Source organism: Elgaria multicarinata, chromosome 12 (genome assembly GCF_023053635.1).
Source record: "Elgaria multicarinata webbii isolate HBS135686 ecotype San Diego chromosome 12, rElgMul1.1.pri, whole genome shotgun sequence".
Lineage (NCBI taxonomy): Eukaryota > Metazoa > Chordata > Lepidosauria > Squamata > Anguidae > Elgaria > Elgaria multicarinata.
In genome coordinates, this window is record NC_086182.1 from 32,892,511 (window position 1) to 33,034,871 (window position 142,361).

General features: G+C 49.3%; 3 protein-coding genes across 5 annotated transcripts in view; all 3 read right to left on the minus strand.

Annotated features, from left to right (window-relative positions):
* Positions 1-9,919, minus strand: part of MFRP (membrane frizzled-related protein) — a 22,548-nt gene extending 12,629 nt beyond the window's left edge. Inside the window, exons 1-5 of the mRNA XM_063138988.1 lie at positions 9,851-9,919; positions 4,744-4,897; positions 4,017-4,148; positions 1,246-1,407; positions 891-1,119 (exon numbers count right to left, since the gene is read on the minus strand). Coding sequence (XP_062995058.1) covers positions 891-1,119; positions 1,246-1,407; positions 4,017-4,148; positions 4,744-4,897; positions 9,851-9,904 — 731 coding nt within the window. The 5' untranslated portion in view covers positions 9,905-9,919. The remainder of the gene's footprint in view (positions 1-890; positions 1,120-1,245; positions 1,408-4,016; positions 4,149-4,743; positions 4,898-9,850) is intronic.
* A 4,538-nt stretch (positions 9,920-14,457) lies between these two features.
* On the minus strand, positions 14,458-78,029 carry USP2 (ubiquitin specific peptidase 2). Of its 3 annotated transcripts, none has more exons than XM_063138984.1 (14): positions 77,917-78,029; positions 70,678-70,763; positions 57,824-58,617; positions 31,135-31,185; positions 26,845-26,968; positions 25,379-25,490; positions 24,343-24,453; positions 23,691-23,755; positions 22,012-22,115; positions 21,786-21,866; positions 20,336-20,414; positions 19,010-19,117; positions 17,433-17,553; positions 14,458-16,600 (listed from the first exon to the last, which is right to left on the minus strand). In XM_063138984.1, the coding sequence occupies exons 3-14, from the start codon at positions 58,574-58,576 to the stop codon at positions 16,513-16,515; spliced, it is 1,797 nt and encodes a 598-aa protein (XP_062995054.1). In that variant the 5' UTR covers positions 58,577-58,617; positions 70,678-70,763; positions 77,917-78,029; the 3' UTR covers positions 14,458-16,512. The 3 variants fall into 3 exon arrangements, with proteins under 3 accessions (XP_062995054.1, XP_062995056.1, XP_062995057.1); XM_063138986.1 differs by lacking the exon at positions 77,917-78,029 and adding an exon at positions 71,002-71,032; XM_063138987.1 differs by lacking the exons at positions 57,824-58,617; positions 70,678-70,763; positions 77,917-78,029 and adding an exon at positions 39,619-40,192.
* An 11,070-nt stretch (positions 78,030-89,099) lies between these two features.
* Positions 89,100-102,779, minus strand: THY1 (Thy-1 cell surface antigen). Its single transcript, XM_063138997.1, has 4 exons — positions 102,695-102,779; positions 91,832-91,918; positions 91,013-91,351; positions 89,100-90,142 (listed from the first exon to the last, which is right to left on the minus strand). Exons 2-4 carry the CDS (start codon positions 91,866-91,868, stop codon positions 90,030-90,032), a joined length of 489 nt encoding a protein of 162 aa, XP_062995067.1. The 5' UTR covers positions 91,869-91,918; positions 102,695-102,779; the 3' UTR covers positions 89,100-90,029.
* Between the last annotated feature and the right edge of the window lie 39,582 nt (positions 102,780-142,361).

A 142,361-nucleotide genomic window follows, 5' to 3' on the forward strand; every position in this document is an offset into this window, starting at 1 on the left:
CAGTTATGGATCTCGTTGGGATTTTAAGAGTGGGGAGGCAATACCAAGATGTAAAAGCATTGCAGTTGACAAGACGCCATTTCACAAGATTGAAATAGTACGTTTTTGACTTTGAACTACATGCAAAACTACCCTCTTGTTTCTCAGTGTTCCCCACTTGTGGTACGTTCCAGCTGCCACCACTCAGTGGGTGGGGGAGACACAGCCGTAGGAACTAGCAGCCTTGTGAAATTCAAATGCACAAGACAGAAGCCATGAATTGGACTAGAAATCCAACCCTCCTCCCTCTCAGACGTGTACGGCTTATGACAACTGGATAAAATGGAGAGGAGAAAGCTCAGGTACACTGCCTTGAGAATTCTTTGGAGGGAAGGCAGGATATAAATGTAACAAACAAACAAATCAATCAATCAATGAAACAAACATTTCTCTGCCTCTCTCAGATCTCATGGTCACCAGATTAAATTGGTTTTGTTGTTAGATTCATGGAAGACAAAAGAAACAATCTCCTAGCTACTATCACCTCCTCTCCTCTGTTCTTCTGTTGTTTCACTTTCTTCCCCTCAATTTCTCCAGCACGGATGACAATTTCCTCCAAGGAACCCAAGGTGGCATACATACTCCCCCCCCCAATTTTATCCTCACAACAACAATAACAATCCTGTGAGGTAGGTTGGGCTGATAGTCTGCTACTGGCTCAAAATCACCCAGTGAGCTTCCATGGACGAGTGGAGACTAGAACCCAGAGCTCCCAACAATCAGGCCAACACGCTAGCCACTACACCGCACTCACTCTCATTCCTTTGCCTGAGGGAGCAAAATATCTTTGCATACACACCCACCCACCCCGGGCCTACCCTGCTGCACTGAATGCCATTGTCCCTCCTTACTTGATGCTCCCGTCCCACAGTGAGTCTGCATTCTGCTCATTGTATATCTCTAGCCGGTCGTAGAGGCACGAGGCCGAATTCTCCACATCCAGCACCTCCACCTTCAGTTGGATGGCCATCCCAGCCATCACCTGGATGTGCCATTTGCACAGGACGTTAGGAGGGTAGTCGGCAGGGTAGCTGGGGGAACTGAAGGATCCCTCAGGGCCATGTAGGGTCCCCCCACACACTGTAAGAGGAGATAAAGAAAGGAGCCGATTTGAGTCCCACAAAGAATCCGGAAGCAGAAGACTCGGTGAGGGTTAAAGACCTCATGGAGAAAAGCCCACAGCTTCAGCTCCATGGGGCTACTCACGAGGTGCTGGCGTCGTGGTTGCACGTGGTTCTCCCTGGGATGGTGCGGCTGTGGATTTAGGGCTTGGCCTGGTCCTGGTGATGGGTGTTGAAGTAGCGTTGGTTAGGATGTGGGCATAAGAAGCCCCAGGTGAGGGTTTGATTGGGTGAGCGGATTTCAGCTCTGTGGCCATGAAAGAGAATGCAGAGACAAGGGGACAAGAAGGCCGAAGTTAGGAAAGAGTGACTTGCTGGCGTTTGGCTCCCAGCAGCCCCTGCCCCAATCAGAGTTCCATGTGCCCCAACCTCCTTCCCATCCCACTGATTTATCCCTTGTAAATGTGCACATTTTAAAATTAACCTAAGCACACAACAATAATGCATGAGGTTTAGTCACCATCTTTGCTAGAGGTGGCCCTAAGAGTGCCCTGTTATTTATTTATTTGAAGTCTTTTTATGCCATGCCATAGCCAAACAGGCTTCCAGAGTGGTTTACATAAAATCAATTAGACAAGAGGGAATCTACACCTCGTTGTGAGGGCGCTTACATGCGCCCCCAGTGCGCCCCCACAATGACTGTGTAGACCGAGAAAGAAGAGACGGAGGAAGAGGCGGAGGAGGCGGCGGCGGCTGGGGAACCGGCCGCGTCCTTGCCGCCTCCTCCTCCCCGCCGGCCTCCTGCTGCCGGGGTAAGAGCCACCCGGGTTGGAGAGCTCGGCTTCCGCTTCCGCTGAGCTCTCCGACCTGGGTGGCTCTTAGCCTCCTCCTCCGCCTCTTCCTCCGTCTCTTCTTTCTCGGTCTACACAGTCATTGTGGGGGCGCACTGGGGGCGCATGTAAGCGCCCTCACAACGATGTGTAGATTCCCTCCAAGACAGTCCCTGCCTGCAGGCCTAGAATTTAAAAAGACACGACATACAATGAAAAAGGGATGAGGAGGGAAAAGGGGAAAAAAAGTCGGTGGGGTTGGTGGAATAGTTCTGCTTCTCTCTCTCTCCTTCTCTCTCAGCTCAGCCTGCTAGAATGGCAGCTGGTGGTAATATTTGAGGCAACGGAGCCTTCATGGGTGAATACATAACAACAACTGCAAGGGGTAACTGTTTACAGAGTTACACGGGCACAGCACACCCACGGACCCTAGCCAACCCCCACTAGTCAGGGCTAACCACCCTGTTAGTGTGAAACAGTGGTTACGAAAACTAGAAGAAAAGCCTCGAATGGGCAGCGTCAAGGCCGAGAACTCTGCACGAATCTAACAGTCGGCCAACATGAAAACGAACAGGAAATGAATAAGGAGAAGAATAACCACCTAAATACCCCCAGACGTGGTTTGCCTGTTCCACAGGCAACCACCACCCAAGGCAACGCTTAGCTTGGTCAGATGAAATGGATCATAACATTATGCGTGGTTACTACAAAAGCACACAACTTGCAACAATGGCGTCAGGAGACATGTTCCATCATCAGGAAATTCCTTTAATCAGTAAAAGACAGCTTGACTTGGCAAAGCCTGTCATGTCCGTCTGGAAAAACTGCCGTGAGCGAGAAAAGAGAGATAATCATAATAATGAACTTACCCAGTGATCACTTACCTGCTGAATTAATCGTGGTCCCGCCCCCACAATCATGATTAACCCCAGGATTCTCAAGCCCAGGGCCCAGAGATCTTGAAGACTGGACTCTGAAATCTGGGGCAAATGAGCCCTGTTCAGACAACAATCAAGCCTTCATTGACATCAGGGAGGGACAGAACAGGGATCACATCCTGCCCCAGTCTCTGTGGGTTCAGCCAAAGGTCCAAAGTAGTCTTGTTCAACCACTATGGGAATTGTAGGCCAATGTGCTTGGATGTGAAAGGCTATTTCAGAGCCTATGCACACATACCCAGGCTCCATTCAGACCTTTGGATCAATGCCTGGAGATCTAGAGTGAGAACAGATCCCCACAATATGTTAAGTGGCTGAGTGTGGGTTGTTTTGAACAGAGGGTTGTTTGTTGAACTGTGGGTTAGTGCGTTGTCTGAACACAGCACGTTTTCTGCCGGGTGGGTTATTGCGTTGTCTGAACACAACCAGGGTGGCTTGTTAACCATGCAGCATGGCACCCTGAATAACTCAACAACAAGGCGGCTTGTTTGAGAAAATAATCCACAGCAATGGTTAACAAGCCACTCTGGCTGCATTCAGACAACACGCTAACCCCTGGTTCAACAAACAACCTACGGTTCAAAACAAGCCACATTCGACTACTGAGTATGGGATAGTGTGTTGTGTGAACAAGCCCATTCAGTGTGCATATGAAAACAACAACAACCCTACACTGTCCACAGGGGACTCCTCCCACCACCACCACCTTCCTTTTTCCTTGGGCCATTTTAGATTGTAAATTTGCAGTCAGGGATTGTCTTATTTTACTGATTAAATGTAAGCTACTCCAGGATACTTTATGACTGAGAAGTGGGATAAAAATACTTTAAAACTATAAATAAATGGTTGTTAATGGACTTTGAGGGAGTGGTAGGGAGTCCCTTGATAGCCTTCAAAGGTTTTCTCAAGAGGAATCACTGATTGCCCTGGACAGTATGGAGAAGTTAGGCCTGAATTAAGGAAGGAAAGGAAAGGAACCTTCTCGTGCATGCACTTGAGTCCTAGTCCTAGAGGGACGCCCTGCTTTCGTGGACGTTTTCTTGGCCAACTTTGTAGCAGGGTGGTTCGCCATTGCCTTCCCCAGAATTAAGGAAACATCCCTGTAAATGGGGCATCCCAGAGATGTTGTTGTCTTGCATGGAACTTACGAGAGATTATGATGATGCCCACCAATAAAGCCAGCAGCAGGAAGAGCACGGTGCTGAGAATGGCCACGCAGAGCCAGGAGAACTTGCAGTCCGGCTTGAACTTCCTGCTTGCCACGTCCCGGACTTGTTGGGCTGCCGGTAGAGAAGAGGGGTGCAGCGTCACAATGCAGCCATCACACAGAACTAGGGTGGCCACTTGTAAATCACCACAAAAGAGGACAGGTACCGTGCCCTTCCCTCCCCCCCCCCCCCCGGAAAATGAAGATACCAGTCTACATAAAATGTGCATAGAGTCAAATTTAGAAATAATAATTATAATTTAAATAGAAATTCAGTACATCACACCATAGTGGGGGAGATTTTGACCAAGGGGCCTGTGTGCCCAGCTCAGCCTGCTGTGCAGGTGCTGTTGACGGGCGACTCCAAAGCCCTTTGGTTCTTTCTTCTGCTGGATCTTTATCTTTAAACTGGTTTTATTAAAGTGGTTCAAATTCAGCATTAATTTATTAATACATTTGTATTGGGTTTTATTGAGATTGATTTTGTTGTGCAGACTGAATATGATTTGAACCACTCCCCAATCGCCTTTGCACTCAGGGGGGAGGGTGGCTGAAGGGATTCCCCCCACCCCAGATCATTTCCTCAGCCCCCCCATGTTAACTCCTTAGATCTCTCTATCCATCTCTCAAACACACACACACACAGACCGCCCCTCGCCCGGCAATACCAAAACCATTGGCAGTGAGTTTCACGCTGCTTCTGTTCTCGCCATCGGGTTGACTCTGGGCTGCTCCCTCGCTATCCTCCTCGAATACGGGGTTGGAGAATTCCGTCAGCAAGAACCGTGGCAAAGGAGGTGGACCCGGGGAGCTGGCATTTTCCTGGGGGAAACCAGGCAGCAGTGAGACATACATGGATCTCTCTATCTTTTCCCCACCCTCCCAACTGCGGAAGAAAGCAGCACTGATTAAATTAAATTTTTACCTGCCCTTTCTCCAAGAACCTCAGGGTGGAACACAAAGTTCTTTTCTTGAGAGATAGTAGCTGGGTTTGCAGATAACTCTAACCCATGGTTTGGGTTGTTGAATTCTGCATTGTTGTGATGAGTGAACATGGTTGCACTAACAAACCATGGTTTGTTATCCGCGAATAAACCAGAAAGAGAAGCCATGGTTTGTTGTTGGGTTGAGCACTCCGTGACGTTTAATCCAAGGGTTGTTGTTAAATGTGAATCCAGAACCATGGATTGTTTGTGGGCTATACAGTGAGAAAAATTGGGAAAACCACCACCAACAATCCAGTTGTTCCACATGCTAGGAGTACAGTGCCACAAAGGCATTTGGGATAGAGGGAGGGATCAGGCAAAGGAGGAGGAAAACAAACAAACCAGGGATTGAGAAAACAAGCCATGGTTTGTTTGATTGTCTGCCTGACAATCCCTGGATAGGCCAACAAACCATTGGGTAACCATGGGTTAAATCATGGTTTACCATTATGTGTGAACCAAGCCATTGTGTGACAGAACAGGTGACTGATGAGTATTTGGGCTGCAAAGCCAGAGTGGAATTGAAGCTAGTGAAATCCTTGCACCAAAGGACTTTGGGGCAGGAGGGGAATCTCTCACTGGCTCAGGGACAAATTACGCATGAGCTTAATGTACTTAGGGTGAATCCTATGCATGTTTCAAGAGGAAAAAAAGTCCTACAACTCTTAGCGTTCCCCAGCCAGCATAGGATCGTGTTATTATTTGTTCATTTCAAATATTTCTATAACACCCTTCATTAACCAATTCCAGGGTGGTGTAAACATTTGTTAGAACTGCGGTTAAAACTGAAATCGGAAACCACACCAGAAACATAAGCTGGGTCGTAAAATCAGCAAAGAAATGGCTAAAGAAATACGTTTTTAAAAATCTTTTAGTGTGTAGGTGGGCCCAGCTGAGATGGGATGGACGGACGGCTGATAAATAATTATCAGTATTCCGGTAGAGGGAGAATATATAATCCTTTCATCCCCTGCTCTGTTCCTGAGGAACAATCCCTCCTCTGAATATGTTTTTGCTGTTTTGTGTGTGTGTGGTGATTGGTCATGAAATCCGCCATCTGTGCCAAAGGAGGTTTTCTTCTGATGTAAATATCCCCATCTGAGGAGGAATCTTCTTCAGGACTGCAAGCAGGGAGGAGAGGGTTAAACTTCCCCTCCACAGAGGGAGTCAAAGGTCACATTTCCTCTCCATGTCTTTGGGGGATCTTGATCATTATTACACACGCCCCCCCCCCCCAACACCCTAGCCAGTGCTATATGCATTAAAATAAACAAACACGCTTGCATGTTAAATGTCAAGTCACATTTGACATTGCTTAAGAGAGAATCTCCTGGGAGGAAGGACAGAACCGCCACCTCCACCACCATCACCAAGAACAACCATAAAAGAATAAAACAGCAAAGCAACTGAAAATACATCAACAAAGAAATCTGGCCCTGAGCATTTGTCGGTATTCGATGCAAGCATACATTTGTGAGATGCTGCTCAGAATTTTGGAAAAAGCTTGGTATCTTTGGCTGCAAAGCAAGGAAGTCTGGCCATGTAAAGAGACTGCAGTGGGAGCGGGTAGGCTGAACCTCCACACCCCTTTCCCTGCTGGGTCGATGTTCTTCTTCAAACCAAGGCAGCCGCGGCTTCCGACAAGGGAAGTACAGGCTGGATCCACTCCGGCATTCTTTCGCAATTCAATGATTGGGTTTATTATTTTAGGAGCGCACGCAAGCAGGCCCTTTTACATTAACCCAGCCCATAAGGAATAAATAACATGTTACTATCAGCGATATCCGTGGAAAAAGCCACGCTGCTAATTCCATTCATATGGGAGAATTCCGGATTGTTTTACGCACTCTGCTTCCCTGGCCTCGGTCAACCTTAAGAACTTAAGAACATCAGAAGAGCCTTGATGCTGGATCAGACCAAGGGTCCATCTAGACCAGCACTTGGTTCACACAGTGGCCAACACCACCCTCCCACCCATGTTCCCCAGCAGCTGGTGCACACAGGTTTATTGTCTTGGATACTGGAGGCAGCACATAACCATCAGGGCTAGTAGCCATTGATAGCCATTGATAGCCGCCGCCGCCTCCTCCTCCTCCTCCTCCTCCTCCTCCTCCTCCTCCTCCTCCTCCAGGAATTTATCCAACCTCCTTTCAAAGCCACTCAAATAGTTTGCCTTCCTCTATCTTGCTCGGCGGAAGAAGGCAGGGTGGAGAGCGAAAGAAGCTCCCCGACCCGGCAGCTCTTTCGCCGGCAGCAGAAGGCCAGCGGGGAGGTGGGCAGCGGCGGCGGCAGCAAGGACGCCTCTTCCTCGTCTCTTTTCCAGGCAAGCTACACGATCGTTTTCGGGGTGCACTGGGGGTGGATGGAAGCGCCCTGAGTACGACGTGTGGAATCCCCCCACTACTTATTTGTTTTATTACACACCTTTCTACCTCCCACCACCCCCTGGCCCAATGGTACTCAAGGTTGCTTGCGTTGACACTGGAGACAACCCTTCTACTGAGATCAAACTTTTAGAGATTCCAGGGAGGGAGGTGAACCCTGAAGTATGACAAAGCTAGGAACTCTCACAAAACGTTGGGGGCGGGGGGGGAGAGTTACACTTTTGAAAAACAAAAAACCACAGATAAATGGAAACAAAACTGGAAGAGCAGGGATTTTACGAAGGAGAGGTACAAGAAAAACAGGACATACGTTAACCCTGACTCAACAGTGAGCCAAACAAGGTGAAGTGTAATTTTTTGGGGGGTGGGTGGGTCTTTTTGTTAATATAATAGCAGGTGCTCTGTGTGTGGTTGTGGTGTAAGAATGTTACATATAGCTGGGATTACAGGGTGAGTTACAAGCTGAGACAGCACCATGTACATTGATGGTGCTATATAAATAAATTAATAATAATAATAATAATAATAATAATAATAATAATAATAATAATAACTCCAAATCAAAATGCAATTCTAAAACACCCTTATTTACATTGAATTGAACTGTATTCTCCCTATTCACACTTTCTACTTTTGCTTAGATAGTTACCCATGTTGGAGCAACGGAGCCCGGTGGCCCGAAAGGTGGTTTCCTACTCAAACGCACGAGGTGTGGTGTGCACGGATGTTTCTTTGGGGTTCCAGTCTTCATCAGAGTTCTGCTGATTGGTGTGTGTGTGGGGAATCCTAAATTCTCTTTCCCTCTAGACTTTGCGCGAAGTGGAAAAACACACCTGTTGACTACGTGCCCTGGTTGTACATTAATTGGGCTTTTTCAAAATTATGCTGTTAGGTGCTAACGGTCATCACCTTTTCTTTAAAAGCCTTGACCACCTCTTCACTTGCTGGCAACATCCCTAAGTTATACGCTCTTTGCCTCAGGTTTTGGACTTATCTTGGAAGTCTCTTTGTTCAGCATTTCCCCCTGAACTCAGCTAATGACATCCCATTATGTTGTTCATGTTCCCCGGTCAGCTTTGCACATGCACACACCTGTTTTTCCCAATTCTTTGCTCTTCTGTTAACTCTGCACATTACTTTTTTTATTCAACCCTCAGCAACCTTTTTACTTAAAAGGGGGGGCATTATAGGACTTTTCACAACAGGGAGGGGGCGTCAGGATTGAGATCAGGATGTGTGAGTGTGGGTTCAACCCTTTCTCCTTATGCAAAGGGTCTGAAAACACAACAACAACCCCACCCCACATCCAAACCTGTGATTCCCTCTAGGAGGAAAGTTGCCTTTTGGTCCTAATGACAGTTTCCCTCACAGGGGAAGTGGGGATTTTGGGAGGAAAAGAGTTAACCCACCCTGTTCACCTGAGCAATCTTGCCGGGTCCAAGTTCACCCAGTAAGATCCACAGGTGAGCTAAGATTTGAACACAGTCCAAATCCCAAACTCTAACCACGATGCTACGTTGGTTTTGGGACAGCAAACCCCACTACATGAGAGCGTTGGAGCATTGATGCTCAGGCTCAAGGCCCTGTTAGCTTATAACTGTTAATTTCATGCCCTCCAGACTTTCACAGACTGAAACACGAGATCATATGTGTAACTCTCTGTTCTCGTCAGCCAGGGATCCCCTCCCAACTTTTACAGCCGACGGCAGGTTCTTCTCTATCTACTGTGTTCTGGATTCCATTTCCTTTGCTATATCCTGTCCTGCACAAATTCAAACGCAAAGAGGGTATTTGCTCTCTGGGTGAAAGATTTGCCCGGAAAACAACAACACATTTAAAGAATGTTCCTTGGATTGTTGGGGTGCAAGATAAACCTTGCTAATCCCAGTGTGCAACAACATTGCACCTCATGCCCTAAACAATGCCTTTTGTGTTCATGCATGTGAACCTAAGAAGAGCCCTGCTAGATCAGACCAAGATTCCATCATGTCCAGTGCTCTGTTCACAAGGTAGCCAACTAGCTGTCAACCAAGAACCCACAAGCAGGACACAGGTGCAACAACAACCTCCCACCCATGCTCCCAAGCAACTGGTGCATATAGGCTTACTGCCTCTGATACTGAACGTAGCACATAGCCATCAGGACTAGGAGCCATGCGCTACCTCCAGTATCAGAGGCAGAAACCCTATATGTGCACCTGCTCCAAGATTTAACTTCTAGAGACCCAGGCAGTGGGGAGGAGAGACTGAAACGGAGGGGAGAAAGGCAACTTTAACTTGGCCCATAACCAGGTTTTCTTCAGGCGCCCTAAAAAGACAACCATAAAGACAGGGACAGTGCTCAGGGACTATGGGCGCATACGCAGCTCGCCCGACATGGATGCTCCCCTTTCTTTTGCACATACCTTGCTCTGATCCTGCGCCTCAGGGTAGAGGATGATCTCGGTGTAGTCCTTCATGGCAGTGGGCGAGGGGCTGTGGTGCGTGGGCAGGACACCCGCCCTTCCTAGGCTGTTGCATCCCCCCACGTCTTGTGGCATCGGTCTCCCTGCTGTGGGGGCAACTCTTCCTTTGGACGTCCGCTTTTCACCGCATCGACAAGGGAAGGGCAGCAGTGGGGTGTGTGTGTGTTTCTCCTCCTTCCCCACGGAGGATCAAGGCAAGGGTGGGGACCGTGTGGCCGAGGTTTGCTTTTCCGGACAAGCCGAAAGCCTGATGGGGGAGCTGAACCAACAGTGCCTGCTCTTGCCTGCTTCCAGCCCCAAAGACCATCCCCTGGGAGGCAGGCTCACGGGGAAACGAAAGAATTTGCTAGCATTAAAGTCACCAACCTTCCCCCTCGCGCCTTAATCCAACTCAGCTGAGGACGACGAGGTCAGGGACCCTGGCATGGACACCTGCCTCCTTAAAGGCGCCACTCGCCCCGTAGATTCCTCTTGTCCAGCGGGCCCAGGGAGCAGGCAACTGGACACTGAGAGTCTGAAAGGGTCACTGTGGCAGAATACTATAAGTGGTGGCTCTGCCCCATTCCAGAAGTAGATGCATTTCCCTGCCCCCTACATTCAGGGCACTCAGAGGAGGGGAGCGACAGGAGCCTGCTGAGTGCTGATGCAAAAAGGACTCAGGGCTGGCCTTAACCTGTTTTGACGCTCTGGGGAGGCCCCCACTCCCAATGTATCTGGATTTCGCACCCTCGTCTTACATGTTGGTATCCTTGCCTTACCCCGGAATAACAGGAGTTTCCCCAAAACGGCATGGCCCAAAGCAGTCACTCTGTTACATGCAGTGTGCATGGCTTTGCACTTTCCTCCACTACCGCCACCACTGGCTGCAGCTGGACCCTGGGGCTGCATGAGAAATGCATTGAGGATTTGTGTCTCTAAATAGAACAAATCAAGCCAGCCTTGAAGATGCCTCCCTGAACGATCAAGAAACTGGGCCGTGTGCCTCACTTCTCTTTCCTTGCAAAAACATTCCAAATACTGAAGATCAAGCCACAAATCAATCAGATTGGAGATAATGTATCAGGGCTGTCAACCCATTATTAAATAGTTTATCATTGATTCATCGCTTGCCTAATTATTAACAGATATCAACTCATGGAATTCAAAACAATTCTGCATTATCACAAAAACCTCGATTTCCCTTTTTGGGATCTCAAAGGAAGTACATGGTAACTGATCAATTAACAACCAAAGTTGCCACTTGTCGATTGGAGGAAAGATCATCCTTAACATTACAGTAAGACACCAGGAACAAAATAGCCTTCCCAAATTAAATGTGGGCTCTTAGTGCTCAATCTATGGAGTCCTCAATTAAAGGTTTGCTTAATTATTTGCCTGAACAAATCCGGCAGCAGTTGCATAATGACCAGGTCGCATGTAATGACAAACTATGTTTTAGTTAACCACAGTTTGTTGAATCATGGGTTGTCATTATGTGCGAACCCAGAACTATGGGTTAACTATGGTTTATTTATCATGAACAGAATCCATGGTTAGTTGTTGGGTTCTGAACTGTGTTTTACTTAAATCACAGGATGCCATTAGGTATGATTCCATTACTGTGGGTTGTTCATGCATTGTTTTGCCAGGATAAAAGGCTGCAGTGCTGCAAAGGGTTTGGGATATACGGGGGGAGCAGGCAAAAGAGGAAGGAAACAAGCAACCCAAGGATGAGCAAACAGACCATGGTTTGTTCAATCATCTGCCAGACAAACCCTGGATAGGGCAACAACGAAAGGAAAGGAAAGGAAAGGAACCTCTCGTGCAAGCACTGAGTCATTACTGACTCTTGGAGGGACGCCAGCTTTCGCTGACGTTCTCTTGGCAGTCCTTATAGCGGGGTGGTTTGCCGTTGCCTTCCCTGGCCATGATTACCTTTCCCCCAGCTAACTGGGTACTCATTTTACCGACCTCGGGAGGATGGAAGGCTGAGTCGACCCGAGTCGGCTGCCTGAAACCAGCTTCCACTGGGATCGAACTCAGGCTGTGGGGAGAGTTTCAGCTGCAGAAACTGCTGCTTTACCGCTCTGCGCCACATGAGGCTCCTAGGGTAACAAACCCTGGTTTAAATAAATCATGGGTTAGCATTATGTGCAAACCAGGCCATTGTCTTCAAGCCTGAGTCCCTTTGCATACACTTCAGTCCTTTGCAGCCCTCGGTCTTTTCAGACAACAGCCTTCATTTTTCCTACTTCACATTAAAAAAACGACCAACCCACCCAACGTCCTGGAAAAGCTGTTTTATTTTTCTAGTCATGTTTAAAGAATGCACCTTCGGTTCCCTTTTAGTGCAACCCTCGTTTGCGATCTGGGAATCTTGTTTTCACATGCCGGCATCTGGCTCTCTAATCACATTGTACTATTTGTGCTATTTAAAGGACCCCCCAAGCACCAATTTGCACAGTGCTGGGGACACTTCCGAAATAAAAGAGTATTACATTTTCCAATGGAAGGCCACTTAACTCCTGGGCAACAGCTACCTCTTCCCTGCTTACCTCGCTCCGGTGTTGGCATTACAGCCAGCTTTTATAGAGTCTCGTACCGTTGCTAAGTCATGTGCATTCCAAGAGACTCTTAGCGCAAAATCTCTTTCCCCTGTTACCAAAGCAGGGGAGAAAGAGGTCATTGTTTGAGTGCTGGATTGCTGAGGAGGGAGGGAGGGAGGGAAGGACTTGGGCACTTCATGGGCACCGGCGGTCGGAGGAGCGTGTTTTTGAGGGATTAGTTGGGAGCCTGGTGGCACAGCTCTGGCAATCTTTCGTAACACAAAAAGAGGTGGTCACTCCAGGCCACTGTGAGCCACTGGGGCATTGCAGGAAAGGGGAACAGCTCATGAGAGCTTGTGTAAGAGGCCAAGTCTATGTGTGGCAAAGGCAACGCCACCTCCGCCTGGGCTATTGCCAACCAAGGGTGACCCAACCGGTAGGAAGGGAAAGATGACCCACTTAGGGGTCAGGTCCTTTCCGGTATAGCCAGGGGCAGCACGTGACTTTGTGACCTGCAAACTGCTCTGCCCACACTACACCCAGGACTTGCCTGAACTTGCAAACAACGCGATTTCACCATCTAGTCACCTTTTCCCCTCTCCACCCACGTTTGTAACCTTTTGCCTGATGAAGAGATCTGGCGATCTCAAAAGCATGTACAATTGTTTTTAGGCTAATCTTTCAGTTGATTTAATAAAGGTATCACAGCAACATGGATTCCGGAAGTTTTTTTTTTTTTTTTACGTTCGACACAGTTACCTTTGCCTTTACTACAGGACAATGAATTTCTGAATATTATTATATTTTGCCATCATGCAAAATGCTGTGTGTGAGAGGCGCCATTTGGATTCTCTGCCTTGGGCAGCAAAATGTTTTGGGCTGTCGATTCTACCAGCCTGATCTGGAGAAAGATTCCGGCCTGCCCCAAGTTCGGTGTTTTGGCAAATCCCTGGTTCAGACCTACATGTCCAAGTGGCTGTCTAAATGCTCAGAAAGCCCCAGGGTGCGTGCGTGGTGGCACGGTGTTGATTATATGATGCAGCAGCAATCATGCACCCACCCCACGGCTTTCTGCTGAAGCTGTGGAGGAAAGAAGTCAGGGACTTACCCCGATTTTTTTCTCTGGAGCGAGGCGAGGACGTGCAAGATGGCATCAACCCAGGCCCTAAGCCTCGCTCCGGAGTCACAGTGGAGGTGTGGCTGTGCGGAGGGCGACCCCTGATTGGTTGCTGCCCACCTGGGTGGAGGACAGGGAATGTGACCGGCATGGGAAATCCTGCACTTTCCCTGCGGCATTAAGATTAGCTGCTGCTACTCCGCAACAGTGAAATTGCGGAGTTTTGGATCATTGCAGCAGCAAGCCACCACCGTAAAGACAAGACAAGGTGACTATAGACCATCAACACAGACACATCACAGAAAAGAGCTTTTGGATTAGGGGTCTGGTCCAACCTTGGGCAACCAGGATGATCAGGGGTCTGGAACCAAAGCCCTGTGAGGAGAGACTGAAAGAACTGGGCATGTTTAGCCTGGAGAAGAGAAGATGGAGGGGAGACATGAGAGCACTCTTCAAATACTTAAAAGGTCACAGAGAGAGGAGGGCCAGGATCTCTTCTCGATCATCTCAGAGTGCAGGACACAGAATAATAGGCTCAAGTTACAAGAAGACAGATTCCAGCTAGACATCAGGAAAAACTTCCTGACTGTTAGAGCAGTATGACAGTGGAACCAATGACCTGGGGAGGTCGTGGGCTCTCCCACACTAGAGGCATTCAATAGGCAGCTGGACAACCCTCTGTCAGGGATACTTTAGGGTGGATTCCAGCATTGAGCAGGGGGTTGGACTAGATGGCCTTATGGGACCCTTCCAACTCTACTATTCTATGATTCTGTGATCCCTTCAAAATGTATTGCTTAGCAGAGGCTGTTCACACATGCAATTGTCAGCCACTGAGGGCAGAGAACACGAAGCACCATAAACAGTCACTCACACATGCACAAATATACACACGGTGAGGTGTTCATCAAGCTACCATTTTATTTCTGTACAAGTCTCCCTTCTGAGTGATGGGAGGCCCTCCTCTCACCTTGCTTACACAGTAAACAAGCCATTAAGTCCAACTGAAATAAAAACACTGAGAAAGGCCTTTCTCACGCGAACCATGTACACCTTGCGTTACCCCCTCCACTCCCCTCGGGGCCCTTAGCGCCAGCCATGTTGAAATGGTGTGAAAACTGTAAAGAGACCAAAAGAAGAAGAAAAGAAAGGAATTTCCCTTTGAATGGCATGAGGAGGACCCTGAGCGAGGGGTTTTACAGGGGGGGGAAAGGGCGACGGGATTTTCAGCCATTTTCAGTTTCTCGGCCGATATCAACATTCAGTATGCCCACACTTAGGCATCTAATACCCTGCCTGATTCAATATTGGGGTGGAGGCGGCTCAGGGTGCTGCCCTCCTTACTTTCCTGACTGAGGCTTGACGCCTTTAACAGCTTCATGATAAGAAGAGAAAAACACGCAAGAAGTGCTGGTTTCCCTCGCCCTCAGCACACCTGTCGAAAAGCTCAGACCTGTTGAATCTCTGTCCAGCACAAAGCTGTTAAAGAATCTCTGTGGGTTCTGCCTGTCAGGTACATCATATTCTGGACGTGGGTTGAAAAGCAGGTGTGCAGGTGTGTGCAGAGAATAAATAAGAGGAAAAAGTTAAATAAGGTTATTGACATCTGTTGGCTGACCAGAGGTCATAGTTTCAAAACTGGCTCAGTTCTTTCCCTCTGAGAAGAACATGTCGTTGGCAGGACAAGCTACTGCCCTCACGCAGCTCATGCCGGGGGCTTGTTGCCTAAGTACCAAACCTAAACCCAACCCCAAGCAACTGTGTTCCTGAAAACCCAGCGCAAACTTCCCAAAGCATTTTTGAACGGGCCTTTCTCCATCCCAGGATAGGAGCGAGGGAAGCAGATGCGTGTGCGTTGGTGGAGAAAGGCAGAAGAGCATTTCTGCAAGTTACACAGGGCATTTTTGCTCACGTAGAACACCTCAAGTTTTCCCCCAGATGGTTTAAGGCACGGTCGTGAAAAGGGACAGGTAGAAATTCACCCAGCGCACAATCGCCTTTGCTGGAGTCCAAAAAGCCGAGCTGGAAGTGCACCAGGTTTTATAAAGAAGTTTAAAAATAAAACGGGACCAATAAGCATCCCTCAAAACGCAAGGGGGTGGGGGCGACAGTCATTCGAGGTCCTCAGCCCCTGTAGGAAACAAACTTGCACACCGGTGCGGTCTTGTAACAGAGTTATGAAGCATCCCTTTGCGAAAAGTTTATGTGGCAAGAGCCCACTGTCAACGGAGCAGAGATCGAAGTGGGTGAATGAGCCGTTTTATTCGCCCGTTTTATCCGCCCCGCCTCACACCTCTGTCTGGGGACGGAATGTGGAGGGCTGCAAGGGTGAGAAATGCAGAGGATTGGGTCCCGTTGCCATGCTCAGCCGCCGTCTCCAGGTGGCGCTCCGATCCACGGGGAGAAGGGAACACGGGATGCGCCAGCTCAGATTCCTTCGCATCACACTTGGGGTTGTGTGGATAAAACGGGACAGATAGGTCGCTGCCCCTCAGGAGTTGCTGTTCACGGTTTATTGCACACCAAAAGAAAAATGGAAATAAAAGGGATGGGGGAATAAAAGAGAGAGAGAGAGAGAGAGAGAATACTGAAAAACCGCCCCCAATAACACGAGGAGGTTTTTGGAGCCATGAGGTGCACCTGCCCTCCAACAGTGATGTTTCGTCCTGGGCATCTGTGAAGCTGATGGGCGGGTGTGCTACTCTTCGTCCTGAGCCCCGAAGTGGGAGAAAGCGCTTCCCATAAAAGTCGACATCTTTAGTCAACGCTTTATTAGGACTTTTCTCCCTCTTTTTTTGTTTTTTGTTTGTTTTTTAAGAAAAAAGAAAAACCCGGCTTAGAAAAATCCCTCGAGTCACCATTGTCCTGGGTCTCCCCCCTCCACATTCCATCAGTGAACTGGTCCTTGGCTTTATTCCCTCCTTTGGGGCTGGGGGAAAGGGGGGGGGCGTTCGTGGAAGCTACATTCGCGAAGACGGGCTGGCCAACTCGTAGAAAAGGAGGTACGCGTCACTGCTCCGGACGTGGCTTGAAGAGAGTGGCGTAACGCTGTGGGGAGGAGAGAGAAGAGGGAAGGCTGTTAGGGGGCGAAGTCTAGCGTCTTTGGTGGGGGTGGCGGAGGGGTGGGGTGGGGGGAAGGAAGGAAATGGGTTCCCAAGGAGGAAAGGGCTCCAGAGAGAGACACGAAGCAGAAGGAGACCTTCAGGAGGGCACACAACCCTAAAACTAAAAGTCAGGAGAAATGGCCATTTGAAAATGGACATGTGTTCAATGTTGGAAGGGGACATGTTTCCCATTTAAAATTGGGTTTTGAGGGGCGCCTTAAAAAAGAACTCTAAATCTTAAGTCACTGTTGAGCCATCACCTCCACCCCGACCCCAATAAGGCAACCCCCCCCACACTTTCTAGTTTGGCACAGATAACTGTGCTGTACTACAACTGGTGGGGGGGTTCCACATTCAATTTAGGTGCCTTATACAGAGCCAGACCATTGGTTCATCTGGTCCAGTATCGTCTTTTCTGATTGGCAGCTGCTCTCCAGGCACAAAGGGGGATTTCCCAGACACAGCTACCCAGAATCCTTTTCACTGAAGATGCTGGGAACGGAACCACGGCTGAGCTGCAGCTCCTCCCCTGAACACAACTCTGCCTTATATGGAGTCAGGGCCTCAAGAGCTGGTTAACAAACCATGGTTTGTTTGCAGGGATGGGTTCAGACACCACCACAAACCAGATTTCAACAAACCACACCATGGCTTAGTGTGCAAACCAGGCCGCAGTGGGTCAAACTGGGAACTTTCTGCATGCAATGCCACGTGCTCTACCGCAGAGCCACGGCATGGTCCCAAAGACATTCAGCGGCTGCGACCACCGTCTTTACCGTGAGTCATTGAAGGCATGCCACTCTCCGGACACGGGGTTCTTGCAGTAGGCTGTGTAGTGACCACCCATGGTGGTTCCACTGTGATTGGAGACCGCGTACAGGTTGTAAATAGCATGATCTACAAGGGTGGGTGGGTTGAGAACAAAAGAAGACACACACCATCATTCTCTGTTCTGATAACAGAGGGGTTTTTTTATACCAGTTTTCCCAAACCTGGTCCCTCCCCTCCAGGTGCATTGGGGTACCATGCGGTGGATGACAGGTCCCATCATGCCATGCTGTCTGGGAATGATGGAAGATGTACTCCAACGCAGCAGCTATTAAATGGAAGTAGAACTCGGAGGCTGACGGGCCTCCTAGGCAGAGTGGGAGGAGAGGGGAGGGGATCTTCGCCTTTGTGCTCCTCCCACTCTGCATTTTGCTAGACGGGCTTTTCGCCCATCTAGCTGGGGCTCTGTAGAGCGGGAGGGAAGGAGGCTGGGGAGGCTGGAGGATTGTTAGTCAGCCGGCCTCCCCAGTCCACTCCCCTCCACACCCCCAGAACTGCCCAGCGACCTGAGAGAGGCAGCTAGGGCCATTCTCCCTGCACCGTCTGCAAGGGGCAGGGAGCTCAGGCACTTGGGTCAGAGGGCTGTTTCTGACCTTAGATCCAGGGAACTGAACTACCCTATCGTCCCCTAGATGCTGCCTTGGACCCATAGGATTGCTCTCTTTATGGTCTTATGGGTGGCCACCTTCAGACAGCCACGTGCATGATGTCTGCCGTGAAACACACCATCCACGTTCCTCTTCTCTCTCCTCCCTTGACCCTGACGTTCCATGCTTTACAACTGCTTCTACATTCCTGATACGTTTGAATGAGGGTGGTGGTGGTGGAACACCTGTCTTCCAACTCAGAAACACAGACAGATACTCTGAGCCTGTGCAGTTTTGCATTTCAATCACAGCACCACTGTGCCTCGGGCAGGATCTACACTACTGCCTTAAAACCGTTTATAACAGTAATGACAACTGTTGGGGCCCAGGCCACACTCCGGGGACAGTTTTCAAAGGGTCCTATCCTGCTTGGTGTAGATCTGGCCTGCCAGTATGGAGTTTGCTTCCCCTGCAATGATGTTGAACATATTTACTTGGGGATAAGCACCGCTTCGTTGTAGAAAAGGGTAATGCATTGTACAGGTTTTGCCACTCTCTGGGTGGTTATTTGTCCACCCTCCCCACTGCCTGTCCCTGGGCTATGGGGCCCTGACTTTGGCCCCTAATTGCCTTGAGCTGTCTGGGCTAAGAGAAACGGACATGGGGGGATCTACACTATTGCTTTTAAAGCGCTTTAAAGCACTTTGAAAACGTTTTGAAACCTGTATATGCAGTGTGTCCTGGGCCCCAACAGTTGTCAAAACTGTTATAAAGTGCTTTAAAGCAGTAGTGTAGATCCCCCCATGGACATGAACCGGCCCTTTCATCCTGCAATCTCTCCACCCCGCCCCCCCGGCTGTCTCTCTCAGGCTGCCCCCCGCCCCCTGCTCCTTCTGCCTGCACAGCGCATCCCTTCTCCCACCAGGAAAGCAACTCACTGCAGCTTTGGGATGCGAATTCCCTCAGGTCCAGGTCCTTGAGAGGGAAATTAACGAACGTGGTGAGCTTGCTAGATCGCATCCTGGCTTCGGAGAAACGCTTCAGGTCTGGGGCGAGGCGTTAAGGAAGAAGAATGAGGGGTGGTGGTGGCAGACGTATTGAGGGAGGGGGGCCTTGGGGAGCTTGCGTGGCCCGTTCCTCCCTGCTGGAGCACGGATCTGGGCCCGCTTGGGGGTTTCTGCTTTGTTGAAAGTTACTCCTTGGAACGGGCCACTCCACCTGCAATCTGGACTGCGTGGGCCACTGAACTCTATAACTCAAAATTCTAAGAAAATAATGAATCTACGTCCGGCATAAATCGAGAATATTTGACCACACCTAGTTCATTTTGAATAACTTCTGTTGTTCTGCTTCTGTTGAGTTACTTCATCCTTTTTTTATTTTCTACACGTTTATCCTGCCGTTCCTCCAAGTCGCTTAGGGGGGATCCGCACGTCGCTCCCAGAGCGTTTCTATGCGACCCCAGAGCACTCCGAAAATGATAGTCTAACTTCCCTGTAAAAGAAACGAGGAAGAGACGTCCATGCCGCCGCTGCCGACGACGAGGAGAGCTCTCCGCCGGAGAGGAGAGCTCAGCAAAAGAAGGCGGGGTGAAGAACGGAAGAAGCTCTCTAACCCGCCTTCTTTTGCCGAGCTCTCCTCTCCGGCAAAGAGCTCTCCTCCTCGTCGTCGGCAGCATGGACGGCTCTTCCTCGTTTTTTTTACAGGGAAGTCAGACTATCATTTTTGGGGTGCTCTGGGGTCGCATAGAAGCGCTCTGGGAGCAATGTGCGGATCCCCCCTAGGGCTGTGAAAGGTTCCTCCCATGTTTTCCTTCACAATTACCCTGTGAGGTAGGTCAGGGAGAGTGAGCAGTGGGCAAAGGCCACCCAGTGAGCTTCAGGGCTGAATGCAGAGTTGATCTTCTCCCCGGCCCTCATCCGGCACTCTAACCACTACACCACACAGTCTCTCACGTTATGGGAAATGGCATTGAAGCTCCACTGCCATGGCCACGCATGGCTCTGGCTTCCATGATTTTAGCGGGCACTGTTCACATACATTAAAGCCTCTCCAAACCAATGAGGACTAGAAGCTTGCGTATTTAAAAAGAGCTCGGGGTGCTGAATTGTGTGCCCAATATGAATTCCTGAACCGGGGCAGGGCTGTTGCAGAACAGCCAACAACACACACACACATACACACGTTCAATTGCCCTATCTGTGATTCCCTTGCAACCATGCGCTTAATGATGATGGGACGTCCACAAGGAAGGGAAAGGATACGTAACACCAGGATTTTGGGGAACCTCTGGACGCTGAACTTCTTCGTGCATTTCGTCCTGGCCTTGCAATGGCAGCAGGTCTGGAGGGAGAAACGGAACCAGGATTAGCAGGGAAATATAATTTGGGCGCCGTGCTGTAGAAAGAAGCAAGAGACCAGCCTGTTTGCTATCATGATCAGTGGTAAACTGTGCTGTGCTGTTGCTCAGCATGACCGTTCCCACAGGCTGAGCTTTGCTGGCTCAGACGAAAAGTCCCCCTGGTCTAGCATTCTGTTCCCACAGTGGCCAACCAGATTCCTTATGGAGAAGACAGAAACAGGACTGCTCCCTAGCAAAAGGCATAGCAAGGCTGGGGAACCCCAGGTCCCTGAGGGTGTAAAACAGCCTTCCTCAACCTGCTGGCTGGGGCATTCTGGGAGATGCAGTCCAACACATCTGGAGCGCCCCAGGTTGAGGAAGGCGCTGTAAAACTAGCTCTCTGGGCTTCCCCAGATGGCAACACTTTTTGCACAGTTCCCCCCCCCCCCCATTCTAAAAGACTGAAATGCCTCTTCTGTGGCTTAGTTACCCGCAGTAAGAGGTTTGTTTATTTATTTATTTGTTACATTTCTATAACTCTCCGACAGCCGAAGCTCTCTGGGCGGTTCCCAACCATTGAAACCGTAAAATACGACACAATGAAGCACAACAGGAAAGTGCAAAGGTTTAAAACAACAGTCTAAAAGAGTAAGAAAAAATAAGAACAACCCAAATCGCATCGCACAGCAGTGCAAAGATTGGAAATACTGTACCAGATTAAACACTAAAGTGGAAAAACTAAAACGCCAGTGAGATTTTTTTTAAAAAAAGGTCTTCACTGGGGGCCAAAAAGAGAACAACGTAGATGGTTAGGTGAGCCTCTCTGGGAAGCTCATTCCACAACCGGGGTGCCACAATAGAAAAGACCCTTTTCCTGGTAGCCACACACCTCACTTCTTTTTGGCCGGGGTTCCTACAGGAGGACCGCTGAAGACAATCTTAGGGTCCGGGCAGGTGTATTTAGGTTTAAGCCAAAATATGCTGGTATTTTTTGGCTCTCAGTTTATTTATTTATTTATTTATTTATTTATTGCATTTATATACCACCCCATAGCCGAAGCTCTCTGGGCGGTTTACAAAAGTTAAAAAAACAGTGAACATTAAAACAAATATACAAAAATGTAAAACCATGAAAAGCATAAAAACAGCAATATCCATTTAAAACAACTATTCCAGGGTCAAGAGCTTGTCCAAAATTAAACGCGGCCCTTGGGTGGAATATACAACTTGTATATGTGGAATATACAGAAGCAACTTGGAATAAGTGACTGTGCATGCAGACACCCACGTTGTGCGTGCACCCTTTCTACTTTGCACTGTCCTCCCGTTCCCCCACCCCCGGACTCCCTTTCCCAACTGGATTTTCATCTTACGGGTTTCTCATCTCCATCTAGGACGTCCTCCTTGGTGAAGAGCCTCATACAGTCAATCAAGTTCACTTCCCCGTAGCTCTTCTGCAAAAACAAAGACAAACACGCACACCCAAGAGGCAGAGGTTAGGAGGTACTGACATCCAGAGCTGGTGATTTGGGGATGTGAGGGTGGGGCGGGAGGTGAAGCAGCACGGAGGCCGGGCAGTCACGGAGAGCACATGGTTACCTTGGCAATGGGCAGAGACAGGTCCCAGAAGGGATCAAAGGCCGTAGAACAATACCCGCACATACTGCACGTCAGAGAACTCTTCAGCTGCCCCACGAATAGATCTAAAGAGGCAGAAAGTTGGGAACGTCAGAGGGGGAAGGCACACAAGGCTCTGTGTGTGTGTGTGTGTGTGTGTGTGTGTGTGTGTGTGTGTGTGCTGTTCACAGTTGCCGGCCAGCCTGGTCAGGGAAGGTTGTGAAAGGGTTGTCAGAAAATGCAATCCCTTTCCTGTAGCCAGGAACACCAACCGACCAGCTCTTCCAAGACATACCAGGGATCGGCCACTGGAAGCTACCGCTTCCCCTACCCACAGCAGAAGTTTACTGCCCTATGTTCTACGTGGGGCTGCCTTTGAAAATGGTCTGGAAACTTCAGCTGGTCCGAAAAAGGGTAGCAAGATTGTTAACAGGGAATGGTCAACGTGACCCTATCATGCCAGTACTTTTCCAACTGCACTGGCTGCCAGTCCATATCTAGGCCTGATTCAAAGTGCTGGTATTCATTCAAAGCCCTAAACGGCTTGGGGCCAGGTTACCTAAAAGATTGTCTCCTCTTATATACACCTGCCTGGACCCTCAGGTCAGATTCAGCAGTCTTTCCCTGGGAACCCCCGCCAAAGATATTGAGGTGGGTGGCTACCAAGAAGAGGGCCTTTTCTGCTGTGGCACCCTGGTTGTTGAAGGAGCTTCCCAGAAAGGCTCACCTGGGACCTACATTGTGCTACATTGTGACTTTCTAATTTTCCAGGCCTTCAAGTTTTGCCATTTCAAATCTGATACTGTATTTTAAATCTTGCATTATTTCTAGCTTCAATTCAGTTATCATTTTTTTAATACTGTAGTTTTAAACTTTTATATTTTTATATTATATTTTGCCATCTAGTATATTATGGTTTTAATTCTTGTGAATTACCCGGAAAACTTTGGTTATTTGGCAGTATAGAAATGTATTTATTTATTCATTACATTTATATACCACCCCATAGCCGAAGCTCTCTGGGCAGTTTACAACAGTTAAAAACAGTGAGCCTTAAAAAGTATACAAAAATTTAAAACCATCAAAAACATAAAAACAACAGGATAAAAACAACGGTATCCATTTTAAAACAACAGTTCTGAAGTCTGTTAAAACACAAACAAATTTAGCGTTGTTAAATGCTGTTAAATGCCTGGGAGAAGAGAAAAGTCTTGACCTGGTGCTGAAAAGATAACAATGTTGGTGCCAGGCGAGCCTCATCAGGGAGATCATTCCACAGTTGGGGGGCCACCACTGAAAAGGCCCTCTCCCTTGTAATAAATAAATGTGCTCTGTTGTCCACTGTGCATGGGATTGGATGGGGTCAGTGGGTGCACTATGGTTTTTTAGGCATGCTGACCCAAGGCTCACAGTTTCTATCTTGAACCTCATATGCCACCTTGTCGGGCATCTCCTGCCCGTCTTTCCTAAAGGCTGTGGCTACAAGTTGTCTGCCCCAACTGGCCTTAATAACTCCAAAAGCAGTGCGGACTCTAAGCCTTTCTCTCAACTGCTGGATCTGACCCCCTTCTCTCTCTCTCTTTCTCCCCCTTTGAACGGCTGCCCCAACCCACCTAGCCAAAGTCTTTCGGATCACCACCAATCTCCAGCTGAGCACTTACCCCCAATCCGGCTGTCTTCTCTGGCCAGGTATTTCATCCACATTTGCCTGCCCTTTTCGTCATCCCTGGAAGAGGTGAGAAGGAGAGAAGGTGAAGGAAGCTTCCTGGCCCCTGACTCTTCGGGGTCAACTAGCCCGAAAGCCCTACGGCGGGGCGCAAAACCTCAGATACCGGAGCCTCCGGGGGTCCCAATCTGGTTGTCTGGGTTTCCCCAAACGGTCACCCCCACAAGGCCTCCAACTTGGATAGCTTTAAAAGGAGATCGGACAAATTCACGGAGGAGGAGCAGGCTATCGAAGGGTGCTAGTCATGATGGCTCCACGCTGCCTTCTGCATAAGAGGCAGTCGGCATCTTTATACCAGTTGCAGGACTCACGTCCTGCTTGCGGGTTTCCCATTGGGATACCTGGTTTGCCACTGTGGGAACAGAATGCTGGTCTAGCTAAGTCTTTGGGTCTGATCTAGCAGAGCTCTTCTTAAGTTCTTTAGCTTGCAAGAGGAGCATCTGTTCAACCGGGACGCCCCTGGCCTAGCTGCGGGTTGCTGGCCAGCTGGAGTGGGGATTTACAAAGGCAGACGTCCTTGCCCAGATGGGCACGGTGCCAGGGACCTCTGCATCCAGGGGTCTCTCCCGCTTTCCCCTGTGACTCACGCGAGATGGTCCAGGTTGTCGTTGCTGCCTTTGGGACGCACCAGCACGCGGTTCACCTCGCTGTGGAGCCCGTCGAGGAGAAACCGCAGAAACTCCTGAGCGTCCTGCTGGCTGTAAAGAGGAGGAAGGCAGGCGTTAACCCATCCCTCCAGAGAGGCAGGTAAGGTCCCACAAATGGAGCATCACGCTTGGAGCTTGAGAGCTAAGAACCCCTCGGTTGGCTGTTCTTCATTTCTGCATTGGTTTTCCTCCCAGTCAAGCTCTGTTACCAGAATCAGGGGGAAAGGGACTCAGGGAGAGGCCTTTTGCAAGAAGAAACGGAAGGCACAGGAAGGGTTAACTACCCCTGTTCCTACCCCACTGATCCTATCCTGCAAACACGACGGGCTCTTCTAAATGAGTGATTTATTGCACGCACGTGATTGGCCGCTCACGGAAGTTTTGGGGTCGATTTCATGACGTCGTCAACAACCAGGACGTCTCCCGTGGAATCCTCTAGAAATCCCGGGATAAAAAGAACCACTTTTAAAGTGGTAATACCTGGGAAACAACAGGTTCTTCCACCACTAGGTGGCACTGACTCAACAGAACTCAATGGACGTGAACGGAGGGGAAGTATTCAATTCAAACCCCTTGTTGCCCTTCTCCTCCTGTGTAATACAGCCTATAACAATCGTGCTTAAAAACCAGGAAGCCCAAAACACCTGGGTAAACACCACAATTTCCCTTAACGTAGAGATGCTCTATTTCTCTGACCCTACATTCACATGAACTAGCAGCAAATAGCTTGATCCCTAGCTATGCGCACCCAGACGCAATTCCTACAACTTTCAATGGAACTTACTCCTAAGTAAAGGGCCATGAGAGACCCTGGCGCATTGTCTTTGCCAGATTTTAAGCAGGAATCCAAAGGCTGACGGCAAACTGAAAGCCCTGTTGGGGTTTCATAGGAATAACTAGCCAACTCACCCACCCACCGCCTAGCAAATTGTCCCCCGTGGAAAGTGAAAAAGGGGGAGGGGGAAGGCTGTCTTACTTGTAACCCACAAAGCGGGGGGCGTATCTTTGAATCTGCGTCTTGAATTCGGAAGGACTCACGGATTCGTTAGGAGATGACGTCCACAGTGCCTGGATGAGCTTGGCAAACTCTGGAGGGAGAAGGAGAGCAGTGGTGGTGGTGATAGGGGTGGTGGGGGAGGAAGAGAGAGAATTCCAGAAGGTTAGGAGAGGGCAGAAGCGGAACGTATCAAGTTAAAGGAAGCCAGATTCCAGCTGGACATCAGGAAAAACTTCCTGACTATTAGAGCGGTACGACAATGGAACCAGTTACCTAGGGAGGTTGTGGGCTCTCCCACACTAGAGGCCTTCAAGAGGCAGCTGGACAAGCATCTGTCAGGGATGCCTTAAGGTGGATTCCTGCATTGAGCAGGGGGTTGGACTCGATGGCCTTGTACGCCCCTTCCAACTTTGCTATTCTATGATTCTAAAGACACCCCACCCCACCCCGTGCAGCCAGCCTTACAAAAACAGGGTTCAGTGGTGGGAGACTGACAAGCACCCAAGACAGGATACAATACAGATGCTGGGCCTGGTTCATTTTTGTGGTTTGTGCAGAATTCTAGCTGCAGCCATAGAATGGCAGATGGAGAGATAAAAACTGATAAAGTTTTTTTAAAAAACAACAACAACAAAGCCAAGTGCATTTAAATTGCTTAAGAGTCCATTTAATTGTTTTTATGCTTTGGATGGTTTTAAATTTTTGTATATTTGTTTTTAAGGCTCACTGTTTTTAACTTTTGTAAACCGCCCAGAGAGCTTCGGCTGTGGGGCGGTATATAAATGTAATAAATAAATAAATAAATAAATAAATAATTGTGCATTTAAATCTGCCTTGCAAACAGGACGGATGACCGCCCCTGCAGTTTGAATAATCAGTTCTCGCCTGACCATCCTCCCATGTTTTTGGCAATCCTAGGCAGGCAGCGAATACATCTAGGGGTCTCATCACTACTCCAGGATCTGTTTAGATCAGCCTTCCTCAACCTGGGGCGCTCCAGATGTGTTGGACTACAACTCCCAGAATGCCCCTGCCAGCTCTGCTGGCAGGGGCATTCTGGGAGATGCAGTCCAACACATCTGGAGCGCCCCAGGTTGAGGAAGGCTGGTTTAGATGATTAGCGGTATACAAGGCTGGTGTTTGGCAGAGGAAAGAACACGAAGAAGGCCGCACCCAAACCAAAAGGCCAGTTGACGATTTCATCTTTCAGTGCCCCCTTGGAGACTCGCTTCTTGTTTTTGCTCCGTTAGAGAGGAACCAACAAATGCCTTCCTGCTGCGAGTCGCCCAGCACGACACCCACTCACCCCTTCCTGGGGCCCCTCATAGCCCAATCCGCCCTCGCAAGTGGCATTTGGATGGGGGGAAGTACCAGGGATGCCAGCGTGGGCTGGTGGGCGGCCGGGCGGGCGGGCCTTCGTTCGTACTAGCTCTCCTAGCCCTTACCTGCCATGAGGGCCATCTGCATACGGCTGTTATTGTTGAGGTCGCGGACATACTGGCTCTGCAGGCAGTAATCCCGAAGCTCTTTGGTGTTGCTCAAACACTGCAGGATGGAGTTCATGAAACACTGCGGGAGGCAGAAACGACGAACACGAGTAAAGCAAAGGCCTGCCAAGACCCAGGCGGCCGGCTATCGAGAAGTGGATCAAATCTGGTCCCTTAAGAGTGGACGTCCCCAACCTGGCACCCTCCAGTTGTGTTGGACTACAAGCCCCATCATCCCCCAGCTACCACAGCTGCCGGAAACTCCAGATGGGAGTTGCAGTCCAACATAATGGGAGGGCGACAGGTTGAAGAAGGGTGCTGTAGGGGATCCTGACCTTGGTGGACCAATGGAATGACTCCATATAGCTTCCTGTGTTCCTATGGATTTGGTAGATTAACATACTGGGTCAAGAAAGAAATAAGTGAACTCTACCCAGCTGCCCTGCCGCTGCTCAAATCTTTACTCAGTCAGGAAGCTCTCTGGTTGATCTTGGGCCGGTTGTGCTCTCTCTCTCTCTCTGCCTAACCTACCTCACAGAATTAAAGTGTCTGGAAGGAGAAAATCCATACCTCCTTGAACTCCTCACAGGATGGACAAGATAAAAGATGTAATAAATGTAGGATGACCATACGAAAAGGAGGACAGGGCTCCTGTATCTTTTACAGTTTTTCTGTACAACTGTTAAAGACACAGGAGCCCTGTCCTCCTTTTCATAGGGTCACCCTAAATAAATGAAATTTTAATATATGACGAGCAGTAACTTCTTAGGGTGAGAATGGGGAAACCAGTACAATGTAGTGAGAGATTTTCTACTCCTTTGCAGTGCTCCGTTGTCTCTGTGGATTGCGCCATCTGTGCGCACACGTCCCTGGTTTCCCATGCCTGTGTGGACATGCGAAGACGTGCTTTATATATGTTTTATTATTGCAAGCCTGGAGAGGGTCTGGGGTGAAGTGGGGAGTTGTGCTTGTACACAAGATGTGTACGGTTTTGTAAATAAAAACAAACTTTCTGGAAGGCCGTTGCTCATCTTTCAACCCTTCTGGGGTCTGGATGTGAAACCGTGGTGTGGCCAAGTGCAGTGAAATCTCTCTCTCTCTCTCTGTATGAGAGAGAGAGAGAGAGAGAGAGAGAGAGAGAGAGAGAGAGAGAGAGAGAGAGAGAGAGAGAGAGAGAGATTGATTTCACTGCACTTGGCCACCCCACGGTTTCATATCCAGACCCCAGAAGGTCTGGATATGAAATCTGTAGATGAGAGAGAGAGAGAGAGAGAGAGAGAGAGAGAGAGAGGCAGGCCCCATTCAGAAAACACCTTAAACCATGGCTTTAACCATGATGGTTAAGCAAGAAAGCCGGGCTGTGTTCAGAAGACACCTTAAACCACGGCTTTAACCATGGTGAGTAAAGCAAAATGCCTTATTCACTGTGGTTAAAGCCATGGTTTGTGTCTTCTGAACACAGCCCGGTTTTCTGGCTTGTTTTGTTGTTTATTCGTTCAGTCGTTTCCAACTCTTCGTGACTTCATGGACCAGCCCACGCCTGGCTTGACCACCATGGTTAAAGCCATGGTTTAAGGTGTCTTCTGAACAGGGCCAGTAAGATCATTAGCAGGCTTGGGGCAGCGGCGAAGGAGAAATAAACCTTCTCTTCCCTGTTCCACTTTGAGGAAAACCCTCCTCTAAAGATGACTTTTTGCCTTGGGAGAAAAACTCCCAAGGGTGCCAACTGAGGACCCTCCCAGCAAATACCACAAAAGGGTTTTCCCCCTCAGTTCTGTAGCAGGGGAGAAAAAGCTGAACCCCCCCCTCCATGCCTGCTCTGACACTGTTAATTATCACACACACCCTCCCCCAGAGGATGCAATCTGCCTTTTTTTAAAAAACGCCCACCCACCCCTGCACCTTAAATGCAAATGCAAATTTAACAACATCACACCCGGAGTGTTTGAGGCTGGGTCGGATGGGAGGCGCCTGCATGACACAGTTTCCTGAGATGCTTACCCAATTTCCTTAAGAGCGCTTTTCTCTCCGCCTATATGTGTGAAAAAACCCAGTCGGGGGGGGGGGATTCCCAGCCAAAGAAGAGGAACCAAAGTATAAATAAACAGCCGGGGGAAGACTTGCAAAACCCGCTGCAGCTGCTCACGCCCACGCCCGCCTAGCAGGCTTGGAGGAGGCCGGAACAGTTTGCCACAACCCGTGTCCAGCCACGGCCGTCAGTTTGGCACGGCACGGCCGGTTCTGTGTACGGGGAAGTGGCGTGCAAACCTCTGTGGCAATCCCCCCACGCTAATAAGCACACGCTGTCGCCCCGGGCCTCCCAGAACCTGATGAACAAGCATTTGAGAGGTGGCTACTGGTTGTGCAGTCATGACCAACTGATCCTAAAAGGTGACCTCAGGAGAGGTGCGTTTGGCTCGGGCCATCCCTACGGTCAATTGGGTTGACTCGTACAGAAGCTATACCGAAAAAATGGCCAACTCAGGTCAACTTTTAATATTCGTCTTAGAGTGTTTTTTGTGTCACGATTATGAGTCAAAAGTCTGAATTAGGAAGCCCCTGGTTTGAATCTTGCTTCTGCTATGATCTCCCTAGATCAGTGGCCCCAATACAACGCCCACGGGCGCCAGGGTGCCCCTGGATGCCTCCAGCACTGTCCACGAAGCTCTTCCCTTCCTACACGCTTAAAAAATAATAATTTTAAGGGGGGAAAAGAGAAATGTGAGGGTGCACCTCTTTCCCTCCCTCTCTAGCCTCTAGCTTTGTTCTTTCTCTGCCTTCTACCCTTTCACCTTGCAATTTCTCCCTCCCTCCCTCTCATCTCGCTATTTCCACCCAGCGGCTCTGTTCAGAAGACACCTTGAACCATGGTTTTAACCATGGTGGTTAAGCCAGAAAGCCAGGCTGTGTTCAGAAGACACCTTAAACCACAGCTTTAACCACAGTGAATAAAGCAAAAAACCCTATTCACCATGGTTAAAGCCATGGTTTAAGACAGCCTTCCTCAACCTGGGGCGCTCCAGATGTGTTGGACTGCATTCTGGGAGTTGTAGTCCAACACATCTGGAGCGCCCCAGGTTGAGGAAGGCTGGTTTAAGGTGTCTTCTGAACACAGCTTGGCTTTCTAGCTTAACCACTATGGTTAAAGCCGTGGTTTACGATGTCTTCTGAACACAGCCAGCCTCTTTAGCTCGCTTTTGACTAGCCAGGCTCCCATGGCAGCCATTATGGGGCTAGCCACATGCTCCATGGGATCCATTTTGTGGTGGCGCCTACAGCAGCTTCTCAAATTCCCCAATGTGCCCATTGGTCCAAAAAAGTTTAGGACACGCTGCCTTGGCCTCAGTCACCTATCTGCAATACGGGGGGGGGGGGGATAACACCTGCAATGCAGAACAACAGTGGCAGCAGGAAGACCTCATGGGCTGGGCAGATGACTCTGAAGAACAGCCTCTGCTCTCCATGAACAGAGAATCTCCTTTGTCAGCCTATTTGTCCTTCCCATCATCGCCTGCTAATATTTCCCTTTTGTAAACTGGGGACGCCCAGGATTGAACCTGGAACCTTCTGCATGCAAGACGTGTGCTCTCACCACTAAGCTACTTTTCTTTGCAGGCCTCCCCGTGCGTTCACAAACACCAGGGCTTGGAAGAAGAGGCTGCCAGGAAGACCTGCTGGACCAAAGGTGGTGATGCCTGCCCTACAGGGCCACTCTCTCCTGAGCTATGGCTGCCGCTGCTACCATCACCACATCTGAGAGTAGCCACAAGATATTCATCATTTGATCCCATTGTCAGCAGCTTGCATTCTGGATCTCTCATTGTGAGGGCCACGGGATCTGCCCATAGATTTTTTATGCTTGCGAACTTCTTTGGGGAACCATTACGGTTGGTGTACAGAGATGGCAAAATAAAATTAACGAACAAATAAATAAAAATGGTCACCTCCCTTACAGCATGGCTGCAGAGGCCAAATCTACACTCCTCAGGCCCTTGGGTTGCCAGAAGTTCAACGGCCCCGTCTTACAGGGTTGTTGTAAGGATTGCAACAAGAGAACGTACACGAAGCGCTTTGCAAAAAATATTCAAAAGCGCCATACAAGTGCTAAATCATTACTGTATACTGCTTTAACATTCACAGCTATTTGGTGTGGGTCATTTTGTTATCCAGGCTTGCAAAGGGTTGCACCCTAGACCCATTCTAAAGCATTTGTCCAAGCGGAGAGGGAGAGAAAAGAAGAGCGCTTACGGTATTGCCGAGGTTCCGGAGGCCGGTCAGACCCTGCACCGTTTTGGAATTCTGTGGAGAAAGGAGGGCATGTTGTGAAGGAGAATGCAGCATTCCGAATTGGGGTGCATGCGCAAATTGGACCAAACGCAAGGAAATGGGGGACAAAGAAAAAGCCGAGGGGGGAGTTCCGCTCCCAAACATCGTGGAGTGAAGGTTCCAGGTCAGAAAGGCAGCTGCTTCTAGGAAGACTCAAGGCCTGGCTCCTCTCTTGTTAAGACCCCTTCCCCCCCCCGAGCAGAAACACAATTTGTAGAGAGCCAGTGTGCCGTAGCGGCCAGAATGTTGGACAGGGACTCAAGAGATCCGGGTTCAAGTCCCCACTTGGCCATGAAACTCACTGGGTGACTTTGGGCCAGTCACTGATTCTCAGCCAAACCTACCACACAAGGTTGTTGTGGTGAGGAGGAGGAGGAGGAGGATCATGTAATAATAAAGAAATTAAAATAGCCCAGGGAAAAAATGGTTTTGCACCACCGCGTAGGCTGACGGGGCTCAAGCAACAGAATGGACACGCTAAAGCTGCCTTCCCCGTTTTCCGCTGCAAACACTGCTAAATCCCGTGGGAAATTTCTGCTGTCGCAGGCTCTGAGGCAGCAGCTCCAGAGATTTGTAGCTTGGCCTCTGCCAACGGATTTTGGCGTTTGGACCCTGCAACAGGGAAGTCAGAAGGAAGGAGACAGATCCGCTGAGCAAGATCAAAGAGGCTTTCCTTTTCAAGATGAAGTGAAAGTAACCAGCCCCCATCGCATCTAGATTCTGGGGCCGTCTTCCCCAACACGGTGCCCTCCAGATTTCTCGGACCTGTTAGTTTCAATCGGATTGGCCAATGGTCTGGAATGCTGGGAGTTGTAGTCCAAAACCTCTGGAAGGTGTCAGATTGGAGAAGGGTTTCTTTCTCTCTCTCTACATTGGCATCTTTTCAACGTCAGATTAAGACTTTCCTCTACTTTCCAGGATTTGACAGCATATGACAAGGTTTATAACAAGTCCTGGGGGAGAGGTGGGTAATAAATAAATATATTATTATTTTTTGTTATTGTGGATTGTGTAAAATTGGTTTATATTTCTGTATGTTGATAGATTGAGAGCTTCCGTTGAATACTGGCAAAATAATGATGGCATAGAAATTAATATATATTCTTGCTTTGCTACTTCCTAAATTATTGGTGTAAAGTAATAGTTGATGTTATGTGTTATTTATCTTATTTGGTACTTAATGAAGGATTTATATATGTGGCGTTATGCAGTCTTTTTGGCAGAGTAGCTCATATTTCTTAGGTGATCTCATGTGAAAGATTGATAGTAGTTTAGTGTGCATATTGATTTACGTTATATATTTCCGTGTTGTATATCGTTTTTATGTATTACTAAAAATGTAGCTTGAAAAGACGGAAATGCAAAGGAGGCCTTGAGCCCTGGATCCAGAAGCATGGAGAGGAAATCCAGAAGCATGGAGAGGAAATCCAGAAGCATGGAGAGGAAATCCAGAAGCACGGACATTACACCGCTAGGAAGTTCCCAAAGGTTGGCATTAACTCCTCGGCCTTGGCACAGAGGTGTTTGAAAAGGGACTCGGCTGAACCCTCGGCAGAGGAGAAGGCAGAGGGGGTGAAGTCTCATTTCCGGTACACGTGCTGCCCCACACACGGTGGCCAGGTGTGTAACCAAACTTGGCAAGTCCTTGCCAGCAGCAGCAGCAGCAGTACTGTGTCAGCTTATTGGATCTGGGACATAAAGTCCTGCCACAAGTGTTTGGAAGGAAGCCAGCTGGCCAGCTGGCAGCTGGCGATGGGACAGAGGTCGTATTGGCCTTCCAATATGGGGGGAGGGCAGGGGGCAGGAAGTGAGGCAGCAGGAGCAGGGAGGAAAGACTTTGGCATCCAAGACAGCGGCCTCTCCGTTTATTTGCACCCTTGGGTGGCACGGCACGCTGGCAGCCCCAACACCACGAACACCAGGGAACGGGAGTGTCGCCACCCTGGACAACCATTGAACTGCAGAGTGAGCTATGCAGAGCTCTGCTTCTGGGCTTCAGCTAACGAATTTCGGCTGCTCATAGGATCGCAGACCGCAGATCCAGGGTTCAGGGTCTGGGGCCCACAAGGAAGTGATGCAGGAGATCCACAATCAGAACTCCCCAGGCCTTTTTGCTTTGCTTCATAGCAGACCTTGAGGGGGTGGCTAACTCAGTGGGGAAAGTGGCTCTGGGAGTTGTTTAACCCTTTTCCCAGCACAGTTTCCCTGATCTAACTTCTCCCAACTCCCCCTTGCCGCTATTAGTACTGCCAAACGGTGCCCGTATTTTTACCACAGCAGCGCTAAAGGAAGAGGGTGGGGTTTGATTAGATCAGGGAAATGGCATGGGAGGAAAATGATTAGATCATTCCCCCTCCCACTCTGCCCCACTCGCCTGATCTAATGAACGGGACCCCCCCCTTCCCCGGTTACATTGGAACAAAGAAAAAGTTGCTGGAGCTCCGTTTAGGGATATCCCGTGTCCTTGTATCTGCTCTCAGGGAGCATGACTGGAGGTGGAGCTTTGGTGACATCTCAGATTGCAGCTGCCAGTGGGCCTGTTCAGAAGACTCCTTAAACCCTGCTGGTTAAGGCTTTTGGTTAAGCAGCAAGGTTTAAGGTAGGGCTGTGCATGGACACCCCCCCCTCCGCCCACGATTTGCTTCAGATCCTGATTCGGACATGAATTTTTTTTGAGAAACTTGGTTACTTCTCAAGGTGCTAGACCCCAATGAGGTTTGAGTTCCCCCAAAAAACAAGGGATGAACTGATATGCTTCAACCTTGGCATGCCTAAAGCGCTATTTAGGAGCTATCATGGTGCTAAGTTTCCTCTCTTTATCTTTAAAAATGAGTGTATTCTTAAAAAATTAATTTTAAAACCTCAAACTTTAAAAAAAAACTAAAAATCAGAGGATGAACCGATATGCTTTAAACTTGGCAGAGATGAAGCCCCACTAAAGCCCTATCATGGTGCCAATTTTCATTTCTATATGTGGTTAGGAAAGGGACTGAATCAATCCGAATCAATCCAAATTGATTCGATCATGCCAATTTGCTTCAGTCTGCTTCGGACCTGGTTTGATTAGCTTTGGATCTGTTTCAAAGCCCTCTGAATCACCCTGATTTGCTTCAGATTCGGATCCGAAGTGGTGCACAGCCCTAGTTTACGGCGTTTTGTACGATGCATTTTGCTAGACCCTGCTCACTCACCCCAGTCGGACCGTCTGAGCAGGGTTAGCAGCTCTAACCTTGGCTTAAAGTGTTGTGTGCGACAGCGCGGCTTGTGGTTGGTGCTAACCTCAGAGAACCACAGTTTTGCTAACCACAGAGCCCGAAGGGTCGTCTGAACAGGCTCGCTCAGAAGAGACCATGCCATACGAGGCAGGAAGCGCCACGTATGCCACATGAATGCTCAAGCAGCAGACCAGGAACAAGAAGCCTGGATGTACCCCCGGAGGTGCCAGTCGAGGGATGCCAATGGAGTTCAGGGCCAAGATCCTTTCATATGAAGGTGTGCATTGCCAAAAAGAAAGAAAGAAAGAAAAAAGGAGGCATGGAGGTGGATTCTGGTTTAGATGGCTTTTAAAAGAAAAGGGTTAGACAAATTTCAGATGGGTTTAGATCTATTAATGGCTGATGGCCATGATGGTTTAATACAAGGGGCAGGTAACTGCCTCCACGCCCCCAGTAGTCTTCTAAAAGTAACTCTCTAGATATTTCAGATTTCAGTTCCCATCCTCCCCAGCTAGGATAGCCAATGGTCAAGGATCCTGGGAGCTGTTGTCCAAAACATCTGGTGGGCACCAGTCACCTATGGCTGGTTTAATGGAACTGCCATGTTCACAGAGGCAATAGACCTCAGAGCACCCAATGTTGGGGGTATAACATCCAGGGGTGGCCATTTGCATCTTGCCCTGGCGGCTTGGGCACACTGGCCTGGCCCCGGTGCTGGAGACCGAGCGCTGCCCTTGGCGGACCCTTGGCCTGTCCTGGCAGAAGCGGTTCTGAGCCAGCTGCCTTCCAATGCGGGCTGAAGGCTGCTTTCTTGCCCCTGGCCCAAGGTTGGGTTTTGCTGGGTTAAAGCAGTGCTGTCGTTCTTAAGCTGCGTGCATTGCTGCTGGCACCCCAGAAACTGAGGAGGAGGAACGCGCGCGTGTGTGTGTGTGTGGGGGGAACCTGCCGTGTCAGGAGCTCCAAAATAGCAGCACTTGGCATGCATGTGTAGGAGGGAAGCAGCGCTCTCGCCTGTCCCTGACAACAGCCCAAAATAGACCAGCTCAAAATGCTTCGCTCTAGCAACGCAGACTCAGGTCACGTGTGTAGGGGGGGGGGGCGCCAGTGGAACCCCTATCCTCCATCTCTTGTGATGGACAGGATTCAAATCCTGCGAAGGAAGGAAGGGGGTCCCTTAATGAAATGTACAAGCCCCGACCGCCGCCGCCGAATCCTGGATCGTGTCTCTCCTCGCCTCCACGCCCCCAGCAGCTAAGCCTATGGTTTAGCTACGGATTGTTAACCATGCAGGAAGAGAACCCATGGTTTGTTGTTGGATGGTGAACTCTTGGCTGTTTGTGGTTAACCACCCCAGAGTTAAACCATCGTGCAGCGTTCGCATGTAATGACAACCCAGGGTTCAACAACAACTCATGCTCAGCCCACAACTGGGGCTGTTGTTACGTGTGAAGCGGGTCAATGCCTGGATCTAGAACGGCAGCTGAGTAATTAGCTGCTGCTCAATTATTATACTAAAAGCAATCAAGGCGGAAGGATCCTTAGCAGGCGTCCCCTTAGGGGTTGCGATCCTGAAGGACAGTCCCTTAAAATGACACCCCACTGACGCTGAGACATGTTTGCATTAGATTTGGCTGCCGGGACCAGTCAGTCAAAGAAAAAAACCTGAAAAGCTGAGTTCCGTGTTCTTTTCTGAGGGCGAAGGAGGAAGGCAGGGAGGGAGCGTGCCGGGAAATGAGCACCTTCGGAAAGGCCAGGAGGAGACTGCGTAACTTTGCCTTCGTCGCTGCCTATCCCAAGGCTTTTCCCAGCCCAAGGGAGTGGAGAGGAAACTCGAGGGAAGGAACCCGGAACCGAGAGCGTTTTGGGAATGGCACATCTCCAAGGCACGCAGGAAGAGCCGGCTGGCATTCCCCCGCTTTGGGCAGGAGGCAGGTCTGGGATAAGCAGCTCAGCCCATGCAAATGCAGAGGGAAGACGAGAGGGCTGCTTGGGAGAAAGCTGTATTTTGCTCTGAAGCACCTCGTGGCGAGGAAACGGAGACTGCAGCAGCAGCTAGAAAAGCCCATGACGGAAGCGCTGCTCCCAGAGTTACACACGCCCAGAGATGCACAACCTGGGACCTGGCACTGCACACTGAACAACGTGTAAATCTGGAGGTCGCTCTTTGCGACTCAGAAACCCTGACCTCTCATTAAACTGTAGGAAGCTGCCTCCTCCTGAGTCAGGCCATGTCTACACAGGGGTAGGCAACCCGATGCCCTCCAGATGTTTTGTAGCACAACTCCCATCAGCCCCAGGCACCACGGCCACGAGTCAGGAACTGTAGGAGAACGTGGATTCCTGAACTTGACGGCCTTATAGGCCCCTTCCAACGCTACGATTCTATGAGCTGTAGTCCAAAACATCTGGAGGATTTACATTGAATGGCCACAACTCTCCAGGGTTTCAGAAGTGGGGTCTTTCCAAGCATACAATCATAGTAGAGTTGGAAGGGGCCTATAAGGCCATCGAGTCCAACCCCAGCTCAATGCAGCACTCCTTGGAAATGCCAGGGATTGAACCCAGAACAGTGCACATGCAAAGGGAGTGCGTTTCTACACAGCTACAGCCTAATTCTCATCCCAGCTATGTGACAGTTTGTTGAGGGAAAGTCTACACATGTTCAGTGGAACTCTCTCTCTCTCTCTTTTCGAGGACAAGGAGGATCCGTATCCTTATCACGGAGGTTATCAATGGTTACTAGTCTTGACGGCTGTATGCTACCTCCTGTATTGGAGACACTATGCCTATGTATACCAGTTGCTGGGGAACATGGGTGTGAAGGTGTTGTTGCACCCATGTCCTGCTTGTGGGTTTTCCATGGGCAACTGGTTGATTACTGTGTGAACAGAGTGCTGGACTAGATGGACCCTTGGTCTGATCCAGCAGGGCTCTTCTGATGTTCAAATCTCCCGAGGTGCACTCTTACATTGGAAATTCGTTTAGGCACAAATTCAGCTCTGTAGGTCCCCACTCCTGCAACACTGAGCGAGGAAGGATTCCTGATGTCCACCACCCCCATGACCGGTAAAGCGTGCAAGCCGGCTTTTCCATTTCCCCCAACGTTCACGTGTGTAGGGGGTCCCTTGTGCCGCGCACGGCTTGACACAGTCCGTGGGCCTCACCGAGGTGCATGGAGCTTAACGGTGATCCATCGAGATGGATCCCTTCATCCACCGCAGGCAGGAAGTCGTGCCACCCGGCAAGAGCTGACCGTGGACCAGTTGCCACGACTGTCCCAGGACTGCTTGAGTCCCTCACGGCTCTTGTCTTAGAAACTGAGCGCTGCTTTTCAGAGGGTCACAATAGCACGTGCCTCAGCGGCCCCCTGCTCTTGTCCCAGGGAAGCAAACGCAGGTCCATGGGACTGGCAGCAAGAAGGAGGAAGCCTCCCTGTTCCTTTGCTGTCGTCTACACAGCCCTGGCTCCCTCCCTGATCTTGACAGCCGGTCTCGCTCTCTTCTTTCCCTTCCCAGCAGGCTCTGATTGGAGCTCTCTCTCCCCCCCCTCCAGCTGCTCATAGCAGAGCACGCTGGAGCCAAGGTGGCTCCAAGCTGAGCAGCAGGCGAGAGGCACTGACAGCTCTTACATAACAGTCCCGGCTCCATTCATCGGGCGGACAAAGGCGCTGACCTGCCCTGAGCCACAGGTGCCGCTTCGGCAGGGAGCCCGTTACGTAAGGGCGGAACAAAGGCAGCCCCGAAGGGCACCGGCCCAATGAGGTCAGGAAGGTTCCCACTGCATGGAGGAGGGGGAGGAAAGGACACGGGGCAGCCGCCGGGCAACCCAGGAGTCCTGGCGCCCGTTCCACCCTCCCCAGAGCTATGCCGTCAGATCTCAGCTGCAGGCTCCATTGCAATTAACCTGGCATAACCACCACACTTTGCATTCAGAATGCCCCCCCCTCTCCACACACACACACTTCATGCATAACAGTCTGCCCTGAAAGGCTTTGAGTGTGCCAGGAGAGGGCAAAAGGCAAAAGGCTGAGTAATCTGCAGGAGGTTATCCGAGACTGTGCTCCCTAGATCAGGGCTGGGCGGATTTCAGGGTTGCAGGAGCTGCTCCCTGAGGTCCACCATCCGTAGCCAGGCGCAAAATCCTGGCTCAGGTTGTGGTGGGGGAGCATGTGAAGAATGAAGGAACAGCCCGGGGATTTGGGTTCAGCAGCAGAGCCAAGCTCACAAGTCCTTTCCCCCCCAAAATCTGCCCCTGGGCTTCTCCCAAGCATTCTTTTCCGGCAGTCACACGGAAGGCTGGGGAAGCTTTTTCAACTGCCTTGTCAAAGGAGTCAAAGGTCTCCCAGTGGATCCCAATTGCCCTTCTTCCTCCTCTCCCCACTCCTAGACGACGAGGGCCGGCCGGTCGTTCCAAAAAGGGAGAACAGAACCACGGGTGTCCCGCCTTCCACCCCTCTCCTTCCCAACTGCCCCCTCTCTCAAAATGGTGCCACTGTGGGCGACATCCGTGGAACGGTCACGCAGTGGGCAGTGCTTGGAAGTGAAGTCATTGCGGGAAGCAACCTACTGCTTGGGCGTTATTTCCACAATCACGCACGACTCTTGCACGCTCCCATCTTCCGCAAGGCCTCCTTGCCTCCTCCAGCTCTTGCAGACATCCTACTTTTCGACAGCAAGTGCGTGCTGTGCCCTCCCATTGATAGTCATGGTATTGGGTAGGGGTGGGTGGGACATCATCCCCCACTAACTGGAGATGCCAGGGGTCGAACCTGGGACCTTTGGAATGCAAGGCACCCGGTGCTCTACCACTTAGCTACGGCCTCTTCCTTTAATGACCACCCACTACCTCCTGTCTTAGGGGGATGAAGAGGTAAGAGACGAAACACTGTTTCCCATCTTCTGGTTTTGCTAAGGTTGGGCAGCACTTTCGCTTCACGGGCTGGAAGCTTTAAACCCCTGTCCCAAGTCCATGTGGCAGAATCGGTGGCAGAGAACAGACGAGAACCCAGAGCGCCACTAAAACGGCCCTACCTGTCTAACCCTGCCCCATGCATCGCTTGCTAAGCAGCCCCCTCCCCACAATTTGCGGTTCTGCCCTACAAGCTGGAGATGACCCCTGGCCAAAGCCCAGGAAAACGTCACAAGCGACGCAGGGCACGGAAGCCGGGGGTTCATGGGAGGGGGGGGCGTACCTTAGCCTTATGGAGCACCAGACCCACGAAAGTTGAAACCAGCAGCGATCCAGGCATGTGCGTCTTGGTCCGCAAGTCCTTTGGCGTGCCGGGGAAAGGCGAGGCGGGGGGCTCTTCAGGGAGCGTGACCGTGTAGCAATTCCGCATGCTGCAGGGCGACCCTCCACGGCCCCCTCAGCTCTCTCCCCCCACGTGGGCCTCCTCCCGAAGAAGGCAAAGAGACGGGGAAGGAGGCTGGAGGATGGGAGCGAGGCAGCAATTCTCCACGCCCACCCGGCTCTGCCCGCCTGGAGAGCAATGCGCGGTCTCTCGGGAGCGGTGACGGACCCAAGGAGAGGCACGGTTGATGCAGGACCGCAGCGAAGTCAGAGCGCAGGAGCGGAGCAGCGCAGCTACTTCTTTGGCCAAAGGGGGGAAAAGTTTGGTGGCGCCTTCTGGCCACCCGTGGAAGTCTGGGAGTGTCCACGACCCGCCACGCTCAAATCCGGGACGCCACACCGGCCCTGCTCAGCAGCCTCCAAGTTTCAGAGGGTCTTTAAAAGCCGGTCCTGCCGCTGAACTGTCACTCCTGGCGGGGAAGCTGCTGCCGCTGCTGCGTACTGAGTTTGCTGACGGCACCTGAATGGCTCTGACATCAAGCAGGGGAGGTGGAACAGATGCCTGGGCAGGCCTGCACAGAAGGGCTCCCTCGAGGGAGGCGCGGAGGGCCAAGGCTGCAGGCACCTTCTGACGGGGGAAGCCAGGGGGGAGCACGAGGGGCGGATCCGCTCGGTTCAGAGAGGACCGGCTGTCATAGCAACCTGGCTAAACAGGCCCAGAGAATAAAACAAAAATCCCACACCAGACACTGAGCACGGAGAAATTGCTGCAATTCTTCCTCCCGGGCGGCGCAATGACTCGTATCTTAGCAAGACAAATACTCAGCACTTCTCCCCGGTCTTTTCTTTTTTTTGGGGGGGGGAGTGACGTCACAGGGCAGGAATTCTCAATTTTGAAGTACGTGAAGCAACGCATATTGTCACCCCCACCTTCCCAATAAGATCAGAGTCTGAAATAAGACCAGAGTCTAATTGCATCGCCGAGAAGGGAAGGATGTGGGCGGAAATCCCGCACTTAAACCCTGCTTTTTTTGTTTTGTTTTACGAACTCAAAAGCAGAACTAAGTGACTTCCCCAAGTCCATGCAGCGAGACAGTGGCACGCTTGAAACAAAACTTCGGCGTTTCAAAACGCATGCAAAGCCGCCACCAAATCGGGTGGGTCCACCGGTCATTGCAGTGGCTGGACCCCAACGACATGTCTGTGTGTACGGGTGCCTGATTTGGGTCCCCCTCACCACGGACATGGAACTAGCCATGTTCCACCAGCGCAGAGCCAATCGCAGCAAAGACGGGAACAAGCCATCAGCGCTTAACCCAACTAGAAGCAACAGTGCAAAAGCAACAGTGCAGCTTGATCTATAGGGTAATTCTGCCAAGGGGGGGGGCAGTCTCTGTAGGGGGGATCTGTGTAACTGCACCTTCTTTTGGGTGTGCAGCCAACACCCAGGGCATTCATCCACTAATAATCCACTGCAGATCAACTAAACCATCCGTACTTCGGTGTGAATGTCACAAACAGAGAGTTACGGGGAGGGCTGTTTTGCGCCCTTTCAAAATTCAGGATGAAGTTTCGGGCAAGCGTGTTATTTGTGACCCAGAATCATGGCAACTCTTTCCCCTCAGGGCTCCCCTAAACGTGCGATTTCTTGCACGCGCATGATTGCCCACTCACAGAAGTGTTTTTTAAATCAATTTCAAGACATTGTCAACAACCAGGACACCTCCGGGAATCCCGGGATAATAAGAACCACTTTTAAAGTGGTAATAGCCGGGAAACAGCAGGATCTTCTGCCCCTAGATGGCGCTGACTCAACAGAACTCAATGGAAGTAAACAGAGGGGAAGTATTCAGTTCAAACCCCTTGTTGCTCCTTTCCTCCCATGTAATGCAGCCTATAACAATCACGCCAAAGAAACAGGACAGCACACAAACCCTGGGTAAAAAAAACCATGATTTCCCATAATGTAGAGATGTTCTCAGTCTCACGCCCAGTCTCCAAACGTTGAATTAATGTAGCAAATTACTACCAAGCAGAATATTAAAAAGGTATTCTAGGATCTTGTCTTATAAGAAAACATACTCATCAACCAAGCAGTAACATTTTCAGTAAGGGAAGTGCACTTTTCTTTTTAGAAAAGCAACACAGTATTAAATTCTATTTCTTTTATTCGATAGGTTTATATTTTGCCTTTCAGGGAGAACCCTCACGAGGTGATTTACACAAATGTGTGTGTGTGTGTCAATATCAAACATAATTTAAGAACAAGTCGTTAGAAATAAAAAACAATCTTAAAAAGCAAGAGGTAATTGCAGAAGAATTTGCTCTGCGTTCAAATTCGTCACACTCTTGGGCAAAGGTGGATTGATTGGAATCTAATAGTAGATCCCTGGGTGACTTGCAGTCAGTGATCCGTGTTTTCTGGACAATGTTGAGCTCAAAATTTTTCCAGTGCAAATTAAAGTAATTTGCATAGGGTCATTTGCATTGGGGGAGGGGGGAAATAGTTCCTATTGGAAAAATTTCCAGTGCAAATTAGATTCATTTGCATAGGAGAATTTTCAGTTTGTATCTGAAAATATTCTGATGCCCTGGAACAGGGGTGAGCAATTTGGGGCATCTTCAGATGTTTTGTCATTCAATTCCCATCATCCCTCACCATTGTCAAGCTGGTTGGGCTTGCTGGGAGCTGTAGGCCGAAAATCCGGACGAGCGTAAGTTGTCTTAATCTTTTGTCCCAACACACCACAAATATGTGAAATATTTGGGGGGGGGGAATTAAAGTAGAATGAATGCAATTTACAAGTTACATTACATGGAATTTTTGTTAAAAATGTAATCCTTGTAAAACTTTAAAGATGTACTTCCCTTAAATTGTTTAAATTTAAGGAAAAAAAGTATCCAAAGGTACAGAAAACCCTTGAGATGCAAATTAATTTTAGCAGCCCAAAGGAATGTGATAACCACTCTTCAGTTTCAACAGACTTCAACTCTATTCCACTGAGGTTGTTGGGACACCTTCAGTTTCAGTCTCACTATTCATTAGTTTCATTTAACTCTGAGACATATGTTTATTTCAATGCCATACATGAATGCTAGGGATGGTCACCTGGAAAAAATGAAATGAAATTGCATTTGCAATTGGCATGCATTCCTTTTTACTAATGAACTCACGGAACGGGAGGTTTTCTGCGGAAAAAGAAAGCACTGGAGAGATTTCTGGCTCACATCACTTCTTGTAGCGAATCGGCAGGGGTTTTGACTGCCAAATCCTGGGCTCTGCATATGCTCAGAGGTACTCTTTACCCTTCTAAGTGTATATCTGCTCTATTAAGCAAACTCTTGGTTCTAATTGGTGGATCTTGGGGATTTAGTAAAAATAAAGAAACCTCAAAGTAGATCCCACAAGCTTGAATCTGCTTATTTCTGGACTAGTTATACTCCTAAGCTAATGTTAGCTGAGAAGGTTCCGAACTCCAAGTTCATTTTGAAGTTTGGAGCAACTGCCGAGGCAAAAGTCTAGTTCCTTCAACCTGGTTTCATGATTTAAGCATTTGTGACATTCTAGTGTCACAAATGCTGAGCAATAGCAGTAGAACACTTCTGGCCAATTAACAAAATTTAAAAAAATAAATGTCAGCCATTTCCATGTTTACCTCACAATCCTCACAGTCTTTACTTGGATGTAATTTCCACTATGTTCGTTAGAATTTGCTCTCAGTCCAGCTAAGCGTGTGTAGCATTGTCGCCTCAGCGATCCTTAGTTTGGGCTTAAATTTGAACTGGGGCTGAACGCACTCCCAACCCTCCTCTCAACAAAACACAGACAAGGTCTTCTTGGTGGTGGCTCCCAATTGTGGAATGCTCTCCCCAGTGAGTTCTGCCTGGCGCCTACATTGGCCTGGTTCGGACAACACACTAAACCATGCTGCTTAACCACAAAATGGTTAATGGAATGCATTAAGGCCAGTGTTATCTTCTCACCACCAGGTTAAGACTTCCCTCTACTTCAGATATGTGATGGGCTTCTTAAATTAGTTGTTTTATCGGGTTGTGGAATTTTATTGTTAATTGTTTTTAGCTGTTTGAAATTATTTTAAATTTTTGTATGTTTTAATGTTTGTTTTAAGATGCCTTGAGCCTTTCCCAAGGAATCATCATCATCATCATCATCATCATACCATGTACACTGATGGTGCTATATAAATAATAATAATAATAATAATAATATCATCAAGCCTAAACTGGAATGGTTTGGAGGTAGAAAGAGTGCTTCTGAGCCTGCCCAGAGTGCACACTTCCCTCAATGCAGCCAACTTCCACATATCTGGGGCAAGAAAGCAAAGCAAGCCGTACGGCTTCTGGAAAACAGAACAGACCATCTGCCTTTCTCTTTTAATAAATCAAGCCCCGTTCAATGCGTTTTCCACTGCCTCCAACCCTCCTCCATCCTCTAACCAAATCTCTTTGTGCCGACACTGCAGGGAAACTAACTTTAGCTTGGATGAAGTAGAGCTATTTTTGGCAGTGTTAAAAATAAATCCAGGGAGGCAGGGTGTTGGGGTGTGTGTGTGCGTTTGTGTCTGTGTGTGTTTCTCAGCGTTATTTATCTACAGGAATTCTAAACCGCCGATCAGCGTGGCCGTTGTCACTCCAATTAACGTAGTCGGCGAGCACAGAAATAAAAGAATGCACGGGGAGGGGAGGGTGTCGGTGGTGTATCGGACACACTGACGCACAAGGAGACACAAACGCTCCCATACGTGCACAGAACAGAGGTGTGCGCATGATGCATTGTTAGACTATCCACATGAAGCCAAGCGATAGGCGGAAAGTGTCATTAGGGCTCTAAAACGGTACACAAAAGCTCCCGAGCCGCACTCAGCGTGAGATGAGATTGTGCGCAGGCCAGGAACACAAGCTTGCTATCCACACAGAGTTGTGAGTCCGGAAATCCAGACAACTTGACAATTCCGTATTCAGACACTCCCGGTACCAGACAGACAGACTGTGTGCATATTTGCTCCTGTGGCTCAGGGTGGGGTGGGGGTGGGGGCAAAGATAGCCGTGGGGGAAGGCCCAAATTGAGCCGTTAAGAGATTCTTGTGCCACCCCACCCAGCCACTCTGCTAATTCATTCCAAATGGGCTTGTTGTGGGAGAGCATGACCAGAAACATCCTGGGACATCGTTCCTCTGGGAAATGCAGCAGCAGAAGAGGATGCAAGAGTCCCCAACCCTGCCAATGGTCAAACTAGGGCTTGACTTTGGGGCCAAAGTCCAGCCCCCCCACACACAAATGACCCACCCAGAGAGTGGCAGGTAACAAGAGCATCAGGACAGCTGAAGCAAGCTTCATTTTATTCCTGTGGTCATCTGGGGCTACAATTTAAGTGAGTTTAAAATGCAAAAGCAGAAATGCCTAGATTATGTCTCTCTCTCTCTCTCTCTCCACCCTAAAGGGATGCTTTACCTGATGGATACCTGATGGATACAATACCTGATGGAACGCCTCTCCCGACATGAACCTACCCGTACACTGCGCTCAACATCTAAGGTCCTCCTCCGAGTGCCTACTCCAAGGGAAGCTCGGAGGATGGCAACAAGGGAGAGGGCCTTTTCAGTGGTTGCCCCCCGACTGTGGAATGATCTCCCCGATGAGGCTCGCCTGGCGCCAACATTGTTATCTTTTCGGCGCCAGGTCAAGACTTTTCTCTTCTCCCAGGCATTTTTAACAGCATTTTAACAGCATTTAACAACGTTAAGTTTGTTTTTAATGGACCCCACAATTGTTGTTTTTAAATGGATACTGTTGTTTTTATACTGTTTTTATGTGTGTGTGTGTTGTTGTTGTTTTTAAATTGTATACTTTTAATGTTTACTATTTTTAAATGTTGTAAACCGCCCAGAGAGCTTTGGCTGTGGGGCGGTATATAAATGTAAATAAATAAATAAATAAATAAATTTAGAGTGGATTCCAGCATTGAGCAGGGGGTTGGACTCGATGGCCTTGTAGGCCCCTTCCAACTCTGCTATTCTATGATACTCTCTCTCTGTGTATAAAACAGCCTTGGCAAACAGTTGTTGTAACATATCAGAAATGTAGAAGCAGTTGCACAGCATGCAACGGTGGTGGTAGGCGGGCAAAGAGAAATGTTAGCTCTATGCCTCAAATATACATGGCCGAACCATTAAGTCCAGGGCGTAAATCTGCCTAACTGCCCTCTTGCTCCCTGGTGGTCTCTCTCCAGCGGGTCATGACCACAGATACACTACCCCCGGACATGGGGGTTCTACAGAGCTCTCTTGGCTGCCAGCCAGCCGTCATCCATTCCTCCATCGAATTGTCTCAGCTGGGGGACACTGGGAAGACCCCCCGAAGCTGGCCAGAACCCTGCCTGCCTCCACTGCTGTTGTATCTGCCCATAAGGATTCTCCTGCACAGCACCCAGGATCTCTGACCGCAAGAATCCAGGAAGGCTTCCCTGGTCTAAATTTGAATCCTTCCCCGCCCTTAAAACTACAAACTGAAGATTCCTGTGTGACATAGAAAGCCAGCACAGGTGGGCATACAGGAGAGATTGCTTTCCTAGTTTTATAATGTCTTAAACAGCTGCTGGGGCAGCTTTCTGCCAACCAGGCAGGTCTCCCCCCCCACCCCTTCCACTCCAAGTCTCAGATGGCCAAAAATTCCTAGAAGCTAAGTTACAGAAGGAACAGGAGGTGAACCGCAGCGGAGGCAAGTGAGGCTGAGACAGACCTCCCGTGCCCTCGCGGCCCTTGCTTGTGTGTTAAGCACATATGTCCCCAGGGCCTTTAACGGTTGTGTAGAAGGGGGGATTCCGCAGGGACAAAAACCGTCCGTTGCATGGGAGATGCTTCCAAGTTAGATTGCTGTAATGGAGGTGACCCTGAAACTTCAGTGGTCCAGAATATGGCTGCCAAAGTGACCCAGTGGAGTCGGCGGCACACTGGATCACATTTATCTAGATCAGCCTTTCTCAACCTGAGGCGCTCCAGATGTGTTGGACTACAACTCCCAGAATGCCCCAGCCAGGCTGGGGCATTCTGGGAGATGCAGTCCAACACATCTGGAGCGCCCCAGGTTGAGAAAGGCTGATCTAGATCCTTCATGATCTATGCTGGTTGCCAACCTGGTTCTGGGGCCCAGTCTGAGGTGCTAGTCTCTGACCTTCAAAGCCCTAACCCAGCCTGGGATCTGAGCATCGCAGGATTTGTTCCCCATCCCATAGCCCCCTACGGCATTCCTTCTTCAGGCCCCCTTTCTGCCGTCGGATGCACGAGAGACGGGGTCCCTCTTTTTAAAAAATGTTATTTGCAATTATAACAAAACAAAAAACAGTGGTGGTGGAACAAAACTTTCTTGGTTGTGACACTCAGGATTTGGAACGGCCCTCCCAAGAGAGGTCCACTTGGCTCCATCACGTTGCACGTCTCTTTTTCGCTGGGATGCAAAGACAGATTTATTTCAGCGGGCGTTTTCTGCTTATCGTTTTTAATGGTTTTAATCCTTCTGCCACGGCCACCCTCAAAAATGCTGTTGTAACTTTGCTTTAGATTATTTGCTGGATGTCTTATTATATCATTCTTCTTGCGTTCTACGATTTTTCTTTGATTTAGTAGAAAATGTTAGAATTGAAATTTTGAGTCTGTGTGTGTGTGTATGTGGGGGGAGGCACAAGCTTAGAGCAGCGTTCCCCAACCTGGTGCCCTCCAGATGTGTTGGACTACAACTCCCAGCATCCTGTGCTGGCTGGAGGATGCTGGGAGTCATAGTCCAACACATATGGAGGGATCCAGGTTGGGGGAAACGGGCTAGTTGGGTCATGGCCTTTGTGACCTTGTTTTGTGAGCATCCAATTTGGCTGCTGCCAGACACGGGTGAACTCCTTGGTGGACGTTGGACTGATCCAGCAAAGCTGTTCTGATGTTCTTGCTATCTCTTCCAAGTAGGCCAGGGGGAAAGAGCGGCAAAATATTAAACTAACCGAACGCTGCCCCACCATTGGATCCATCCAGCAGAGGTGGATGCTAGTGTATCATCATGATCATACATAACTAGCGTGACCCATGGCACGCAACCCAGTCCTGGTCACAGGAAACTGCAACCACTCTCCACACCACACGCCCATACCACCCCCCCACACCCTTCCCAGAAAATTTGCATTGCAATTTACACTTTAATTGATTCCGCTTTAAAAATTATTCTAAGATTGCTTCCTGGCTTGGACAATCAAAAACCAAGACTGGAAAAAAAGCACCAGGGGTCATTAAACTCCCCGTAACACCCCCCCCCCGCATAACCCCAGGCACTGCCGTATCCGGTTACCAAATAGCTTAGCAAGGAGGCAGCAGAGGGAATTCATCCTGGGCCGCTATAACCCCAGGCGACCTCGAAGGACTGAGTTTCAGAGCAACTCCTATATTCGGCCTCCTGCAAGGCGAGAGGGCAGCCTGGTGCCTGCCGTATGTGTTGGAATACAACCACCATCAAACTATCAGAAGCAGTGAGCCTGTGTGCACCAGTTGTTGGGGAACATGGTTGGGAGGGTGCTGTTGCACCCATGTCCTGCTTTGTTGGTCTACAGTTGGTGGGCTGCTGTGTGAACAGAGTGCTGGACTAGATGGACCCATGGTCTGATCCAGCGTTAGAGCTCTGCTTATGGCCTTATGTTCTCAGCCATGAGAAGGCTTTACTCAGCTTTACCATGTAGCCAAGTGTGGGGCAGAAGGAGAGAGACAGGACTCCTGAGCTGAAGACTGAATTGTTTTGAAGAGGGGCAACGTTTCCCTGTATATCAGGCTCAGAATGTTTCTTACGTGAGACCAGGGCCAGTGGGGGAAAGTAATCTGAGTGTGCACCCGACGAACAAGGGCTCCTTTCCGGCAGACCACCCAAGGTTTGCCAGGGCTGTTTCGAAAGAGTCCTGGGCTGGGCTGAACCTTGGCCTCCATCAGAAAAGTGTTTCTTAAGTCCTCTGACTTTTTTTTTTTTAAAAAAATAAAGCCTATGCATTTGGGATCACGGGACACAGAGCAGTTAACTACTATTAAAGCAGGGGTTGAATACCCTGAGGTCCGGAGACCACTTCGACAAAGCTCCTGGTGTGTGTGTGTGTGTGCATTCCAGTGGTGGGTGGGGCTAAAGGAAAAAAGGGGTGTGTGGCCAAAATACCCACATATTTTAACTTAAAGAGCTTCCTGCCAGTAACTAAGACTTTGGAGAGGTATTTGTTGTTTTTATACTGTTGTTTTTATGTTTCTGATGGTTTTTAAATTTTGTATACTTTTTAACGTTTACTGTTTTAACTTTTGTGAACCGCCCAGAGAGCTTCGGCTGTGGGGCGGTATATAAATGCAATAAATAAATAAATAAATAAATAAATAAATATTTTAGCCTTGCCAAATGGGGAATTAAAAGGATACTGGGTGTGTCCCTAAAGGCAGTTCCACGTGCCACCCATCTGTAAACATTGGACTGCTCTTCCGTCATTCCTTCCTTAACCTTTAAGGGTTGTTGGGGTTATTTAAAAAAAGACAAAAGACAGATGAAGCAGTGGGGAAAGCAAAGGAGGGTTACAAATAGGAGAAGATGCCATCTGGGTCCCCTATAAAATTCCAGGTTTGAGGCAGGGCAACTGCACACAAAAAACCTCATCTAGAAGCACCCTCGGAGTTCATGCATTCTCCCCTTGCAACACGCAAGCGCGCACCGATGGCCGAAGGGCGTTCTAGTTTCAAAAATGAGCAGGCGGCACAAGATGGATGCCAGCCAAATTACACCTGATAGGAGGAGACCTGCAGGCAAGAGCCAGGCTTGTGCCCGGAGTCAATATTCTCATGAGTTTGCGATCCGCTTGTGCTGAAAGGGTCTGGGGGGTGCAGGAGTGATACTGACACATTTTATTATGGCGTAATTGCGCTGGTAAACAACCCAACCCAAAAGGTGAGCACACAGGTACACACAGGTCTACCTATGCCTGCACCCGCCCAGAAAGGAAGGACTTTGCAGCGGGCAGGACAAAAGCTCTCTTATCCCCCCCTTTCCTTCCTCAAGGGTCCCCCACTGTGCCCAGGTGAGAATGACAGCTGCCCCCTGCCAATCCCCTCTGTCACCTCCCACCCTCACCTCCCAATCCTCCTCCTCAGCCATCCCTCTCAGCGCCTGTCCCAGATGGCGTCAGATGGCGTGCGTGTCCGTGTGAGGGGGCGTGGGCGACGCCAGCCGGGAGAGGCAGGATCCAGCCTGGCATCTTGGCTGAGCCTTGTGCCCAGAGTGTTGAGCTGCCAGCCAAAAGCCAGAGAGGGTGGATCCAAGTGGGGGAGAGGAGACAACGGAGGGGGGAGTTTCTGGGCTGCCAATCAACCCAGTGATGTGGGGAGTGGGGAGAAAGAGAGAGAGGGGGGGGATTTGGGGAGCAGAGGGGAGGCACGTAAGAGGAGCAGCAGAGAGCTAGCGGGCTCCCTCAAAAGAGATCTCTGCCAAAGGGATTACTGGGGAGGATCGGATGCGGACCCAAGACGTACATTTCTTAAATGTGGAATGCCAGGCTTCCAACCACAACCACGTGGGATGGTGAATCGGATGCTAGCGAAAGCAGATATGGTCAGGCACGGAGAACCAGAAGGCGGTTTAGCCGTGGGACTGGGTGGCTGTTGCACCCCAAGCGAGGCTCTAGCACAGCCTTCCTCAACCTGGGGCGCTCCAGATGTGTTGGACTACAACTCCCAGAATGCCCCAGCCAGCTGGCTGGGGCATTCTGGGAGATGCAGTCCAACACATCTGGAGCGCCCCAGGTTGAGAAAGGCTGCAGTCTAGCACATCCCACCCTCCACTCGCAATGAGCCCTGGTTTTTGCTGCAGGCAAGGGAGGCGGCGGAGGCAGTGCTCAGGGGCACGGGCGCACGCGTGTGCTGTTAGCAACAGGGATTTGCCAGCTCTCCGCTCTGGATGGGAGCCCTCGCTCTCAGGCCCCGGAAAGACAAGCCCGCTCCTTGATTCTAGGCAAGAGAGAGCGCTGCGGGTTTTCAGACCTTGGAGGAAAGGCACTCTGTACAAACTCAGAGGTACTTTGGCTATGGGGTGCTATAGAAGAAATAATAATAATAATAATAATAATAATAATAATAATAATAATAATAATTTCAGAATGAAGACTGAAGTGGAAAGTTACCAGCTTGGGTGCGAAGACTGGGGTTTAGAAGATAACCCGTGTTTGCAAGGGAAGATGAGCCTCCGCAAAGACGACTTCAGGGCTCTGCCACCCTTATGTCTAGACTGTGGGCTTACTGCAAACATGCCAAGCCCCATGGAAACTTCGCGGAGTTGTCGAAGCGGCGAGCTGCAGCCAAGCAAACAATCAGAGCTCCCGGCGGACCGACTGCTGGGGAAAGGCTCAATCTGAACAGGTTGTTCTCCGGGGCTGAGCCCTCCTAAGCTCTTCTGCATGCCTGGATCAAGTGTGGCAGCAGCGTCCCCAAACATGGCCTGAATAGCTTCCCGTTGAAACCCACACCCGGCTCCCCATCACTGAGATTGCTTCCAAGGTGGCCCACATGGTTCCAAGCCGATTTGGCATTGGAAGAGCCTTGAAGACTAGAAACTTGCTTTTCTTTTCTTTTTTTTAAAGGATGCTGCATCCCTTACACAGCGCCGGTTTTGGCATTTGCATGGAATTATTAAGAAGTACTAGTTTATTATTAATAACGATGCTCATCACGACACACACGTGGCAATCCTCATCCTCACAGCACGCATATGGATTCTGGCTGATGCCCTCTCATCCATGTACCCTTTGCCCCAGATAAGTGGAGAAGAGCAGCGAGGAAAAGGCACTCTGCATATGCTCGGAAATGCTTTGTTACTTCTATGATGATCTCAGGGTAAATCCCCGATGCTGGGAAAACAGGTTCTGGGCCTAAACCTTGGCTTGCGTTCGCATTGCAGCTCCAGAGGATCCGTGCTACTCTGTGGAGAGGCGAGGCAAGAGCTACTCCACAGAAGGGAAGGAGAGCTTTCAGGTCACCGAGGAAGGACGGCATCAATCCTTCAAGAATGGCGGGACGTCTCCCTTGGGCCCAGGGAGTAACGCCAGCTGGATCGGCTGCGCCCAAACGGCCTTCTCTGGTGGTAGCAACACGCACGGGGTGCTGATGTCACCTCTGCTTTGTTGACAGTCAGCGGTGGCTGAACGCATCAGCAATGCCACTGTGGAGGTTATGCATCGGACTCTTCCTCCTCCTCCTCCCCTGCCAAGTTTGCTTCTTCCTCCGCTCTACCCTGCGCTGAGCGCTAATCAAACATTGCTTAACCACTAGGGTGACCCTATGAAAAGGAGGACAGGGCTCGTGTATCTTTAACAGTTGTATTGAAAAGGGAATTTCAGCAGGTGTCATTTGTACATATGGGGAATCTGGGGAAATTTCCTCTTCATCACAACAGTTAAAGCTGCAGGTGCCCTGCCCTCTTTTAAATCTGGTCACTCTGTTGTAGCTTCTGCAGCTTTAACAGTTGCGATGAAGAGGGGATTTCACCAGGTTCTCCATATATACCAATGACACCTGCTGAAATTCCCTTTTCTGTGCAACTGTTAAAGATACAGGAGCCCTGTCCTCTCTAAGATATGACTTCTTCTCTGCTCTACCCCAGAGTGACTTAGGGTGCAAACCTATGCATGTTTGGGTAGGAAAAACGTTGGGCATTTTTGTTACAACATGAAAGATAAAACCACATACCATATTCTCTCTGTGTGATGGGATCTTTTTCTTACAACATGAAAGCTAAAACAATATAACACATTCTCTCTCTCTGTGTGTGTCCACATTCTCTTCCCCCACCTCAGGCTTAGTAATAAAGTAGTAACTATTTTCTTCTAGTTAATTATTATGAGTTGTATCTTGCTGCTTTTAGAACTTTGATTATAATGCTCTAAAATGTATGTGTTCTAGAGCACAACAATTAAAGTTTGCTAAATGCAGCGATGCAACTCATAAGAGCAATTACCTAGTTATAGTATTTAAGCTGTTAATGTTTTACTAAGCCTAGGATGATGATGATGATGATGATGATGACGACGACGACACAACTACTGGAACAGAGCAACACGTGCTACTAGTGCCTCGTGCTTATGTGTCATGTGAAGAGCTTCCTAAGGATGGAAAGTAGAAAAAGGAGATGCCATGCGCAGAAAATGAAGTTCTGGGGGATGAGCCCTAAGTGGAGAACTGCCTCAGATGAAGATCCCAATGTTGCAATTCACAGCGAGGCGGCCAGATTCGCCTCCAGAAAAAGCAGAGGAGAAGCGAGTCGGGGTGGGTGGGTTGCGGATCGAGGCAAAGAGGATCGCCTCAATCCGGAGCTCCAGACGCAGGTAAATGGGGGGGGGGGGGAGGGGGATACTTGGCTCAGCAATACTACAAACGAGAAGGATCTTGGAATTGTGGTAGATCACAAGCTGAATATGAGCCAACAGTGAGATATGGCTGCAAGAAAGGCAAATGCTATTTTGGGCTGCATTAATAGAAGTACAGCTTCCAAAACACGTGAGGTACTGGTTCCTCTCCATTCGGCCCTGGTTAGGCCTCGAGTATTGCGTCCAGTTCTGGGCTCCACAATTCAAGAAGGACACAGACAAGCTGGAGCGTGTTCAGAGGAGGGCAACCAGGATGATCAGGGGTCTGGAAACAAAGCCCTATGAGGAGAGACTGAAAGAACTGGGCATGTTTAGCCTGGAGAAGAGAAGATTGAGGGGAGACATGATAGCACTCTTCAAATACTTAAAAGGTTGTCACAAAGAGGAGGGCCAGGATCTCTTCTCAATTCTCCCAGACTGCAGGACACAGAATAATGGGATCAAGTTACAGGAAGCCAGATTCCAGCTGGACATCAGGAAAAACTTCCTGACTGTTAGAGCAGTACGACAATGAAACCAGTTACCTTGGGAGGGTGTGGGCTCTCCCACACTAGAGGCATTCAAGAGGCAGCTGGACAGCTATCTCTCAGGGATGCTTTAGGGTGGATCCCTGCATTGAGCAGGGAGTTGGACTCGATGGCCTTATAGACCCCTTTCAACTCTGCTATTCTATGATTCTATGATCCTGCTGGAAAAGTTGCTTGCTTCAGCAGTGCCTTCTCAGGAAGGCCCATTTCCGGCAGCGAAAGGGTGAGCGCTGCGGAGCTCAGCCTCTGTAATTAGGTCTGTCTCCCTGTCAGTCTCTCCTGCCTTGGCACTAGTCCCCAGTGTTTATGTAACAGGTATAATTGCTTAATACTTGCTTGAGAACACACACACACACATACACACATGAACTCTTGTCATGTCAACAAGCCCCAGAGGAACCGATTAGGGAAGGGTCAGGGCGGGGCCGACCAGCAGCCCTCCCCAGGGCTCGTCAGGGACGGAGCCAGCCGCCTCGGCGCACGGAGGGGCGCACAGCGAGCTTGTGGGGAGGGCTGCATTATGCCCTTTCTCTGTGCATAACGCAGCAGCAAAGTGCAATCAGTTCATGGGTGCACAGGATGTTTGGTGTATAAATCCCAGTGAGACCGGTAGGAGGCTTGGAGTCCCGTTTAGGTAAAACCTGGGTTTAAGCCATGCGTGGAGAAGGCTGTTGCCGGACTGCGATTCTCATGAATCCCTCAGCACTGGCCAGGCTGGGAGTTGCAGTCCGACAATGTCTGGAGAACCACACCTTTCCCACCCCAGCTTCAGCAGGGGCAGGGAATTTTAGAACGGAAGGATGAGGACAGCTGGACCCTTCTGGAAAAACTTCAGAATATAAGAAAAGCCCTGCTGGATCAGGTCCATCTCATCCAGCGCTCTGGTCACAGAGTAGACAACCAGCTGCCCATGGGAAACCCACAGGCAGGACATGAGTGCAACAGCGCCCTCCCGCCCATGTTCCCCAGCAACTGGTGTACATAGACATACTGCCTCTGATACTGGAGGTAGCGTATAGCCATTGGTTGCCTTCTTCCTCTGCTCCAGAGATTTGTCTAATTCTCTTTTGAAGCCATCCAAAGTGGTGGCCAGCAGTGCATCATGTGGTAGCGAGTTCCACAGTTCAACTCTGCGCTGGGTGAAGACGCCCTTCCTTTGATCTGGCCTGTGCTGCTTCCCCTCCCTCCCTTTGCCCTTGATGGCTGATTTTAAGTAAAAGAAAGGAACGTCAGGGCTGTTTGATCATGGGCATCATAGATCATGTGTAGTTCGGCCCTTCGAGCATTTGCATGCGCAAGGCCTACTTTATAGGGGTGTGCACGGACCCCCCGCTCAGCCCCGTGGGCCAATCCGAAAATTTCGGATCGTCCCGCTCCGCTCTGCACCGCTCCGCCCATACTCCGCTCCTCTTCGCCGTGGAGCTCCGGCTCCAAATCGGAGCTCCGCAGTGGAGGGGAGTGGTGCCAGGTAAAACCGGGAGAGGAGGGCAGGGGGTTTACCAGGCCCTGCCCGGTAAGGGACCAAGGGGGAGGGGGGCCTTACCTGCCTCCGTCCGCAGTCCCTCGGCTTCTTCAAGTGCGGCCCAGACTTCCTGGTTGAACCCCGGGCTCAACTGAAGAATCTGAGGGACCGCGGACGGAGGCAGGTAAGGGAGAGGGGGGGGGTTACCGGGCCCTGCCACTGTCTCCACATGGGCGACAGCGGCAGGGCCTGGTAAACCCCACTTACCTTTCCGGCGGACCTCCAGATTTAGGCGAAGGATCCGCCTTCACCTCAATCCTCTTCGCCACGCTCCGCCGGCCCCCCAATCCTCTTCGCCTCCGCCTTAAGGGCAGGCGAAGCCCCCCGCTCCGTTCCTGCTTCTCCGGTTCGAGGAGAAGCGGAGCACATCCCTACTACTTTATCTTGTGCTACTTTTGGACTTGCTTGTTAATGTGAAAGAGACATAGGCAGGAGAGCCATTTGTCCTGCAAATGAACATTCTGGCCAACCCCTCCTCCCCCCACTTTTTTTTTACAGGAGCATTGCAAAATGATTGAAGCACTTGAAAACCTGAACGCCGCCTTTCGTTTAAGCCTGCTGTTCCGTACATAGGAGTCACAGCAAGTTCAATCCATGCATGACAGAACTTTCCATTCCCTCTAGATGGGGACACTCAGCCTCCCCTCTTGCCCTGCGCCTGCAGGCAGCGTGAGGAGTTAGCGGGTGCCAGGAGGTCGCTCTTGATGGAGCCATTTCTCACAGCCTGTCACCCAGGTGTTCCGAACCTGGGAACACCGGGAGCCTGAGGCAAAGGCTGGCCATAGTGACCCACGTTTCACTTGACCCTGGCATGGCAAAAGCAGGTCACCGTGCTACGTCCGTGTCGCCAGGTGGGTACGACGGCAGCTCAAACCTGTCCTGCATCTGAGTGAGGACTTCAGGATGCATCCTTCGGCAATGCAGGGCAGATTCTGAGACTGAAGGCTGCACGGAGCATGCCAACATTGTATGCGGAGCGCATTGGGGGCCCGGGATGTAGAGTTGCAAGCAGGCCACTGTTTACCTCTGCTCTGGACCACTGGGTGGTTGTTACGGCCCTTTATAAATTTAATGCTAATAACCAGCTCAAGGAATTGCGAAATAGGAAGGCAGGGCTGAAGGTATTCAGAATTTTAAAAACGTAGTAACTACACACACCATGCTCAGACAACTTAAAATGCAGGGACGGGGTGTGGGGAGGAGAGGGAAGTTGAACCAAACTTCTGCTGCCTGGATATCATAGCTGGTGAACTAGGGCTGTGCTCCGCTTCTCTTTGGGTCGGAGAAGCAATAGTGAGGCGGCCTGATTCGCCTCCGGAAAAGTCGGAGGAGAAGCGAGTCGGGGTGGGGGGCTGTGGATCGAGGCGAAGAGGATTGCCTCAATCCAGAGCTCTGGACGCAGGTAAATGGGGGGGAGGGGGACTCATCTGGCACTGCCACCGCTGTCCCTGCAGTGATGGCGATGGAGCCAGGTAAGGGGGCAGGGAGGAGGGAGGCTTACCTGTGTCCATTCGGGGTCTGTTGCGGGCTTCAATTGAGGCCCCAGCTTCAAGCGGAAGAGGCTGTGGCCTTCTCTTCCGCTTGAAGCCGGGGCCGCAATTGAAGACTGCGACAGACCGTGACGGATGCAGGTAAGGGGGCAGGGGGGTTGGCCTACCTGGCGCCGCCCTCCATGCAGTGGCAGTGGCAGCGGAGCCAGGTAAGGTGGCAGGGAGGAGGGAGGCTTACCTGCATCCATTGCAGTCCGTCGCGGGCTTCAATTGAGGCCCCGGTTGAAGCCAGAAGGGAAGGCCGAGGCCTCTTCCGGCTTCAAGCTGGGGCCTCAATTGAAGCCCACAACGACAGACACAGGTAAGGGGGTGGGAGGGTTGGCTTACGTGGCGCTGCCGCCACCGTCTGTGTGGCGGCGGCGGCGGAGCCAAATCTTGCTCCGCGGAGTGGAGCGGGGGACGGGCGGATTGGCCCGAAGCGGATCGGGGAGGGGGGGGGCGTGCACAGCCCTATGGTGAACTACTTCCACGCCTGAAGTAAACCAAATTCTGCGAGCTGTGTTCGTTACGCGAATTAAACTGCAATGCAACATTAAGCAAACAGATGCTGAACTTGAAAGGACAACAGGAGAAGCATTACATGTGGGGTTGCCACCAGATTAAAAGGAATCTTACAGTCTGTCAACTCAGTTTGCAAATGGGTAAAAAAAAGAGCTTTTAAGAAGAAGAAAAACACACAGCCAGGGTCCTCTTAGAAGAGGCATTCCCCTGATTCCAGACCTAGAAGAGGATGCATCTTCTAAAGGTGGCACCCAATTAATAAGGGAACCTATATAGTCTATTGAATTTAAATAAACAAATAAACCTATTCATTTTGGATAAGAAAACACAGCTCTCCACAAAGACTCTCTACAGAAAAAGTGTCAATCGGTGCTCCTGACGAAGAATCTAGCGATCCGAAACGTCGAGCCTTCCTGAACTTTTAAATAAAAACATTATCTTTTGAAAAATACCTCCCTACACTTATCATCCTGGATAGCACCAGAGCCAGCCTCCCTTTCCATGCACAGCAAAGGCACAACGTGACACATCCCCCCGCCCCCAGTAACAGACCCAAAGTGTCCGGAGAGCCTTACCGGAGCCTCCTTGGCCAAGACGTCCGTCCGGCTGTCTGTCCGCTCCCACTGCTGAACGGAGCAGCGGCTGGTGGGGCGCAGGGTGGGGGTGATGACCTCTGGGGTGGAGCCATGGAAGCTGGAGCCCGGGGAGCGCCCGCCCTTGCGGCCGTAAGACTCCAAATAGTCCTTGACGTAATCCGAGCGCTGGGTGGACTGGTAAAGGCCCTGCAGGGTGCACAACTCCTGGCGGGTGCGGGCGACGAAGGGCCCGCGAGTGGAGGAGGAAGGCTCGGGGCGGTACGGGGCGGAGGACAGGTGCATGCTGGACAGGTCCCGAGCCAAGTCCGAGTGGCTGCTGGACTTTTTGCGGCCCAGGCTGGTGGTGCCATAGCTGTTGTTGCCGAAGGAGTAGCCGCTGGCTCCGCCGCTCAGCCCTCCGCTACCGGGGGGCCTCACCGGGATCCGGCTATAAGCGGGGCTCAGCCTGGTGCCAGAGTCAGGGCGCTGGAGGAGCCGCCCTCCGCCGTCGTAGCTCAAGGATGAGGAAGAGGAGGTGGCCCCCGACGTCCGCAGGTGAGAGGAGCACAGGTAGCCGGAGGCCGTGGTGGGCTTGTAGCTGACTTTCTCCTTGTTCGGGTACGAGGAGGAGAGGTTGGAGGAGTACGAGGAGTAGTTGCCATAACTGGTAGAGGCCTTGCTGTACGAGGAAGAGGCGTCGGAGTAGCGGGGGGCGTCGACATAGCGCTTCAAGGTCGAGGAGATCTGGGACATCCTGAGGGACGGAGCATGGGGGGCCGTGCTGGTGGCATTGACTGGAAGGGAAAAATGCAGAGGCTGAGGGTGGCCGGCGTTTGGAACAGGAGAGGGGCCACAACCAGGGGTTCAGGTGCCCTGCCCACCAAGAGTCGGTCCATGCCTACACCCAGAACCATGGGGGGGTGTGCAGGGGGAGAGGGAAATTCAGAGTGATTGGTGGTGTAGCAGAGCCAATAGAAGTTAAAAGATCCGGGGGCCCATTTTCTCATTAGTGTCAATGGTAGGTTTTAGTCTAAGTGCAATTGGCATGTAGAGGGGGATTTCGGGGGGACGACGACAAAGTCGTCCCCACCTGGGCTTCCCCTGGGAATACACCCTGCCCCCGGCATAGCAGTTAAACTTGGGAAAAACAGAGTTCCTTCCCCCCCCCCCCCCCCAGCATAATTGCTATTGAGCAATTAATGAAGGGACACTGAAGCCACTTGTGCTAAGGAGGGCATCTACTCCAGTGCCCTGATTCCAGCACCAGGCTGAGCCCCACTTATGGTCAGATCTCGGTGAGAACCCCCCCCCCAGCAGTGCCCCCCCCAACTGCACTGCAATTAAGCAGAGAAAGAAGCCTTCTATTGACACGAAGGGATACTTTGGTCCCTGGGGAATAGATCCAGGATCATGAGAAACAGATCCGGGGCTGTGGGAAATTGTCCCAGAGCCGTGGGAGATAGATCAGCGGTGATGGGTGAGAGATCTGGTGCCACTGGAAAAGGGTTCAGAATCATGGGAGACAGATCTGGGCCTGGGTGGCAAAATTTGCAACACACCCGGGACCCTAAAGGGTGTCCCACCGCAGAGGGCAAAGGCTTGTTGCCTGCTGCTGTCCCAGAGGACAGATGAGATCTAAGGAGATGAAGCTACAGGAGGGCAGATTTCAGCTGAACGTTAGGAGAAGTTTCTAACACAGTAAGAACACTCCCACAGTGGAACCCATAACCAACATGGGTCCTGGGCTTTTTCCACGGTGGAAGGTCTTCATCTGTTGGGGTGTCTGGCTCTCGGCCAGGGCCATAGTGCCCAGACCGTGAAAGCTACACAGCTGAAACTTGGCATGCATACTAAGGGCCCCCAAAGGGCGTACGCTTTGATTTTTTTCTCCAACCACATTAATTGATTTAAATTAATTTCAATGCGTCTGTATGTGTGAGGCATGCAGTGCCAGGTTCAGTTGCTAGGTGGCAGACTTCCTCAACTAAGGAATAGCTTTGCAGTCAATAGTTTGATTCCAGAGCGGAGTAATCCAACAGCCAGGTACATGCCCCCCCCTTGTTTGGGGGCAGCCCCACCTCAAGGAAATGGAGTGTACAGAACCCTCCTTTGGGGGCTATAGCACTGCACCATACTGTGTACATTTGCTCGAAGTCTTCGCTGTATTACACTAACAGCGAAGCCAGGTCCATTTGCTAGTTTAGAAGGAGGAGGCGGAGGAGGAGGAGGAGACGAAGACGAAGACGAAGACACAGAGGAGGGTCAGGATCTCTTCTCGATCCTCCCAGAGTGCAGGACACGGAATAACGGGCTCAAGTTAAAGGAAGCCAGATTCCAGCTGGTCATCAGGAAAAACTTCCTGACTGTTAGAGCAGTATGACAAAGGAATCTGTTACCTAGGGAGGTTGTGGGCTCTCCCATAATAGAGGCCTTCAAGAGGCAACTGGACAACCATCTGTCAGGGATGCTTTAGGGTGGATTCCTGCATTGAGCAGGGGGTTGGACTTGATGGCCTTGTAGGCCCCTTCCAACTCTGCTATTCTATGATTCTAGAAGAAGAAGAAGAAGAAGAAGAAGAAGAAGAAGAAGAAGAAGAAGAAGAAGAAGAAGAAGAAAGGGGGAGGGAGGAACCAGCCGCCGACCCTACGGGGTGTGTGCAGAGACAAACACCATGGAGCCAGCTTCAAAACGGGAACAGCAGGTGGCATAAACAGAAACTCAACACCCTGCCCTGGCTTCTTTGCCGATTTTGTTTACATTACAAGCGCCTGCCAGAATGCGAAAAGGGCGCTGATGCCCTCTCCTGGCTAAGACCATTTTTGCAGGAGGGCAGCAATTGGAGAAAGGCCAGATTTCCTTTGGGGGATCTCTTTAACTGGATGCAACCCATATAGGGCAGCGGGGCAGAACTTCAGGCTTGCCCCCCTCCTCCTGCCCCCCCCATTCAGCTCTGTAGGGTTACCCAGAGGGGCCCACCTGCTCTTCCCTGACCAGCCATTGGATTTCTGGCCAAGGTGCAGTTTCCCCCCATTCTAAGAGGTTAAAATGCCCCTCTTAAGGCTCAGTGACGGGCAGTAAAGGGCTTTTTAAGCTACAATGTTCTGGTATTTGAGCCCCTTCCTTTTTGCCTCTGATCTTGCCCGCCAATGGAACGCAGCCGCCACCCTCCGCAGAGCTTTTCCGAAATGGAATCCAACACCCCTGCCTTAAAGACTGAGGCCGTTCTGAGTAATAGCTGGATTCTATGTAATTTATATTTCACAAATCGGAGATCAATCGTTGCTTGCTTGTGTTCTCCCCACAGACCTAAGGGCCGTCCCAGGTGCAGTCTGAAACCATCACATCACCTGGCAGGTAGTGCTTAATTTGCATGTCTGCAACGCCCTCCTCCCCCACTTTGTCTTAAGATGCTTGACGATGCAGATTGCATGAGTTCAACATCATCAGCCTTTTTTAAAAAATAAAAAAATCTTATTCCCCCCTCCCTACCTGGCTAACTTGCTTTATTAGGGTGACCATATGGAAAGGAGGTCAGGGCTCCTGTATCTTTAACTAGGGTGACTATATAAAAAGGAGGACAGGGCTCCTGTATCTTTAACAGTTGCATAGAAAAGGGAATTTCAGCAGGTGTCATTTGTATATATGGAGAACCTGGTGAAATCCCCTCTTCATCACATCAGTTAAAGCTGCAGGAGCTATTCTAGAGTGACCAGATTTAAAAGAGGGCAGGGCTCCTGCAGCTTTAACTGTTGTGATGAAGAGGGAATTTCACCAGGTTCTCCATATATACAAATGACACCTGCTGAAATTCCCTTTTCAATACAATGGTTAAAGATACAGGAGCCTTGTCCTCCTTTTCATAGGGTCACCCTAGCTTTATTAAGTATCTTGCCTGATGAAGTGACCTGGAGATCTTGAAAGCTTGCAGATTTTTGCAACCTTTGAGCCAGCCTACTAAAGGTATTATTGCCCCCAATATGTAGATTGGATTCCTATCTGCCATCCAACTGTTTAAGATACAGCACCTATTTCAGGAAATAATACTTTTTTATATACAAAGGTGGCAGCCCTACAGCAGATTGGAGAACGTGATGTTCTTTCTTGAGCTTCCTCATTTTTTATTCACCTGCAGAGTAAACTTATTCACCTGCAGGTAAACTTTCTCTAGCAGTACTTGCCCCCTCCCCTCCCAAACGCCTTGCCATCCCACATGACCCCTGGCTGCCAGGCGTCCATCTGCGCTTGGGACATAAGGTGCAATCATGAGGTGTGTGGTGTGCAGATCCCGTGGGAGATTGTTATAGTACATTGTGTGCATGACTGCAGCCGCCCGTGTGCGGCCCAGGCTGAGATGTCCGGGTAGCTTTCGAGGCCTAGTACAGACTAAACCGTTTCCTCACACCCAGGACTCCAGAGGTGGAAGCCTGCCCTCTGGTGTCACTCCTACGCCATCACCTTTTTTTGCTCTTGTAAACTGAGAGCATTTTATTGTGCAATTACTCTGCCTCACTCACGGAATTTTACCGCAGGTCCAGGCGTTGTCTCTCACCTGTCATCCTCCCAAAATTCCCCCGGCACTAATTCCACCTGGTTCACCTTACCACAGGGGGAAAACAGCAACTAAGAGTCTTGTGGGATGCATTTGGCGAAGTGTGCCCGAAAGATTAAGCCAGAATAAATAAATATGCTTTGCACCTTGCATAGCTCCCTTAGTGTTCTTACTGAAAAGTGTATGAACAGAGTGATGGACTAGATGGATTCCCAGTGTGACCCAGCATGACGCTCTTTACGGTCTTGAAACCAGAGTGGATTCACAGCCCCACTGACATCAGAGTCACCAGCCTACTTCCACAAATTAGAACTACCGCCTGATCCCTTTTCTTTTCCTTTGAAGTGGTCATGCCAGGGATTGAACCTGCACCTTTCTACATGCGAAGCGTGTGCTGCTGCACCACTGGGCTATGTACAGCTCCTTGCCCAGGCCGGGCCGGCCTTTCGGCCCGGGTCAGAGGAGCCTATGAGCAGCCCTGCCTCCACTACTCGGCCTGCACACGCCACCTGTCCATCAATAATTCAGACCCGCCACCAGCCGACTGCAGCTTGATGCAAATGGGAAAGGAAAGAGCCCTCCGTGCTGCAGCCAGAAAGAAGGCCAGCCTCACGCGGCAAGACCAGGGAGGCAGGCTTTCCATGTGGGGACTGGTATTCTGGGGATACAGACTGATGGTCCAGTTATTATTATTTATGGTGACCATATGACCGGATTTGCCCGGATTTTTGATGGCAAATCCGGGAAGGGAAATCCGGATTTTTTTTCAAAGAGCAGCTCTAATGGGAATTAACAAAAATGCTTATAACGCTGTCATTTTTTAAGATAAGGACATGAAACTTGGCACAATGGTAGCTCTTAGGTAGAGCTTTAGCCACACCAAATGTGAAACAGATCCGTTCATCTATTGATTTTTTAAGGATTTTTTTAAAAATTGAGGTTTTAAAATTATTATTTTTAAAACTGTCATTTTTAAAGATAAAGAGATGAAACTTTGTGCCATGATAGGATTTAGGTAGAGCTTTAGCCACACCAAATTTGAAACAGATCCGTTCATCCATTGATCTTTTTAGGAATTTTTTTTAAAAATGAGGTTTTAAAATTATTATTTTTTAAACTGTCATTTTTAAAGATAAAGAGCTGAAAGTTGGCACCATGATAGCTTTTAGGTAGAGCTTTAGCCATACCAAATTTGAAACAGATCTGGGGCCAGTAGCAAACCCTGTTAACAACAACAGCAGCTTGCAATGAGTGAAGATAGTCAAAAAAGATATTTGAGGGAAGGGGAGAATGTAACACACAGAGTATAGCAAAAGCTTCAAAGTACAGCAAAATCTACAAAAGTAGGAGTGAGTGAAGTTAATTTCAGATACATTGAATCTCTCACTTGTTCTTTATTTCAGTGATTTTAACATTAAGATGTTATGTAGAACAGATTTGTCTTAAATGTGTGCTGTAAAGTCAGACATGTGACCAAGGCTATGTTCGGGTGGGCATGCCCCCTTGGTACTGGACACGCCCCCTTGGGGGCGACCATGTTGTCCTCCTTTTTGGTTTCCAAAATATGGTCACCCTATTATTTTCATTTTCAGTTCTCTACTGCCCCATAGCCGAAACTCTTCAGGCAGTTTGCAACAATTGATAAAAATACAAAATACATCATAATAAAAATAGTCTAAAATGAAAACTATTCAAACAGCTAAAAACAAACAAACAACATCGCGCCCCCTTGAATAGAGCTGTTCTAAAACAGCAGACGTAGTCGCAGCAAAAAAAGGGACGATCTGATCGGTACAGGAAAGAGAAAACAGGACTAGGTACGATGGGCGCATTTGAGAGCCCAAGCAGGTCTTGCGGACGGCGGGTCGCTCCTGAATTTCCAGTTGAGTTGCTGCTATGAATCATTTATATGTCAGCTTTTTGGTCGTGGTGTCTGTGGCACGCCATTTTGGCAATCTTTACCGTGAGGTCCGTTACACAGGGGCAGGTGGCTCCCATGCAAGCTAATTCAACGTTGCAACTGTGCTACAGACTCACTGAGAGGCGTTGGGCAAGTCACTTAGAATGCATTCCTGTACATGTCTACTCAGAAGTAAGTCCCCTTGAGTTTAGTGGGGGTTACTCTTGGGTAGAGGGGTACAGGACTACAGCCTTACTCACCCTGGTAGCTGAGAAGTTTTCCTACACAGAGACCAAATCCATAAAGGAAGAAGTGTGCAAACCGTGTGCAAACTGTCCCCGTGACAATTTGCACGGGTGTGTATTTCATGATGTGCTTTTCACTTGTCATCAGCATGGGCTTATAGGCTTTTTACTAAAGGAAGTTAGCCGCGCATTAAGCAACTGGGCCTTAGTTTTCCATTTGTAAAATGGGAACAATGTTGGTTAAAAAAAAATAGATACATAAGGCTTCTGTACAGAGGAACACAATTAAGGATTTTGAAAAGGACTTTGCAAACTTTAAAAATGTGATATAAGCAACAGCAGGATGATAGGATAGGACTGGGGAGATAAGCTAGGTTGAGCCAGAACCCGGACTGTCCCATAATATACATTCACCATTTAGTTTTAGGCTGATCTCCAACTCGTTCAAGCACAATTCAACTCTGCTTTGGTTTGGGATCTGACTTTCCTCTGAGCCCTGCAACTTTGAAGTAATAAATTAACAAGAGTATTTTGGAGCATGTGCAGGGTTCAAACAATTTCCTCTTCCCTAAAACACACACACCTTTGATTAAAGCAGCAAGTTCTCTCCTGGTGGAGGGTAGGACATCAGGAAAAACTTCCTGACTGTTAGAGCAGTATGACAATGGAGCCAATGACCTAGGGAGGTGGTGGGCTCTCCCGCACGAGAGGCCTTCAAGAGGCAGCTGGACAACCATCTGTCAGGGATGCTTTAAGGTGGATTCCTGCACTGAGCAGGGCATTGGACTCGATGGCCTTAGAGGCCCCTTCCAACTCTACTATTCTATGATTCTAAGTTCAGGTAGATTTGAACCTCGGGATCAGACCTTTTTAGAAATGAAAGAGGAGCAAGGACCAAGGATAGAAAGGCAAGAGTCTTCTATGATTCCAGCATGCAAAGCCTCCTGTGGGGCTTGAAATGGTGGTGTGGATCGAAGCCCACTGCTAAGAGCCCCGTGTGGGACCTCACGGCTCGGCAGAGACAATCCAAGACCACCTACCTTAGTCGGCCTGGGTTCTGCAGCGAGTAAGATGATGTCCCAACGAGATGCAACGCGTTGGGGAAAGAATTCTCGACCAGGCCTGATCCAGCGGGCTCAGGCCATGCCCCACCGCACGACTATCGCCCCAAAGTGCCAAGCGGTTACCAAGGGTCAGCAGGGCACCCTTGTGGGTCTATCTCTTTTGCTCTGGCGTTGTTCTGGCCGGCCGGGCCTTTTCCTCTCCTTTTAACTTCAAGACGGAGGCTGACACAGCCAAGAGTCCCTGGTTGCCGGGGAAACAGCCCTCTCTCAAAGCCCTTTCAGGATGGCCGGCGTAAACTCTGGGAATTGGCTGGCCGCCCTGGCCACGCTCCAGCTGGCCTTCGGTGTGCGCTGGGGAAACAAACAGGCTCACGGGCCTCAGGAAAGGGGCCCTGGCATATGGCACAGCTCTGCTAGGGTTCCTCGGAAGTTTATGTGTGGATTCCTGCAAGCTCCTCTTTGTGGGAGCCTGCGCATTTCGTCTTGCACATAAAGCAACAAGGGGTTGCTATGCACACTGATGGAGTAATAATAACGCCCAAAGGTTTCCCTGATAAATAAACCTAGGCGCAACTGACCTTCCCCTTGCAATACACAGCCGCCGAAGAACGTTTTGCCCGTTCTAAGGTTCGCCCACAGCAAGAGCAAACCGTAAAAATGCCTCTGTGCCACCCATACGAAGAGAGAGTGGGATACTGTAGTTTTACAGTGCAGCATCGTCTGTAACGTGCCAGGGTTTCTGTGCAAAAATGTGGAGGTTACTGGCAGGAAGGTTATTATTTTTACTCCGAGAGCTTTATGGCACTGTGTTGGCGTGATGCTCACATCATGGGCAACGGTAAACTAAAAGCCACAGAGATTGCCCACAAGGTATGAGATTACTTGTTAAGGGTGCAATCCTATGCTTGTTTAGACAGAAAAAAAACTTCTACAACATGCATAGGATTGTGCCACAAGAGACCCGGTGGTGCCCATCTCTGGATTTTGTTTATTTCTAGAGTTGCTGGTGCAGAAGCAAATCCAGAAGGTGCAGTTACATTGATAGAAAGGCATTCTTCATGTGGACAGGGAGACATTTTTCTCCCTCTCTCAAAATACTAGAGCCAGGGGGCATCCCATGAAGCTGATGGGTGGGAGATTTAGGACAGACAAAAGGAAGGACTTCTTCACACAGCGCAGAGTTAAACTATGGGACTCACTACCACAAGATGTAGTGATGGCCACCAATTTGGATGGCTTTAAAAGGGGAGTTGGATAAATTCCTGGAGGCAAAGGCTATCAATGGCTACTAGCCCTGATGGTTCTGTGCGATCTCCAGTATTCGAGGCAGTAAGCCTGTGTGCACCAGTTGCTGGGGAACATGGGTGGGAGGGTGCTGTTGCACCATGTCCTGCTTGTTCATCCCTGGCCGATGGCTGGTTGTCCACTGTGTGAACAGAGTGCTGGACTAGATGGACCCTTGGTCTGATCCAGCATCAGGGCTCTTCTGATGTTCTTATGTTCATTCTGTTGCAAGATTGAGTGCTGACCCTGAAATTGGGTGTTAGAGTCAAGGCCTGGCTCAGATGAAGCCCCTGCCTCTCAGGGCCTTCAATCGCAGCCACCACTGACTGTTGGGGTGAAGACAGGGAAATAACCTTGACCATTTCATGCAGACTACTTGTTCCATGGCTTCTCAAGAGTTTACTGGGAAAGTGGTAGAGTTGGCAATGGGGAATATTATCATATGTGGACTTTAGATAGGGTTGGATCTGCATTTTCCAAATTGAGTAACCCACTGGAGTGTTCTCTGGATGCGTAAGGAGAAGATCAGTAATAGAGGGCATGTTTTCCCCAAGGTAAATCATGGAGAACAATTGTGACGGCATTCTGAGTCAACTGAGTACGTGCCCAGCCTAGGACATTTCCCAGAATCCTCTGCAGCATGTGTACACACATGTGTGTGCGTGTGCTACACATATGCAAGGGTTCCTCAGCTGACAAATCGACAGGATGACCATTTACACGTCACCCAAAGAACAAAACAAAGATTTGCGTAACATTTGGATAAAATACTAATTAATATCTATAGATGAACATTTAGCCTATGCTAATTTATATGTACAGAGGCAAATCTGGAACTAATTACAGTAATTTATACATCTCCCCAATCGTGGGGAACACTGTGACCAGGTGAGCGGAGCACCTGTTCTGTCTGCTGTCCAGGTGCTTCTACTGTCAATGAGCAACTCCAAAGGGCAACTGTTGATGGGTCATCTCCTTTCATAGGGTTCTTTATCTTTAAACGGGATTTGGATTAGACAGCCCTTCAAATAAGGAATGCTTCAAATAGAGGACTGTCCTCTGACAGCCCTGAGGATAGAGGACAGTCCTCTAATAAAGGAGGCCACATGGCCACTCTACAAGTGAATAGATTCATGGAAGACTGGCGGTCAAAGCAATTATTGGCCAAGGTAGTTAAATGTGGAGCCTCCATACCTCTAATTACACCTCTAACTACTCACATGAGAGACATTCTGGGGTGTAGGGGGGGAGCTGAAAGGCAGGAAACCCCAAACACACACACACACACACACACACACACACACACACCCTTCCGATGGTGATCAGATGCACAGGAGATTTGACATCCCACCTCTTCTTTTTAAAATATTGGGGGCTGAAGAGGGGAATTTCAGAAACTGCAGGTTTCCCCATCCTATGCAGGACAAGCAGCTACCTCTGCCAAAGTTCCTTCTTCTACACAAGTATTTTCTAATTAAAGGCACAGAAGACCCATCCTTCTTTGCAGCTGGTCAGTCTGACACCCCCTACGTTCTGAAATCCCTTAAAAATAAGGGATCTGTCCACCGCCACCCTTCCAGGTTGTTGGTTGGACGAAACAACCCACAGAGAAGAATGATAAAAATCCACCGAAAGAGAAAACCAGGAGCAAAGCCATCATGGCCTCCTGGGCTAGCCTGTCTCATTCTCCTCATTTTGCATGCCTTTCTGTGCAAAAAATAATAACCAGAGGCCGATTTGTATATTCACTTGCCACACCGCCAAATCTGTGGTTTTCATAGCAGGTCTGAACACTACTGAGCACATGGCCCCTTAGCCACAGGGATTGTTTCTGGATAACCCTTCCATTAAAGGGTTTTAATGGAATTGTTTTATGTGTTATTGTAAAGCGCCTCGATGCCAGAAATGGTGAGACTGCGCTATAAAAATGCCTTAAATAAATAAATAAATAAATAACTCCAGGAAACTGTACATGTCACAGAAAAGCCACTGTGGAAAAAGTCCACAGTGCCACCAGAACCACTTTCTATAATTCGCAGCCAGCCAGTATTTTAACACTCCCAGCCAGCATGTGTTGGACTGCAATGCCCATCATTCCCCATCAGCATGGGGATTCCAATCCAACACCTCTAGAGACCACCAGATTGATGAAAGCAGCTTTAGAATTCCGCAAGCGCCATAAAATAATTACAATTTAAAAACGCACACCAAAGATCATCCTGTGCCACCTGTCGTGGCTCTATGCATGCAGCTCCCACGTGCCAGAAAGACTCACACGGCCACGGCTTCTGTGATGCGCCACGAAGACCGCGCTGCCCAGCGCAGAGAGCATTGCTGTGCAACCTGGATTTGGAACGGTGTCCTGCCACTTACGCCACGTGGCTCAGCACAGACCACCCGTGGACGCCACGAGGGTCCGAAGATGTCCTACACATCGTTGTGAGAGCTGAAGGAAGAGGAGCGAGGGACTCAGCCGGTACCGTTCTGTGGCAGGACCGCTACAGGATGAACCCACAAGTCCCTAGTGCTCCAGAGGCCCAGAGAGTTCTGAGCATGGCAGTTCGGGTCAAATCCAAATACCGCGCTCTGCATTTTGCAGGCTTGTCATTGCAACCTTTTTGACCTCTTGCTCCAGATTGCAAACTAGTCGGTTCTTAGAGAAGTCAAAAGAACAAAATATGCCCTTCCCTCTCCTGTGCTAATCTCCCAGGTTGTCCCTGGCATAAAGGCAGGAAAGGATTTAAGTACCTTTTTCGTCCCTGGGGGTCATGTCTTCCTTGGTAGCTCTGGGAGGCAGCTGCTTCTGGGGTGGAACACACTCTAACCGATAGTTAGCAGGAGAATGAGAACGGGTTTTGCGAGGAGAGTTGCCAGGGCAGGATATAATTAAGCGGGATGGAATTTGGCACGAGCAACCAAGCCGACACCTCAGAGCGTAATGCTAGCGCGTCATTAGCAAAGTAATTCTAACAATACGTATTTTTAATGTAACCGGTGATCCCACAGCCCTTTCACAGGGTGGTGTGTAAGCGCACGTGTGCAGGGGGGAAAGCATCTCCACGGCTCTTTTCACGGGAACGCCCAAAGGGTGTGCATGAGAGAGAAAAACCCAACAGCATCCTAAGGAAGGACCCATGCTCAATGCTACGGCGCACGGTTTTGCATGGCGGAAGGCCGCAGGTTCAATTCCTAGCTGGGAAAGACCCCCTGACTGAATCCCTGTCAGTTTATATTTATCGCGTGGTAGTTTATATTCATCATGTGGCATTTTACAATGTTTTTAATGGACCCCAGAATTGTTGTTTTTAAATGCATACTGTTGTTTTTATGCTGTTTTTATGTTTTTCAATTTTTTTGTATACTTTTAATGTTTACTATTTTTAATTGTTGTAAACCACTCAGAGAGCTTCGGCTGTGGGGCAGTATATAAATGTAATAAAATAAATAAATAAATAAATAAATTGTGTTGTATTTTATGGTTTTAATTGTTGCGAACTGCTCTGAGAGATCTGGTTATTAGAAATACCACCACCACAATAATAACAATAATAACAAATAACACATTTAAAATAAGAATAAAAATAAAACGAATAAAAAATGAAAATGAAATGAAACGAAATAAATAGACGCACGGACTCAGGACAAAGAACTTACATCCCTAAGCCTACAGGTTGCCTACGATGCTGCCACAGCTCAATAATTGATGAAGACGGAAAGGCAATTTTCTGGCCTCAAGCCTCATTTGCTCCATCCCCCAAAACAGTCCAGGACCCCCCCCCTTCACCACCTCTCCCCCCTCCCTGGATACTTACCTTCTGTGACTGCCACGTCTACGAGAGAGTTTCGTTCCCTGTGGTGTTAGAAGCAACTTTGCATCATACCATTCTGGCAGCTGGGGCTAAAAAAGAGAGAGAGAGAGAAATGGCAGAATGAACCACACGCGCGCACACACAGAGAGACACCGTGAGAACTCCGTTGCAGGCAGGCGGAGGCCGCAGGAAAAGGGAGAGCGCAAGCAGAGAAACTCCCCCGGGGAACTTGTGCCACTTCCTGGCCTTGGTGTGGCTTCTCCCTCCCTGGCGTCACAGGGATAATGATGGATGCCTGCTTGCCGCATTTCTGGAAAGCTTCCTCACCTACTGGCTTCAAAGGGCTCCGTAGGTGTTGCGGTTCGGGCCGGCCGGCCAGGTATGCATTCATTGTTCTCACTGCACAAGTAGGGACACACAGGCACACCGGAGGGGAGAGGCCGCTTGGCAAACAGGCAGCCGGTGAGGGAGAGAGGGGAGGGCTGGGGAGAATGCGTGGACCAGAAGAGGGGGGAAAGCCCCATGCCTTGGAATGAGCCAGAACCCTTCAGAAGAAAGAGACTGCAAGGGACAAGTTGTCAAAAAGTCGCAGCGATACTTCCCATCAGCCCTTTCCCAAAAGCCTCACTTCATAACTCTGTTGTATCAAAGCAGCTCTTTGTCCTTCTCTCTCTCTCTCTCTCTCTCTCCCCGTGGCTGCTCCTTTTGCATCTCTGGGTGCATTGCCCCATCTTTTCAGCAACAGGGAGGCACCCATAATCTCTGACCCGGGCCAAGCCCAAAGCCACAGGGAGTGGAAAGAAAGGCATCCAAGGACCTGTTCTACAACCCTATTTCTTCTCCAGGTACATCCCAAGAAAGCCTCTGTCCATCCCCCCCCCACCCCACCCCCCTGCAGCTCAACGGCTATTTTCTGACCCGACCCGAGGCCCGGAGTCAATTCACCTCTCGCTTAGCGACAGACACAAAAACAAGCAACGCGGACAAAGGCAACTCAGTTCACAGGCACCCAGGCACGTCGGCCCAATGCGGCTTGCTGAAATTATTGGAATGTAAGAAAACAGGGCTGGAATCAGAACAACAGATGCTAACGCGTAAAGGAAAAACGGGTCTGGCCCCATATCTGTTCCCAGAAACCCTTTGCCAGAGTCCCACATAAAGCAACTTATTTTTGCCTCATGAAAGAAAGACTTGGACTCATCCATCCCAATTCCATCTGAAGCTTAGTTCTCCCTCTTTTCGTTTGATGGCATCTGCCATGGGCACCTGCTAGCAGAAAGAGCCGTATTTGTGGAGCTCGGCTTGCTAACCGGGCCTGGCCCTACCACTGGGCAGAGTGAGGCAATGGCCTCAGGTGGCAGATGTGGTGGGTGGGACAGCAACGTTCCTCCTGAAGCCCCTGGCTCTTCCGCTCTGTTGGAGGAACCAGCTGAGTTACGCCACACGACCTGTCCTGGCTCCCCAAATTAGCCTGCTGCCTCAGGTGTAGTAGAGGGCCCTAGCCCATATCCAGTCTTGAATTGAGGTTCAACGGCCAATCTAGATGTCTTCTGGGAAAAGTGTGCCATCTTATTCTTTCATTCATTCATTTGATTTATAAGCCATCTTTCCACCAAAAAAGGGCACTCAAGGCGGCTTACAAAAACAATTCAAAATAGATTATAAACGCATTAAAATACAATAAAAACAGAACTATTACAGAATTAAAATCAACTCCCATCCCACAGATCCACTTGCAGGCCAAAGGCCTTCTTGAATAAAGCAGTGTTTGCCTGCTGCCGGGAGGATAGCAGAGAGGGAGTGGAGCTAGCCTCCCTTGGGCAGGAGTTCCACAGACGGAGGGAGCGGCCACCGAAAAGGCCCTTTCTCTTGTGTCAACACCAGATGCGCCTCTGATGGTGGTGGTCTCAAAAGAAGGGCCTCACCAAAGATCGTAAGGGCTGGGCAGGCTCGTATGAGAGAGGACAGGAAAGGATCCTTTGCCTCAGGCAGAAAATGTTTTGGGCTGGCCGTGCTAGCAAAGAGTCAGAAGCCCACTGGTCTCCTGTGGTAAGCTCATAGCCAGAAACCTTGTAGTGAGGGTGATCAAAGCAAGGTGGGATCGTTGTAGAACACCAATACAGGTAACCTCATAACTTTAAAGTTGCTCACAGAACGATCCTCTGCGTGCCCTCAGAAGTAATTCCCACTGAATTCAATAGGGCTTACTCCCATGTCAGTGAGCATAGCAGGGTTAGCAACACACAAAGCAACTCCTTTGAGCCTACAGTTTTCACCCCCAACAGAAATCTATTTTGCAGCAAAATGTGTTGATATTTTTTTAAAAAAAAAAAAAAGTGGGAAGGGTCTGGAGCAGGCTTCCCCAACCTCATGCATTCAAGATGTCTTGGACTTCAACTCCCATCAGCCCTACCTAGCAGAGCCAACGGTGAGGAATGCTGGGAGTTGTGGTCCAAAAGACCAGGTTGGGGAAGGCTGGTCTAGAGCACCTTGACAAGTGCCAAAAAACACTTCCAGGGGTGCACTGGTACCCATGGGGCACTACACTATGTACCCCTAGGTACAGGAATGCAGCCTTAACAGATGCATGGCTTCACAGCGATCAAAGAGGTGGAATCCAGTAATCCACCTTCTCATCAGCAAGGGCCATTATGCAGACAGGTACTTGGGATAGGGCTTTCTCAGTGATGGCCCCACACCTTTGGAAACCCCTTCCTAGAGAGAGATACATATGGCCCTCATCACTGCTAGCTTTTTTAAAACAACAACAACCTTAAAGACACATTTATTCAGCAGCTGCCGCTGTGCGTATGTGTTTAATTGCACGCTCATGTTTTTGTAATATTGTAATCTGCCTCGTGAGGGCAGTGTGCAGGTTAAAAATAGGAACATGGGAGGTGGCCTTGCAGTGAGTCAGAGACTACTGGTCCCTCTAGCCCAGCGTCCAGGGTTTCATGTCCGTGTTTTTCCTGCCCTTCCTGGAGATCCTGAGACTCAAACCTGGAACCCTTTGCAAGCAAAACAGGTGTTCTGCCGCTGAGCCGTGGCCCCGTGCCTCTTTTACGTCGTTAAATAAAAATGAGTAAATATAGAATCCTGCCTGTAAGCTCTTTCTCAAGTAAAAGGGAGGGAAAGACTCGTTTAATTATTATTATTATTATTTAAAAAAATGAAAGCTGAACATTCAAAAAGAGGGGACCTGGGCTATCACCCCCACCCCACCCCCAATGACTGTCTGTGGGCCCTGCTGTGGGGCAGTATATAAATGTAATAAATAATCATAACACTGTCTCTGAACATGACAGTTCCATCTAGTCTTCATGAGACAGGCCGCTCTCCTTCTGTGGATTTTATGCCCCAGGTATGCTAGAAAGGCTGGTGCATACGCATTAAAACCAACCAAAGCGCGCAAACAGATTGAGGATGATCAGAGGTCTAGAAACAAAGCCCTATGAAGAGAGACTGAAACAACTGGGCATGTTTAGCCTGGAGAAGAGAAGATTGAGGGGAGACATGATAGCCCTCTTCAAATACTTAAAAGGTTGTCACACAGAGGAGGGCCAGGATCTCTTCTCGATCCTCCCAGAGTGCAGGACACGGAATAATGGGCTCAAGTTAAAGGAAGCCAGATTCCGGCTGGACATCAGGAAAAACTTCCTGACGGTTAGAGCAGTACAACAATGGAACCAGCTACCTAGTGTGGTTGTGGGCTCTCCCACACTAGAGGCATTCAAGAGGCAGCTGGACAACCATCTGTCAGGGATGCTTTAGGGTGGATTCCTGCATTGAGCAGGAGGTTGGACTCGATGGCCTTGTAGGCCCCTTCCAACTCCGCTATTCTATGATTCTATGATTCTATGAGGGCTAAAAACCCTGGAGGACTTTATTTGCCAGGTTGACTGAGTGCCTCAAAAGAGGCCTGGTTCTAATCTAGCTGACCGCTGAAAAGCCACTTTTGCTATGATGGAACTTTGTTAACAGTTTAGCTGTGAGCATGGAGGGGGCATAGAACCATAGAATAGTAGAGTTGGAAGGGGCCTATAAGGCCATCAAGTCCAGGCCGGGCCAGGCTTTAGCAGATGACCCCTGTAATTAGCTGTTCCAGCAAAGTTGTCAATAGACAAAGGCCACAGAGGTTGCAGAGAAAGCATTTTTTAAAAAAACCAAACAAAAGAACATCAAAAACGTCAAGATGTTTTCAGTCCCCTGTGAGGACTTCTTTTTGCTTTGCATAACATTTTGGTGGGCTGTATTTGCAGGAATGACTTAGGTGTATGAGCATCTGCAGCGGTTTTGGAATAACCGTCACAAGGTTCTGACCTGTTATTTTGAACCAGATATTAGGGTCAAACTGTATGAGACCAGGGAGATCTCCCCACATTTCTATTTATAGCGAAAAACAGCTGCAGTGGGCCCAAAATTGGATCGGGCCAGCACAGTGCTGGTTGGTGGAGGAAAGTGTAACCCTTTCTCCCAGGGATGTTTCCTTAATCTGAAAACCATCACCATTATTCTGGAGCAGCTATTTGCACCAGGAGTAAACGTGGCATGGGTGGCTTAAATGCCCACGTCACCTCTCTGAACTAACTGAGCTCCTGGCCACCACGAGGAATTGTAATTAAAAATAGTAGCGACATTTGGAGATCCAAATACAGCTCTCTTGTGCCGTCAGGCTGAATGGGGCAGAGAAGGTCCAAAGATTTAGGATGGCTGGGTGTCCTCTTTTTCAGAAGACAGTCTTCTATTTGAAAACATTCTCTGCTGAAAGGATGTCGTGTCCATGTGTGGTTTAAAGATAAAAAATCATAGAATGGTTGCCCATCAAAGGTTAGCATCCAGGACTGCTGACGGAATAGGACACCTAGACACAATCTTCCGACTATGATGAAATATACCACATATCTATTTAAACTATAATGTTTTTTCTGATTTATTTACAAATAGCTTCGGCTATTGGGCGGTATAGAAATGCAATCAATCAATCAATCAATCAATCAATATTTATTACATTTCTATACTGCTTAATAAGCAAAGCTCTCTGTGCAGTCCCAGAACCAGCGAGAACTCTAAAGGAGCTAAAGGTGCTGAAAGTGACACCCGAAATAGGTTCAGCACCTTGGAGAGGTCCTTTAGAGATTTGATGGTTCTGACTGAAATCCAGAATGGATGCACAACCTCGCTGAGGTCGGAGCAGTGTACAAAGGTGTCAATAGCTTTGAGGCAGGACTCAGGGTGGGGTCGAACCAAGGAATCAATAGTTTGGTTCTCCAGAAAGAAAGGAGAGCTAGTAGAAGTTCATGGCTACTTGATTTGAGTTAAAGTGAGCTGCCTGAACACTACAAAGCCTATGCATCTGGGGGCTGAAAGAGACATTAACTTTAAATCTGTATCTAGTAGTTACTCTTTGCCTCATTTTTACTCCAGAGTAGTAGGCACATATCAGGACCCTAGAGTGGGGGGTAGCTTTTTTGAGAGAGAGAGAGAGAGAGAGAGAGAGAGAGAGAGAGAGAGAGAGAGAGATGGATGGACCAGGGTCCCTGTACCTATTCCAGAGCAAAGGAAAAGATGCAGCTGCTAGATATAGATTTAAAGTAATGTCTGTTTCAGCCCTGGGAGGCAGTTATATGAAGGTATATAGAATAAAAGACGTCTTAACGGGTGGCCAGCTGATACTTTAACCAACTGATCTATCTTGTGGTGAAGATGCTTCAGGACTGGGCCGTGTTTCTCACCAAGGCTTTGGATTGGTAATTTTAAAAGATACCCTCATGGGAAACCTGCCTGAGGTAGTGACTTGGAGGTCAAGTGAGCATTTGCTACGGGAACAGCTCCTTCTGATGTAATCAGTGGAGGACACACACAGACAAACACACAGACACACAGACACACACACACACATTATTAGTGACTGACAATCTGACCCCTACTACCATCTGGGCCTTTCTGGCTGCTGGTAGCCTTCAGGCCTCTGCTTTCCGCTGCTTTTGGTGAAACAAAGTGGATTCTTTAGCCAGGGTGATGCCAATAAAAATGCAAGATACAAATTGCGCATGGATTCCTGCATTGAGCAGGGGGTTGGACTCGATGGCCTTTTAGGCCCCTTCCAATGATTCTATGATTCTATGTACAGAAAACCGATATGGTAAGCTCCTCTGTAATGGCTCCCACAAAAGGGCTAAACCGGGCCACCAACAAAGACTCTGAAGAGGCCACCGGGCGCAAAGGAGGCTCGGAGTGGGAGGCTGGGCCATCTAAGGTCAGAGTGTGAGGCTTAATTTGGAGTGTTCCTCCCACTGCACTCAATTCGGAGTGTTCCTCCAAAGGCACTCTGGGCAGACTCCTTGGGTTGGCTGGAGTTCCACAAACTCTGGCTCGTGGAAAGAATGAGCCTCACTGCTGACGTCATTTGGAAACTCTCGCCTCCGCCCCGTGACGCAGGCAGAGGGCCACGGATCCCTTCCTCATACAGGCCATGCTGCAACTCACCATAGCTTGCCTTGCATAACAGCGACTCCTGAGTCCCTGAACAGGACTCCAGGCCCGAAGCAACACTCTCGAAAATGTGGGCTCGGGGGTTTAAAAAATAATAATGAAAATAATAACAATAAAAGTGTGATCAAATGGGAGGACTTTAACTCAAGTGAGGGCAGAAAACTGACAGGGGGATAAAAAGGACGTTGGGATCAGTGCGTTTCAGGTACAACGTGAAACAGGTTGCGCAATCTCTTGGAATCCTGTCCTTTAATGCCAGTCAAATAACAATCGGGGAAGGCGTGGAAGCTTTCTTGAAATCAGCCTTCCCCATCTGGTCCTCTCCAGATGTGTGGGACTACAAGTTCCATCATCCCAGCCAGCTGATAGGCATTGCAGTCCAAGACATTTGGAGGGAGGCTCTAGATATACCAGGTAACCTGCTACCTCTCCATTCTGCCTGATGAAGCGTTCTGCAAAACTTTAAACCTTGCTTATTCCTACAACCTCCCATGCTGGTCTAATACATAAAAAATGTCACTCACTGGGCATTGCTTAACCACTTTGGCATTAAGTAAGTGATGTGCTGGAAACCTAAGGGCAGTTGCAAGCATTATTTGGGGGGAAATCGACACCGAAGCCTCTCCCGCTATTGCCATGAAGTTTCTCAGGCCAGGAAGAAATCCCCTTTAAGCTCGTTGAATCGCTGAGAACCCCCCTGGGCCCCCTTTCAGCAAACCCCCCCCACGCCTTCGTCTGGTCTGTACCCACCTGTGCGTGGAACGACAGGCTTGAAGAGTAGTGGCATAAGGGCTGCGGCTCAGGATGCACAGAGGAGCTCAGTTCAGTCTCAGCAAGTTGCTTTTTCTGTGTCAGAAGCCGGGAGAAGGAAGGAAGGAAGAAGGTAAATTATAAACGAGCCAGAAGGTACTAACCTGTTTGTAAGGCAGATATATTTGGGTGGTGGGCACGAGAAAGCTCTAGAGCAACGCAACTTCTCCAAGTGCAGAATGAACTCGAACGCTGGAAAGAGCCCTGTGGTGGTGTAATCCACAGCAGAAATTCACAGCTCAGGTTACCAGCTAGATAAATATAGTGTCTTATCTGACCTCACAGGACGGCTGGAGCTCTTCTCACATTCCAGTACCGGGAAGGCTTAAAGGGGCAGCGCACGAGGGGCCGAGGCAGGCATAAACTGATAGAAAACTGGGTGGGAGGAACAGGACCCGCAGGCCAAACTGGGGCGCGAGGACAAAGAAGGATGTTTTGAATGGGAACTATGAGTACAGGAACTGTGGTGAGCCCAAGGATGTCCTGGAGAGAAACAGACGAGGAATGGGATTCCTTTGAGTTTGAAATCAAGCTCAGCCATGAGGACTAGAAGGCTGAGAAAAAGATTAAATCAGTTAGTCACAGAATACCAAGCACTGCACGCAGTCTCTATTTTTAGATTGGCTCTTGTGTGCGTGAGTGTTTAATGTCTTACCTTGTTATTTAGCCTCATCGTGTTGTTTTTTTAAAAAAGGCACTTAAGAAATGATAAAAGTAATAATAATATTATTATGCCGAATGCCACGTTCATGCAGAGAGAATGAGGAAATGAGAGACGCATAAACGCACCGCCTTGATTACCTCGCATGACCCTGAGGCGCAGATAATATCTCTCAGTCTGCCATCTGTAAAATGGGAGCATTAGCAACCTGACTGCCTCACCAGACTGTTGTGATGACAAAACGTATTTCCATTCCGTCTTTTATCCAGCAGCTGGAAAGTGCCAAGCGATGAAAGGAAAGAGGCAGAACTTCTCTTATTTTAAAAAGAATAGAGCAAGAAAATGCTTTAACCCTTTTGGAAAACTCCCAGAAGGGTTGCAAGGGTCCGCCATGGACATCTACACCAGGAAAGCCCTTTTAGGGAACACCCTACAAATACCCACGTGGCAACATCACACAAGAGTTACAGCATGGGGTGTTGAGGCATGGGAAGGCGTTCAATTGCTGCTCTCGTGGTCCTGCTGTAGGACATATTCTCAGCAGTGACTCAGCCTGCAATAATAGGGGAGGATTCAACAAACCCTAGATCATCCCTCCTGGGGTAACAACAGCTCCAACTTCACATCACAGGTGCAGTCACGCTACTGGTCTCCAGCTCAGAAACAGGGCCTGGAAGCAACATCACAACAAGGTACTGTCCTCTTCAGGCGACACTCTAAGCCATGGTGTTGAAGCATTTTGAGTGAAATGTTATGGCTCAGCATGTGAGGTACTGGTTCCTCTCTATTCGGCCCTGGTTAGGCCTCATCTAGAGTATTGCGTCCAGTTCTGGGCTCCACAATTCAAGAAGGACGCAGACAAGCTGGAGCGTGTTCAGAGGAGGGCAACCAGAATGATCAGGGGTCTGGAAACCAAGCCCTATGAAGAGAGACTGAAAGAACTGGGCATGTTTAGCCTGGAGAAGAGAAGATGGAGGGGAGACATGATAGCACTCTTCAAATACTTAAAAGCTTGTCACACAGAGGAGGGCCAGGATCTCTTCTCGATGCTCCCAGAGTGCAGGACACAGAATAACGGGCTCAAGTTAAAGGAAGCCAGATTCCAGCTGGACATCAGGAAAAACTTCCTGACTGTTAGAGAAGTACGACAATGGAACCAGTGACCTAGGGAGGTGGTGGGCTCTCCCACACTAGAGGCCTTCAAGAGACAGCTGAACAAGCATCTGTCGGGGATGCTTTAGGGTGGATTCCTGCATTGAGCAGGGGGGTTGGACTCGATGGCCTTGTAGGCCCCTTCATGTCAACCATTCCTAACCGTGGTGGCTACACAACCACGGTTTAAACATGCTTACTAATCATTTGCCGCAAAAGGGTTAGCGGCTGAACCATGGCTTAGCGTGTTGTCTGAACAGGCCCACTGTGGGTCAATTAACCTGCGTGGTGCTGTGGTATGGGCCAGCCACTATTTTTGGTATATGCAAGCCGTGGCACACATGAACCTGGGTTACATGAGGGTTAAACAAGCCTCGGATAACCTAGAACGACGCAGCGTCAGTCCGCCTGGTCAGCCGTTGGGTTCAGTGAAAGCTTTGAGGGAAATGGGTGTCCCTTTTTCCTCTTCTGATCTGTGGGGCTACAGTGCATAATCCCTCCTCCTATAAATGTGCTTTATTTGCCAGCACCCCTTACCATATTTGGCTACGCCCCTTCTTTAAGAACACACACACAGAGAAAGAAATGATAGAAAGGTCCTTGACGCAGGTCTGAGCCCCGGCACCTCTTTTTTTTAGAAATTAAACATCTCCTTTGGCAACAGAGAGATAATAATAATAATAATAATAATAATAATAATAATAATAATAATAAATAAAATGGATCTTCTAGACCAGCCTTCCTCAACCTGGGGCGCTCCAGATGTGTTGGACTACAACTCCCAGAATGCCCCGGCTGGGGCATTCTGGGAGTTGTAGTCCAACACATCTGGAGCGCCCCAGGTTGAGGAAGGCTGTTCTAGTCTTTTTAAGATGCTTTTAGAATGTTTTTCAGGATGTTTTTAACAATGTATATTATGTTTTAATTCAGTTTTATGTATTTTATTGTTTATTGTTGTTCCTTGCCTTGATCAATATGGAGAGGCGGGTAAGAATTGTAAGCCTATGCGGCAGGGTCTTGCGATTTACTGTTTTACTCTGTACAGCACCATGTACATTGATGGTGCTATATAAATAAATAATAATAATAATAATAATAATAATAAGAAATAATAAGAAATAATAATAATAATAATAATAATAATAATAATAATAATAATAGCCACTTCTCCTCACTTGGTTACCTTGCTTACCTTTACCACTGTATTTAACTGGCAAGTGTGCAACCTCGCAGAGACCTCCGGGGTAAGGGGAGGGGGGAGTCATCAGGGGCGCGCGCGCGAGGTGGCACCCGGGTTCTCCACGCCACGGATGCACACCGACCCGGCCGCGGGAAGCGGGCAGAGGATCCGGGACTCCTCGGCGCCTTCCAGGGGGAAGGAGGCGCTAACTCCGGAGTAAGTTCCCGAGGCGGGTTGGCGTCTCTACCCCGGGGGAAGGGGAGCGCCTCCCCGCCCCGCCTGCCCGTCCTTAGGGGTGGGGATCGGGGCGCGCCCCGCACTCACCTGGCTCTCTCCGGGGGGGACGAGCCGAACCCGGCCGGCTCCATGGAGCCGCTCAGCCGGCCCCTGATGTCACAATCCCGGCGCAGCTGACGCCGAGCGGCCGCCCGGAATCGCCGTCTCGCGTGGCAAGAACGGCCCGGGCGGCGCGCGTGGAAGGCGAAGCGGGGGGGTGGGACGTGAAGATGGCCGGTGTTGCAGGGAGAAGAAGCCCTACCGCAGGGAGACTCAGGCCTTCTCCTCTCCCCCTCCTCAGATACTCGAGGGCTGATGGGCTAACTCGGTGTGGGATAGAAATGCACTCTGCACACGCCCTGGGACACCCCGTTTCTGCAAGCCTTCTCTTCCCCTCCCCTCCCCTGATATTCGAGGAGCCCCTTGCACGGCGCCTTTCAGAGTTCTGGTTGGTTCTAACTGAAACCTGGAGAGGATCCACCGCCCCACTGATATCAGAGCCACCAGCCTCCACTGCTTAAATACAGGGGGTCTGGAAAGAATGGGCGAGGTTGATCAGGCATCACTAGCGTAGATCTACTGAAATCCATGGGACGGAGGAATTGGGTGGCAGGAAAAGAAACAAAATTGCCTTAGGGGGTTCAATTGAGGTCAAAAGATGACCTATAAATGTATAAATAGATTAACTTATTTATTTATAAGTTTATTGTCCCTGCTTCTACCCAGAGTTGTTCTGGTCCCCCCAGAATTAGATTATACAGGTCCAACCACACATTCAGGCTTCTGCTGCAAAAATGACCCCCACCTTGCGCTTCACTACTGAGTCCCAATGCAATGGGCATTGCTTGTCCAGCAATGTGAACCGATACAATTGCAGATATTACCATTTCAAGGCACACCACAGACTGTTCTTCAAGGAGAGAGTGGCTTGGATTAAGCTGCCTTCTACTTTGATGTTGAAACACCGTATACCAGCTTGAGTAAGGGAGGTGTAAGTTCTGGCTGGACAGAACTCTTAAAAGGAGAATTCTCACTCGATTCATTGTTTTATGGCTTCCTGGTTGAGGACATTGATAGATTGATAACTGTATGTTTACAGCGTCATCTTTTCTACTGTAATGGCGAATACTTTTCACAGAATCATGGCAATAGGAAATTTTACCTGCCCAGACCCTAAGGTCATCCTCAGGGGTCCTTCTCCGTGAGCCCCTGCCAAAGGAAGTGAGGCAGGTGGCTACCAGGAGCAGGGCCTTCTCTGCTGTGGCACCCCAGCTGTGGAATGAGCTCCCTAAGGAGGTTCGCTTGGCACCTACATTATACGCCTTTAGACGCCAGGTGAAGACCTTTTTATTCCCCCAGCATTTTTAACAGTCTATAAATAAATTTTAACTCGGTGTTTTAAATTTGTAATTTTGCATTGCGTCTGTTTTTATCTGGTTGAGCTTTTGTATTGTATTTTATATTATGGTTTTATACTGTTGTTTTATACTTTGAATGTTTTAATTTTTGTGAACCGCCCAGAGAGCTCCGGCTATTGGGCGGTATAGAAATGTAATTAATAATAAATAAATAAATAAATTTATTCATTCCATTTTTATACCGCCCAATAGCCAAAGCTCTCTGGGCGGTTCACATTGGCTGGTCCCATTGCTGGCTACTGCGTAACTCTGTTGAAAGACACTGTATTGATCACGATGTCATTTTGTATTGGTATGTTGATGATATCGTTATAACACGTACCACAATAGAAGCAGATAAAGAGTCTGATGCTCTGAATGGGTTTGGCACTGGCAGTATATGGTTAACACGGTAGCAGCCAAATGTAGAAAGCCAAATTTCTAGTGGTTAGGGTGTGAAACTAGAACTAGGTAGGCCTGGGTTCAAATATGGAGTTCTTTTGCTTGCCGCTTGAAGCTTCCTCAGTTTGTTGAGAGGATAAAAGAGGAAGCAAGTATCATATAGATGGATATTGTATGTAATCTGTTTTTATGCTTTTCATGGTTTTAAATTTTGTATATTTGTTTTTAGTGTTCTGTGTATTAAATCTTTGTAAACCACCCAGAGAGCTTCAGCTATGGGGTAGTATAAAAATGCAATATAAATGCACTAAATCTTGTTTGGATGTTCAATTAAGGATTTGTAATGGGCAGTTTGAAACACGGTAATATAGGTAACCTTTGAAAATAGGAAAACCTGTGAAAAGAGATAAGCGTAGCACACATATAAGATTGTTTTAGGGCATCAGATCTTTTTAATGAATTAGCATGAGCGTTCATGGATTACAACCCACTTCATCAGATGTTGTAAGCGGAAATAGAGGCTTTGAATCTGAAAAGACAGTTAAACAGGTAAGATCTACAGCAAGCATTCCATTCTCTTAAAGCAACAGTTAAAAACCACAGAAGTCGTTTATGATGTATATAGAAACCATAGTCTCTATTGAGTCCCTAGTTAATGCAACAAAATTTCTTTAGCGCTTGTCCTGCAATCTCACATTCCAGACAAGCCCCCGATTTCAATTTCTTTAGAACGCTCACCCTGTGGTATTTGATGGTATATCCAGGGAGGTTAAAGTGTTCTCTAACAGGGCTTATTGATGTTATTATACTTGATGTCTGATTTATGCCCATTTAAACTTCGTTTTTAGTTGGGAATAACTTCAAGGACCACCTATATCCAATGCAAGTTATGGAGGCCTTGCTCATATGCTTGTCATGCTTTGAGGTTAGGCCGGACAGGCACAAGGCATGAGCTTTTCAGTGGTGGCTCCATATTTGCAGATGGCTATTCTGGCTAGGAATGTGGCAGTACATCTGGCGAATGCCCATTTGGGGAAAGCTGATCTAAATCATTCAAGAAAGACTCAGTTCAGAGGAGGTTTTCAACAATTTAAGGATTTATTTTGTGCAGACATGTTTTTTTTTTTTGGTCTTTTAACAGAATTTTCTTTGACCATAAGCTGTGGAAAACATTCTACAAATGTTCACAAAACAAGACTAGGACAAAGAGCAGCGTTTGGCTCTGCCCCCCTTCCCCCCCCCTGCAAATTCCAAGTCCTCAGCTGGTGAATTTGCAATGAAATCAAGTCTGGCTGGGCAAGAGATGGACATAAGAGAGGTTAGCAATACCTGAGCGTTAAAAACTGGTAGACAGTAAAATAAGCGAAAGGCATCGGCTCAGAAGGAAGAGCAAAGGTGCTAGAGCGGGCCGGGGCCATGTTACCTATCCACACAACTGTGGCGTTGGCTTAAAGAGCTCAGCAAGGCAGAATAGGAGCAGGGAGAGGGGGTACCCCAAAACACGGCGGACCTGTTTTTGTTTGCTGGTGCCATTTATTCCCTTGCACCTGGTGCCTATTTGTCAATTGGCTGTGGTATTGTGAGATCCTACAGGTTTCCTTACCCCTAAATGAGATACTTTGACTTGCCAACTACCTATTGTTATACTCAAAGGGATCTGCCCATGGCATTTGTTTTGGCAATCCTCACTAACTTCTCACCAAGAAATCACAATCTGCCATGGACTCCATTGACCTCCATGATGGCTCTCTAAAACATCAGAAGAGCCCTGCTGGATCAGACCGAGGGTCCATCTAGTCCAGCACTCTGTTCACACAGTGGCCAACCAGCTGTCGACCAGGCACCCACAAGTAGGACATGAGTGCAAGACATCCTCACACCTATGTTCCCCAGCAAACGGTGTATATAAACTTGCTGCCTCTGATACTGAATGTAGCACAGTATCAAGGGTGCAAGTTTTAAATTCTCCCGTACCTTTTGCCCTCTTCTCATCCTAACTAGAACTACAAAAAAAGCTTGTTGCATGAATGTCTCCGTGATGCTCTCCAGTTTTTTTTCTTACACACACTGCTGGCCCAGCCTGGCAAGAACGGCATTTCCCCAACTTTATTTCCACCGTTTGTAGTTTGAAAGAAAAAGAAACCCACCCAACCCCACAATTTTCTCTCTCCCTGATCACTTGGAAGCAATCTTCAGCTGCCATAGACGACCAGGAAGAGTGGGTCCTTCTAAACCAGTGCTCCAGGCTGCAATTTCTTTTTAAAAAAGCAGAAAAGACCACTTTGTCTTAAACAGCTTTCTGTGGGAACGACAGAAGGAAATGCAGTAAATCGGCTATGCCCAGCTGCAACGCAGAGATGGAAAGTCCAGATCGAGAGAGCGTGACCCAGGTGACGATGGCACTTGCAAGACAAGCCCTTGATTTCTGGAGGACATGAACGGAAGCTCACACTGCCTCCTGCTTGGAAAGACTGCATCTAATCTGCCCAAATCTTTGCTGATTGAACTGTTTTTAGTTGTTGTAAGCCACCCCGGAAATCTTTTAATTGAAGGCTGGTATAAAAATATTTAAAAGAAAAGAAACCACGAAGCGCCCTGTGGTAGAGCGTGCTCATCAGCGTGGGCAGAAGGATTCTGTGTTCAGCGTCTTGGCAAATTAGGGACAAACCTACTATAGTAGTTAGCGGGTTGGATTGGGACTCAGGAAATCTGGGTTCTGGTCTCCATGCAGCAATAAGCCTCAATAGGTGACTTTGGGTCAGTCACTGACTCTCAGCCTAACCTACCTCACAGGGTTGTTGTGAGGATGAAACGAAGTGTGTAAGCCACCTTGGGTTCCTTCCAAGAGGAAAAAAGATGGGATATAATTCATAAATTGTCTTTGCGGTAAGACGTTTTCTCCCCAGCCTGTTTCACTTCAGCTGTGGGCTTAGCCAAAACTGTTGGGAATGAATAAAGGGATGGATAACACCGCTTTCAACCCAAGGGACATATTTAATTTTAAAGATGTGCTCAGGAGGGGGCCGCATTGTAGTGGTGGAGGATTGGGTGGCCATTTGGGGAACACTGTTGGGCCAGATTGGGACCCAAGAACCTGCAGGCATTTCGGCATGGAAGAGGAATGCTTCCAAATGCTCCCTGCTTCCACGATTGGTACTCACGGGGCACACAGCGCTGACACGTACCACAATTGTGCTGTTGTGGGAGCACATGTGGCCCGTTAACGCCACTTGCGCACGTGAATCAGCAGAAGTGGGTGTTGCTGGGCAGATGACGTGGCTACGGGGCAGAGATATTTTTTTTAATGACTTGCGAGGCATGCGCATGAGAGCAGACATGCAACAACACATGGGGGGGATAGGAACTCCATCGAATATGCGCTCCTGTGAAGAGATATGTTTGTATTAAACACACACACGTGGTGGTAAAACACGCCAATACCCATCCAAAACATGAGGCAATGGCGGACAGGTCCACTCCCACACACCTCCGATACCCAAGCACGTGCCCCTCACAGCTGGTTGGCTGTTTGCTGAGCCCAAAACTTGTGGCGAACAGCAATGACCTCGCAAAGGGGGTGGGGCACACTGCAAACATTGGAATGGAAGCGAGAGACCAAAGCAGTCAAGGATATTCTGGGAAAACAAAAGCAGTCGGGGATATTCCAGAGCTGAGATCATCATGGGAGCAGGTGAACGTCATGTGCCCCATTGGTGATGACTGCGATACAATCCTGCAACAAACGGTTGGGGTGGACTCCCCCTTTGACTCAACACCGCTGGTGTCAATCCACAGGGCTGCCTATCACGTCTAGCTTGAGGCCTTCATTTCCCAGTAGTGTTGAGTCCAGGGTGGCCTCCCCGCTCAAGGCCGTGCCAAAGCCAGGGTTGAGCAGAGACTGGAGTCACGTGAGCAGCTAATGGGTCATCGCGCTCTTACACCAGAAATCCAGTGCCTCTTTACTCAGAAGTAAGTCCCACTTGGTTCAGAGGGGTCTACTTCCAGTGCTTTCGTTGCTCACATAAGAACTGTGTGACAGGAGAAATGCATAAAAGCGGCCTTCTTTTTATATAGATACTGTATTTATTTTATCTTTTGCATTTCATGCCCCATCGGATCATTGGCCCGTCTAGCCTACTCCTCTGGGGCCCCATGACTTACAGCAGCTGTCGTGGGGTTTCTCCTATCCTGCTCAAGGATATCTTTTAACCCGCAGATGGCAGAGGGCGGCTGGCCATCTCCAGGTATTGTCTGCTGAGCTGTAGCCTCTTCCTAATTAAAGCAGATGAACAAAGCTCTGTGCTCTGAAACAGAAGCAGTTGGACAGGATATTGCATTTTATCTTCCGCTCTACTTTAGCCCCACCAGCCGAACGTGAGGCCTGCAGCTGCCTTGCACTGAGCCAGACCCTGGGTCCACCTAGCCCAATATTGCTGACACTGACAGGCAGCAACAATGTCTCTCCAGAATTTCAGGCAGGATTCTTTCCTAGCTCTACCTGGAGATGCCGGGAATTGAACCTGGGACCTTCCGCACGCAACGCAGGGGAACTTAGCACTGAGCCATGGCCCCAGCATTTATCTAACACCTTTAGATGCACTTACTGTGTTCAACTCTAACTTTTATTTTGAGAAGAAAACAACCCATGAAGTGCCCAGGTGCTTATCAAGTCATCCCAGTGCTTTGGCATCGTTTGACCAGAATATCGGGAGCAGCATATTGGTGCTAAGCATAGATACCAGCGTGCCTGGGGTTCCCCCCTTCCTTTTCTTAGATCTCCATAAAGAAGAAGAAAGATACAGAGATTCGAAGGAGGAGGAGAAGAAAGCTGAACATTTAAGGAAGGGCTTGGAATTTCCCTGAGTGGGCTGAGTCACAGCAGGGCCCCACCGTGCCTTTGGGGTCACAGCCCAGCAGAGAATTTTGTTTGGCCATAGGTCTCCTTGGCAAGAAGCTCTTTTCAGAAAAGACAGGATATTCCAGGGTGGTTTGAGCAGTAGCTGAAGCAGTTAATGCAGCCACCTGCCCATGGTCCTGTGTTAGACATTTGTGGCTGAGAGAGAGAGAGAGAGAATGAGAACCAGCTTAAAATGAAGCTTTCTAGCCTGGTTGCGTAGAAGCTATCTTCCTTGTCACCAACAACTGGCTATTTACAAGCCTGCATGAGGAGAAGGCACCCTTCTCTCTCCCTGCGAGTTGCAGGAAGGGAGAGGAGTTGCCCGCTTTTTGCACTCCCTGCATGTCAAAGATGCATCAGCTTTTAAGTCAGGGAAGGCGCTGCTGCTAGCTCTTTTGCAAGCACACTGAAAAAGAGGTCACCTCTGGATTGAGTTAAGATTATCCGGAACACTTTGGCTGGAGAGTTGCTCAGTATCGAAACTGTACCTTCCAAAAAATATGATTAGTTTTTGTGCTTTTGTGAAATCCAGGAGTGACCCCTTTCCTCCCTCTCCTCATTGAGATCCTAGCTGATGCAAAGGTTGTACCATTCCATATACAAACTGGATGATGGGGAAAAGGCTGGGTTCCTCCATCCCTTTCCAGAGTAGGACTCATCCTCTCTCCATCAGAAGCATCCGAATTCACACATAGACCAGCCAAAGGCCTCTGGGAGACCCACAAGCAAGATCTGAAGGCAAGAGCCCACTCCTGCCCTAGTGCTCCCCAGCAAAGGGCATTGAGTAAGCATGTTCAAATGCAAGGGATTGAATTCAGGACTTTCTGCATGCAAAAGCATTTCTCCTCCCATCACACCCTGCAGTGAACCTGTAAGCCAGCTGGATTTCCTTTTACAACCCTCCTGGCTTGGAAATGATTCCTCAACCCCACGCAGGGGAGGTCCAGCAGATGTCTAAGCTAAAGACCACCATGGATTCCACCAAACGCGTCTTTCTTGTAAACCCAAAAGCAGGATGACGTATTGAGGGAGCAGATGAGACTGTAAATCAGGCGTGTTGAACCTCCTTCAGCCTGAGGGCTGAATTCAATCCCAGAAAAACTCTTGGGGGGGCGGGGCGGGCATGGATTCCAATCATGGGCGGAGCCAAAGGTAAAAGTAGGCAGGGCCAGATGCAAAAAGGGAGGGCCAAAGTACAAAAATAACAGTGTATTTAAGGTTAACGGTCTTACTGCCAGTAACTAGACTTAGAAGAGATGATCCGCCAAGTGATTGGCAGTCCAGGGAAGGGGGTGGGGCTAGTTGAAGGAGGCGGGGCCTCCTGGGGAAACCCAGAGGGTCAAACTGGGAACCCAAAGAGGCCATGGGCCTGAGGTTCAAAAGCCCTGCTATGGGCCCTGCACATCCTCTTTATCCAGGTGGGGCTAAACTTCATCCATCCATCTCTACGCTGCCCCTTTGCCCAACGCCTTTGTGGTTTAAATAAACGATGAAGAAACAGAAGCAGCAGCACACCAAATCTCTTCCGAATCCTTTCCCTCCCTCGAGTCCCTGTTCCGGCGAGTCATCTACTTCGGAAGACAAGACCGGACAAGACTCGCGAGGCCCCGCAAAACAGCTTCCATCATCGTTGTTCGGGGGAGGCGGAGCGGGTGGGGAACGGATCAAAGAGACAAACTGAGCCGGCGTGGGAGAAAGAAAAACAGTGACACGGGAAATGCTGCCATGCTTGCATCAGGTTTCCTTACGCTGCGCTGAGGAACCCCCTTCGACAGACAACCTCCCCCCTCCCCGTGACGTGTGGCTTGCGTGTGACGGCTGCTGCTAGCGCAAATTAGTCACTTTCATGAGCTATGCGGCTATAGAGCGAGATATATAGAGAAAGAGCTAATATTGAGAGATACAATCCGGGTTCGGTGTCAAATTGTCATCTTTCTCGGCCACCTCTTTCCCACCCCACCCAGAAAAAGCCCCCTCTCCCCCCCCCCCACGTTCCTGCGGTAGATTTAGGTTCACTTGCTAGTCGGCACATTCTCCTTCCCCGTCGTCTCCACCTCCTCGGTTTCGTTTCTTCCTTTTCTCTTTTCTTCACAGGGACACAAAATCCACTGCTTGCAGGAGAGGCAACGAGAGCAGCAGCAGGAGCAGCCAGGAGGTGTTTTGGATCAGGAGACTGATGCCGGCGCATTTCTCCAGCTGGTCTGTAAAAGAAACAAGGGGGAGGGAAGACGGCACGGCGGCTTGTCAGACCAACGGGCCACCTCCTCCGGCGGCCTGGGCCCACAGTGGCCAACGAGGTGCCCCAAGCAGGAAGCCCACAAGCAGGAAACAAAGGCAAGCGCACCGTCCCATGCTCACGTTCCCCAGCAAGTGGGATACAGAGGCATACCGCCTCTGATACTGGAGGAGATGCAGAGCCCAGGGCTGGTGTGCAGGGCAGGCATGATCAGGCACCTGCCATGGGACCACACCACAGCGGGGGCCCACTGACGAGAAGCCCCTGTAGCTGCAACTTCTCTTAGCCATTGAAATCTGTTTGTTCCCAGGCCTTGGTGGAGGGGCCGCTGCCTGGCCTTTAAGAAGTCCCTGAAAACGTACGATTTTACTCTGCCCTTCTCCCGATTATGTGCGCTGATTACGTGCTATTAGACTGGGGTGTGGCTCCAGTTGTCTGTTGCAAGGTTGATTTTACGCTGGTGTTCGTGGTTTGTTTTTAGAATATTTGCTGTTGCTGCTGTTTTGACAGTGCTTTGACTATGTCTTCACTGTTTCCCCTACCGTATCGGTTTTTATTGTGTTTTATTGTTGCATGCCAGCTTGGGAGGGCTCCTGCCCTTAATGTTCACTGCTTTTAACTTTTGTAAACTGCCCAGAGAGCTTCAGCTATGGGGCGTTATATATACATGTAATAAATAAATAAATAAAGACATCCAAGAAATATTTTAAATAATTATAGTAAAAGATCATAAGTTTGCTTCAGCCCTAAACTCAACTCAGGGTCTCCTTGTCCAAGTTCACTCAGGATGGGGGCAAGCTCATGGCTCAGCCCCACAGGGACGATTCCTGCTCACCTTTGATAACAGAGACGTTCCTGGAGTCAAGGCCCTCATAATCGCCAGTGATCTTCAGCTTGCACATGTAGACACCCTCGTCGGCAGTGGTGAAGCCGTTGACGTGAAGGCACACCAGGTTGTTAGTGGTGGTGACGTTGGTGCGGCTCTTGTAGATGTTACTGGCGACCTTCAAGTTGCCGGCCACAACAATCCCCTCTCCGTGGTCCTTGTTCAGGCGGAATTCATAGGTCAGGGGGTGATCGGTCTTTCGTTCATAGTGACAGTCCAAGCGTAGGCTCTGCCCACTCAAGCATGCTGTCAAGTCTTTGACCCTCTGGCACCGGGCAACTTGGAGCACTGGGGGAAGGCAAAGAGTTTCACAATGATTGGAGGAAGAACCGGGACCCTGTCCAGCTGAGCAGCAAGGGCTATGAAGGTTGCAATCCTTAACAAACTTGTCGGTTGGATTAATCAACTCTCATCAGTTGGATTAATCAACTTTCATTCGCTGGATTGATGGATTAAAATACCTTTTCAAAAGCAAGTTTGAAAACCCAGGGGGATCCCAATTTAAACCAGTAAACAAGAAATGCAAAAGCGGGAGAGAATCCAAAATATACCCATGAATGGAAAAAGAAATGTCTCAAGCCGCTAAAATACAAATAAAATAACTTGAGACCCAGGCTCAAGGCCTGCCATCTCCACCCAAAAAGAACAGGTACCAGGTGACGAGGAAAACCTCTTCTCTGCCTGAGGCAGTTCTGATTGGTCCAGAAAAAAACCCTCTTCAAACCACTAGATGGCAGCACAAGGCTTCCCCTTGCAGCATTGTCTTACCTGTCACAAGCACTGCTATGCTTAGGGTAGACTTCATCTTCCTTTCGGAGTCTCTGCCCTGGAACACTGAGCACACGTGGAAGAAATCTAGGGGTCGAAAACACATCTGGTTAGTGGAGAAGAGGCTGAAGGTGAAAGGGGACTGGCGAATCCAAAGCACGCACCTGTGCAATCACTACGGACACACGTGCAAGCATCGTGTATTCACAAACAAGTCCAGAATGGGCTCCATGGTAGACATAAGTAGGAAAGGAATTGAGAATAAAACTGCCAATATTAAACTGCCACTACCATACTGCCCTTATATTAATCTATAGTAGGGTGACCATATGAAAAGGAGGACTGGGCTCCTGTATCTTTAACAGTTGCATAGAAAAGGGAATGTCAACAGGTGTCATTTGTATATATGGGGAACCTGGTGAAATTCCCTCTTCATCACAACAGTTAAAGCTGCAGGAGCTATACTAGAGTGACCGGATTTAAAAGAGGGCAGGTCACCTGCAGCTTTAACTGTTGTGATGAAGAGGGAATTTCACCAGGTGCTGCATGCATACAAATGACACCTGCTGAAATTCCCTTTTCTATGCAACTGTTAAAGATACAGGAGCCCGGTCCTCTTTTCCATATGGTCACCCTAATCTATGGTGAGACCACACTTGGAGTACTGTGTACAGTTCTTGGCACCACACCTAAAAAAAGTTATTGTAGAGCTGGAAAAGGTGCAGAAATGGGCAACTAAAATGTTCAAGAGCATCTCCCCTCTGAGGGAAGGTTACAACCGCTGGGATTGTTTAGCTTTGAGAAATGATGCGTAAATGATGCCTCGCTGCTGTTTTTATCTGGGTGAGCTCTTATATTGTATTTTATATTATGGTTTTATACTGTTGTTTTATACTTTGAATGGTTTTAATTTTTGTGAACTTCCCAGAGAGCTCCGGCTATTGGGCAGCATAGAAATGCAATAAATAAATAAATAAATAAATAAGGAGACATGGCAGAGGTGTACAAAATTATGCCTGGGGTGGAGAATGTGGACACGGAGACATTTTTCTCCCTCTCTCATAATACTAGAACCCAAAGGGGTCACCCCATGAAGCTGATGGGTGGGAGATTCAGGACAAATAAAAAGAAGAACTTCTTCACACAGCACAGAGTTAAACTATGGAATTCACTACCACAAGGTAGAGTGATGGCCGTCACTTTGGATGGCTTTAAAACGGGGTTAGACAAATTCCTGGCGGAGAAGGGCAACCAAAATGATGAAGGGCAGGGACATTTTCTGTACAAGAAAAAGGGCCAAGCATTCAGAAGTTTGTAGTGGCAAAGAAAGAGCAAGAAATTTCCCCATAGAACGTGTGTACGTGTGTGTGTGTGTGTGTGTGAGAGAGAGAGAGAGAGAATGAAGTTGATGGGCAGTTGTTACAGGACAGAAATAAGGAAGGACTACAATACACAATGCATAATTAAGGAGGGGGGGGAAAGCTGGATTTGGAGAGGCGGCCTGCAGTCTCTTGTCCTGTTTCTCAGATGATGATAATGATAATAATTTCATTTTTTTTTTAACTGAAAGCCTGCAGAAACTGGGCCTCCCAAAATACATCCACACCAACATCCAGAAAGCAGTCATACTTAAAACACATTAAATTGTCAGGAAATTTCTGAATCTGTAAAAGACAGCATGACTTGGCAAAGCCCTTCATGTTCGTCTAGAAAAACCGCCCCGAGCGAGAGATATAATGGTGATGATGTTGTCCCTTTTTTCCTCCTCCAAGAAACCCAAGGCAGCTCACATGGTCCTCCCCTTCTCAAATTTATCCTCACAACAACCCTGTGAGGTAGGTTAGGCTGAGAGTCAGTGCCCAAAGGCACCCAGGGAGCTTCATGGCCGTGTGGGGACTAGAACCTGGATCTCCCATGTCCCAGTCCAACGCTTTAACCACCACACTATCTTGGCTCTCTCTGTGTCTTTACTGCTCTATTCCCTTAATCTCTGCAGCAGATGAGACGACTCAGTGCAGGGTGAGCTAACCAGCTGATGATTCATCCTGGCAATACTGCAGTGAGGAAGGAGGCCAAAAATTAAGGAGGGGAGAGACAGACAGATGGTGTGCATTTTGGGCAAAAGAGGGAGATAGATTTTCAAGCCTTCTGAAGACAGCTCTAGGATGGAATAGAGGGGGCTGGAATGGTCCTAGAAAACCAGAGCAGACCTTTTCTCTCCATCTCTCAAGCTGAGCTGCAGTGGGGAACATGTTACCTTCACTGCTGCACCATCCCCCAAAGCGATTAGCCACGTGGTGTGAACAATTGCAATGTTACCCACATTTACCTGGTTGTAAGCTCCATGGTGTTCAATGGGGCTCACTCCTAGGGAAGTATACAATAGATCACAGCCAAAGTCTCACATCCTTAGGACAGAAATGCAGACCAGGAGCACAAGTGAGCAAATTGCTCCACATGGCTCAAGGAAGTGATTCAAGGTGCAATCCTATGTGGACAGTAGGGAACAGGAATTGCTGCTCTCTCTCAACAGTCCTGAGTCTGTTCCATTTTTCCCTTCCAGCCCTTTTCCTGGGGATCAACCTATCCCCCCACTCTTCGATTGAACACACACACCATCTTTGGACTAAAAAAATATATCCCCCAATCTGACAGCTCCAGCTCTGCCTCTTGTCCAAGGAGGGCAAAGGTTAAGCAAACACATTGCGTGCAAGTATCCTTTTTAAAGTGTCCCCATAGCTTTCTCCTGCCTTAAAAATTCCAGCCCAAGCACGATGCCCCTTGGAAGTTGCTCAAGACCAGACTTTGGCAAGTCTCCAGGAAGTCTGTAGATGTAGGACAGCCAGCCAAAATACCTCTCGGTGTGGCATGTATCATTATTTATTGTTCCATTGGTATCTGTCCCCCCTTTTTTTTTCTTTTGCTCTTGCAAGGAACCTACAGCAGCTGACATGTTCTTCCTCTGCTCCATTTTAACCTTGCAACAACCCTGTGAGGTAGGTCAGGTTGAGAATCAGTGAGTGTCCCGAAGTCATCTGGTGGGCATCATGGCTGAGTGGGGATTAGAACCTGGATCTCCTGAGCCCCTGCCCAGCTCTCTAGCCACTACACCACATGGACTCTCCCATTGCCCCTATGGCCTGGATGGAAGGATGGTGTGTTGATTTTGGAAATCATGATGGAAGAAAAGCGAAGGAAGAAGGAATTTGTGAACACAAGTGCTTCCTTTTCCTTTCCCCCCCTCAACCAGTGTAAAGTATAATCTGATTAGTTTATTAGATTTACAACTCTTTAAAACTCTGGGAAGGTTACACCAATATTGATAGATCTGTTTAGGGATTTGGCACAACTCTCAGTCAGCCCTGCACTCTTGGCAGTGAGAGGGACTTTCAACTCAAGCTCCCCAACCTTTTGAAGAGCTCTTTCCATCTGACTTCATGCCCCTAAACCCTTCTCCTACTATCCTGGACAAAGAACTTCTGCTCTGCCTGGATCTGGCTATTCCAGAGATTCTGAGACTCAAGTCTGCTTAGAAAGTTATTTTGGGACAGATCCTGCTTCATGATTTTTGTGAACCGCCCAGAGAGCTTCAGCTATTGGGTGGTATAGAAATGCAATAAATAAATAATTCCAGAACAGTAGAAGCTGGTGGGTCCGATCGTCAGTGGGGAGGTGAATCAGTTCCTGGTTTCAGTCAGAACTTTGGATATCTTTCCACCTTGGAAATCCCCTTTAGAGTTCTGACTGAAACCCAGAGCGGATTCACTGCATCACAGACACTAGAGCAACTAGCTCCCACTCTTCCCGATACAGGAGGACTGGTGCCTTATTGCAGTTACTGAAGTGAGCAAGCGGAGGGACTCTGAACATGCACAATGGCTCTGACCCCCTGGCACTAAAACAGTTTCTTTTTTCTCACTGGTGAGCTTTGCTCTAACCCAGACTAGTGTGGGCTCTCCCACACCAGAGACCTTCAAGAGGCAGCTGGACAACCATCTGTCAGGGATGCTTTAGGGTGGATTCCTAAACGGTTTGGGGCCAGGCTTTCTGAAGGAACGCCTCCTCCCATATGTACCTGCCCGGACCCTAAGGTCCTTCTCGATCCTCCCAGAGTGCAGGACATGGAATAACAGGCTCAAGTTAAAGGAAGCCAGATTCCAGCTGGACATCAGGAAAAACTTCCTGACTGTTAGAGCAGTACGACAATGAAATCAGTTGCCTGGTGAGGTTGTGGGCTCTCCCACACTAGAGGCCTTCAAGAGGCAGCTGGATAACCCTCTGTCAGGGATGCTTTAGGGTGGATTCCTGCATTGAGCAGGGGGTTGGACTCGATGGCCTTGTAGACCCCTTCCAACTCTGCTATTCTATGATTCTATGAATATGGCACCCTCCAGATGGGGATTGTGGTCCATCTCATTCAGTGGGTGTCAGGCTGAAGATGGCCGCTTTAATCCCTTGGAAGAGCAAGCTGAGACAACAGGCGACCCGTCGAGCCAAATGCAGCTGCTGCACTGTGTTTAGCACAGGGTGTGTGCCCACCTCCCATTTTGGTTGCCTGCCCAGGACTGCAAAAACAGTGGAGCTGTCATCAGGAACGTTGCAGGCTGGTAGATACGGCTGCGTTTGGCCTGGAAAGCCACCATTTGTGCAGAGCGGCAGGGGAAGAAGGAAGCAGAGACCAGGCACAGATGTTTGGATCCACATCTGGGTTGCTAGGACATCTGAATGCCTTTCAATTATTAGGTATTATTTATATCATGCTATTTTTGCAAACCGCCCAGAGAGCTTCGACTATTGGGCGGTATAGAAATGCAATAAATAAATAAATAAAAAATTCCTTTACATGTTTTTTCCCCCTCCAAGGATCAGATTTGACAGGTCCCTGCCCCATGGAGCTTACAATAATAATAAAAAAGCAGAGCCAAGGAAAGAACAGAAGAAGGCACAGTAAATGGAGGTGGGGCTATAAAGGGAAAGAATATGCCATGAATTTCAGTTTCAAGAGGGAAGCCTTCCCCAATCTGATGCCCTACAGATGTTTCGGGCTCCAATTCTCAGCCTTTCTGATTATCTGCCATGCTGGCTGTTAGGGAGCTGTAGCCAAAATATCTGGACCGCATCAGTTTGGGCAAGGCTGGAGTAAGGTGCTAGCTTTTAACCTCCTTACATTCTTCTCCTTCGCTGCAAAGAGAAGGAGACACCATTGCTTGGTGGTACGAGCACACGCCTTGTATCCAAAACGCCCTGGGTCCAATCAATGGCACTCAGGGAACAGGCAACAGGAAAGAGCTCTTCTTTTTCAGACACCCCCAGGCAGAGCAGACAGTTGTCTGGACAAAACAACTTGACCAGGTATGAAGGGGCTTCCTGTGTTATTTTATTTCCCCTTCTTTCTGCCGGTATGTAGTTCAGTTTAGGAGCTGTGGATTGAAGCACAAGACTCATTTTTCTCTGCAGTCTACACCAGCCTTCTCCAGCTGGATGCTTTGGACTCCAAATCCCATCAGCCCCAACCAGCATGCCCAATGACAAGGAGTTCTGGGAGCTGTAGTCCCAAACATTTGGAGGGCACCACCAGGGCATTGTCTGCAGGGCAGATTGAAATCTGCCTAGGTATCACACATCATTACACCCAACGCCAAGATGCACATATTCAACAGGACTATGGAATCTGTGTGCTGGTGGTTTTGTGGTTTTGTCCACGCCCACCCAAGAGCTTCTCCAAAATGGAATTTTGCCCTCTGGCTGGGAAAGGTTCTGCACCGTTGTCGCAGCCATTACAGGAAGGTAGGTTTGGATTTATAGTCCTTGCCATGAATTCAAATTGAACTTGGTATTAAAGGCCTGCGTGGCCAGTCTGACCTAGAAAGTCCAGAAGATTCTAGTTTATGATCAGAAAAAAAGCTTACAGGAGGCTGAATTCCTGAGTTTCTGTCAAGCAAGTATGGCCTTTTGTAAAGCCAAGGGATCTTAATTGCCCGTTCAAATACAGGAAAGGAACCTCTCATGGAAGCACTGAGTCATTACTGTCTCTTGGAGGGACGTCAGCTTTCACTGACGTTTTCTTGGCAGGCCTTATAGCGGGGTGGTTTGCCGTTGCCTTCCCTGGCCGTTATTCCCTTTCCCCCAGCTCACTGGGTACTCATTTTACCGACCTCAGGAGGATGGAAGGCTGAGTCGACCCGAGCTGGCTGCCTGAAACCAGCTTCCGCTGGGATCGAACTCAGGCCATGGGGAGAGTTTCAGCTGCAGAAACTGCTGCTTTACTGCTCTGCGCCACACGACGCTTTTGTTCAAATACAAGCCATCCTGAAATACTTTGCACTGTAACAGGGAGCAGCATAATGTTGCTGGGAAAATCCTACCTCCTCCCACACAGGCACTGCAGCTAAGCTCGGAGGGAACAGGGAAGGCTGAGGGGGGCGGGGGCGGCAGAGAACATCAGGGTCCCTGTTAAGAATTTTAAAAAGCCCAGCTGCTGTCTGCCAGAGAGACCTCATGCCTCTACACCCCTGCGGGATGCATCATGGTGTGTGGCTAAATTGCTGGCTAGAACTTCAACTGGGGACCAGATGATGTTGGTGCCCCTGATGTTATCCAGTCCAGCCAGGGAATGCCTGTACCCAGTGAAGCCACCCCAAGCCTCCTCCTCGGTGGGTGCTGCTCCGCCCCCACCCTGAGCCCTCTCCCGAGGTACCACCACTGGATCACATAACAAGAAGTTCTCAATGAGACAAGCGAAGCAACCGGTATCATTTCTTCTTCAACATGTAAATGAGGATTTTCTCCTTCTCCCCGCTTACTGGTCTTCTAAAGCGCAGAGGAAAAGATTCCAATGGAATTACAGATCTTCAAGTCATGCTCTGCTGCCCTCCCCCCCCCCCCATTCCACGCCCGCTCCGCACCACCAATCTATTCCACATGTTGGGACTGAGCAGTAAAAAGTCAGCTAAGTAAAGACTCTCCTCCCCATGTTGCTGTGGTGACAACCACAATTGTAGGTCACAGAAATTCGACACAGCTGTGAGAAAATTCAGAAAAACGCAGCCAGACTCTTGAGTGCAATAAGAAACAGAAGGAGAACTGAAAAAGGCTCCATCAAAGACAAGGGAAAGTCACAAGACTTCATTCCCATCAGTGCTTATTTTCTAAAATGAAAGATTCCCAGGTTTGCCTTCCAACCTGAAATTCCGCCCACGCACGGGTAATCTTGCACTGTGGGAAAGGCACTCTGCACATGCTTAGTAACTCTATATTATTGCCAGCAGCTCCTAGATCTGTGGGCCACATTTGGATGTTGGACTATAATTTCATTATCCCTGACTATTGGGTCATGCTGGCTGGGATTGATGGGAATTGGAGTCCAGAAACATGGAGTGATACAGGTTCATCTCCCCTGCTTCTAGGGCTAATTCTTGGCATTATTCAGTGTCCAGGTGCTAAGCCCCTCCCCCACACCAATAAAGATAATTTCAGATGAAGAGCTAAATCAGGGAAGGGCTGCAGTTCAGTGGAAGCAGGTTCTGGGTTCAGTTTCTGGCACCACCAGGTAGAGTTTGGAAAGAATCCTACCGGAGACCAAGGAGAGCCTGATGCCAAACCAACCTGTGCTAGGTGGACTGATGGTCTGACTCCATACAAAGCAGCTCTCTAGGTTTCAACAAACGTAGACCTTCTAGATGAAGTTCCTGTTTCTGGGTCTCGCCATTTCATACTGTGGGGGTGGTTCAATGTTCAGCTGCTTTCCCCACTTGGAATACTCCCTGCATACCGAACTGATGGTGTTACTCCATGCACGCAAAGCTAGCATGTCGGATAAAGGCAAGGTTGCAAAACCCGGGCCAGAAAAAACATGGCCTGCTCTGCTTTTGTGCCTTAGGAGCAACTTGATCTACAGAAACCATGGATAATCGGGCCCCACAGACAGGCACGGTTGCAAAAGCAGGTGTTAAAGGTGGAGGAGCAGAGGCTGACAAAAAGTTGGCAACTCTAGATAAAAACGTAGTGGTTCTGTATTTTGGGGGTGTTACGTATTTGGAACGGCAGGCAGAATAAAACCCCACCGCCCGCACATCTCCCTCCATCGAATGGTGACTTTTTTATTGCATTTCAACATTCAGTTTTGCATTGATCCGAAGGGACTTGTCTGCTTGTGTGGAACTCCTGCCTCCTCTAGGGCAACTCCGTCTCTCCTCCTCCCTCCACCCTCCATGAAATCCTCCCTTCTGTGATTCCTGAAAATGCAGTTCAAAGCTCCACGTTGGGTTTATTTTTGCGTTTCTGCCTCTGAAGTGGGGAGACAAAATAAAGATGAATCATAGGCCCATATACCAAGGCAGGAGATCTAGGATTTGGAACCATCACATTATTTTAAACAACCTAATTATCAGCCCCAGGCAAAAAATCTGGAAAGTGCTGGCAAGGGAGAGGGTGCTTAACCCCTTTCTTAGTGCAACTCCCCCCCCCCAAACTGGGAGTAGCTCCACAGGGCAAAATGACAGGTATGGATGGGGGCGGGGCAGATATTGCATCTGGAAAGGGCAGGGGAGCAGAGGTTTAAAACGCCCACTCCCCTAGGAGTGTCCCCCATGTTCCAAGCAGACCCTATTGCGTTGCTAAATGGTAAAGTTAAAACCAATGGAAGGAGGGAAAAGATGATGGAAGAGAGGAAAGGCTGGGGAAAGGTGGATCATTTAAGATGGGTGTTTGGAGGAGGTGGGCATGGGTTGTGAATCACCCCCACCCACTGACCATCCTCCCCACCACGGATTTTCCTCAACTGCCGTGCTTTAATGTGATATCCCATCTTCCCTTGTCCTGCTATTGTTCTCTCTCTCTCTCTCCTTCTAGTAACCAACTCAGGTGGGAAGAGACAACAGAACCGGAACCAAAATGGGCCCACTGAGAAACAGAAGGGAAAGACCACAATGCTCAGCATTACCCCCAAGGTTTGCAGAAGTACAACCCCCCTCAAAATGAAAGAAACAGCTGGATGAGGACGGTGCGTGACCAGTAGCTGCAGAATGTTAAAAGCCCATTGGAAAATGAAAATGGGAAAGGTCCCCCCCCAGACCCCCCCCCCCCGCCGAGGCACAGGTGGAAATGGAGTATGCCGGAGGAGCCAAGGACATGCTGGAGCATTTTGTTACACAGCTCCTGACCCTGCAAAACTGCCCCACCATATATTGGGAGCGAGGAACTCAAGCCTTTCAGGGGAGGTAAAAAGGCAGTTCACGGATGGCTTTGTGGCCCTGACATTTCCCTCGAAATGTGACCCACTGTTTGGATGCACAGAGGACGGGTATGCTGCAGGGCCCCGTTGGTGGTGGTGGTAGTGGCCGGCTGGGGGAGGGTATGCCTGGCCAGTGACTGTGCCATCAAAGGAGATCCTCCCACGCCACCAAAGAGGCAGGCTGCATGCCTCTTTGTCCCCTATCTAACAGGTCAGACAGCAGCCGCTGCATCCAAAAATAAACTTGCTGCTCTCTCTCTCCTCCTCCTCCTCCTCGCTCTCCTCCGCCTCCCGTGGCTTTTCTCGGCTGCCCCTGACTGATGCTGCAGTATACCGAAGGCCCCCACCTCAGTGCTGGACCCTGCTGCCCACCCAGCCGGCCCTGACGCTGTGGCTGCCGGCGAAGGTGCTGCCCTTGCAGGGGAGGGCTGGGGAGAGAGGGCAAAACGCGCGGCCGGGAGGGCGCAGCTTCGCCGCAGTCCTGCAGCGGCCCCTGCAGTTTGGACGGCTAGACCTTGGCAAGTGGATGACTGCAGCATTCCCAGAGGAACCTCACCCCCCCGCCCCCGCGGAGAAGGCCCGAGGTACGGGGGGGGGGGCACCCAAACAGATCCGGTTACCGGTTTCGCAGCGCCCGAGTCTCCCCGTGGTGCTACTGCGGCAGTTTCTCAGGGCACGTGGCTCGGTGTCTCGCCTTCAAAGCCCAGGGCGCGGGTGGTTACGCAGCCGAGAACGGACCCGCTGGATCTGGTGCATCGACACAGCCCCCCCCGCCCTTATATGGCCACAGCCTTTGGGGAAGGACACACCCTGGCCCCCGCCCTCTGCCTTGGCCCCGTGGCTCGCCTTCCCAAACCCCTGCCTTTGCAGCCACGTCCTCTCTCTCCGGGTGTGTGGGTGCACGCAGGAAGGGGGAGAAACGGGGGAGGTTGCGCCAGGGTGGTGGTGGGGTGGAGCCTCCCCCTCCCCCCCGGGCAGTCCTTCAAGCGCAGTTCTCACCCCCGAAAAATGATGGGCAAGGAGAAAGGCGGCCCCTTCCTCGAAGAAGATGAGTAAGGCAGGACCCAAGTGGGTCAGTAAGGCAGAGGAACGGACCTGCCTTTTGTCCTTTGCAGAGGGCGAAGGCTAGAACACCCCCCCCCCGGACAGAAGCGTCACATCACATCCCTCTCCCCCCCCGCCGTCTCTGTTCCTCCCCTCCCCTCCCCCAGCCCCCTCTCTCCTCTGCCTCCACCTTAGCTGCCCGTCCTCCAGGGTCGCGTCTCTCCCCTTCGCCAGGTCCCTCTGCCCTGCTTCCTCCTGCTGCTTTTTCTCCCCGCCAGTCCGATCATCCTCCGCTTTTATTACGGTCTTAGGCGTGTCCGTTCCCAAGCGAGCCCTCGCTGCGTTCAGAGGGGCTCACAGATGGCGCGCAAGGGTGCAGGCGCGCTACTTGGGCTCGCCATTCCCCGACCCGCCCTCTTCGCCATTCCCCATCTCTCTCTCTCTCTCTGAGCCTCCCTCCCGTTCCTGCATTTCACCGGCCCCCGGGCGTCTCCAGCCTTCCCCCCTCCCCGGCCTGCGCCCCCTTTCGCCCTCCTCTCTCCGCATCCCGCCCCAGCTGGAGCAGCATCAGCAGCGAGCCCGGTTACCTGCGTCTCGGCTGGCGGCTCAGCGCGGCTGCGGCTCCTGCAGTCTGGGGCAGGCAGAGGCTACAGCACGAGGCGGCACCGCGTAGGGGCGGGGCTCCGGGAGACGCCCCGCCCCTCGGCCGGACGGCCCCTCCCCCTGCGGTACAAAGAGTCGTCTCTGCAGGGCTGGTGCTTACTCCAGCGTAGGATGGGAGGGGGGGTAGGGAATCTGGCATCTTCCGACGCCTACCCTCGTCCTATGATAGAAAGGGGAAATGGTGGGTATAGAGGGGGGGCCCCTCTATTTTCTTTGGGGCATCTTCTGGTGTGTGTGCAGCTTAACATCTTGCAATAATGCGCAGAGAAGGGGGCCGCTTTGTGCAGAGTCAAAGAGTGGGGGGGAAGTCCTGGTGCTGCCTTGTCCGGATTGCACCCGGGCAGCGCGAGGGCGAAGCAAATCCGCACCCCGTAGTTATAACCTGTGGGTTAAAGGCATTCTGGTTCTGAGCGCCAGCAGCTGCGGCTCTTTAGTGGCGGAGCCTGTGTCTGTCCGCAAATGTGGAAAGATGAGTCAGCACATCACGCTGGGCTTTTTTAAAAAACTCTCCAGGCCCAGCCCGCTGGAAGGAAAAGAGAAAAATAAGCCCGACGGAGGGGAAAAAAAAGAAGACCAGGACGACTGCAGTACTGAAGCCAAGAGGCTGCGGTGAGAATTTTTGCGGAGAGGACAGAGGCTGCGTTCATGGGACTGTTGCAAAGGGAGAAACAACATGGTTTGGGAGCCAGGATGAGTGGAAGGTTCTGAGCTCCTCAGCAGGGTGGATGGCAGCGGGGGTGGGTAGGTGGGTGTGTGTTTTTCCAACGGAGAAGGGAAATAATGAGGAAATGAAGGCCGGAGAGGACAGGTGAGCAGTTTGATCACTGGATGATATACTGAAGTTGAGAGGGCCGTGGTGCGTCCAAATGGAAAAGTCTGAGCATCCCATGGAGGCCCAGCGCCAGGCATACTGGGAAGTTGCAGGGTGTGTGTGTCATGCACTCCAGCAAAGCCTGTTGGGGCTGAGGCCTTGCTTGCCTTCCCAGGGCCTGCTGTTACTTGGGTCAGCTGTTGGCTCCGCCCGCCCGCCATGCTTGTGAGTGGGCTTACCTGCTGTTAGGCAAACCTACTTACGAGGAAGCAGCAGCCTCTACCTCCTGAGCTGCAGGTTTACTCACCTGTAGGGTTCTGGCGCCGTCACAACACAGTGTGGAGGAACCCAAATGGGTGGGGTCCCCTTTGTTTGCTGAGTGGTGGTCAAAGGCTCTCAAGACACAATTTCTCTCTCCTTAGAAAGTTTATTACGAGCAGCACTGCAAGGTGGTCGCCCTCACAGGACCTGAGGAACTGCCCACTAATTTCAGGGAAGGCTAACATATTTATAGGGTCAGTTCCCCTTAGAAACAATGACAGAATCTCCCCACCAATCATAATACAGTTTTGTAATACAGTAACCAATGATAGGCAAGGCATTTATGCATGTGCAGAGTGCAAATAATTCTAAGACTAGAAAAACAATACGTAGATGGGTATTGCAATTAATTAAGCAATCATACATCCATCTGTTTCCTTTTTGCAGTTTAGCTTGCTTTGAAAATATCTCACTCCACCCTCTAACTCAGCCTTCCTCAACCTGGGGCGCTCCAGCTGGCTGGGGCATTCTGGGAGTTGTAGTCCAACACATCTGGAGCGCCCCAGGTTGAGGAAGGCTGTGTCTAACTGTTTCTGTGACGTGTATTGCAACATAGACCATTAGTTGGGAAAGTGGTTGCAGTCTTAATATATGTTAGTTACGCTGAAAGCATGAATCTTCTGATTTATAATGAAAAGGCCAAAGCAGTTTATTTTCCTTTACCTGTGGGCATATAGGTAAAAAGGCCACCCATCTTGATTTCCTCAAAAACAGCCACCACTGGGCAAACCTGTGAGCGAGCACACAAGGGTTGGGGGAAGGCTGGCAGCTGTAGTACTGCTGTTACCAGGGGCCCAGTGACACAGAGGGAGGCCCACTGAGGGCAGCCTTCCTAGGACACCCCCTCCCCAGAATTTAGAGTCAAGCCAGAGATGTGGGAAGGGATGGAGGACAACAGGGGAAGAGTAGTAAGGCTGGGTGTCTTCAGCATATTATTATTATTATTAATATTATTATTAATAATACATTATTACCTGCCTCTCTCTCTGGATTGAGGCGGGGAATGACATGGAATATAAAATATTATAAAATACATAAAACTGATTAATACATATAAAATGAATACATTATTAACCTCAGCCAACAGAGGAAAGGAAGAGGATTCCCTCATCCATGGAAATTATCGTGCTTTGGCTGGTTTGGGCTCAGCCCAAGAACAAACTAGGGAGAAATCCACTTAGCAAAGTCAGCAGGCAAGCAAAAGTTCAGTCCAAGAAAAATGTGAAATTCAAAAGCAGGGTTTTATCCGGAGTTAGAGGCAGATCAGCCCAAGAAGCAAAGTTTCATGGTGTGGGCAGCTAAAATAAAAACGTTGTTCCACCCAGCAGCAGGGCTCAATTGAGAGTTTTTAAGCTGGAGCTTCAAGAGCCCCACCCAGGACTCAGCTGAAGCTCATCAGAGGCTTCTGGAAGGAGCCCTTGACTTAAGAGAAGCCTTCTTTTGCACAAAGGTTTCCCCTTCTACAGGGGTTGTTCTGGACTGCCTCTTGAGTTGCTGCATTCTTGGGCTGTGTGTGAACTTCTCCATCTCTTGCAGGGATGGGCCTGTGGCCATCTCTGCTGAGGGCCCAGGCTCCTCCTGGTCTTCTGGCATGGGCTACTAGTGGATGTTGTTTGTCTTTAGGAGCTCAGTTTCATTGTCTGAAGATGATTTTTCCAGCGGGACATGACAGAAACTTGACCAAATCATGAGAGACTTTGGGGAGCATTCCCCAATGTGATGAAATTCACAGGTGGTAGGATCAAGGGGGCATGTGGAGGAGTTAGATGGGAGGGCAGGCATTTCTTAAAGCGGAGACAGAAGAAAGGGTAGAATAAGAACCTAAGAAGAGCCCTGCTGGATCAGACCAAGGGTCCATCTAGTCCAGCACTATGGTGGCCAACCAGCTGTTGACCAGGAGCCCACAAGCAGGACACGAATGCAACAGCACCCTCTCACCCATGTTCCCCAATGATTTCCCAAAGGAGCGAGAGCTGGAAAAGGGCAGAGGAAGACTGTTAAAAGAGATTGGCGCAGGTAGAATCAATCTTAACATTGAAGAAAGAGGCAAACTATTAAGCAGAGAGCAAGGAAGCCTCGTGTGGCGCAGAGCAGTAAAGCAGCAGTTTCTGCAGCTGAAACTCTCCCCACGGCCTGAGTTCTATCCCAGCGGAAGCTGGTTTCAGGGAGCCGGCTCGGGTCGACTCAGCCTTCCATCCTCCCGAAGTCGGTAAAATGAGTACCCAGTTAGCTGGGGGAAAGGTAATAACGACCGGGGAAGGCAACGGCAAACCACCCCGCTATAACGCCTGCCAAGAAAACATCAGTGAAAGCTGGCATCCCTCCAAGAGGCAGTAATGACTCAGTGCTTGCACGAGAGGAAGGAAGGGGTAGAGCTGGAAGAAGAGGCGACAGGATCCCTCGAGTTGGGGCGGATCAGAGAAATAGTGTCATTCAGTTGATGGCAGAGGAGAAGGAGCAGAGGGTGAATTTGTAGCGGCGGAAATAAGCCAACACTTCTCTTTTCCTCCAGAGGTGTTCAGCCACACAAGAACATGAACGGAGATCTCAAACGAAGCGAATGAGTGACTGAGCCAGGGGAGCTTCAGAGTGCAGCGTTTGCTGGGGGTGGGGTGGGGCGGGGCCAGTGTGTCAGTAGCAGAGGACAGGGGCGGAGTGAAGGTGCAAACTGGTGAGCTGAATGAAGAGGAAGGTAGCAATTGATCAATGGACCCCAGAAGGAGCAGCGGGGTGCAGACAGGCTGGATGGTGAGCAATGCCGGAGGAGTTCAGCTGATCCCCAGACAGAGGGAATCCCACAGCAGAGAGGCCAGAGGCCAGTGGGTCTGATGCCAGTGGGGTGGTGAATCTGCTCTGGGTTTCAAGTCGGAACTCCGAAGCTTTGCACCTTGGATAGCTCCTTTCATGTTCTGACTGAATCCCTGAGTGTATTTATCATCGGAGGCACTAACCCCCACTGCCAGAGACACAAGGGTTCTTGGCAAAGACCAGATTAAATGGTCTTTAATCGCCCGAGGGAGAGGTGGAGTTCGTCCAAATATTTATTTATTTATTAAATATATACACCACCCATCACCAAAGCTCTCTGGGCGGTTTTCAAAAGTTAAAAACAGTGAACATTAAAAAAATATACAAAATTTGAAACCGTCAAAAATATAAAAACAACAGTGTAAAACAGTATCAATTTTAAACAACAACAGTTCTGGGGGCCATTAAAAAACAAACAAACTTCGCATATGTTGTTAAATGCGGTTAAATGTCTGGGAGAAGAGAAAAGTCTTGACCTAGCACAACGTTGGCGTCAGGCGAGCCTCATCGGGGAGATCATTCCACAGTCGGGGGGCCACCACCGAGAAGGCCCTCTCCCTTGTTGCCAACCTCCGAGTTTCCCTTCGAGTAGGCACTCGGAGGAGGACCTTAGATGTTGAGCGCGGTGTATGGGTAGGTTCATGTCAGGAGAGGTGTTCCATCAGGTATTGTGGCCCCAAGCCATGTAAGGCTTTATAGGTTAAAACCAGCACCTTGAATTGAGTTTGGAAATGTATAGGCAGCCAATGCAAACGGGCCAGAATTTGTGTTATATGTTTGAACCTTCTGGTTCCAGTTATCAATCTGGCTGCTGCGCTTTGCACAAGCTGCAGCTTCCGAACTGTCTTCAAAGGCTGTGCCACATAGAAAGCATTGCAGTAATCTAATTTGGAGGTTACCAGAGCATGGACGACTGAAGCTAGGTTATCCCCGTCCAGATAGGGGCATAGCTGGGCCACCAAATGGAGTTGGTAGAAGGCACTCCGTGCCACTAAGGCCACCTGGGCCTCAAGTGACAGAGATGGTTCTAGGAGAACCCCCAAGCTACGAACCTGCTCCTTCAGGGGGAGTGCAACCCCATCCAGAACAGGTTGAACGCCCACCATCTGGCCAGAAGAACCACCCACCAGCAGCAACTCAGTCTTGTCTGTATTGCGTTTCAATTTATTAGCCCTCATCCAGTCCATTGCCACAGCCAGGCACCAGTTCAGCACATCCACAGCCTCAACTGATGATGAAGATGAAAAGGAGAAGTAGAGCTGCGTGTCATCACGTGTCAGCATACTGATGACAATGCACTCTAAAACTCCGGATGACCGCACCCAACGGTTTCATGTACATCCAAAGCCAGAGACTGAAGGAAAAGGAGAAGAGAGAATGCAGCTGGCCCAGATGGGATGATCGCCACACACGTTGAAGAAATCTTGTCTCGTCCTGATTCATCTCTTCGTGCTCCTTTCATATACCTGTTGCCTGAGAGATTTGGCAAAACCAGATATTTTGTTTTGGATGGGCGGTGCGTGGGTGGGGGGATTGGGCTTTGGCGATGACGCATGGCCCCTCCCATGTTTTAAATGCTCAGACTTCAGTTCCACCTCGAAAGCATCCCATAAGCTCACCATTGAAAATATCCTGGAAATGATGGGGCGGGGAAGGAGAGATGTGTCTTTCAATTCAACCCTTCTTTTACCCATGACATTTTCACAAGTCCCAAATGATAGATCTTTCTATGTGTGCTGTGGGTTCCTTGCCAATGCCTTGTCCCTTCCTGTTTCATCTTTCTGTCCCTAGATATCAGATTCCTGGAGACGTTTGGCAAAAACAGACATTTCCTTTCAGAACCAAGCAGCAGCAGACTCATCTTCGCGGAAGCAGTGGGCTTTGTCGAAAGGTCACGGGCTGCCATGAACTTTATGGGAAGTGAGGGGAAGTGGGGGTCACGGCCCCCCTATAGAAGGAGGGGCAGAGAATGGGAAGGCTAACTGTACCTATCACTTGCCCCATCTTCCTGGGGCCAGCTTGATGCAGGAGGTTTGATGTAGCAAGGTCAGGTTGAAATTTGCTCTGTTAGAGCCAACTCCAGGTGTTGGTGGGCCTTGGCTGAGACACTGTCTACAGCTCCCCTCCTTTCTCACCACCTTTTTCACCAGCTGCTCTGGCTCCTCATCCTCTTTCTCATCATGGCTCCCACTTGTTTGCTTGATTGGCAGAGAGCCATCACCTGCTCCACCTTCTCACCACCACCGTTGTCTGGCCCAGAGCAAGAGGCCAGTGAACAAGCAGGTTGCAGTGGTGGCCAGGAAGAGCAAGTCCAGGGAGATCTTCTCAGTGGGGTGTGGGTCCTTGACAGGTGCCCAACTATGTCTACCCTTGACGCTGGCCCTGGACCCCTTCATCCTGTTCAGTGACCAGAGCACGAGGCTTCTGGGAAGGCCACACACAGGCCAGGAAAGCAACTTTAGCATTTGGGGGTATCCTCCTAAAATATGGGGCCCTCTTTATTCTGTGCTAATGAGTACCATATCCTGGTTTGGCTGTCATATTTTGAGAAGGACAGTGACAAGTTGGAGAGTGTCCAGAGGAGAGTGACAAGGGCCAGTGAGGGAACTGGAAACCAAGTCTAATGAGGAACAGTTGAAGGTTTCACTCGGAGAGGAGAAAATTCAGAGGAGACGTCGTAATGGCCTTGAAATATCAAAATGGCTGCCATGCAGTAGATGGAGCAGAGCTGTGCTTTGTTGCTTCTGAGAGTAGGTTGAAATGGGAAGGGATGCTTGAACCTTGACCTTTGGGCAGCTGCTCTGCGTAGCCAGGGAGATGGCTTCAAGGGCTCTCATGCCCATAACACCCCCACTGAAAAAACTGCAGATCTCGTTGAAAACTGGTATGAAAAACCGTCTATATAGTGCGTGTCCTCTCGATGACATTCACCTGGTGAGATTCAGTTTCTGCTGTCTCAAACAGGAATTTTGCTGGGTTTACAATATTCCCCCTGCCAGCTGTTTTAGCCAGGTGGGGCTTGAATACTTTTGTAGATTACCTCAGCCCTAAAGTAAAAAGAGGAGATGGGAACGTTATTGTTATTATTACCAGCGAGATAAAAAATTATTCAGTTTTAGGTGAATGTTGTCAGCAGTGTGGAAAAACGGCTTCCATTTTTGGTTATTTGTTCTGTGGGCTGCCATTCATTTATATTGCCCTCACTTGTTCTCACTTGCAGCTGCCTTCATTTGCTCTCAGTGATGTAATCAAATCTGAATTGCTATATAGTAGGGCTGCTGTCTCTGATTGGTTAGGTTCAATTCAATTCTTTTTATCACAGTCAACAGACCAATAAAACATATGAAAACACCTAATAAATATTTTAAACACATGGAATTAAAACAGAGTATGATTGCATGAAACCTCCTTAAAAGTTCTGTACTAGAAGCAAAAGGAAGTCCTGCCACCATAACTGATCTGGTAAGGATTGCCTGATTAAGAAATGTAGCAACTTCTTTGGTGGTATGCTTATATTGAGCGTGTAAAAGGGCCGACATAAGGGTCACGGACGATCGTCCAGGTAATCGTTGCGTGAAAGGATGGATAAGGGCTTTTCTTGCCTCCTGATAGAAGCTGCAGTTGAATAATACGTGGGAGATAGATTCCACCTCCTCGTTGTTACAGGGCTAGTATCTATCTGATAGTGGAACTTTCCCAAATCTGTCCTCCATTACCCTAGAAGGCATAGCATTAAGCCTTGCTAGGGAAAATGCCCTCCTATATTTGGGTATAGATGACCAGCTTAAATACAGAGGTACATTGTTTTAGTCGTGACCCCTAGCCCCAAGGCATATTGGGAACATGGGCCCCGTGCAGCTTGTTGTAGCTCCTGAGTATCAATGTCCAGGAGTCTCTGCTTAATGATCCTTTTGGTGCTGCCCAGATCCAGGGATAACAGATGGTCATGGGAGAGCCCTATGGTGGTAAGTTTTAGCTGAACTGCTTTCACCCATGGGGATTTATAAGAGTCTGTCCAGACTATTGAGGAGAGCAAATTAGGGATAGGACTTAAATTGCAACGGAGCCAGAAATAGAGTGTATGTATCCACCCTATACATTTTAGGGTACTCAACCCAACTTTCAGGTTTAAGACTGCACTAGCAACACATCTTGGAACTCCGAATATTGGCCTTAGAAAGGAAGATTGAACACCTTCCCGTGAGCTCTTATAAAGAGGAAGCCATATCGGGGCACCAAATAGAAATTGGGACACCACCTTTGCTTTATAGACCTGAGTGGTGGCTGGAATGTATTGCCCACCCCTGGAGAAAAAAAACCACGAGAAAGTGCCCCGATTAAGTTCTCTGCCCTAGCTTTAGCATATTTATTATGAGTGTTCCATTTTAGTGTTTCATTAAACCATAGGCCTAGATATTTGTACGAGTCGGCCTGAATTAAAAACCTTTACATTGATGTAAAGGGACCCCCAGTTAATTGTGCAACATACGTTAATTCTTTTTAAAAACAGAAGTACTTTGCAAATTATAGATGGGAGATGCCATCTTGGAAGAGGCGTTAGCACCTGTGTGAGAATGAAGGGAGACGCTTCCCAGAGGCACCTGGCTGGCCGCTGTTATAGGCCTTTGGTCTGATTCAGCATGGCTCTTCTTACGTTTCTTTTAAGATGGTGCTTCCTAAAACATTCATACATAGCTGATCTAAAAACATGGAAGGTATACTGTTTTAGTACATGCAGAATAATGCAGATTTCAATAGTTGACTAATCAAATAAGTTTTAATCAAGTAAGAATTGTTTAATTAGATGACATCCTTATTACATAGCTATTCACTCTGTCATCCCTGAGTAGAATGGTGTCACTTGCGTTACTAATGCTGTAATCACTGTCCTCCATTTCAAGTGCTTTTATTTGCCTTCGCTGATGTCATCATGTCTCCCAAACTGTCTGGTTGCATTGTGCTATGACAATGTTTCCCAAACTTTTTCAGGTAACCGCCCCCTTGGTTCCACAAACTCATGCCCAGCGCCCCCTACCCTACACTATAAAAATCATTATTCAGAATAGTGGTTTTCAACGACCCACTAAGGAAGATAATAACAATAAAATTCAAAACAGTAACAATTAATTGAATATTTATTCAAAATCCGAAGCACCCACCACAGGCTTGCTGAGGGAGGGAAGGAGGGAAAAGAGAGCGAACGCCTCTGTTTTGCAGCCGGCGTGGCAGGGCACACCAAGCAGGGTATGTCTCTTCATTAGCGTTTTGGTGCTTTTGAAACATTTCAATTCACCATTAAAAGGACTCTTCTTAAACGGTATTAATACATGTGTGGATTCTTCCCCTATATGGTTTGGGACCAAACTACCTTCTCCCATAAAAATGTTCCTGGGTGTTAAGACCTTCTGGAGAGGCGCTTCTCGGAAAAGACCACCTCGAGCGCCCCCTCCTGCTGCCCCTTTGCCTCTTAGCGCCCCCCCGCCGTCTCCTTGCCTCTTAACGCCCCCCTTATGCAATCCCACAGCCCCAAGGGGCAGTACCGCCCACTTTGGGAACCACTGTGCTATGATGTCATCACAATCGCCACGTGATTCCTGATTGGCTGGGATCACCCAAGAAGGAAAAAAGCAGCAGAAGAAGGTGGGATGGGAAAGTCATCAAAGCATCTGAAGTAGCCAAATAGGATTGAACAGGATTGCAAGAAAAATCATGAATATTTGCACTGCGTATTTTGAGAAACATTTTTTTTAGCCACCAAAATGGCTATTTTCAACCTCAGCATTGTAACTGGACAATATTTGATGCATCTGTATTAATAAAACCACCACTTAACAAATGGCGCTTCAGCCCGCAGACACATAAATCTGTGTTATAGATGCAATTGTAATTCGTCAGAGTTAAGGTTCATCTGGAACTCATTGGGCTTGTTAAAAGCCAGGATGTTGTGTCTTCCAGGAACAGATGGCGTTTTAAGAAATGTTATGGATTTCTGGTCGTCTTCCCATCCTCGTTTTGATTTTTTTGAAAGCTGACAAACAGGATGTGGAGTGCTCAAGCAAAGAGCATGGCTCGCACTGTTCACACTTGAACAGAAGGAGGGTTGTGTCAGAGGCACGGAAAACAAGTTGTTTGTGTAACAGTCCCAGAATCCAGGCAGGTCTGCTCTGTTGGATGATGCTTCTTCGGAAATTATTTAACATTTAATGGAATGATGGGGCCATCCAGCCCAGTCCTGGGGCTGCCATGCTATCCCCTCGCATCCCTAGCAGGGCTTTTTGAGTTTTACCAGTGGTGCAGCTAGGCAGTTTTAGACCAGAGGTGCAAAATTTCAGGCCTGGCTCATCCCGGGATACCAGTCCTGTCCCTCTCTAATTCCCTAGAAGGACACTCCTTCCTTTCCTCTAACCACTGAACTTTTGGTGGTTTCTTATTTTTTGCACAGTTTTCTACCGCCCCCAGCATTCTGGGAGTTGTAGGACCTTTTTCTGTCTAAACTTAACTAAGATTGTGCCCTTAGACTCACAGAACCAACCCATCTTTCTTTGCAGTTTTGCATTACAGACGGCAACTCTGAAATAATTTCCACAAGCTCCATTGGCATGTAATTTATCTGGCCCTTGAGGCCTGAACTCATTTAAAATAGCTAGGTGTTCTCTAAACAACTCTTATCTATCCTGGACAGAGCATTCCTCCTTATATAGCTTGTTCTACTTTTCCTACGTCCTTGCAGGAGAAGACAGAGGCAAAATGGGAATGGAAGACAGAGGCAAAATAGGAATGGAAGACAGGCAAAATACTTTATTTCTGTCAACAGTTAATGCTTTGCAGTCTTTCTCAAGCAGCGGGACGCCTCCTTTCTTGTTTTCTTCTTGCTTGAAAAATAGACAACGAAGTGCCCTTGGCTAAAACTAAGAGAAAGGGGAGGGGGTGAGAAGGCTAAATTTCAAATTAGTCCATCACCCTCGCTGGAGGGGTGTGTGTACGCCATGTCCATCACCCTCACTGCTACAACTACCAACAACCAATAAACTGCAGGGGGAGGTACAAAGGAGGTGTCCGGGCAGGTGCAATAGCGGGAATAACAAGGTGAGAGTGCATCTCAAGGGAATAGCAGCGATGCACGGATGCGCAGGGCAGGAGAGGTATAAAGATGCATGAACCCTAAAAGCGCACAGGTGTAAGTGATCAGGGCTTCACAGGCTAGGGATACGAAGGGAGGTAATGTGAGGACAAACCAAGGCAAAAGTGTGATGCAACTTAAACTCTCGAAACCCTACTGTTAGAGAAGACCCTAAGTCTAAGAGATGGCAATCTTAAGGACAGGAGACGTCGTTAGTGGTGCAGGCCTGACACCTGGTGGTCTGTCTTTGGAAGAGCAAGCTGCTGCTTTTGTAAAGCTGGAGAGCTGCCCCAAACACTTCGGCAGACACAGCAGGGCTCCGGGGAAATCTGTGGGGCCCCAAGCAGCCTAGATTTCCCCATGGCAGACCCCACCTTAGATCAGACATCAGGGTGGGGTAGGGTTCACCCATCCCTACTGGGCGCAGAGGTAGCCCATTATCTGATCTTGCATATCATCTGCATCTGGTATCCGTAGCTGGGAGAAGACTTTAGACATTGGCTAATAGTTGTTGAGGGGCAGGACTCGTGTGCCACCCAGAGCTGCTTCAACAGGCCGGTCTGTTACCCATCGCCAAGGAAGAGGACACGGGTTGCATGTGCTTGTTTCTATGTGTAGATGCAAATTGAGAAAGAATGGCTATAATTTAAAGAGAAATACAAGACATCGCATCACAGCGAGGAGGATTGACCCGGTGAGCTACGTGCCTCAGGTGCTCGCCATTAATGGGCAATGCCAGGACCCCCTCCTTTCCCTTCATATGGTCTCTTGTGGTTTTTTAATCTTTACACTGGACTTGGAGTGGACAATACTCCAAACAGAGAACCCTTCCTCTGGCAGAACTTCAAATAAGAGGACTCTCCTCTGTAAAGTAGGACACCTGAAACAGGGTGGGCAAGATAGACATTTTGAAATTAATCCTCATATTATTAGGATGGAGACCTCCATGGGTTAATGGTTAGGAGCTACTTTCATGTTTAAGTGCAGGATAAGTGCAAAAGATCAAGGTGTGTGTGTGTGTGTGTGTGTGTGTGTGTGTGTGTGTGTGTGTGTGTGTATGTGTATATAGAGAGGTATGTAGGTGTGCAGGAGGGTGTCATGAAGGATCTATGAGCCTCAAGCATCAAACAAAAGAACCGTTACACTTTCTGTGAATCGTCCCTGGTATGAAAATGCAGGATATTACCAGCCCAACAATCCCAATTCAAGCTACTGGTTTTGAACTTTCAAGCCTTAAACTGTTTGGGATTAGTTTATGTGAAGGACTCCCTACACCCATATTCACCTGCCCATGTTTTAAGATCTTCGGCAGGGGCCCTGTTCACTGGCCCACCTGTGAGATCAGTAAACTTGGTAAGCACTAGAGACAGGGCCCTCTCAGTGCTTGCCCCTATACGATGGAATTCCCTCCCAAGAGAGAGATGGCGGGCCCAGCTACACCCCAGGCCATGCTGGTATTTTTGCTGCTACCAGTGGATTTCTTGCCCCCAGGTTGCCTCCACCAAACAGCTTTAAAACCCTATGGGTCTATTGTAAAAATATTTCGGTAGTGTAGGGTTTAGCTTTTAGGCATAAGGTGGGTAACTCAACAGTAAAAGAAATGACAAAGTTTAAATAACAATAAATTAAAGGTTTACTGAAAAAGTGTTGGGGGGGGAGGGTTTAAAGATCTGAATAGTTACAACACACCCACACCTCAAGAGCAAAAGGGTAAGAATATAAGCAGGGTAAATGCACCCAACTAATTCCAAACTAGACTGGGTCCCTATTTTCTTTTCGTTCTTCCCAGTAATACCTTTCTATCAGAGTTCTTAGCTTTTTCAAGCATTCAGCTTCTCCAAATCAGCCCTCTGATTTCCTTTCTTTTTCTAATTCTTCTTCCCTTCCAACCGTCCTCCCTCCATTTCAGCCTCCTCCTCCTCCCCCCCTCTAATTGCCTTTTTGCCTAACCTTTTATATGTTAAAACTAGCCTGTTCTCTTGTAAATGTCCAATCAAGACGGCCCATCTTTATATGTTCAATCTAGCCTGTTCTCTTGTACATGACCAATGAAGAGGGAACACCTTTACCCCAAATTCCTTTTGTTGAGCTCTGTACACTTTTGTGCAAAGCCTTGGCATTTTGCAGAACTGAAACCTTCCTTGAATTAGTTCAGAGCAGCACTTGATTGGTTTCTGAATCACAACTGGGCCATCTGTGGTTCAACCTGAAGATGAGGACATTCTATCTGTTCTTACTGGGATACATCACCAAGAGGTGACTTCCCCCCCATATAATTCTTCTGAGATTGCTTATTGGGGTGGAAGAACGAGTGATGTTTGAACACGTTGAGGTTTTCCGTTTCCTACTTCGATGCTTTTCTCACCTCGTCCTCATGCCTGAATGTGAGTGTCTTCCTTTGTTTTCAGAAAGGAAAGTGTGGATTTCAGAACAAGGAAAATGTGCGCTTCTCCAAGCACACACCTCAAACACACACTTTCCCATCATTGATGAAAAGTGTGAAAATACAGTTTTGGGAAGGAAATGCACATTTGCAGAAGTGCACACTTTCGTAGGTGAACACAAGCTCAGGAAATAGCAGAAATTTCCCAAGTATTATGCTCCTCTTTGTGTCCATGTTTGGGCACAGGAGATGTCCACACGATTTGCAAACAGGAACAAAATTCGTAGATATTCCTTGACTCTCCTGTTTGCCATATGGGGCAACGTAACAATGCCTAGTACATTAACAAATGAAAAGTGTTCTCCTGTCCACATCCTGTATGCAATTCTGGACACATAGATTGCATACATTCAATCTATGCAGTGGTCTTTAAGCACTGACTCAACAGTTTGGTAGAAAACGGAAAGTCCGTAAACTCACTTCCCATATAATCCTCTGGTTTTGGAGGAATAGAGAATTGCTACAGAGGGAGAGGGAAAATAAAGAAAAAGGAGGCTACACACACGCACACAAGCCTGTGTATGCACACACACAAACACACACCAGCTGCAACTTAATGAAAAGGAGATTTATTAAATATTTGGAAGGGTATAATCTGCCTTTTGCAGCAATAATATTTAACAAACACAGCTACGGACAATTTAAATGCAACCATTCCCCACCGGCCCAGCTACATTTGCAAAAATACATTTGAGATAAATCAGGAAAAGAGGCATTAAAGCCTCCCAAAGATCTGCAAACAGGAATTAAATCAAGTGTGAAAGTGCCATAAATACTTCAAGCCCTTGTGAACTATTCCCCCCCCGCCGCCCCAGCAATTTCTGAGGCGGGGGCGCTGAATGGCCTTCTGCATAAAGCTATTTTAATTGCTTTCCCCTGACTATGTAAACTGAGAGTCGCAAGAAAGAGGCGGTGGAGTGGCCCAGCTCAGCTCGTAGGGTGAAGGGAGACGGCCAAATCCATGTCCTGCTGCACGAGGCCAAATTGGAGAGGGTCAAATGCCATGGCTGAATGCACGGGCACGTTGCTGTGCTTCATCAGCCCTCTTCGGGGCGGCGGGGTGTGTGTAATTCTTCCATGTTGAATGAACACATGGGGAGAGGGGCACTCCAGCCCCTCCCTGGCTGCATCCACCACCCTGTACATGTGGAGGGTGATAACCTGGACAGGAGAGCTTCCTGCATCCAGGGGGCCTCTCAGCATGATTAAGAACCCTGGGAAATCACAGTTCAACCCAGAAGAACGGACGCCCGAAGAGGACTACGGTGTTGTAGCGATGCAGAAAAGCACTCCGATGGGTCACTGATAAACCCAAGACAGGGCTGTGCAAATGCACCAAACACCGCAGCACCATGCTCAAGCCCAGGAAGACAAGAAGGAGGAAATCGCAGAGCAATGAACGAGCTCTGGCCTTTTGTTTGGGGAGCCAGGGTTGTGTCATTTCTTTAATTTTTTTTTAAAAAACACCCTACGCCATCTCTGAAGGCTTCTAGGCAGGTTAGAACAAGTCGTCGATTTAACCATTCCATATCTAGTTCCAATTCGAAAGAGCTTATTTAACCCGGCCTCCAGGGACAGCTCCAGGTTTTCATGGGCCCTTGGGAAAGGCACCCTCCAAGGGGACCCCTCCCTCAGCGAGTCTGACTTCTCCCTGTCATGGTCACCAGCTGCTGTTGCTCCACCTCCTCTGGCTCAGCATTGCTCCCACTTGCATGCTTGACAGGCAGGGAGAGCCAATGAGCAAGTAGGCCCTGGCATCTGCTCCTCCTCCGTCTCACCATCACCATCGCCTGGGCCAGAGAGAGTTGGGTAATAAGCAGGTTGCAGTGGTAGAGAGGAGGAGCCAGTCCAGGGAGGTCTTGTCAGTGGGCCCCTGCTGGGGTGTGGACTCTCGGTAAATGCCCAACCACGCCTACCCTTGACGCTGCCCCATGCCAACAGCCAGCCAGATGCCTCTAGGCAAATTCAGTAGAACAAAGACAACAGCTCTCTTTTAGAAAGCCTGTCTCTGTTCAAGCAAGCTTCCCCTCACTTGTTCAGATATGCATACATGCAACTTTCTATGGTGGTGGGGAGCTGTCTGAGATTTTAGTTTTTAATTCCTCCTCCTCCTCCTCCTCCTCCTCCTCCTCCTCCTCCTCCTCCTCCTCCTCTTCTTCTTCTTCTTCTTCTTCTTCTTCTTCTTCCCCTTCCCCTTCCCCTTCCCCTTCCCCTCCTCCTCCTCCTCCTCCTCCTCCTCCTCCTCCTCCTCCTCCTATTTATTTGTATCCTGCCTTTTGCCCAATACTGGGCCTCAAGGCGGCCTTACAAAATTTTAAACATATACATTTTAAAACCTAAGAAAATAAACGTACATTTTTTTAAAAAAAAATACATTAAACATTAAAGGTTTAAAATACACAACAGTTTTACAAGTCCTTAACAAAGATGGAGGGCCAGATTATTCTCCAAAGGCCTGCCGGAACAAAGAAGTTTTTGCCTGCTTCCGAAAGCCCATCAAGGAGGGAGCCAGCCTAGCTTCCCCGGGAAGAGAGTTCCAGAGCACTGGAGTAGCCACCGAGAAGGCCCTGTCCCATGCTCCCACCAAGCGCGCCTGTGAAGATGGTGGGACTGAAAGAAGGGCTTCTCCAGAAGATCTCAAAGCACGGGCAGGCTCATAAGGGAGAATACGGGCTTTCAGATAACCTGGACCCGAGCCATGTAGGGCTTTATAGGTCATAACCAGCACTTTGAATTGTGCCCATTTTTTACACAATGATTGTAGCGACAAAGAATGAAATACAAATACAGCTATTATTGCTAGTGGTGGTTGACAGAATCCTCTACCATGGATGGATCTCGCCCTTTTCAAAAGCAATCTAAAGTAAGGGTCACCCTCATGTTGCATCTCCTCTGATTTTGCAGTCCTGGGCAGGCAGCAAAGCCATTGGGTTGATTAGGACCCTGATGGGCCAACCGTCTTGGGCTGTTGGATGATGTTTGGCCCAGCAGGCCGCAAGTTGCACCGGCCCATCTCGGGATAAAACCACAAGTACGACGAAAGGCAGGTTTCTGCAAGCCTCTGCGGTGGCATCCATGTTCACGTCAGGCCAACGATGCAAACAGAGCCATGCGCTCCTGAGTGACGTATGGGGACACTGTCTTTGGCGCTGTGGTGCGTGAGATGGGAGCGCAGGTCAAAATGACCAGAGGTGTGAACAAACAGCCTCTGACGGAGCTGAGCTGCCTGCCTGCCTTTCCTGGGTGCTGCTGACTTTCTGCCAGCAAACAGCAGAGGCCGCTCTTGGCCTTTGCTAACACACACAAGGGCGGAACGAGACAACTGCTTGGAAACAGAAAAAACGGGACATTGCAGAAGAACTGGGTGGAAGAGGATGGAGCTGCCTTTGGGTTGCCCTTTTGGGTAGCTTTTCCACCACCAGGGTCTCCTTTTTCTTTCTCTCTCTCTCTCTCTCTCTCTCTGTGTGTGTGTGTGTGTGTGTGTGTGTGTGTGTGTGTGTGTGTGTGTGTCAGACTGTGTGTCCTTGTATGATGGTGGATGGGGAAACCGGATTGGCACGCACGATAATAAGATATGGCCACACCATAGATTCACTGCATTCCAATATTGGCCAAGTTATTCTCACTGCAGCCATGGCTGGGTACATGTGTACAAACCCAGTTTTTGTGTATTCAGAAGCTAAGCTAATATCCACAGAAGGATATTCAAGAAACCCATCAGAGGGGGAAAGGGGTTATTTGGCTAAGGAGACTGCTAAATTGACCAGGACCTGGTCAGCGGTTTGTTCTCTCCAGAGGGTTTTGCTTTCGCTGCTGCTGGTGCAGTGCCTCCCCTCCCCCAGATCCCCCGTCTCCCTGATTCAGGAAAACTGCAAACTAGAGGATTCTGGGGAGGGAGGGAGGCAGGGAGGGAGGGCGTTAATCAGGCCTCATTTGTGATGGCTATGAACTCTTGCGTTTCATGGCCTGCATCCTAAAACCTGCGTTCTAATTCCCCACAGGAGCAGGATTTACACTTTCAATTTTATGTCTAGTTGGTTAATGGCCCATTACTGTCAGAAGGATCAGTAGCTAGAAGTTAAATCCAGCTAGATTTATGATAAAGAGGTTGCCGAAGGTTCCAACTCAAAACAAGGAGAGGCCAAGGTAACCGTAGGTGGAGCTCTGCTTGGGGGAAACGGGCCTCGGAAAGATTTGACGGATCAACAATGCTGGGGACTTGTAATTTTAAGTATAACTGCAAGCAAATTTACTGCTGGGTGGATGCTCCAGTTTGCCATTTCAAGGAGACGCTTCGTGGTGAATTGGGGCCTGGCACATTACTCAGCCCTGGAATACAAGGCAAAAAGAGGACCCCTGTGCCTGCAAAGAGTGTGCATTGCACCCCCTTGGAAATTAAGGGGACAGGAAATATGGCATCTATTATTTTAGAAATGAACCATTCTAGAAAATCATGCTTGGGTCAGATGCTTTGGGTTGTGCCAGGATGTATATCGTACGCGGTTGAATGTAATGCAAGGTGCAACATGGGTCCCTTTCTACTCAAGCATTACCCACTCAGCAGGAAGGATGATGTCTTATTTATTTATTTATTTATTTATTTATTTATTTATTTATGCATTTTTATCCCACCATTCAGCCAAAAAAGGCTCTCATGGCGGCTTACAAAAATATTTCTTGACAGTCCCTGCCCACAGGCTTACAATCTAAGACATGACACAAAAGGAAAGGGGATTGGGAGGGAGGAGAGGGAAAGAAAAGCAAATTCAGGCACTACATTCTTAGTTGCAAAGTTCAACAGTGACAGTTGACAGTTGGCAGCAGCAGGGAGGGGTCTTTCAGCTGGAGCTGCACCCAGGCATGATGGAGAGGTGCCTGGCTGCTGCTTCCTCCCCCACTGGTGGCCTCTGCAGAGACAGTTGGTAGCAGGAGGGAGGGGGCTCTCAGCTGGAGCTGGACCCAGGCACGGTGGAGAGGTGCCTGGCTGCTGCTTCCTCCCTCACTGGTGGCCTCTGCAGAGACAGTTGGTAGCAGGAGGGAGGGGGCTCTCAGCTGGAGCTGGACCCAGGCACGGTGGAGAGGTGCCTGGCTGCTGCTTCCTCCCTCTCTGGTGGCCTCTGCAGAGACAGCTGGTAGCAGGAGGGAGGGGGCTCTCAGTTGGAGCTGGACCCAGGCATGATGGAGAGGTGCCTGGCTGCTGCTTCCTCCCTTATTTAACATTCTTAGCATTGAAACTGGTTTGAAGACGTCTGCCTGAAGCTCTGGAGAGCCATAGCTGCCAGTTAGTGAAGCTCAGTAGTCTTCAACTGGTGGGTCGCAAGTTCAGTCTAGATGGGTCACGGCAAAGCTATTGCTGCCAGTAGGGCAATTGTGAAAGTGGGTCCCATGTTGCAGGTTGGGAGTCCGAGGAGGGTCTCAGGTCTGGACCAGTTGAAGCCCACTGGTGTGGATGATACTGATGGGCCAAGACCTTGACCTAGATTAAGGCAGCTTCCTATGCGCCGGTGGAAAAAAATGGGTCTGTAACAAGGAAATGGAAGCGCACTGAATCAAGGCTATCCTACACATATCAAGGCCACCGCCGCTGCCGCCGTCCATGTAGAGACAGCGGCGAAGCCGGATCTCGCTCTGCGGAGCGGAGGGGGAGACGGGCGGAGCGGCGCGAAGAGGATTGGGCCTGATCCGGATTTTCCGGATTGGGCCACGAAGTGAATTGGGGGGTCCGTGCACACCCCTAGTGTAAAAACGCAATTAATTAATTAATTAATTAATTAATTCAATAAAACACTAACCCGCGGTGGATCGCTCTGAAAGGCTGCGTGACGTCTGAACCCAGCTTCCGTCGGCTTCTCTTGAAGCACGGGGACATCTCTGTATTTGTGGCCACCCTCCCTGCTGCGCGCGGCTTCTTCGCTCCCGGAGCCGTAGTCTTAAAGCTGGTCCACGGAAAGGTCTGTCAACATCGCCGACCTCGCCAGCGCGAGGGTTTATGGCTGGGCCGTAAACATGCGCCCCGGCCTTCGCAACGCGCTAAGTGAGTCCCCAGACAAGGCAGAGAGATGGAGTTTTGTTATTTATTTTACAAACAACGGAGCCATTTATTTTGGTGGCTGTCACGTTGTAAACAAGAGCTGCAAATAAGAGAAGTTGTCAAGGGACCGGGTGTGTGTGTGTGTGTGTGTGTGTGTGTGTGTGTGTGTGAAGCAACAGAACACGCAGAGGTTAGGGAGGGGAGGAGGTTCATGGGCAGGCCGGATCTCACGCCTTTCCTCGTCCTGGAGAAGGGGGAATTTGGGCACGTGCCGCTTTTCATGCCATCTGCAGGGGTAAGGAATCCTGACTAGGGTGACCAACTGTCAGGATTTCCCCAGATTTGTCCTGGTTTTTGTTCTTTCCATGGTGTCAGGAGGGATTTTCTATAATTTTCAATAATGTCCTGGAATGACACACCTTCCTCTTTAAGGCTGCCATTAGCATGGCAGGAGGGAATGACATGCGTTCTTGAGGCACATCATTCCCCCACCCCGAGCTCCAGTTGAGGTCTTAAAGGGGAAAGTGGGTCATTCGTGGACATTATAGAAAAGGCCCCAATTGGAGTGGATGGTGGTGGTGCAGAATGAAATCCTTTCCCCTCCTCCACTCCAATCGGGTTCTTTAAGGTGGCGGGGGAATAACGTACTTTCTGCAGGACTCAGAAAGCTGCTTCCCTCCCCCCCCACACACACTAGGTGTCCTCTTTTTTGGTTTCCCAAATATGGTCACCCTAATCCTGACAGATAGATAGATAGATAGATATTGGAGTGCTAAATTGGTGTTATTCCTTTTCTTTTTTTAATTAAAGAAAATATCAAAAAGGTAACAATTAATTTAAAATTAATTAGCTAACTAAAATATACTCTTGATAAGTCTCTAAAGTCTATTTCATTTCCTTTATATTATTTTTTACACTCATCATTTCCCTTACTGGCAGGAAGTGTCAGTACATAGAATTGAAGGATACCTCAGAGGCCATCTAGTCCAACCCCCAACTCAATGCAAGCTCTGCACTGCAGCATCCCAGACAGCTGCCCATCCAGCCTCTGAGTCAATACCTCCGGCAAAGAACCCACCACCTCCAGAGACAATCTGTTCCGCCGTTGAACAGCTCTTACTGTTGGGATGTTTCTCTTCATGTTCAGCTGAAATCGGCTTCCCTGCACTTTCCACCCATCAGTCTTAGTCCTGCCTTTGGGAGCAACAGAGATCAAGTCTGCTCCATCTTTTGCATGGTGACCTTTCAGATATGTGAAGATTGCTACCATTTTGGGTCTCTGCACGAGTCCCTGTCCCAACCGTGCCTCCCTCCGGTTTATCTCTAGCACTTCCACTCCATCTCTGCAATGTCTTTGGGTTAATAAGGAGGCGCAGCAGAACCAAATGCTCACAGAGGAGGCTGCCTGTTCCAACTTGGTCTGACTCCCTGCTCCAGCCTTGCCTTCTTCCAATCAGCCTCTGCTGAAGGCAAGCAATTCGGTCATGTCTTGGCATGCTAACACGTTCCATACAGAGACACAGAAGCGGGATGCATCCTCCTTGGAGGGTTCCCATAGTCTCTCAGCATGGGTATGTGTGTCTGGGTTTTCCTCCTTCCAGTTTGTACAGTGACTTAAACAGAAACCCAGGTGAGTGGATTTGCTTGTTTAAAGAGTGCGTCATATTTATCTTTCCCTGCTTTAAATCCTATTGGGTGTAACATGAAACATTGTTGGAGGAGGAATCATAGAATCATAGAATAGCAGAGTTGGAAGGGGCCTACAAGGCCATCGAGTCCAATACCCTGCTCAAAGCAGGAATCCACCCTAAAGCATCCCTGACAGATGGGTGTCCAGCTGTCTCTTGAAGACCTCTAGTGTGGGAGAGCCCACAACCTCCCTAGGTCACTGGTTCCATTGTCATACTGCTCTAACAGTCAGGAAGTTTTTCCTGATGTCCAGCTGGAATCTGGCTTCCTTTAACTTGAGCCCGTTATTCCGTGTCCTGCACTCTGGGAGCATTGAGAAGAGATCCTGGCCCTCCTCTGTGTGACAACCTTTTAAGTATTTGAAGAGTGCTCTCATGTCTCCCCTCAATCTTCTCTTCTCCAGGCTAAACATGCCCAGTTCTTTCAGTCTCTCTCAGGAGGAGGAGGAGGAGGAGGAGGAGGAGGAGAGAGCTCGTGATAGTATCCTGTTGGCTAAAACATCTACCAGGGCTGCTGCACCAGGAAGTAGATAGAGCCTCAGGCAGCCATTTGGACCAGGCTGCCTTGCGCAGGATCAGTTCCTCTTCTGATTGTGTCCTTCAGCTCTAGAGAACCTTGCCTGCTGATTAAAAACTAATTACCTCCCCTTCTTAGGAGTGACTTCACCGCCAAGGTCTCCCAGGCCTTAATCAAGCTGCCTCTCCCTAGAAAGAATGACTTAGATTGCAATTTCGTCCATCCTCATTAGCTGCTCCCAGACCAGGTTACGCAGCAAAACTCGAGAGCCGCAAAAGACAAAAACGGTCCAGGCTACAGTCGCCTAGAGTCGGATGGCGACCATTCAGTTAGGAGCATTGTGAGTGACATCCGGGGCACAGGGCCCGCGGATCTTTGATTGGCCCCTGAGGCAGGTGGGTTGGCCTAGATGGAATGTTCCACGTGGCCACGCCTCTCCAATTCTTGATTGGCTCCTCAGATGGAGTGGGTGGAGCCAGCCGCAACGTTCCATGCCACCATGCAGCCCTGATTGGCTCCTGCGACAGGGGGCTGTATATTTTTACCGGAACCTTCCGGCATCTCGCTATAAATGAAACCAGCCCCGGAACAGTGACTCTGACTGCTTTAGGCACAGCCTAGAACGGCGAGCCAAGGCTGAAGCCATCCATCACCGCTGTGTTCGGAAAGGAACTTTGTTGATAAAAAGTGTTTTTTGTGCTTGGGGATCTATCATTTTGGCAGGCGGTTTTGGTATATAATAAAACACAGAGTCCTTCCTTGTTTGTTCCCCTCTCCTGCCTCCCATTTGGCTTTTATTATTATTATCATTAGGAAGCGTAATGCCGTGCGTCTTTCTGCTTCGTATAAATAACTCCTCAACTAGAATGGAAAGAACTGGCAAGTGGGCAGCTGTGTGTTCGGTTCTTTGTTTTGTTTTCTTGCAATGGACTTGACAAGACAAATCTACGGGAATATGCCACTGCATCAGGAAGACTGATAGGGCAGCCTTGGACAAATATGTTCAACTGGGTGACAAACAGCTTGGCTGGGTGGCAGATGCGATATTTATCTATTCAAATGGCACTGGGTGCTAATTCATTTAATGATAAGCAATGCAGGGGACACCACAAGGGGATGCTACAGATCTTGGAAAGTGCGGGGAAGGGGGAAACACCTCTCCCCATTGAGACGCTAGAACGTCAAGCGTAGGAAAGCAATAGATTTTCTTTTTTAATAGCAAAAATCCACATAGCTTATCTGACTTTGGCTCCTCCTAGCATAGGCATAAATAAATGTAGCCATTCCAAACTGCTCAGGGCATGCTGGCAGGTTGCTCAGCCCCAAAGCTGTGCACCAGAGGTTGTCTCAAGTCATCAACCATCATGAAGGGGAGCTCCTCAATAAGGTCTCCAAGCTTCCTGCAGCTCAGAAATTGAACTGCGTGGGTTGGATTTGGGAGATAAGGGGTAGGGTTTGGTGGGCGAGGGGTTGGAGCCCAGTGGCAGGGATGGCACCTGGCTGGTTGGGGAAGAGCCTGATTGGGCCTGGTATCTCAAGGATGGAGCCTGATGAGCCAGGAGGCAGAGCGAAGAGCAAAAGCTGCCATCAAGCCAAGCAGGAATTAGAACTGAGGTCTGGACTCTCAAGGGTCATAGAATCATAGAATAGCAGAGTTGGAAGGGGCCTACAAGGCCATCGAGTCCAACCCCCTGCTCAATGCAGGAATCCACCCTAAAGCATCCCTGACAGATGGTTGTCCAGCTGCCTCTTGAAGGCCTCTAGGGTGGGAGAGCCCACAACCTCACCAGGCAACTGATTCCATTGTCGTACTGCTCTAACAGTCAGGACGTTTTTCCTGATGTCCAGCTGGAATCTGGCTTCCTTTAACTTGAGCCCGTTATTCCGTGTCCTGCACTCTGGGAGGATCAAGAAGGGTCACTCCTTCTCCTGAAGATCCTCTGAACAGGGTTAGATCCATGAAATGTCAAGCAGGGGGAACTGTATCAATCCTGATCCCATTCTACGTTTCTTGAAGCACGAAATGCCCGGCGACTTTAGGTTGCACCACCAAGGTTTGAAGTCCACCCAGACTTCTTGTGAACATGGTTGTGCCTTTCCCATTGCAGCCAGGCAGGGAAACAGGCCAGAGAAACAGGCGGGCTGGGCTCCAGCAAGCAGGGTAGAATGGGACAGCAGTAGGCAAAGAAGAGGAGCCTAGAGATATACAGGAGCAGGAACAGCTGCCACCCTTGCTGCCCACGGCCAAGAAGGCTTGGACCTCTGCTAGGACTCACCAGGAATCCCCACAGCCGATTAGGGTGCAGCTGGTCAGCAAGTGAGAAGTCAGGGCGAGGCCCGACTGCCAGCAAGGTTCAAAAGACTCAGACCGAAGGGCCATATCGTAGTGGAGACCTGCGGGGCCATATTGAAATCCAAGGATGGGCCTGCCAGGTTGTGTGCACAGTGTGGCCACTTATGCATTGCCCCCAAAGAGGAAAACCATCACCAAAAAGAAAAAGAGGACACCAATTTGCATAACATTTGCATATGCAAATTTTATATGTATAGAAGCAAATTTAGAAAAGATAACTATAATTTAAATAGAAATACAATACAACTCGCCATGGAGGGGAAAAAACTGTGACCAGGTGAGTTGTGCACCTGCTCAGTTCGCTGTTTCCTTTGATGATGCATTTCCTCTTTATAGGCAATGATTAAATCCGTTTTGTTTAGTACTGCTTTGTTCTTTTTTATCCTGTCTTTAGTCTTGAGGTGTGGGGGTTATTGATGAAGATATTTTAAAGTTTAGATTATCATTATTTTCTTTTTAACTATTTTTTGAGGTTTTTTTTTTACATCTCGTGGGGAAGAAGTGTTTAATTGGGAAGAAGTTAAAGGAAGCCAGATTCCAGCTGGACATCAGGAAAAACTTCCTGACTGTTAGAGCAGTACGACAATGGAATCAGTTCCCTAGGGAGGTTGTGGGCTCTCCCTTACTAGAGGCCTTCCAGAGGCAGCAGGACAACCATCTGTCAGGGATGCTTTAGGGTGGATTCCTGCATTGAGCGGGGGGTTGGACTCGATGGCCTTGTAGGCCCCTTCCAGCTCTGCTATTCTATGATTCTATGATTCTTCTCCCAGGCTTAAAACAGCTTAAAAACCCCAGCCTGGAAACTGAGTGTCATCTGTAGACAAAGCCACCAGCTGGCAAAATCAGTGGTGTGGAAAAAACGGCAACATACCAGTGGCAAAATACCTGTGTACCCCAGTTGCTGGGGAGCATGGGCAGGAGGGTGCTGTGACACCTGTGTCCTGCTTGTGGGTTTCCCGTGGGCAGCTGGTTGGCCCCTGTGTGAGCAGAATGGACCCTTGGTCTGATCCAGTGTGGCTCTTCTTAGTTCGTCTGTTCTCATGCACCGCAATTAAGGCATAGTCCTCCGGGTTGAAGGTTTGGAATTTGGGCAGAAGCCTTTAGGATGAACATGCGTTTGGCCCATGATAAAAAATGCATGATGGGTTTTGTAGTCTTCAGCCTGCACCACAGCCATTGTGGCACGTGTGTTTTTCCAGCTTCGAGCAGCTCAGCATGGTGCAGACCAGGTGCTGAGCTGGGCAAAGCGTACGTGCAGGATCACAAGGAAACATAGCAGCTGGGAGTATAACGTTGGCAGACGCTGCCGCAAGCAGAGGCAAGGGAGCAAAGAATGGTTCCCAGGGATCCAGGATATGGGCTTGGCTGCGCTTCTCACACCATAACTGAGCTGCACTGCACTTTTGGGGGAATCCGTTCTTATGAAGGCCGGGGTGTACACTGCAGCTGTCCCACTGCCAACCAGCAGAGGGCAGCATGTGAGAGCCAGTGTGCTGTAGCAGTTGCATTGTTGGACTGGGACTCTGGAGATCCGGGTTCAAGTCCCCACTCAGCCGTGAAGCTCACTGGGTGACTTGGGGCCAGTCATTGATACTCAGCCTAACCTACCTCACAGGGTTGTTGTGAGGATAAAATCAAGAGGAGAAGGAGGAGGACCAACTTAGCCACCTTGGGTTCCTTGCAATAGGGAAAAAAGGTGGAATAATAAATAAAACCAATGAGCACCCTGCGCTCATGTGCAGCAACCATTTCAGCATCACCATGTATCTTGTATTATGAGGAAGGGAGAACAAAGGGGAGATGAATTTGGAGTGTTGCCGTGCAGCTAACCAACAACAGATGGCTGAAATAAGAAGTCCAGAATGAGATTTTTGATTCAGGTGGGAGCGCAGGGATCCATCATCATTCTTAAACTGGCAGCCATGACACCAGCTAGCGATCATCCAGAGAGTCTTATCTGCCGGGGGGGGATCCCCCTCCCAGGGGGATTCTAATGGTCCAAACGATTAGACGACAGTCAAAGGGATCTCACAAGCCTCAAGAGAAAACACAAGCACCTAATTAGTGCATCTATTAATTAAGTGTGGAGGAGAAAGTGTGGGAGCACAGCCTCCGCCTCCTCTGCCCCCCCCCATGACATGTATCCGGCTGTCCCTGACATCTGCCCCGCAGCATCTGCACTGGGGTCCCTGATTGTGTGGGACCTGCGATGAACAGCGCTCTACGGATCAGGTCCCGCCAATCTCGTGCTTTGCAACCCCCCCCCCCCCGGCCCTCTGTCTTGTTTCCATTGTTGGTTCCTTCCCCAGCCTTAGCTGGATGGGGCTGGGCTTTGTTTTACTCTCTCGTGTGCTTTAATGGAAACATAGAGAGTTGTGCGTCGATTAATTAATTCGCTGCTCTTCGCCATTTGCCGGCCCATCTTTTATTCATGCCTGCGTGGCACAGATGCGAGTCGCTGCTGTAACAGAATGCACCATCGATATATAATCCCCCAACCTGCCTGGACAAAGCAGCGCTGGTGAGCCAGGGAGTAATTTCTGCCTGGTTTCATTAGGTCTGAACCCCACGACCCCTCCTGCGGAGCCTTCAATGTTTCAGAGATGAAAACAGACACACGCGTGGCGTACATTCAACACCCCTGTTCTAGGCACCGTGGATCATCAGCACCTGTGCATGAAACAAAAGCACAAGGAAGCCGCAAAGGAAATCTTGCACATTCCCTCCATTTGCATAGAATCCAGCTTTTTCTCAGAAAGGAGTTTGGAACTGGCTGCCAGAGAGAGCACGTGCAGTTAGGCTGCAGCCTGTTTGGGAGCAATGGAGACGGATCGTCCGGATTGTGCCTCACAATACGAGGCCTTTCACCCCACTGTAAATGCATGAAGAGAGCCCTGACATTTACCATATGCCGATTGACTCGGTCATAGCTTCCCTTTCATCCGTGCTTTGTTGACAAGACGCCCGCAGCCTCGGAGAGTGACTTCAGGTGGACCAAAATACCACCTGGCACAGATTTCTGAGCTGTCTGGTGGCGTTCGTCTACCCCTGTCTCTCAAACGTAGCATCTGCATTTGGAAATGTCCTCTTCAGAAGCGCACAAGCTCTGCGCTCTGGAAAGAAACCCACTACAGGCTGTTTCACAGGGCGTTCTCTCTCTCTCTCTCCACCCCTGCTCCAGACATCAAGCACAGAAAAATGCTGAAAACACAGTGAGGATAACTGTACGGTGCAGGTGTGGACGTCCGGAACCATTTCACAGTTTAAGTGCAGTGCGAGGGTTTGAGTTGTCCATTTTTTTTTTAAATATGTATCAATAAATCCCTGTATATAAACAGCTAGCACTTCAGGGACAAGACATAGCTGAATCTTTCTTCCTGACATGCTAGCTGCGAATGTGCAGGGACTTTTGTTTATGCAAGAGTATGAGAGTGGTGGAATGAGAGTCTTGTGTAATTGCATAATGAGAGTCTTGTGTAATTGCATACCACAGTGCCACCTAGTGGCTGTATATTGAAATGTATAGAAAGGCAGAGAAAGAAAACCCCAGGAAAAAAAAAAAACATGTGAAAAGGAGCCAATCGTAATCCTGCAAAGAATCCAGAAGCAGAAGCCTCATGGAGAAATGCCTCTGATCACCATTTCCACCCTCCCCCCAATAGTGAGAGGTATTGTATTTCTACTTAACTGGTAGGAATAATGTCTAAATTTGCATCTATACCTATAAACGAGGATATGCAAATTTTGTGCAAATCTATGTCCCCATTTCTCCTCTTTTTTGATGATACAGAAGTGGCCACGATACAAACGACAGATCCTATTATTCGTGGCTCCATCTGGGAGTTAAAGGTAGAGAGAAAGGAAGTGGGGGGTGATGAAAGAAAACACGTTCTTGTGTGGCTTGCTTGGGGTGGGTGGGCTGAACATGTTGGATAGGGCATGTTAATGCCAAAGGCAGACTTTCTGTGGGGTGGTGGGTGGCGGTGGTGGTGGGAAGAATGAATTAATGTGGCGGAAGTTTCCGGACTGCGAAGGCTGCAATCAGCAGAATTTCCCCGAAGCCTCGATAGATATGTCTAAATTAAATGTCAGATTTGCATATAATTTTTGCATTTTGGAGGCCTGTTACACAGCAACAAAGGAAGGGTGTTGAAGAAGAGACGAAGTAAAGGGAGACCTATGCCAGGAAAGAGATTTTGTCATCTACCCAGGAGATACAGGCTGGTGGGCCTCTTTGCAAGGAACAGTTTCCACTTGCCAATTAACATTTCAACCTTCATTCCTATGAAATGTGAATCTTTATATACCTTATCTGCATTCTAACAGTACATTAACCTCTTTGCATTGTATTCTTCTGATACTTTAACCATTTCCCTCCAAACCCTCTTCAGTCTCACAAATAAACGTGTTCCTCATAGCGATTGTCTTCGCAAGACTACATAACCCATGCTGCAGTGACAGTGAAATCACGGGTGAAACGTTCATGCTCAGAAACATCCGAAGTCTTTCCTCAAGCAAAGAGTTGATAATACGGAGTTAACTGAAATGCAACAGGTACCTGCTGAAATTAAAGCACAACTCTCTGTATGGAGCGAACGTCTGCATTAAGGGCACGTCTGATAAAGCAACAAGCAACAGAGGACACCGCTCAGTAATCTGATGGTTCTCATTGGTGTTTTGTATTAACAGGGCACTGGTTAATTTTGTAAAGGGATGATGCCACACAACTCAAGCCTACCTCGAAGGTCATCCCTTTTGGCATAGAATTAGAAAGGTTCTTGCAGATAATCTAATCCAACCTTTTACTCAACGCAGGAGTCTTGCAACCTCAGCATCCCAGGGCAGATGGCGTGCACATTCTCTGCTCAAATAGCTCCAGAGAAGGAGAGACCAGCATCTCCTGAGGCCGTTTGTCCCACTGTTGAAGAGTTCATACCATTTGGACATCACTCCTTATGATTCGCTTCGACCCGTTGGTTCAGATCCTGCTCTCTAGAGTAAGAGAGAACAAATCTGCTCCACCTTCTGCCTGACAGCCCATTACTTAGAAAGCTTCAACCCCCACCCCATCCCCAATCGCACTGTAAATATGCACTCTGCACAGGCTCAGGGGCATGCCAAACGTGCGCTTCTCCTGGTCCTCCTCCTTCTCTGAGAGGGGCCTGTTTTGTTCTCCTTTCTGCGGGTGATTCTTGACAGTCGAGCATTTTATAGAGCTTTCTCTCCCTCCTTTCAACTAGGGCGGCAAGAGAGTGGTGCAAAAGGTTTGTCCCCGGAGCCCCTCCAGCTCCGGTAACTTTTGAGTTTCCGTGCTGCGATTCTTCTCTTAATGGCCAAAGCGTGGCATGAAAAGAATTGATGCAATTACTTGTTCAACGAGTTCCTCATTACGGCAAGTTCCAAGAGGGATTAGACTAGTGCTTCTCTCAACCCCCACCCCCCCCTTTGCCAATTTAAGACCTGCATTCAGATGAGCACGGGAGGGGGAGAGGGGGAGCGGGGGAGGGAGCGTGCTGTGTCCCACTGAGAGGTGGGGGAGCGGCAGTCGGAGGCCAGACGTGTGGCGGTGCAGCAGGCGTTCATTCTGCCCACACCAGTGCATGGAAGGGGCCAGTCGCTAAATCCGAGCCAAGCCATCCATGGGGGGCAACCATGTTTTTTCGGCACCAATGAAACAACCTCCCACAAAGAAAGTGTCAGCTCTGACCAGGAATAATGCAAGCGGGTAGGCTAGGGTAGAACCTGGCATCTGCGACCTCTTCCATGCAGTGCAGCAGGGCACAAGCCCGTGTGTGTCCGCTCTAAGAGATGGCAGGAAGTTCTTTTATCCAAAACATTTCTTGGCCGCCTTTCAAGGCAGAAGTCCTCCCAGGAAGAGCCCTGCACAGCGGCCAGCCGGATGCCCTAACGTGAAGTCCACAAGCAGACCTTTTGTGTGACAGCGCTCCCTCCTGCGTGTGCTCCATAGGAAACGGTGTTCAGCAGCAGCCTGCCTCTGTGATACTGGAGCTAATATATGGCCCTCATAGAATCATAGAATCATAGAATAGCAGAGTTGGAAGGGGCCTACAAGGCCATCGAGTCCAACCCCCTGCTCAATGCAGGAATCCACCCTAAAGCATCCCCGACAGATGCTTGTTCAGCTGCCTCTTGAAGGCCTCTAGTGTGGGAGAGCCCACAACCTTCCTAGGTAACTGATTCCATTGTCGCACTCCTCTAACAGTCAGGAAGTTTTTCCTGATGTCCAGCTGGAATCTGGCTTCCTTTAACCTGAGCCCGTTATTCCGTGTCCTGCGCTCTGGAAGGATCGAGAAGAGATCCTGGCCCTCCTCTGTGTGACAACCTTTTAAGTAGGGATGTGCTCCGCTTCTAATCAGACCGTAGAAGCAGGAGCGGAGCGGGGGGCTTCGCCTGCCCTTAAGGCGGAGGCGAAGAGGATTGGGGGGCCGGCGGAGCGTGGCGAAGAGGATCGAGGTGAAGGCGGATCCTTCGCCTCAATCCGGAGCTCCGCCGGAAAGGTAAGTGGGGTTTACCGGGCCCTGCCGCTGTCCCCCCGCCCTCCTCTCCCTTACCTGCCTCTGTCCACGGTCCATCAGCGTCTTCAATTGAGCCCGTGGTTCCAGCAGGAAGTCTGGGCCGCGGCCCAGACTTCCTGGTGGAACCGCGGGCTCAATTGAAGACGGCGACGGACCGCGGACGGAGGCAGGTAAGGTCCCCCTCTCCCTTGGTCCCTTACCGGGCTCTGCCGCCGTCGCCACATGGGCAGCGATGGCAGCAGGGCCCGGTAACCCCCCCCCCCGCCCTCCTCTCCCTTACCTGCCCCCATCCGCGGTCCGTCAGCGTCTTCAATTGAGCCCGTGGTTCCGTGGAACCGCGGGCTCAATTGAAGACGGCGACGGACCACGGACGGAGGCAGGTAAGGTCCCCCTCTCCCTTGGTCCCTTACTGGGCCCTGCCGCTGTCGCATTGGGCGAGGAGAACATTGGACGCATTGGGCGAGGAGAAGCCTGTAACCCGACCCTTCCTCTTCTTATTCATTGTCCACAGGTTTCACAGAGTACAAAACATGATCTGATGTATGCAGAGAAAAACAACCCCCGCCCCCAACAGCAGAAGCAAACGGAAGCGAGCAGAGCTTGTGCAATAAAGCCGAACAAAGGCCAACGGTCGATATTCCGCCACAGAATTGCAATTGCAAGGAGAGCGACGTGCCAGGGGTTCTGTTTACTAATCGCTTCATCATCTTACGATGATGGCTGGGACGCGTCGGCGCTCGTCGGATGGGCATTTGGCTCACTCGGGATGAGAAACTGGGGCCTCGTACCTCCCAGAAGCAAAGAAACCCTTTATAAAGCATGGTGGTTTTTTCTTGTACATCGCACATGGCCGGTTAGCCAGGTATGCACAGGGACAGGGCACCCAGGGTGTGAGGATCTGCCAAGGCCCACATCTCATCAGTGGGCTTCACTGCTGACCTCCAGAGACCCCTGGCCTGGCCTTTCCTCCTCCTTGCCCTTGGCTGCCTGTTCATCTGCCCTCCCTGAGCGAGCGAGTGAGTGGTGGCAAGAGGGGGGGGGGAGATGGACCGGCTGCTCTCCACTCGCCCCTCTCCCTCTTGGCCAGGGGTGTGGATTGGGGTCACAGGCTCCGGGCAGGCAGCACATCTGCAGCAGCGTCAGCGATGAGGAGGAGATGGAGCCAGGGGCCTCCCAGGCCCTGGAGCTGACCGTGGGCACTGTCACCTGCCAAATCCTCACCCCAAAGGGAATAAAGGCAGTGTGGCATAGCAGTTAGAGTGCAGGACTGGGATTGAGGAGATGCAGGATTAAGTGTCCACTCTGCAGTGAAGCTTCTTGGGTGATGTGGGGCCAGTCACTGACTCTCAGCCTAACCTACCTCACAGGGCTGTTGTGAGGATACAAGGGAGAGGAGGCGGATCATGTACACCATCATGGACTCCTTAAAGGAAAAGATGGAATCAGTGGAGGCTGGTGGCTCTGAAGTCAGTGGGGTGGTGAATCTGCTCTAGGTTTCACTCAGAAACCTAAAGGAACTACCCAGGGTGCTTCCACACTTTGGATCGTTACTTTAGAGTCCTGACTGGTTCTGACTGAAACCCGGAGCGGATTCACCACCCCATTGACATTGGACCCACCAACCTCCAACGGGCGAGATATAAATGTAACAAATAAATAAAAATATAAAATAAAATAAACCAACACCTAGTTGCCTGGATTGGGGCAAGAGCCGACTTCTTGGTTGTGTGAACGGGCTCCATCCCGGTCCATTGAACCTGGGGCTATAGAGTTTGCATGCCGTGTTGGGGGTGGGGGGAACATAACCATGGAAGGAAGAGGCCATTGCTTTTCCGTAATAATACTAAACATGTTCTAAAAAGCAGCAGCGACAAAACACCTCCCGCTCTGCTGCAAGTTCGGCTGAGGCTATGTTGCTGAGAAATCAGCGCTGCTGAATATCACCGCAGGCTCCCCCCCCACTGCCCCCCCCCAGATTCCGATGTAAAGGAGAGATGTCTTGTTCTTAGCAGCTTGCAGAGAGAAAGAGCCACCAATGCTTCTCCCCTCCTCCTCCTCCTCCTCCTCCACCCTCCCCGAGGGGGCAGTCGGCTTCTTAGAGCTCCGTGTCTAATGAGAGGTGACAAGATTTTTTTGGGCCGAATAAGAAGAAGAGGCGGAGAGAAGCTTGCGCGGAATTTTTCCGAGGCTGTTTCTGTGCCTGCCAGTTCCGTTGCCTCCTCTTTGGGTGTTAAGCCATTACGCGAAGAGCTGAGCCTTGGGTTTTCATCGTAGTGGGGGGGGGGGGTGCTGGGGTGTGTGTGCTACAGGCCGCCAGAGAGATGACAGTGCAATGAAAGTCAGGACATTTGGAATACACTCCTTGGCCACCTCGTAAGTATTGACTGATTGATTGATTGATTGCATTTCTATACCGCCCAATAGCCGGAGCTCTCTGGGCGGTTCACAAAATTAAGACCATTCAAAACAAAACAACAGCGTAAAACCATAATATGAAATACAATATAAAAGCACAACTAAGATAAAAACAGCAGCAATGCAAAAATACAAATTTAAAACAGCAAGGTTAAAAATAATTTATAGACTGTTAAAATACTGGGGGAATAAAAAGGTTTTCACCTGGCGTCTAAAAGAATATAGTGTAGGTGCCAAGCGAACCTCCTTAGGGAGCTCATTCCACAGCCAGGGTGCCACAGCAGAGAAGGCCCTCCTCCTGGTAGCCACCTGCCTCACTTCCTTTGGCAGGGGCTCGTGCAGAAGGACCCCTGAGGATGACCTTAGGGTCCGGGCAGGTACATATGGGAGGAGGCGTTCATTCAGATAGCCTGGCCTCAAGCCGTTTAGGGCTTTAAATGTTAATACCAGCACTTTGAAAGTAAGGTGAGCACAAGAAACTCAAGCCCAGCCCATGAAGATTTCCCTGAAATGCCCTTCTCCTTTGAATTTATCTTCTAAAGCAATTTCTTTTCAACCAAACGGAATGAGAATGGTTGGGGTCAGTGGGAAAAGTGGGAGAAATTTTTGGCAGTGCAAGATCTGCCCATCACCTGAGGCAGCAGGCTAGTTTAGGGGGCCCAGGACAGATAGTGGGAGCACACACAGCTCTGACTTTAGACAGAGGATGAGAGGAAAAGCTGCCTGATGTGATTGCTTCCCTCTGCCTCATGGCAGAGCCGGCCCTGCTCCCAAGGACCGGCCTCATCCGTCCTGCCTTCAGCGAAATAAGAGAAGACAGAGACCGTCAGCATCCTGCAATGGCAGAGGTTCAGCTCCACTGTGACGGCTGCACATCTGGAAAGCTTGACATATCTTTAACGGGCCAGATGACACCAAACAGTCAAATGTGGAATATGCTTAACAAGGTCAGGGAGGAAGATGGCAGGGCTCTGCTCCTGGCTAATTTGGTGGCACTGATGCGATGGGACCTCAGAGACAGAAGATCCCTGTGAGGCATGGGCAGCAGAGGCGGGATGTGTGCGTGTGCACGAGAGGGACAGCGGCTGACCTTGTCCCTGCCAGCTTCGGTCTGGTGTGGAGTCCGTCCGCGGACAGCACTCAAAAGGGGGGAGCTGTTGGGGCTCGAGGTTGCCTAGCAACCCCTAGCGGGGTACAACCCCACTGCAGTTCTTACTGGCGCTTCCAGTATGAAACTGAACTGGTGAAGCGCTCGGTTTCCCCATGGCAAAATACAGAGGGCTTTTCGACAAAGAGCTCTGTGGTGCCACGCTGCATCCACCAACAGTGGAGGCTATCAGTGTCATACCGGACATCAAGTGAGGGAGGAAGCAGCAGCCAGGCACCTCTCCATAGTGCCTGGGTCCAGCTCCAGCTGAGAGCCCCCTCCCTCCTGCTACCAACTGTCTCTGCAGAGGCCACCAGTGAGGGAGGAAGCAGCAGCCAGGCACCTCTCCATCGTGCCTGGGTCCAGCTCCAGCTCAGAGCCCCCTCCCTCCTGCTGTCAACTGTAACTGCTGAACTTTGCAACTAAGATTGTAGTGCCTGAATTTGCTTTCCTTCCCCCCCTCCTCCTCCTCCTCCCTCCCAATCCCCTTTCCTTTTGTGTCATGTCTTTTAGATTGTAAGCCTGTGGGCAGGGACTGTCAAGAAATACTTTTGTAAGCCGCCGTGAGGGCCTTTTTCGGCTGAATGGCGGCATAAAAATCCTTAAATAAATAAATAAATAAAATAAGGCTGAGTGTGCAACTTTAGCCTTGCTCCGTCTTCCTTGATGTTTGTGGGTGTGGGGGCAATACTTCCTTCTAGCAGAGCTTCCTGCACCTGGTGTCCTCCAGATGTGATGGACAACAACCTCCATCAACCCCAGCAAGCCTGGCCAATGTCTGGGGCTCTAGGTTGGGGATTGCGGTCTAATCTGCAAAGCAGGGGCGTGGACTTCTTTCAGCCCGTAGCTGAAATCCAGTTCTGAGGGGGCTGCCTTTCAGGGGGTGGGGTGTGGACAAATGCAAAAGTGGTGGGGGCAATCCCCCATGAATCTATTTTTCTGCCTCATTCTCAGGGCGTTTTATAATTTATTTTGAATTACTTTTTTTGGGGGGGGGTGTTTTTAAGCTTACCTAATCACTGTGAGGTGGCAGAAGATGTTGTATGTGGTTTTTTTCTTCCTATTACACACCTCTCCGTTCCTCTACAGCCTCCCAGGCTGCCTGCACTTCCAAAGCTGAAAAGGTTCCTAACAGACCTGTTCTAGCATTTCTATCTCCACCAGGAGCAGAACATTTGTAAAGCTCATGGGTCCGAATGGCATCTTCCAGACCAAGTCACCCCCAAATACCTTGCATTACAACAGGCAAGACAATATATTGCTGCAGGGTGAAATTTATTTCTCTCCCAGCTGCTGTGAGAATTACAGTTAAGCTCAGAGGAAATGAGTAACAGGCCTGCATCCCTGGAGGAAAGGAGGGACAAGCCAAACACCTCAGGCTCGTTGAATGGCAACAACGCAGGCCGAAGGCCGTTGCGGCTTCCCCAAGGTGGGTCTCAGCTCAGGCCACAGAGGAGGCCGAGTTCTAGGTATCCGTCTTGCTGTCGGAAAATCCTTAGCCTTTGAATAGATTTATTCTCTGTCCTGTAAGCTATTTAGCACGAAGCCCGGCTAATAAAAAGGGAGGCAAATGAGTCTGGCACATTTTATCGGCAGGACCGGAGAGTCCGATCACTTCTCATCGACTGGGCTATTTTTATCCGGAGATTACCAGAGAGGGTCGGCTATGCTGTGTCTCTTGCTGGCTTTGGAAGACAAACTTGGCAAAGGTCAATGGATGGGGGGTGGGTGGGGAGGAGGCGGCAGAAGATGTCCCTGCCTGCTAGAACTGAACTTGAAGGAGGTTTCGGCGCCCACCTGCCTTTGGGGCCAAGTTCTCAGGCCCAGGAAGGATGGCCACGTGCCCTACTTTACAGAGGACAGCCCTGTATTTGACGTTTGTCCAGCCCAGCTCCAGTTTAAAGATAAAGCACTCTGCAAAGGGAGAGGAAGTCTTTGAAGTTGCCTCTCCACCATCAGCACCTGGAGAGCAGACTGAGACAGCACTTAGCTCACCTGGCCTCGAGGTCATGTGCCACAAATGACCTCAGAATGTTCCCAAGCGAAGCCCCCGTGAAAATTGCCTCCTGGTTGCCATCTTCTCCCTCTTGGGGAGAGGCATTTTATTTCTTCTTAAGGTATACAAATTATCTCCAAATGTGCATCTATATGTATAGATTAGCCTTGCAAATGCTATATGAATGGGGGTTCTCATTTGTCTGCATTCAGTGTGATGTGTTTCCTCTTTTTAAGGCAACATGTAAGTGGCTACTCTAGGATGTGGGCAGGATCAACACAGGTGAGGATGTCTTTGTGCATGCCAAGAGTATGTTTTCTTCCCCCAAATGGATTCAAGGCAGGCTTTGAAGCTGCAGAGGTACTTTCCTTGAGTATTCATGGGAAAAAAGCTGGAATATGATGGGATGTCTCATCATGGTGCTTAGGGTGGCATTAAGAATGCAAGGAAAGCCTTGTTAGATCATGCCACATCCTGCTTCTCGCAGTGGTCTATTAGTCTCTGGGAAGCCCACAAGCAGGAAAACGTGAGTGCAATAGCTCTGCTATTGTTGCTTCCCAGAAAATGGTATTTAGCAGCATACTGCTCCTTCACAGAGAGGTTCTACATCATGACTCACCTCTCTTCATCATGACTAACCTCTCTGAAACAAATTGTGTTAACCTTTCCAAAACACAGGGGATTATTTAAAGAAGAATCCAACATGTTGATCGGATTAAAACCGTCTGGCTTTGCCGGAGAGATCAGTTTATACGCTCACCCTGGAAACAAGGTAATGAAAGAAAAAATTGGGTCGAGAAAAATAGAGGCATTGGATTGTGTGCCGCTTTCTATCTCTCTGTTACATCGCTCCTAATGGGTTGCTTGCAGAGTATCAAGGAGATAATAAGGCACAGAGCTGGGGAAAAGTTTTGAAACCACTTCATCCAAGAATGAATTCATATCAAATTCAATGGTATGCCCTACTGGCCGAAAGGGTCGGTTGGGTGCCCAAATTAGAAATGGTGTCTTATTAATAGCGGAGCCTGCTGGACATGTTGCTGCAGAAGAAATCAACTGCTTGTGCATTACTTAGAACCCAGACGAGTGTTAGAAAGGGGCAGGCGGCATAATGGCAACAATGAAGAATTCTTATTCATTCAGTGCCAGCAGCGTACATAGCGTGATATTTATTTCGCATCCCAACTTTTTCCCATCATGGAACTCAGGACACATGGAGCCCCCTGGTGGTCTCCCATCCAAGCACTGATCAGACCCTGACCTGCTTAGCTTCAGCAAGATCGCTGCATCATGCCCCTCCAGCCATGCCCCATTGAAACACAGGATAAACAAAACAATAATAATAGGTCTCCGCCCCAAGGGCCTTGCAGGTAAGAATGTTGCAGAGCTCTCATGATTTTGCATAACCCCAAACCATGCATTGGCAGTTGTGAATAAATGCCCTAGCCAATTGGTAATTTTGGGAATGTGTAGGTGGAATCCAAATTGTTTTCCTCCCCTGGCTTTTCCATTTGTCCCCTGCCCAGCTGTCACCCGGCATTCCATGTTCACCGGGCATGCCCAGTCCTCATTGAGCTGAGTTGTTTTGGACATTTTCTTCCGGTCCAGTTTCAAGGGTGGGAATAGCCGGGCCCTGGCCAAGGTCCCACAATACAGCAGGGGCCCACTGACAAGAGCACCCTGGAGTTGCTCCTCCTCTGTACCATTGTGGGCCTGGTTGTTCCCCTGCGTCTTGCTCTGGTGGTGAGAAGGGAGAACAGGAGATGCCAGGGCCAACCGGCTCGCTCGTTCTCTGCCTACTAAGCAAGCAAGGGGTAGCCATGATGAATAGAGGATGAGGAGCAAGGGCAGCTAGTGATAACGGCAGTGTGGAAGTGAGTTCACAGAGGGAGGAGGCCATTGAGAGGACCTTGCCCAAGCCCCCCCCCCAAAAAAACCTGGAGTCGGCAATGCCCCTTTCCATCTTGACCGTTGTCAGCATTTCTGCAAACCTTGGGGTCCCCCGACCCCCAAGTTCACTGCTTCCTCCCTCTTGAGCCCGTGTGGCGCCATTTTGGATGGGCAAGTAGTGAATTGTGTTTGCTGTTGTGATTTAACGGTGACAGAGGTGTGTGAAAATTCTCCTGAGAAAGTCTCCTGGCCTCGTTGAAATTCTTTGTCGTTCTCTCTAAATGCCTTGGATGTTCTGCAGGGGTGAGGCCCTTCAGATCAGACGTGCAGCCTCACTTTGGGCAGCAAGTCAGCAGTATTTAAAGGCAAACAGAAGCCAGGCTGTGTGCAGTAGCAAAATGGCGCTTTTATTTCATTTCCCCCCTCTCTGTGCATGAGCCGGTGTCTTTTCTTCTACGATTTGATGCCACGTTTGCCTTTCTCCCCTGGCCTGGGCCTCCTCCAAATCCCTGGCCTTTCCTCCTTCTCATTCAGCGGCTGCCTGACCAACCTTCCTTGCCAAAAATGCCACGGCTATTTTTTGCAGATGCCCAGCCAACCTTGACGCCTTGTGAATGTACCTTCTTGCCCTTGAAAAAGATACTTCAAAAAAGGATATTGTAGAGCTAGAAAAGGTGCAGAAAACGGCGAATAAAATGGTCAAGGGGCTGGAATGTCTCCCGCATGAGGGAAGGTGACAACAGCTGGGACTGTTTGGAAAAAAAAAGGGGACACATATTACAGGTGTACAGAATGATGCCTGGTGCGGAAAATGTGGATAGGAAGACATTTTTCTTCCTCTCTCAAAATATTAGAAACCTGGGTCATCCTATGAAGCTGATTGGTGGGAGATTCAAGATGGGCGTCTTCACACAGCACAGAGTTAAACTATGGCATTTTCTACCGCAAGATGTAGTGATGGCCACTCATTTCGACGGCCTTAGAAGGGGGTTGGATAAATGCTTGGAGGAGAAGGTTAGTAGGGCAAGTAGAAAGAGGACAACGTACTCAGTTCTTGCCAACCAGCTTTATACCTGAGCAGGATTTGAAACCAGGTTTTCTGCTTTCAGCATGGTCAGTGTCTGCCTCGCCCAGGCAGAACATCCGAGGCATTTAGAGAGAACTGCAAAACCGCCCCCTTTCCTGTAATTTGGAGATGAGGTTGCAGTACGCTCAACAGAAATGGGAGCAGGGCTAAGGGAAAAAAGGGGTTGTAGACATCTGGGGAGCCCTGGATTGGGAGCCAGGCAGGCGGAATTTGGCCCATGGGCCTGAAGTTCAACACTCCTGCTTTAACCACAACACCACAGACTTACTACTCCATAAACACAAGGGTGGCTACAACAAATTGCTTATGAATAGGCTTGCCATATTCACAAAAACTGGGAATCCACAAAACCAGGACATTTTTTGGGGGGGGGGGGGCTATGATTTTTTAAAAAACTGATCAATATGTAAAGGTCCTTGTCCCACTGA

Bases quoted from the DNA above. Each gene is read 5' to 3' on its own strand.
- THY1 (XM_063138997.1), bottom strand. From the start codon at position 91,868: ATGAAGTCTACCCTAAGCATAGCAGTGCTTGTGACAG. The intron at 91,352-91,831 runs GTAAGACAATGC...GCCTTCCCCCAG, and splicing joins CATAGCAGTGCTTGTGACAG to TGCTCCAAGTTGCCCGGTGC. The intron at 90,143-91,012 runs GTGAGCAGGAAT...TTTCTTTTACAG, and splicing joins GAACGTCTCTGTTATCAAAG to ACCAGCTGGAGAAATGCGCC.
- USP2 (XM_063138984.1), bottom strand. From the start codon at position 58,576: ATGTCCCAGATCTCCTCGACCTTGAAGCGCTATGTCGACGCCCCCCGC. The intron at 24,454-25,378 runs GTAAGACAGCCT...TCCTCTTTACAG, and splicing joins CCCCGCTTTGTGGGTTACAA to CCAGCAGGACGCTCAGGAGT. The intron at 20,415-21,785 runs GTAAGATGAAAA...TTCTCCCTCCAG, and splicing joins TAGATGGAGATGAGAAACCC to ACCTGCTGCCATTGCAAGGC.